The following is a 115,573-nucleotide window of genomic DNA, read 5'->3' on the forward strand; positions in this document are numbered from 1 at the left end:
AGTCCCTATCAAGTTAAAAGCAAGGGAAATAAAAAAAAAAAGGATTTCTTCAATCAGTCTTGAAAGCATTCTTTGATATGAAATTGAATGAGTGACTAAGGACAGTAATACGATGATAACAGAAGAGAGCCTGAGCCTGGATCCCTGCAGCATCGACTGTATGAAGGTAATAGACTGCAGACTGGTCTGTTGTCACCATTAAAACTAACTGGGTCGCAGTAGTCGGAGCTGGTATCACTGCTGGAAGTAGGCCTCATAAAAGTAGTGTGCATTTCCTGTTGTCACGTGAAAGTGTGTGTGTGTGTGTGAAAGATTAGGAGTTCACTGGTGTGTGTCATAGAACGGATTAACCCAAGACTGCTGCTCCTGCACTCAATAAGGTCCCTCTGTGTGTGTGTGTGTGTGTGTGTGTGTGTGTGTGTGTGTGTGTGTGTGTGTGTGTGTGTATGTGTGTGTGTGTGTGTGTGTGTGTGTGTGTGTGTGTGTGTGTGTGTGTGTTGTATTTATTTGTTTTCCTATTTAACATATGGGCAATTTTTTTTTATTTGAGATGTTCATTTTAAAGCTAATGAAGGTGGAATAAAGACAGAGACTCAGAGGCTTGAGTAAAAATACATTTATGCAGAAGAAAAAAAATAATACAAACAGGCTGACAGAGTTGCTGTTGCTCAGGTGGGCAGGGAAAAAAATGTAATATACCCTCACAATATAAAGTCAACAATACTCCAAACTATAGCATCAGAAATTACAGGGTTTCATCTGCTTTTACACAGTGTCAAAAATAAATAAATAAATAAATAAATAAATAAATATATAATCCTCACCTATTTATTACGGAAAATATTGGTTTACATAACAATGAACAGGCCAGAGGTCCCATTTTTCCTGGACGCTGCAGGATTGGACTTGATGTTTTGTATTTTTTTGGGAAACAGAGAAAACATTTCAATCTCTCAGCAAAATTTAGGGAAACTTTAAATTTCTTCCACATTATTTGACCTTTACTGACAGCTGGGGATTTATGGTTTTATGTGTGTGTTGTGGGAGATGGTGCCTGTGTGGAACTTTACAAAATTAAAATGTGTGTGTGAGTGTGTGTGTGTGTGTGTGTGTGTGTGTGTGTGTGTGTGTGTGTGTGAGTGTGAGTGTCTAAAGCTGCCATCATCCTCTCACTCCTGCCATTAATTATCAAATAGCACCATCTTGGGCAAAAGTCTCCAGGAAAATCTCTCTTGTTTACTTTCTGGCTTTGTGGTTCCCAACATGTGGTCTGGGGACGCTCCAGGGGTCCTTGAGAGGGCTCCAAACATAAAGTAAATTTCACCTTTTTCTTTCAGTTCATATTGTGCAATGACAGCAAAGAATTATTTTCCTAACCATATATTTGACATGTCCCAATGTCATCACTCCGCATAGTTTAGTATGAAATTTCATATTTGATCCATTTCCAACCCCACACACACTCTCTGTGTTTGAGGTCTTTGGCATGAAAAAAAAAACCGACAGCTTCATGTTATTTAATTCTATCTGAGCTGCTGTGGGACGGTGGGAGTGTGACGTGGAAGCAGAGGCAGTGATTGGAGGGCAGACTGGAATTATAAGGGGAGGGTGAACCGGACTGAAGCTTCCCAAAGAGCAGCCGGCCTCAGATCTGGCACCGCAGGTCGCGCACAAGTCTCTGGAGTCAGTCTTCCTCCTGCCTTCACCATGCATCCAGCAAGACTCGCAACTCGGCAGTGACAAGTGTTTCCGAAGTCTTTTCACCGTCTGAGAGAGCAGATTGTCTGTGCGCAAAAAAAGCGACATCGAGGAGAAACTGTGCGAATTTTACTGCGCTTTTTTCTTCCCTCCGCTGGGAACCAAAGACAGCCGGAGCAGAGGGCTTCTGGAGGAGTTTTTAAAATAATAATTATTATTGTTGTTATTTCAAGAGGAATATTTTTGGTCTTTTTTTTTTTTTTTTTTACCACCGACATGGAGTACACGTCATCCCCGAAACCACAGCTCTCATCCCGGGCAAATGCTTTCTCCATAGCCGCCCTGATGTCCAGTGGGAAACCCAATAAGGACAAAGAGACGGAGGAGAACACCATCAAGCCTCTCGGTAAGGATGCAGCAGCGGCCGGACCGGGAAGTTAAAAAAAAAAAACTTAAACCAAGTTTAATTTGGGTCGATTTGAGCGTGAGATTACAGCTAAAGATTACACCTGTTAAATGTGATTTAATCAAAAAAATCCAGAGTTTGTGGAGGATTTAAGTAACGTACAACCTCCACGCTGAAGCCAGAAGGAAAGAAAGTAAGAAAAAAAGAAATAAATAGAAACCACAGTAAGTGGAGAGACAAGAGAGGAACACGTAGGCTGAGAAAATAAAATGAAATAAGGACGAACTGTCTGATGACAGTGAGGTAGAAAGTGAACATTTTATAATATTTACAGGCAGATAAGTAAATAAGGTCAGAAAAGGCTCTTTAACATCTGACAAATATATTTACTTTATATAATATATTTACTGTAAACCTTTATATTATCTCTGCAGTAAAAATTTAACCATTTGCATATTTACAGCTAAGTTATTAATAAATAATTAAAAATAAAATGGTCATGTTCGTGTTGTTCAAAGACAAGATAATGGTTGAAGTCCTGGTCTGACGCGCTGGGTGATGTTGGATCATCAGAAAATAAACGGTAACATGAGATGTACCTCATCTCACTTCACTTCAGATGTTGTTAGAACACAGTTTTACGAAAATGTTATTTTATTTTCTCTTATAAGGAAGTTATGTGTCATTTGCAGCCTCTATTTTCCAAAACTTTCCAAAGTGAACAAACGGATATCCACACAAAATGGGTTAGTTTGCCAGATTTAATTTGCCTCGTTTGCCTGTTGCCATTTTTAAAAGAAAGAACAGACAAGAGACAGGATTTTCCTCTTTTATCTGTAAAATAGTAAAATAGGTTTACACTTATAAACATGTTTAATGGATTCAAATACCAGTTAGGTCTCTAAAATGAAGTTACACTGATGCTGTCCTTTCTCTTCGGATGACAGTCTTGGTCTAAAATCTATTAAAAATATTGTCGAAAATACAGTTTCCATTTTTTATTATTTAGTGTCTATTGTGCTTCCGCCAAGTGTACAAGATAAAGAAACATAAAACGGAATAGCATTTTACAACTGCATCTTTGAATTTAAAAAAAATGTTGGGAAGGTCGACCACATGCAGGCTCACTGACTTTAACTAAATATATGTTCTCTTTATTTTCTCTTATAACACAGTCGCTGTTTTTGTCACAATAAGTGAAAATAAAATGGAAATCATTCTCGTTTATTTCTCTGTCTCCGCGCATCCACCGTGAGCAGAGCAGTTCGTGGAGAAGTCCTCCTGTAACCAGCAGTCTCTGGCCGACCTGTCCTCCCTGGACGGGCACGGGGACTTCAGCGGGAGCGCGCCCGCGGTGTGCACGGAGCCGCTCATCCCCACCAATCCCGGCATCCCCAGCGAGGAGATGGCGAAGATCTCGTGCAGCCTGGAGACCAAAGAGCTGTGGGACAAATTTCACGAGCTCGGCACCGAGATGATCATCACCAAGTCCGGAAGGTAAACAACGGTCGACTGTCTTTATTCTAATTTAATCATTTGTTCATTTCTTGTTATATGTTTTCTCACACAAGACGACTTAACAACATTATTAATAATGATGATAAATGGATATGACATCATAATTGCTAACTTAGATAAACAGGAGTATTAGATGACAACACGAGGAGGCCACGGGTGATTTTTTTTCGTTAAAGGGTGCGGGCTGTTGTCACAAACGAAAAACAAAGAAAGAATTTATTGTTCTCTTCTCGTGCCGTGTCACATCTTCAGTTTGTCCTTGCGGATCATCTTCCTCATGAGTTTCTTTTTAAAATACAAAATTAAAACTAAAGTTAATCTGCAGGTTTTCCCTCTGACAGAGCAACAGATCCAGACCTAGATCCAGACAGACACACCTGACCTGACAAGTTCACATAAACGTGCAGTCGTCTGAAAAAGACACCGTGATCTAATGTTTTACTGTGACCTTACAGTCATGTGGTAAAAAGACCAGGCTATAGATTATTGCTATATAAGGCCACATACGGCCACGCCACAGCAGATTTATGGATGTGCACTGAAAATATGTCAATAATTATCAAATAAAATAAATAGATAAATAAAACCCTGAAATTAAGGCCTATAGATAAATGTGTGATATTTGTGTTTCATAACATTTTATCTCTATATCGCAGCAGAATGAGGCCTATATGTGCAAATGCAGAATAAAAAGATGCATAACTGCCACTGAGGACAATGAGAGACTGTATATGAAAGACTGTATATGTTTAGACTTTAGTGTATTTACATCTGACTATACTAATAATCTAGAAAAAATTAAAATACAAGTCAGAGTTTGCGTTCGATGGGACATAAGAAATCCTGGATACAGCCCTGAATGAAAGTGGATATATTTTTGTTTGTTTGTTTTAATAGTTATACACAAATAAATTTACACAAGGGGTTTGCTCAGAAGGATCAGTGAGCACATTCCGCTACTGCTACTAATAGCCTTATAATGATTAATTAATTAATTAATAACACAAGTGCCAAAATACTATTAGTAATTAATGTAAAAAAAAAAACAATAATAATGACATATATAATAGTGACAATAATATCACCTGTCTCTTCTTCATCAGGAGGATGTTCCCCACCATCCGGGTCTCTTTCTCCGGGGTAGACCAGGACTCAAAGTACATTGTGTTGATGGACATCGTCCCGGTGGACAACAAGCGGTACCGATACGCCTACCACCGCTCCTCATGGTTGGTGGCCGGCAAGGCCGATCCTCCTCTGCCCGCCAGGTACAGTGGCTCGCCCTCCGCACTGCGCACTGTTCAAAGACCATCTGATCTTAATACACGGAACAAAAGCTGCGGGAAAGACATGTTCTTATTTCTGGCGACATTCAGGCATCAGATCTCACAGGTGACACACAAATGAAGGGGTTGTTTTTTTTCCCTTTTACAGAGATTTAAAAAAAAAAATCAGACCAAGCCTGTGAATTATACTTGAAATAGCCTCTGCTCTTTGTGAAAGGGTCTGTGGTTTATAGATGCAAGGATTTAGAGACCGAGGTGATTATGCCTTTGTTACAGTTAGACAGAGGCCGCCTTCAGATAATTTAACCTGGGAACATTCATACTTTCTGAAATTAATTTATCGGTTTAAGCAAAAGCAATAAACCACGGACATTTGTTTTTAGCGCCAGTCACTATAAGTCGTGCATGTAGGCTAAAGGACAATATTTGAAGATGGAAACAACAGGTACACCCGGAAATACCGCCCGTGGACTAAAGCTATGGGCAGTTAATTTATGAATGAGTTTATCAATTTATTTAAAAATTATTTGCGTTTCTTCTTTACTCGCTTCCTTTGAAACAGGGGATAAAAGCGCATAGTCAAACAAAAAAAATGGAGGAATATTTTTTTTTACTCCACGATATTAAGTCGTTATTTTACAGGGAGATTGGACGCAGTTGCTAAGCGACTTCTAATTCGCCCGTGAACGCTTTGGACGTGTGCGTTGATTGGGTGTGACACGTAGGCTTCGAGCGCCTGTCAGCCAATCAGAAACGCCGCGTTCTTCCGTGGCTCGGGAGTTGGCGGTGCTGTGTCAAAATGTCTCCCCGAACCGTAACCGTGTCTCTAAACCCCAAACAGTCGTTTCATATTTATGCTTTAACCTGACCCCAGCTCTGCACCCTAGCCCTACACCTGCCCTCTCGACCCGAGCCCTGAAATCTAATGTCTTCCGTTCTCCCTCTTTCACAGGCTGTACGTCCACCCGGACTCACCGTTCACCGGAGAGCAGCTGATGAAACAAATGGTTTCCTTCGAGAAAGTCAAACTGACAAACAACGAACTGGACCAACACGGACATGTGAGCACTTGTCTCTTTATTCCGCTTTTATCTGAAGAATGAGAGAAAGAGAAATAGTAAAGCAAACAACATTCCAGGTGACTGAAAGCAAAGTTTTGTCAAATTAATGTATCTGGCCAACTACACTACAAAGACAATTAGCTTGGACCTGCTAGCATGTTAAAATAAACCTCAGCTTAATACATCTCTAAATAAAATGACTATCCTACATTTTAAATTTGTGTAGGACTTTTGTAGCTTCTGGTCAGGATCTGTGGGTTATTTTTAAATATGTGTAAAATCATACACACAATCTTTCCATGAAAAAAACCCTTGTCTCTGTCAGAGTTAAAGGCCAGTGTGAGATTACGTTTACTCGCCTTTACAGAGCAAACCGCTCTTTTAATCCTCCTTTCACTAAAGGCATCATGACAAGCACAAACACGGAACAGAAAAAAAAATAGTAAAAAACATTTATTTTTTATCCATAAATTACCCAGCTCTAAACACAGTCCGGGAAACAAGGTAATTACTATTTTGTAGGGTAACTGTGCTTTCAGTCCAGTAAAAGCTTCTTCGCATTATTTACATGGATGTAAACAAACATAAAACACACACGAAAACAAAAATACTGTATATCTTTTTTTTAAATTGATCAGACAGGATGTTTCTTGTTTTGTCAGATAAATCTTTTTTATTATTATCTTTTTTTTGAAGAGTTAGCTGTTTGATAATACAATTCTGCAGAGAAATGGTATATTTTATTGCATCAATTCAAGTAAAAAGTAGGAAAACAAAATAAATAGATAAGATTGCATTAAAGCTATTTAAGATGACTAATGCATTAATACCAAAAAGAGACAGTCACAGCCTTCTCTACGTCAAGAGAATTTTTTTTCCCTGTCTAAATTCATGTTATCATTTCAGAAAAATATTATTAAAGATTATAATTATAATATATAACAAAAGCAGAAATAATATTCCGCATTATTTGGTGATGAGACGTTTATTTGTTTTCAGTTCTCATTCTGTTGTGCTGCTGAAGCAGTGAGATTTAGCAAGTATAATTTTACCTTGTGACACGGGGGAAGATATTTACTATTATATTACCATAGCTTTATTATAGCTTATGTTTCTCATTCTCATTCATACTGGTCATGAAATTCCTGTTTACTGAAAATAAAAGTCATAATCTGGAGCAACATTTTTTTTAAAAGGCCACTTGAAAGAAATGCTTAAGAAATCATTGCTGATTTCTTTGAACTGATTCACTTGATTCCAAAATAAATGTATCTTTAAAATATTTTAAAATGTTCATTACCATTAGAATTATCACTTAGAAAAACAAGTGTGGAGGAATTTGTTGATAAAAATGTGGCAACATGACTAAATGATAAAAACATAACTTAAAAAAAATGTTATGTTATTATCACATTTTGGATCCTTCTGTAGCTAACAACTGTGTATTGTACGAACTGAATTGAGTTTAGCTTCTACACCTGGATTACCTGCACCCTTTAGCCTGTGAGACTTGCTGTATAGTCAGTTGTCTGTATGACTGAAAGCCTCTATTGTGTCTAAACACAAAATGCTACACACACATTACATCTGTGTTTTACTCATTTGTCAGTCAGTGGTTGAGGAAGATAAATATGAACTTTCCCTGGGCTGCAGCCAGACAGGAACGATTGCGGAGGGAATTTCTCACTGCAGCTGCAGTGTTAACAACTTTATCTGTTCACACTCCTCTCTCTCGTTCTCGCCCTCTTTCCTTCCGTCTTTTTATTCTTCTGTCTCTTTACTCCGTTATTCATCTCTCTGCACTGCGTCTCCGTCCCTCCCGGTCATTGTCATCTTACAAGCTCTTGGTGTTTTTCTTTGTCTGTGTTTTTTTTTTTTCTCTGCCTTTGTCGGCCTTCCCTTCTCATTCAATCAGACCGGTAAGTCTGGAGGGATTTTCATTTCAGAATTCACACAAAGCTCCATAAAGTCAGAAGCAATTAAGAGAGGACAAGGTATCATGCCACACTGAGCGTAACAAGTCTCTAATTTACCATTTCAGAAGTGTTTCTGTGTGATTGCTATATTACTATATTATTTATAGATATATTCATTTTAATTTTATTATTAGATTTTCTTTGGGTATTGACAACATTTTAATATATTTATAAAATGATGATTTATAAAATATGAAGTCTTGGACCAGTTAAAATGGTTGTAAAGAAACAATCACACCATGTTCATTTAGTATCTGATTTAGAGCTTTTGATCACATCACATGAATCTTCATCATCAGATGGAGTTTTTGCCCAAATTTCCATTTTTTTAAATTTTATTTATTTATTATTTTAATTTTGAACACTTTAAGAACCTCTCGTCCATGTTGGATTGATTTTGACATTCTTGATTTATAAATGACTTTTGAAACCTACCTGCAACAAGATTGAGTGCAAGTGGGTTTTACTTCAATTCCAGTAATTATTTTGGCAGATGAATGGGACCAGGCTTTGGAATAATGTTTTTCATTTCTAGATATGAATTGTATTGTATTGTCTTCCATTGCAGACAGAAAACCTTCCTTTTTTTTGTTCCCTACTTTTTATGTTTAAAATCAGTAGTTTTTATGTTTTATCAGATTTACTGAGGATGAAGAACAGCAGAGACACTGGCTGAGGAATAGTACTTTCACTATGCACTTAAAAGGAGGCTTGTGATAATCTGTGCTTTTGCTATTGTCAGCAAAACCCATGAAAAGACCAAAAGCAGGGTGTTTCACTGCTTAAGTCCGTCTCTCAACATTTTCAGCATTTCAGCAGAACAGATCCTGATTGTAATGTATTTGCCCTGCTTTGACTGTACGCCGTCTCAGTTGAACCAGTATTTTCCCCCCGTCTCTCTGATTGTTATTGATTCTGGCTCTTACTGTTCGCTGCAGATCATCCTGAACTCCATGCACAAGTACCAGCCACGGGTCCACATCATCAAGAAGAAAGACCACACCGCCTCACTGCTCAACCTCAAGTCTGAGGAGTTCCGCACCTTTGTCTTCATCGAGACGGTCTTCACAGCCGTCACGGCCTATCAGAACCAGCTGGTAAGAGACTGGTCTTTATTACTGTGGCCTTTTGATTAACTGCTGAGCTCTGCTGTTAGATCCCATGAAATTTAAAAACAATAAAATTACTGCAAGCTCCATTTAGTAGCTGAGAGCGGAGCTTTTGATTGGATCACACAGTCTTCGTCAGCAGATGGATTTCGATTAGAAATTCATCCTCACCCTGAGGAAGATGATGTGCAAACATTGATACAGTAAAATAAAACCAGATCATTTGTGAATACATGACTGATCCCTCCTGGAGTTACACATACAGTGATGATCCTGCAAACAGACAAAGAATTCTGTCTAAAAAAGCACATTAAATATCACTGGATCAGTTTGGGTGAACAAAGCACCAACACAATAACTGGGTCAGCTTCACCCAGAAACCACAAAACCACACAAGACAAAGGATTGTTTTGATTCGTTAGTGTTATTTTTTCTATAAAATTGAGTTATTTACCCACACTAAAATATGTTTTGGTTACAAATTTTTATAATCTATTCTGGCTAAATTAAAGGTAAAGACTAAGTTTGTTGCATCTAATAATGGATGAAAATTACTGTAATTTAGTTTGGGGAATTAAAAAAAAAAATCACACAACACTGGGTCAAAGCAACACACTGCAGAGTTTAAAAAAAAACCCACTCCTATTGCTTATTATGTGTGAAGAGTTTAAAACTCAAAAACTCATCTGTTCTGCTCCATTAGTAAAACGGTGGTTGAGAAAATAGGTTGTCCTCCCTGGTCCTCCCTGGTGTCATTTAGTTTACAGTTTGTTCTGCAGCACAGGAAGAGGCACAATTAACGGATAACAGTAATTAATAGACCATTATTAGTAAAAATGAACAGTTTTAAAGCCTGAGATCTGTTGTGTTTGTAGTGTTGTGGTAACATTACAGGGAAGAGAGCCAAGCTGCAGGAAAGAGCATGTTGAGACGGACTGACTGGCTTTGTGTGCTGAGAGGAAGAAAACAACAAAAACAGCTGTAAAATAAGAGAAATATTAGAGGTCAAGAGAGCAGAGTAAGAGTAGCTAAAAAGAGGAGAAGAAACTGACCCTCTTTTGCTCTTCTGATGTGTTTTCACAGATAACCAAACTCAAGATTGACAGCAACCCGTTTGCTAAAGGTTTCCGGGACTCCTCGCGGCTGACAGACATGGAGAGGTACAGGGGATTCTGGGTCCTGCACTGTTTGTTTGCCTCTGTCCCGCCGCCACCGATAAGATACACAGAGTGGGAGGAGTGTGTGTGTATGTGCGTGTGCTTGAACATTTATCTTTGTGAGGACCAAAATAAGCACAGACCTTACAGAGCGAGGACATTTTGGTCGATCCTCACAACTTTAAAGTTCTGTTTGACAGCTAAGACTTGGTTTTAGGTTTCAGGTTAACATTGGGTTTTGTGTTAGGGTTAGGTCTTCAGTTTAGAAGGTTAGGGTAAGGGGACAGGGAATGCATTATGTCAATGAGTGTCCTCAGAAAGATATAAGTGCGTGTGCGTGTACGTGTGTGTATGTGCCCGTGCACGGAGGGGAATGGTAGATATCCGGCTGCTCATTAGTAAATACAGAAGCTTCAGTGTTTATTACTCTGTTGGTTTCAGTATGAAACAGATAATCCACGTCCCACATAACAAGATTCGTCATCTGTCTTTCTTTCTGGAATTCTTGGCTTTATTTTTTAATTTTTTTTTGTTTTGTTTTTTTTGTTTTTCATTCTTTTTCTTGTGTCTTTTGTTTTTTCTAGTTTTTCGTTATTTGTGTCTTTTCATTGTTGTTTGCTTTGTTTTTCTTCCTTTCTTTCTGTTCTTCTTTACTTTCTTTGATCCTCCTTTCTGTCTGTCTTTCCTTTTTATTTTATTCTACTATTTTGTGAATGAAAGAGATGAGTCAGTGCATGTTCATTCACACATGCGCGCGCGCACATACATACACAGAGACACATAGACACAGTTACAAATCCCCCTCCAAAGGATTTTTATGGATGCTGCCAAAACACACACTTCTCGTCAGTCCTGATTCCGGCACAACGGCCAAAATCAGCTGACAAAATCAAACCATCTGCCCATTTCCCTCAATCAAACATCCTGAACAGAGACTGCCGAAACACAGCCAGACACCCCCACCCCACCTCCCTCCTCCGCCTCCTTCTTCTCTGTCTTTCTCTTTTTGAGGGCTGTGAATTAGACCTGATCAATTGATCTTCGGGGAGCTGCAGAAATCACATTAGTCTGGAGTCGGCCACTGCACTAAAACACACTGTAATTCAATTGGCTGCAGTGACTGATTGAAACCAGCATGCCCCGCCCCCCCCCACCCTCACCTCCATCCTGCCCTGCTGTGCATTGTGGGAGTTTGCTGTGGCCGCTGTGCCGGAGGGCCCCGACGCTGATAAAAACACACACATTTGTACTCCTCTGCTGACAGATATTGCACTTTCCTAACCTAATTGGAGGGGTGGGGGCCGCAGAGGGAGGCCTGCTAATGTGGACGCATGGCTCTCATGATGCAGACTACTTGCCTGTCCACCCGCCCACTCACACACACACACACACACACACACACACACACACACACACACACACACACACACACACACAAACATGCACTACCTCCCCCAACAATTTGTGTCACTGTGTTTGAGAAGTGCTGTCTGACAAGACTCAAATGAGCTAATGCACTTTGTGGGATAGTGAACACACACACACACACACCCACACACACACCAAAATCTACATGTACGGTTAACACAAACGTGAGAAGAAGAATACAAAGAGTGGACGCGCACATTTTCAGACATGGATAAATACTGAAACGTACAGAAACATGCAAATCAAGACAAAGTAAAGCAGAGAAAATGATACTCTGAAGGCAGTCGATCCAATGTTGTGTTTAAAATAAAATTTTGAATATTTTAAAAATGTTTTTAAAAACATAAATTAAGAAAATGCTTTCAATGCAATCAATCAAGATACTGTATTTGTCCTTACAGGAGTAATTCAAGGCAGCAAGTCTGCAAACAAAGCAAACAAAGACAACTCACCTACACAAGATTAGACACTTTTAAGAATTTGTAAAACTATTCTCTTCTTCTCTTTCATCGTCATCATTTTGTTTTTGTCAGTGTGTGGTGTTAGATTCAGGTGGGGTTCCATAAAATGGGCATTTACAGTGAAAAAAAGAGATTTATTTTGGGGCTCTCTCTTTGGCTTTTGCTGCAGGGAAAGTGTTGAGAATCTGATCCACAAGCACTCATACGCCCGGTCGCCGATCCGAACCTACACTGGCGACGAGGAGAACCTGGGCGAGGACGGACACTCCACGCACACCAGAAGTGAGCGGCTGTCACACAAACATAAGTAACTATTACTATATATACAGTTTGTATGTCCCCCTGATATTTACGTCTGCCATGTGCTGTCTGCAGGCTCTGCGTTCACTGCCTCAGACAACCTCTCTCTGAGCTCCTGGGTCACCACCACCTCAGGCTTCTCGGGCTTCCAGCACCCACAGTCCCTGTCGGCCATGGGCACCGGCACCGCCTCCCTGCCCCACCCCATCCAGGGCTCCCTGCCCCCCTACAGCCGACTGGGCATGCCGCTGACACCCACTGCTCTGGCTGGAACCATGCAGGGCAGCGGGCCGTCCTTCCCGTCCTTCCACATGCCCCGCTATCACCACTACTTCCAGCAGGGGCCCTACGCCGCCATCCAGGGACTGCGCCACTCCTCCACGGTCATGACGCCCTTCGTATGACTCCATCCTGGGGAGGGGACAGCCGAACCTCACTCTAACGTTCACCCGCAATCCAGTGCAACAGGTTATTTCTCCACGCCGGCTCATCGCTCCTCATCCAGTTTGTATCTGTCCCTCTGGTCTTTGTAAATAGTTCACCTCAGTGAGCGAGGTGTTGGTAACAACATGAAGAGGATGCGGCTTACTGAAAGCTAATCCAGAAAAAAAGACGGACTGAAAGAGCCTCGAACCTGCGGAAACACCAGCAGGTCCAGGGTTTCTGCAAACTCACATTTTACAAACTATAAAAACCTAACGCAAGACGATAAAGGGAGCATGTTTAATCTTGGCCCTTGAAGAACAGTGGTTCCTCAACTATATAGAAGACACTGTCTTCCTCTAAAGATTTAACAGTCACTACTGGTTACAGGTTCTCCACTGAAGCTTTAAAGATGGCAGGTTGCTGTATGATCCTTCAACAATGCAACCTATCACGATGCTTTTTGGAGAGACTCGTCTGAGGCTACACTATGTCGGACAGCGAGGCTCGGTCTGAGCCTGTGAACATTTCAGCATATCAGAGAGGCAGAAAGGCTATCTCAGCTTTTCCGTGTTTTCTAGAAAGCCAGCCATATGTACAGGACAAAGTTACAACTCCTCGCTCTGTTGAAAATAATGTCAAAAAACATATGTTAAAATGCATTGTACAAAGATGAAGATGCTACATTTACTCGTAGGAAAAATTCTCACTGTAGAGTGCAAAAAAAAGTCATAGGACGCATGCTGACCGCAGTAGACAAACACACTGGGTAAACTTTATATGGAATAATATGGGATGAATAAGATCACCCACAACAGGGGTGGAGGATTATTGTTTAGTTTAAAGGCCCGGTCAAACCAGCATTTAAAACAGCAGAATTCTGCAGAGAAATCTTTGGATTTACTCTCAGAAGCTTCAAAATTCAGCCATTTATCCATCTGGGATTCAGTTTTTTTTTACATGCAAATTTGCAAACCATCTTGACTCTGCTGCCCTTTGAGGAAACTAAGAGCACGAGAGTCCAAAATGGAAGAAATCATAGCCTGAACTGTAGCTTATTAGCTGTGTTGCACCATAAGCTTTTATTATACCTCCTCTGTTGCTAACTGACAGTTAGCAAAGCTCACTAGCCATGAGTTTATTTCCCCCTCTTCAGTCATACTTTCTTGAATGAAACGTCGTACAATCCTGACAACTGCTTGTATGTTCCCAGTTTGCTAGCATGTTAGCCATTAGCTTGCCAGCTGTCCATCACTGTCCCTGTGAGTAGTCCCTACAATCAGCTAAGCCTATAACACATTTAACGAATATGTGGATGAGTTTTGCTGTGTCACCTTCTGGTGTGACCAGGCCTTAACTAAGAGCAATTTGACCACCGACTGTGTTGAGTTCAGAAACACCCGGTTTAAAATAATCATACTTTAATTCATTCAGTGATCATACACGTAGTCTTCTCTTTTATGTCAGAACATACAGAAACATTTGAAGGGTAACAGCTGTGAGATTCCACGTTTCCACCATAAACAGCAGCACCTCTGCAGAAACATCACATTTGACTCCAGCACGTTTTCTGCTGCAGCAACTGTTGACTGCAGCCTTTTAGAAATTAGCCTTTAGCAGATGTTACGGAGCTGATCCATTGCTGCGGCAGAGCGTGTCGACAGGGCGTCCACACCTGGAAATAATGGCTCTCTGCTGTTTCATTTAAAACATGCAGGGAGGAAGAAGCTGGGAGCAGTCGACTCACACACTCAGTAATTTGTGTAGTCAGAGTAATTTATTTGAAAGTGCTCACATTTGTAAAGCTGGAAACAGTGAACTTTTAGAATGTTAGCTTGAGAAATGACTGAAAGGATTAACAGATCATCAAAGAAGCTGTATTTGTGGATCAACTAATCGATTAACTGACGTATCGTTTCAGCTCTCTCAGATGTTGCTGAGAGAGCTGAAGGATCCTTATCAGATATGTTTGTTATACCTTTATGAAAAATTTGTATTTGCTGAGATGTTGTTATCCAGTTTTTGAAACCCTAAAATACCAGTATCAGAATCGATCAAACTAGTTTTATTCAGGCAGCACTAAAAACACGAAAAAGAAATCAACCTGTAAGTTGGATTTGTTCAGTATAAATTAACTATAGTCTCTATTCAAGAGTCTAAATTCCAGTGCAGCGATCTGTACAGTCCTGTGATACAGACACTGATTTCTCAAAAATTACTGACACAACTTGAAACATATTGGAAAGATGCTGAAATAATGAAATAATTCTACCACACTGGCAGTTTTTCACTGGAACATATGACTTGCAACAGGACACAGCGATTCACAAAATCAGATGGAGATGTTTTGCAGTGAGTCTGTCATGTTGATGCACAAAATCTTAGGAAACACTTGTTGAATCATGGAAGCACCAGCGTTTGGTTCATTCAGAGGTGCGTGTCACGGACGAAGATGTTTTCCTTGCTGTTCTGTGGAGGCAGAATTTCAAACCAGTGCATAAACGTGATAAATGAGCTGGTTTCACAAACACTGTAAATGTCCCGGTTTGACTTGTGCCACATTTTTACATCATATGAAACCTGTTTCAGTGGAATATGGACATAAATGATCTGTTCTGACTCTCTTGTGTACCGTTTTATCTCATCTGTTCATTGAGGAAAGATAAGTGCTCTGACCCTTTTCTCCCAATGTTTTTGCTTTGGAAATCAAATCTTGGTCCCTTTGAGTTGTGCAGCCAGAACTGAATGTTGATTTCCATCTTCATAAGCGTACAACACTTTCTCCCCTTCGAACTGTACGCACATTCCCGACTTACCACTGAAATTCTTTTTTTTTTTTTTGGTAATATTTTGTTTCCTTTTGTATGATATAATCTGAATACGACACCGAACGAGATTGTGTTTTGATGATTTTTAAGTGCAATATATTTATTTTGCTCTCTGGAAATAATGTGTAATGTACTATGCCGCATTTAAAAAAAAAAAAAAAAAGTTATTTGTAAACCTTGAGAAATATATATCACCACCCAAACACTTTGAGTTATTTTTTTCACTGACATCATGTTCACGTTTCTCGCTCACAGTGAATCACAGACTGTCACAAATAAATGAAATCATGAAATGATTTAAAAACCGTAGCTGATATACAGACATTTGTTTAGGTTTTGGTATCATCCAACATTTCAAAGAGCCTGTTTTATGACTGTTTTAAACCAAAGCAGATATTATTTCAAGTAATAATCTACAATTTAGTTTCCCATGCAGTAATTAAGGAAGTCATCAAAAGAATCCTATACCTTCTAGTTTATGATTTAACTTATTAGTAAATATTAAGAGGCCACACTAAAGTCTGTTGTCTAAAAATTCAGAATCACAAAACACAGACAACAAAAACAGTATTTTTTCTGTCTCTAAAGGTTCATCATGATTTTAATGGCCATTAGATCAATAACAAATCATACAACGCCACCTAGTGGCCAAGGATAGATTTTTTCAGCCCTTCATGCAAATCGAAACGGTTTCTTGTTTAATACTGGGATTTTATTTATAACCCATATAAACAGGACATCAGTGAGCCTGAACAGTGATTCAGTATTTCTCTTTTTCTCTATGGTTTGCAGTCTGCACCTACCAAGTCAAATACTTCTTTTTTTTTATCCAGATCACAGATTGATGTAAATTATTGCTGCCTTTTAGTAGATACATAATCCAACAGTATAGACAGCCTACCAATCATTCTTTAATACTGTAATGAAAAGTCACAAATCTGTCACAACCATTGAAGGTGTGAAAACCCACAGTGACGAGGCCGATCAGTCAGATTTGGAACTAATTCTCGCAGCTTAAGTTCAAAACAGCACATTGCACTTCATTCATTAAATGACACCACTGCACCAGCAATGGCATATTAGGACAGTACACATTCACATTTTACATAGTCTGCACCAAAATGACAATAAAACCAAAAAGGCTGTTCCTCTGCAGCAGAAACATAGCTCTCTCTGAAGCAGACATGGACTTGTCACGGTAGAAAAGCACAGGTGTTACTAATGACACTGCTGATTGCTCTTTTCTGTCCCACTGGACCATGACAGTGCACAAGAACCCTGAACCTGAAGCAGCTAAATGAAATTCAGCCTCGTTACTTTATTTTTTACAGCTGTGCTTGTCCTACTGCGACGTGACAGAGTGGCTGCTGTGAAGAAAATCCAGTTGTATTTGGGGGGAGATAAAGGCAGGTTATCCTAACGGAGGAATGTGTTTGCATGTGCACAAGTACCCTGGTTATTATCAAGTTTCGCAGAATCCTGGTTGTGTTTTGCAGCTAGAAATGCTAGCTGGAGTACTCCAACTGAAACCAGGATACATGGCATGTTAACACTGCCCAAATTCCGCTTCCTCCATTTTGTGGTTCTTGTCCTGTAGAGGGACTTTACATAAAATTTTTGTTTAAAAACCCAAATTGCTTTAGTTTTACATGATATAAAATATAAACTAGACTTAATAAATTATCAGAATTGCTGCCAATTAATTTTTTAACTGATCAAACTAAATCAGTGGGCTGGGAGTAAAGAAGCAGAGAATAACTGTGTTTGCAGTCAGACTTATTTTGAGATCGCAAGTTTTCCTCAGAGTTTACCTCAGAATCTCCTTTGTTTTCCTGTAAAAACAAGCTATTTATCCCATTATCTTGAGAAAACTTCCTGCTGTTTTTCCAGCAGGACGAGGAAATTAACTCCTGATGTGAAGTTAATAATAAAATTATTGCAACCACAGCAACCTTGTGCTTTAACTAAAGATGTCTGAAGATGCAGAAAAGTAAGAGAAGGTCAAGAATGACGGAACAAATTAGACAGACTGAACCAAAAACATTTCCACTCAGGATCCCTGAGCAGCTGCTAAATTATTAAAGCCAACTCTGAGTTCTTTAAATGACGCTGCTCTCCATTAAAATCTACCATATATCATAATATTCTGGAAAGCTAACAGACCTGTAATTGATGTGCATAAAAAGTGTCTTCAAACAGGAGCAGTATAATGTTTCCCATTTACATTTTAGGCATTTTGCCTGTGCTTTTATGAACGGAACAGAAGAATATGAGCATAAACATTATGGAGGCAGAAGTAACACTGAACATGAACATTTGAATGGGTCAAAAAATATTCAATCGTTACTAAATATATATATATATATAATTTAGAAAAACAAACGATAAAAATAAAAAATCAGAATCAGCTCAAAGATAATTTTCACATGAGCCTAGTTAGTGTGGGGTCACCCTCACTTATTCACTCACAAGGACTGACATACACACCCGTATAAATCTGCACTATTGACTCCACTACATAAAGCATACACACTCATACTTAAATATAAACACACACACACCGTAGTCTATCACCAGAAGCATCAGCCGCCACCGCAGACGAACTGACGGATCGATGGCTGGACGTTAGTCACCGTTTCACCAGGAAGAAGGCCCCACTTCTGCCCCGATAAGAATCGGTTACATCCTTCGAAAATAAATAAATAAACAAATAAATAACATCCATTGTGGCTGTGATTGGATTAAAGGGAGAGGGGAAGGGCAAGACAAGCCACCGTGAGGTATGGCCTAACAAATTGGAGCTAACAGTCGGGCCAGAGAGTCCATTTTGGGGCATAATTTACACGGTGAGGAGCATGAGCCGAATCTAATGTCATTTCCATCAATTTTGCATTTTGGCCCTTTTTTCCTTCCTTCGGGCTTTTAGCGGTCGTTTGAATCGTCTGGCGGAGGGCAGCATTACAATGTCAGGGACGACGTTTAGCACAGCAGCAGAGCGAGAGGCGGACCTTTACGGCGTGGTGACTGGCTGCGGCCCGGCAGCGCGCACCCGCCGCCGCTCCATCCTGCTAATGGCTAAGAATATGCTAATAGGCTAAGAGCACAGAATCGCCCCAGACAAGCCACTTAATGGATGTTTTATCTGCAGGTCAAGAGTCTCATCAGCCCGCAATCTCTCCCGACAAGACGTGCCAAGTCAAATTTAGCGATAAAGCGCTTTTAACAAACTGGCCACAAAGTGCTTCATGGGAGGACAAAGGACACAAACACACGGAGGAGTTTGTGGTGAAATGTGAAACCTGTTGGCAAACAATGGAAAATCGTTTTAGAGGGAATACGGCCTGAAAGCAAAGTTGCCCGAGGACAAACAGAGACGACAGGGCTTCCTGACAGAGCTCAGACCAATTTCACTTCCTGCCAACAAACGGTCGGATTTCGGCTCAGGCACAAACGATTTAGCCAAAAGTTTCTGGAACAAAATGGCGTCTGACGCAGAGGCCGCGGTGGGACATTTCCACATCTCTGCTGATATTTATTGGACTCGAAAATGTTTGTAGTAATGCCATTTTGAGAAAACCTAAAATCAGTGGTGAAAAGCAATAAAGTACTGTATTAAAGTACAATTTAGAAGTACCTGACTCCAGCATTTTTCTTTTTTTCCCCACTTTATAGATGTACCCAGCTACAGCCCAGAGGTATTTTATACCAATACATTTTTCTGACAGCTGTAGTTATGACTTACTTGGCAGCTTTTGTCTTTAAAACAAATTGAGTCTGATGAGCTGTTGTAAATGAAAGTACCCTGCAGTACACAAAGTCAATCAAATTAGCTCAAACTTTAACAGCTGCAGCATAAGTGCTTGTTCACTGTGCCCACGTTTGCCTTCAATACCCTGTTTTACCCGTTATTTCTGTTTGTAATGGCTAATGTGTTAGCACACAGGTGCCCATTTACACATCCAGCACACATTCACCTGGAGTCTTTGTTGTGTCCACCTGATTGTAGGTGCAATATTCTTCATGTTTTGGTCTCCACCAGCTCCTGAGGAAAATGAAGTCAAGAGAGATGAGAATGAACCAAAACAATCAGCTGAAAGATGCTAAAATTCTCTGTAGAACTGCAGGATTAGTGATAATTTCCTGTGGGTTTATCATTGTAAGGGACAAGTTTCACATTGGATCCTTTAAAATATTGAGTACAGCAGCTTTAACTTAACAGTAAAGGATCTGAAAACGTCCTCCATCAGTGCCATATTTGAACTATCTTTTGGTTTTGCCTCGCAGGCTATGTATAGGTTGCCATGTCTTATTGGTGAAAGAGCTATAACATCAGCCCATTGGTGTATTGGTCAGGCTCTACGGTTTATACAAGCAACTTTTACTGCACATTCTCAGTCAGGGTACTTTTACTGAAAGCGGGTGCTACAGTGCATCAGTGTCCCGTCCTCACAGGTGTCACACAGTCTATCCGTCCTCCCCATCTTTTCCCTGCTTATAACAAACTCAGTCCATCTCCTCTCTGTCCTCCGTGGCAGGTGTCCAGCCCAACCGCTGCCTCTGCAAAGACAACGAGGCCTGATAGCAGGGAAACGGGGGACAGCTGGCTGCATAACAAGGACTTATTATGATGATGAAATGTCCTACAAGGCCCCAAACACCCTCTTAAAGAAATCTCTCCCTCCGATAAGAGGAGTCTAACCCTCAGCCCAGAGCTGCAGGGAAAAGGGAGGGGTGGGATCCTAACCTGATTGGATCGGCGGCTCGGAGGGGGCGCGTGTAACGAAATCAAATGGCCGTCAAGCCGCTGTCATGCATAATTAATTGGGCCTTCTACAACCAACTACACAAAAATCCATGGTCATTTGATTAGGGGGTTTTGGAGGACTCTCTGAAGTGCATCGCTGTCTGAGCCGCTTCCCCACTCACCTCTCTATCTGTGGGGATAGTGTCAGAGCTGCGTTATCCAGTCCATGTAAAAACAATGCTCAGCTGTAATGTCCAGCAGGGACAAAATTCAGACTTTCATTAGGTTCCCCTCAAAACTCAAGGACAGTTTCACTCCCAAAATGTGTAAGGCTTACTACACACAGACAACCCACAGTTCTCAGCAGGTGAAGTCAATGAAACAAATTCACCCCTCCCCCATCTAACACTGAGCTGCCCTTGAGAAAGACATTTACCCTCTCATTTGCTCCACTGGAGCTGCACAGGGGCAATTATGAGCCAGTAATTAATTTCTAGGAATACTAAGAGTCTAATGCCTCACTAACGCCTTCAGCATGGATCAAAGTGGAGGACCGGCACAGCCGTCTGTGAGTGTGAAGCAGGACAATGTGCTCTGTGAATTCTGAACCAGCAAAGGTTTGTTTGCTGGTTCATGGAGGTTTGCTTTTACAGTGCCTATAAAAAGTTTTCACCCCCTTGGATGTTTCCCCCTTTTATTGCTTTTATAGGTGGAATCACTGTCTATGTAGTTTGGCTATTTTGAGAAGAAGAGAAGACTCCATGGTCAGTTGGTCAACAGTTCTTTGGTCTGATGAGACCAAAACGGAGCTTTTTGGCCATCAGACTACACACACTGTTTGGCAGACACCAAACACACCATTCCCACTGTGAAGCATGGTGGTAGCTGCACCATCCTGCAGGGATGCTTCTTGGCATCAGGCCCTGGACGGCTTGTAAAGAATGCAGCAAGATATTGGTAAATCCTGGAGAACAATCTGATTCAGTCTAAAAAGAACTTTGACTTTATTTTCCAGCAAGACAGTGACCCAAAGCAAGAGCTACACAGACATGGTTTAAAGACAACAAGGTGAATGTTCTGGAGTGACTGAGTCAAAGACCAGACCTCAGTCCAATAGTGGCTGGACTTGAAAAGGGCTGTTCGCGCCCCATCTCCATAACCTGACAGAGCTTGACCTAACCCTAACCATAACGCCTAGAGCTTTTTTTTCCCCCAATTCAAATCCAAAATATGGACCATGATTCCATTTATAAAAGCAATAACACGGGAAAAAACATCCAGGGGGGTGAATATGTGTAGGCACTGTATGTCTGTGTGTAAAGCTGTTGTGCATAGTTTCATACACATTTCCAATAATTCAGATTTTTTTTCCCTTTTTTTTAATCACTGTAAGCTACTAAAGCTCAGCTGTGGCAAACACACAATAGTAAGTAAAAAAAGTAAAAAAAAAAAACTAAGTACCATCTTTATCTCATAATACAGTTTTATCACACAGCTTATCCTGATTTTTACTTGAGTTCTCTTATTGCATTGCTCACCTTGTTTTATCTGGTTCACTTTGCCTTTGTTCACTATTTGCATTTCTGTTTTACCATTTGAGCCTGTTACTCCATAGATAGCATTGTAAGCAATCAATGTCACTGGTTGACAACTGGAAATGAAAAAGATGCGACACAATAACTACTGTAAACTGCAGATTTACTAAACATGAAGAACTAACTCATCGAAGTGTGAACTCTAACATCTGTGTGTGAATGCTGCCACCTGCAGTACATCTGAAAAACTACAGAATAAAGTACAGAAAGTAAAACAGCAAAGTCAAACTGCAGCAAGATTTTTTTATTCAAAAAAGCATATATTCAGGAATTAAAGATGCATATACTTACATGAGTAAATTACATGTGTAAATACACAAAGTGGGAAAACAATGTGCTTCGGTAGCTGCAATGTATATATGCACATCGAGAGCATACATGAAAATGTCTTTCGGGATGTGGATTTCATTTGTTAAGGACACACATCTCCCTGTCATTTCAGGGAGATTCCTTTTTTTTTTTCCTGTGATCTGGGTCACATTCCTCATTTGAAAAGTTTCAAAAACATGACCTTATCACTTCTTAAAATGGAAGACAGCTCCCTCCAGTATCTCTCGCCATCACCACGTCTCAATGAATTCACGATCAATGAAAGGAAAAAAAAAAAAAAACTTTCACTGCTGAAGCACTTACTCCATTAACACAGCGTGATATTTCTTTTCTAAAAACTCTAAACATTTATTCCCCTAAACCCCCACGGAGCTCCACAGCATCTGCTCTTAAACTGCAGAGTGGTCTGTTTTAAATATCCGTCCGTTTGTTGGCAGCATGTAGGAGGTTTGTAGCCGAGTGGCAGGGTTTGTACCGGGCGGTCTGGAACAAAAGAGTATTTGACCGGTGTTTGACCAGACAGTTTTGAAGTAAATGGGGTATTTAGGACCATAATGATAAGGGTGGGATTTACTGTAGAGCTATACCTGCTGGCAGGAGGAAGAGGGGTTTTGAGAGGTAGGGGGTCTACCTAGTTGGCCGGGTGGGGCCGTCCCTCTGGGATTAATGAGGTGAAGAAGGTGCTGATGAAGGACCACGCGGTGGTGAGGAAGCTTGGCTCAGGGAGAGCAGCACCAGCAGCCTGGGCCTGGTCCTCAGGGCCTCCACCCCCTTCCTCACCGCTGTCATCGTCCTCCACCCCTTCATCCATCAGACGTTCCTGGGACACAGATGGACAGAGGGAAGCATAGAGTTAGATAAACTCAGATAATACTGAGGACAGTATTATCACATTTGGCTAAACATAAGTGGTTTAGCCAAAGGCAGAGGATTAAACTGCAGTTCATAGGTATCCTCTGCAGTCTGTGTATTTCGGACAGGTGCAGGTAAATTACAGTGAAGTCCTTTGCATACCACAACAAACAGAACAGACACCTGGATCACGGACAATGACTGATGTGGAAAAATAAATAAGCATGTATTTGTCATGTTGCAGCTGATAATAGTCCTTACACAGACAAATCTTCCTCAGTTGTCAGTCTTAGAAGTCATCACTGGAAAAACAGGTAAATTACACAGTAAACTGTCACAGCTTTGCAAGGTTTTCTCCCACAGACCAACATTTTGCCTCACTTTTCCACTGTGAACACACCACACACTAAAAACCTAAATTGTTTCTAGTATGAATTTGGGACACGCCATCATACTCAAGCTCACCATTTCCTGTATGTCCTGATGTCTCTCTGCCTCCTCCTGAGGAGCCCCAGCCCTTTCTCCTGCTCTAAGGTTCTGTTGCTCCGGTCTGAAGGGAAACCAACCAGCCTGGTGCCTAAAGGAAACACAAACAAAAATACTGGGTTAAAAATTTTCTTCTTTAAATCTTTAAATCTTTAAAATTCATATGTCTAAGGACCTTTCAAACGGCTACTCTGTGCTACTGTCAGGGCTACAAAAGTGCTCGAAATTAAAAAAAAGACACTGGCTGTCAAACTGTGAACTGACACATTATTGTCTGCAGCACTGACTCACAGGTAGACGAGAAGCATCGCGCCAACCACCATGACGAAGCGACTAAAGGAGGAGTAGAAGTAGACGATGCTGAGCAGGACGCCAGCGCGAGACACCGTGTACAACCAGTCCAGCCAATCACGGTTCAGCTCATCATCGTTTAGCACCGCCCCGCCCTGCGCATTCATCTGGATGTTGGGGTTGGCTGGCTGGTTCTCTGGTAAAGGGTTGGGGGCCGGATTAGGTCCCAGCGGGGGCTGCACGGCTTCATTGGGCTGATGGGCGGGCTGATGGGGGGTGAACGAGGGGGGTGGGGGAGCGGAGGTGCTGGAAGGCTGAGAGGCGGCTACTGCTGCTTGGCTGAGGAAGTGGAGGAGGTGAAGAGAGGGAGGAAGAAGAGACAGAACAGAACCTTAAGTTTGCATTTGAACGGAAGAAGGTGAAAAGAGAAGATCTGACATTTCTTTAACTTACTATTGCATGTAGTAATGGCGAGCGTACATCTGCTGCCACCACAGCATTTGCATGGGCATGTACATGGGGTGAGGCGGCACGTTGGCAGGGAGGCCGCCTTGTAAAGGGACCTGGGCTCCATCTGGCCTGTACAAGAAATAAGGGCAAACGTCTACTCAACTGTGACCTACTGAACAACAGTCATATTAACAGTTATCAGAGACTTGCTCACCACTGAGGGACACCGGGGGGGCTCTGAGGGTTGTACTGGGGGAAGCCGCCGCGATACCTCAGCCCATCATAACTTCCTGGGACAGAAGGTGAGGAGGAGGAGGAGGAGGAGGAAGAGGCTGGCTGACTGCCCTGATTTGGCATGGTGGCAGGGGAGGTGGAGCCGGCACTGTCTGAACTCTGAGTGATGAGATAAAAACACCAACCATCGCCAATCATTAATACACAATACATGGAATCAGAATGTTTTTATGAAGTTGTATTCAGATTGAGCTGAAAACTTTCACAGGTAGTGGAGGCTGTGCAAAGTGTGTGAGTGTGCAAAGTTCAAAGTACCAACACAAACGACAACAGTGATTAAAGCTTGCATCGAGCACAGATCCAGACATTTTGACTCCAGAACTACATCAAACAGGTGGAAGTCATCAAGGCTCAGCAGCTCTCAAAAATGTCTGTCAACAATTCACCATGTTCTGCCTGTACGTGTCATGTAATGAGCCTCGGCTTAAAACCACAACGCTGTCGTACAGACGCTGTTTGAGGCCCACGAGAGGAGAACATGGGGAGTGCCGTGTCGGCCTACTCACGCTGGCGTCAGAGGCAGGAGAGTTGGCCATGGAGGGGCTCCGAGGCATGGGCGAGCCTGGGGGACTGTGCGAGGCACACACTAGATGCATCATGTGGTATTCATCCTGCTGTGGGTCGATAGGTTCGGGACACAAGCCGGAGATGTGGGAGGAAGAGAAGGAAAAAGAGAAGGAGGAGGAGGTGGTGGTGAAGGCAGCAACGGAGCAGAGAGATAAAACAAGAAATAGAGAGAGAGAGAAAGGATTAGCGTGGAAATGGCCAGAATTTAGACACAAAGCTCACCCTTTGTTTCTAAAACACATCAGATCAGCTATTGTTTCCCAGGCAGCGTGTTTCAGTTCCCCCACAGTTGCACGCACACAAAGACATGTGCACAAGCTGCGTGTGCTCAAACAGACAGACAGACGGAGAGACAGACAGACAGACAGACAGACACACATGTTCTGGACAGATTACTAACACTTCTCACAGTGTCTTGTAGGAGAACATTATTCACCTTTCTAAGCACATCTCTGAGCTGCAGGTGGTCTTGAAGGAGCCTTCCTGAGTACACCAGCCGCTGGTCTTTGGACAGCTACAACACAAACAGCATCATATGATGGGGACAAGGAAATGACCAGTGCATAGACAGTGACGCAGTGTAAAATGTGTCTTCATTTATTATCAAAACACACAAACAGCAACAGGCAAATGTGTTTTGAGGACATACTACCTGTGTGACCTGCCCACAGTAATCCTGCATGACAACGCAGAGCAGAAACATGAGCCTTTCAAGTAAACATTCTCTAGTAGGCTCTAATGTTTTTACCTCCATCTGTGAGAGGGCTAAGACCTTGTTGTGTTATAGTATGTTATCCCATGTGTCAAGTCCTTAATGGGTGTAAAGCGATCAGGCACCTTTGGATTAGATTAGACTGCTGGGCTAGATTAGATTTTAAATCTTACTAAAAGCGTTCTCAGTGTGTCCAATCATATTCTCTCTCACTTCTCCTCAGCGGAGGCTCTTTGTGTCATTTTAGAAGGGACGCTTGACCACAATGGAAAACTGGAAACCAAAGCAAAGTATAACAATAACAGAAACTCAAAGGTTTTCCCCTCATTCTCACTGACGACACAGAGAAAATGTCGTATTTCTGTGTGCTACATCTGTTCTTCTACATGAGGGATTTGTTATAAGGGAGGAAGAGGAAATGTTTGAGTCACGTCTCTCCAAACTTTGTCTCTGTTGTAGCAACGTAGTCAAATCAACACATTTGAATAAGCACTTCTGTACTGAGTATTAGGACAGACCAGCATTGACTAGTGAGGTACTACATTAAAACTAGAAAAGTAGTCCTGACTGGGCCAGTAAGATCCTAGTCCACAAACATAACATCCATTTTTATCACGGTTTTAACTGATTCTGAAACATTTCTTCTTTTCATTTTGAATATGCTGCAATTTGAAATCTGAACATACAGGAACATGCATGTACATTTCAGTGTTAACAAGCAAATTAAGAACTTATCTTTAACACTGCAGTGGTCCCTATTTTAAATACAAAACTTTAAGATTATTTTTCTTTTTACCAACCGTATGAACAGGGGGCAGGTGCTCTGTTGTGTGCAACACAATGCACCGGTTAACAACTGCAAAAGAGTCGTTACACAGGATAAAGACTGGTGTATTGTATTTAGTCATGTGATTGTTTGGAACACGCTAAGCATACTTTTGAGAGAAGTGGATTATGTTGCCGGAGGAGTTGGAAAGGGTTTTTCCCCCCACTTTAAAAACTACTTCCATTTGGAATATACTGTTAGAAGCTACTTTGTCCTTAAAAAGTGAAACTACAGACCTCTGAAGCCATCTATCACCTGTACAGAGGATTAGTGGTCTGTTAAACAGTGAATAGACATTTGTCTACAACCATAACGATTCATTAGTTAGCAGTTTAAGTAATTACTTAAGCAAAAATGCTAAATATTTGATAGTTCCAGCTTCTTAAAAGTAAGAAATAAACTGGCAAACAAATTGATAACAATAATTTTTATTTCCAGCCCTACATTCATCTTTTTGTAAACTTTAATCTAAGACCAAATGCATCGAATCCACCTAAACATCATCATAAACTTAAAGGAACCCCTCCTGGAGCCATTTTAAACTCCTTTTCAAGTAAAACTATAAAACGTCAGAGCTACGTACCGGCTTGCTGGGGTACACGTTGGAGATGTGACTCTTCAGCCTCTCCACGGTCCAGTTGAGGAAGCAGTTAATGGTCTGGTCTTCATACTTCTGGTTGGGGGCCTTAATGACCAGGGTTACAGGACTATCAACTGCCCCAGAGTCCATGGTTCATATTACTAGCAGGGTGGGCTCTGAAGAACCTGAGCTCTGGAGAGCTTAGTATCACAACTCAGGACTCACCTGAGGAGAAAACTTCCTCAAACCTTCTCCATTCTGGATTCACCAAAACACCTAAATCTGTCCCTGCCGTAACTGGGGGATGGAGTTCCCCCTCTACAACATCCGCTTCATCTGTAGATCTGCTCGTGGTTTCCAATATAATTTATTTCACACACTTCTTGTGTGGTGACAGCTCTCGGATTTCTGGTGGAAAAAAAAAGGAAGAATGTGAGTGTCTTGGCTAATTAGACAGAATCACTGTTGGATTGCAGGTGGCAAATTAACCTGATATTAATATATACAAAAAAGGTTAGAGATGAGAGTTGATTAACTGATGATGGGATTGGCAGCTGTGCATCTTAAAGCAAATGCCACTTCTACTACTCCAGTTTTACACTGTAGTAAACAGAATATCCTATCTGAAAATATCACCTTGGACTTAGGAGAAATTATTATTATGGTCATTTTTCACTATTTTCTGATGTTTGACAGCCCAAACTACTTTTCGATTAATCGGAAAAATCATTATAAGATGAATCAATAAAATGAAATAATCGTTATTGGAAGCCCTTTGTAACTTATGGTATAATAACTTATCTGTACTTAGCTGGCATAAATATTCAAGCATCAAATCCAAGCACCCTCTGCTGGAGGGGGGGTTTAAGAGTTTGAGTTCACACTTCCTGACACCTGCCCTGTTGCATCATTTTTACAGTAAACTGTCAAAACAACTGAGAATCATGCCCGGTAAAGCTACGTGATGCAGAGTTAACTTAGCTAACTACTCTGTTGACTAATTAAGCCCCCGTGTTCACCAGCTGACAAATGCACTGTGTAAACTAGCTTTATAAGGCAGGTCACTCCGGGCAGCTCTGTTTATATACCCTGACCCTTGTCATGAAGCCAAGGTAGCAGGGTTAGCTCGTCGGCTAACGTTAGCTTCGCTGAGGTTTGCTAGCAATTGGTTCAGACTAACATGCCCGTTTCCGCGGTGACAACACATCTAACAGTCTAACCGTATAAGCTGAAGCCGGGGTGTCGCCACCAGAGCTTTCTTCTTCTACCTGTTTACTCTCCTGGTGCCGTCGCCTCTCTCCGTCCCAGCTCGGCTCGCCTGCCTTGTTGTTGTAATGTCGGGTGTGAGAGCGGAAACACGTCATCATCCTCTTCACAACAGCTGATCAGACAAAAAAAAAAAAAAAGCCGGAAAGACAGGCCATTTCTAGTCCGAGTTTAACTACCGTTACTGTTAACACAGATGGAGTCATGAAGTTTGATGACACAGCCACAGAGGACTTCATAAGGATGCATCCTCCACCTCTCAAAGAAGTGGAGGTGGAGGATACACAGCAGTCACTCAGGACTGATTATCCATTGTGGAGAATGTTATCACAGCTTTTGTATATTGTCTTCTTTTCTGTTTTCAGTATAAGTGGTTCTGGTTGGATTTTTACCTCAAAACACATTCAGTTTTATTGTTTTATATTTCTACTGTTGTATATTTGTTGTGGTACAGACCCAAGCAAGGTGGGCTGTGTAATTTATTATTTTTATATTTATTTATTTTTATTTTTCTGTTACTGGTAGTTATTGACTATCACTTTCATTTAGTTTTGGCAGACAATCAAAAGTAAAGCATGTTGGCTTCAACTGATGCACAACACTGAAGCAATGTCCACATGCAAGCCATTAAATTCATGTTCCTTGGCAGGAAATTCAACAGAAGTCAAAAGCTTTATTAGTGACATGTTTGTGCCAGTGATTAACAAAAATAAAAATGGAAATAAATGAGTGGGGATTGAATTGTGATTTACTGTAAACCTCTGTGTATAACTGTAGTCTTAGATGTTTCCAAAAGGTGGAGCCGTTTCCTGTACGGCTCAGTCTGCATCTTCAGGGGGACCAAAATTGGACGTGCAAAAACGACGTTGAAAAGACGTCGTTTGGACGTGTCTTTGTGCAGTGGGACACTTCCTCGCAGTAAACAGGCTTGAGTATGTGTTTGTGGATGATTTATTTTTCAACATACAGATTTCCAGGTGATCATCTCTCAGCCACACCCTTACTTATCTGGTTGTCTGATGTTTGAAGTTTTTGGTACAGTTTAAGTTTGCGTAACACCTCCTTGGTCAGCTGTTTACTGTACCTGTTGATCTTCCAGTGTCCAGGCATCCACCCCAACAGAAAACGATGAAAATCTGTCCAGGCAAATGCAAACATCTCCCTCCACTCTTTCTCTAGGGAAGCAAAGTCCACATCTTTTTTCACAGCTAGCTTTAATTCTGTGAAATAGTAGTCAAGTAAGCCTTGCACCCTCTTTTCGCACTCCTTTTCCTCCATGCAGCTTCCTAAAAAATACACCACATCTTTCATCCCACAACCCCCACCAACATACTGAAAGTCTACAGCTGCAACGTCCTGTCCACTCTGGGAAAAACAGAAGTTGGCTAACTTGGCGTCTCCATGAACAACGGTCTTGAAGCAACATTCATTGAGCATCCTGTCAATGTCACCGGCTGCTGCTTTTAGCTCTGCGTCATCCATGGCCTCCAGCTCATCTGGCCGGGTCTCCAGGTGCCAGTAAGTACCGACAGGCCAAAGCCCCTCTGGTGCCACACCCAGGAACAGAGCATGGAAATGAGCAAGCCAGCTAAGGCAAGCCCTTATCTCTCTGTCTTTCACGCTGGTTCTACAAAGGAAAAAAAAATACATATAGTATGTATAATAAATATTTCTTAAATCTTGGCAACAGTCATACTGTTCCCTCTGTTTGGATGTTTTGTGGACATCGATCCTGTCAAAATAAATTTTTTCAGCACTGACAAAAATGTTTTAATTGGAAATTTAGAACTTTTCCATTCATTTGATGCCCAACATTTTACAGAGCCACAGATTACTCAGTATTTCATATGTCATTTTGTGGTAATACCTTCTCTGATCATAACCAGCCACATCCAGATCCTCCAGCACGATCAGCATCTCGTCTCCATGGGAACAGGCAGCCAGGCAGGCAGGAATGCGGCAGCTCGGACTGGTGGAATAGTTCTGGTACCAGTGAGTCTCCACCTGATAGGATCTCACTTTACGCCTGTGAGAGCGATCTGTGTTCCAGCCACCTGGATGCTCGGCCTCCTCTGGAAACTTGACATGTTTGACGACCACAGAGGGCCGGTCGCAGCCCTCCAGGTGTAGCCTGACTATCTCCCCATAACCGCTCCACAGGGTCTGGATCTTTGCACCAACGCGCAGAGATGAGGCCCCACACACCTGCAGGATGAGATCCTGGTACTCCTGTTTCATTTCTCAGGTCAGTGCTGAGCCCTGCAGTTGAAGAGAAAGCATTGTGTCAGTTCTTGTCTACTGATAACTGTGTTATAATTGGTGTTTGGTCACTATTCTGTGTCACTTACCTTATTCACAGAGGATCAAGCCTGTTTCTTTTTCACACACACACATTCAGAAGATGATACTATGACATATAAGCTTTAAACCAATTAAACTGAATTCCTAACTAACACTACTACCCTATCAAATGTGCCAAAACCGAATATAAACGCTTTACTTGACCCTTTGCTTTCATGCTAAATGTGTCTAAAACGGCTAGATAACAGGAAGTACTCTCTGCGGTCCTCTGAGTGGTGTTTAAAGATACAGACATGAAATAAAGTCAGCCACATGAGTAGTACCACTGCCCCCTGCTGGACTGGAGTGCACAAACACATTTTTAAATAGGGGGCATTACCAGATCGCCCACTTTGCATTGCCGGCAATTCAGACTTATACCACATTGCACAGTCTGCAATATCATCTGTCAGGTGTCTCCAACCCGTCGCTCACCAGGCCCTTCCCAGTAGCTCGCCAAATGTGTCAATAATATAAGAACAAGTTTGATTTGTCACTTGCTAAAGTCGGTCTAAATTAATAACCAATTAAAATTGCAAGTGTCCCGCCCCCTCCCGAGATGAAACGCTTGTTTGTCAACTAGCTGTCAATCAAACATCTGCGCTGTGCTGCGGTCTGTCATTGGAGCGGGGTCAGGGGGAGCAGACTGAGCAGTACCAGACAGTTAGCATGCTAGGCTAGCAACAATGGCGGCGGCAGATTTCGATCACGCCAGTAAAAGGCAAAAAAGGTATTATTTCCACGAAGCGTGGGAAACGGACTTCTGTTTCCCAAATGTGAACGACAAGTGTGTGTGTGTGGGTGTGTGTGTCTACCACGTGGAACGGCATTTCACCAAAGTACACGGCAACTTCGAGATGGAGGTCATAAACCTCCAAAATGATGTCCAGCTAAAATCCCCGCAGCATTCACAACATTTCTGGAGTTTGGTGCAGCCAGAAGATTATAAAAAAAAATCTTCACCAGGCTGCTCTGAAAATGGCGGCTTTATTTGGATCGACGTATCTTTGTGAATCTGCCTTTTCTGACATAAATGTCATTAAGTCATTAAGTTCAGAACCAGACTGACAGACGAGCATTTAAATGACTCCATCAGAGTGAACCTCAGTGGATACACTCCCGCATACAGCTCTCTGGTTGAATCCATGCAGTGCCAGCCTTCTCACTGACAGACATTATTATATATATAAGAAGTAATATGAACATGTTCATGAATGAAAGTTTTTAAACACAATATGTGTTCTGTTTTAACATTTTTCAATGTGTTATATGCAAGTATTCACTTGTTCAGTATGGACATTTGCTATGTGAATAATTGTTACTAAACATGATTGGCTCTCCGGCACTTTCATTGTGTAAAAGTAGCTCAGGGAAGATAAAAGGTTGGAGACCCCTGGTCTATGTGATATCATCAAATGCAATTTCAAATGAAATAACTGTTGTTTCTACACCTTGAAGTACACAGAACATCTTTGCAGTAAGCAGAAGAGTGGGTTTAAGCATTTTATATACAGCCTATGATTTGCACTCACCTTTAGTTTGCCCTTCAAATGGCATTAGATTGAAGTTTGCATGTGTCTTCCTACAGCGTAGGATGCATGTGTTTTACATATTGCGCAACAAAAACATTTTAATTTCAAAGACGGGCGGGAATTTCTCTCATCTTCTTCTTCTATTTTTTTCTTCACCAGGGCAGACTTTCACCATTTGTGTAGCTCGGAGAAGGGAATTCAGATCATTCAGAGATAAATACACAGGAAAGAGAGGAGCCCGAGTGAATGCAACAATCCAAAGGCAGATCAAGACTCACCAAACATTAGGTAAGTCTATTCAACATGCTCTGTCATCATACATACATATTTGGAGATAGTTTTTCTGTAAAACTGTAAATATTTTTCCCCCACATCAGAAAAGGCATGGAAGGGATCATACATCTAACTCTACTTCTGTCAGGTTTGTGCTACTGATTTTATTTTGCATCTGTGTAAATTCATGTGACAGTGTTCTTGTCTAAAGAGCTTAAACTGGCAACATCACTGCCTCCCTGTCACTTGACAGGTTTTGTTTGTCATTAGCCTTTTCAATTGCTTTCTTTTCGATGGTTGTACAAGATTATAGCATCCTCATGACTTTTCTCCCACAGGGCTGTGTTCTCTATCTTCATGTGAACCCCAGTCGAAGTTTTTCCTAGTCAAAACCCCCAAAACCTGGGAAGAGGCACAGAGCTACTGCAGAGAGACATATTTAGACCTGGCCACCATAAACAACATGGAAGAGATGGAAACGGTGCTTAAAACTGTTGAAGACCAATACGATGATGCTGTGTGGATAGGGCTGAGGGAAGGGACGACTATAAGGTGGCACTGGTCTCTGGCGGACGAAGATTTGTACAAGCAGGGGGAAAGAAATTATTTCATTTGGACGACAGACGATAGATACAACTGTGCATTTTATAAAGGAGGGAAACTAGATACAGATTCCTGCACATACAGGAAACTGTCATTGTGCTTTGATGGTGAGTTATTCATTTGTGCTCTGGTCTCTCTCTCTCTCTCTCTCTCACACACACACACACACACACATACACACACATATTCTCTCTGGAGGGGGAGGGACACACTGGACTGGACAGGATTGGCTTTGATGCTCTAGGTACCAAAAACATGAACATCAAGCCCATCCTCAGAAGTTCCAAGCCATCCTTTGTCCTTAAATCTTACTTTGTCTTTACATGTTGGATTTTAAAAATCCAGTGCAGTGGCTGGAAAAAAATTGAACCCAAGACTTTAAAACTTAAGAGTGGACCTCTAACCCCCTGATCTGTGTTTTGTTTTAGTCAATAAAACAGGTCGAGATCAGTACGTTCCCACTACAGAGACTATGACTTGGATAGCTGCTCGAGACTACTGCAGAACACACCACACAGACCTGGCCAGTTTGAGGAATGACGCAGAGTATCAGATGATCGGAGACATAATCGATGACCTGACACCAGTGTGGATCGGCCTCTTCAAAGACTTCTGGGAGTGGTCAGACCAGTCATACTCCTCGTTCAGATACTGGAAAGAAAACAAACAAGTCTGGAGTTCCCCTTTTACTGACTGCGGTGTTATGCTGAAGAGTGACTCTGGTAGATGGGGAGAGCGGCCATGTACAGAAACACTTCCATTCCTCTGTAGCCACAGTGAGAAACGTTCTTGGCTAAAGCCTTTTGATTTCAAAGATCATATGCAATCTAATCATGATACTATCTTCGTTGTCTTTGTGGTAAATTGTGTGTGTTTCTACTTACACTAGAAACCAAACGGAGGTTCATTAAAATAGTGATCAAGCCACAGGACTCAGTGCTGGATCTGAATGAACCTGCGGTGCAAGATGACATCCTGAATAAAGTGAGTTTTACACAGTAGATCAACAACTGTACTGTTATTCCAAAGGGAAAAAAAGTTGATTGAGTAACCAACAAATCACACACACATCATTTTTTAATTGTTTTATTTGTTTTGTTTTACTGTTAAGGATGACATAAAAATGCCCATGGTTACATAAGTATTCTGTTCTATTGTGATCTAATGTTTTGCTCCGGTAAATGGAAACGAGGATATTTCTTACATTTAACAAACTGTTTTCCGTTCCCTAGTTGAGGCTGAAGCTGAGTAATGGTGTTTTCAGTCTACGCTGGAGGAAACACGCTGACGGAAGAGTTTTTATCAAGGAGCCGTGGACAAAGACAGAAGACTGAGAGGTGCAGCTTTAAGAAAACACAAGCTCTGACTTTGAAACTGTACAAAAGTTTTGGGCATTGAAAGTAAAGAGATGATGGGAGAAAAAGCATTGCCCATCTTTTCTACACTGTTTGAAAATTAAAACATAAATATGTCAGAATGAAATAGTATAATCTTAAATTTTTCCTTATCATATAATACTTGGACTAACTAGTTCCAGACTGCAATACAAGAACAGCGCTGTTTCTTTTCCATGTCCTCTCTGGTGAGGATGCTAACTCCTCAGCTGGGACGTGGCAGTATTTAGCCCCGATCTTTTAGCACAGCATCATGTCTGTAGCCATTAAGTGCATATTTACAACCTTCACAGGATTCTCATTTATAACGAGCCAGTCGGAAGCTACTGCGTGAAGCTAACGTCACCTAAAAGCCAGAAATGAGACGCCTGCCTTTGAAATTAACTGTGCTACACTTCCAGCAGTGAGAGGGAATAGTACAGATAGTTTTCCATATTTATCTATTTATTTCTTGATTTATTTATTTCTCACGTCACTTTGGGCCCCAGTTGGCAGTGACTTAGGGCTTTGTCCCGCTGTGAATAAACTGCCCTCTCACTTTCTGAGAACAGAAAATGGAGACCAATGACAGATTTCTGTTTGTACAATACACGTGTGTCTATACAGTTCCATTTTGTGCTTTATGTTTTTGCAATATGAATAAAAAAAGAAAGTTCATTTTGTTTCTATTCCTTGGCGTACAGTATAATACTTAAAATTGAATGTCAGCAAATAAATATTAAATAATCACAATCACAAATTTCTGAACAAGCCATGTTTTAGTATTACCCGAAGGATTCGTCTTTCGCTTGCCCTTCAGATTTATTAGCATACACTTTGTATTATCGCAATGCATGATTTCCATGTGTTTTGCATTTGGAGGAAGAAACATGTGCATAGATTTGCAGATGTGATGAACGGGCGCTAAACCTGTCTAAATTAAACTGTCTCTGAATCAACTATATGCAAGTGAGAGAAAGAAAAACAAATGAAAAATTCTCTCCAGAGATCATTTGGAGACAAAGAAAGATGAAAGAGAGGAGAAAGAGCAAATGCATTAATTCACTGACAAATCAAGACTCATCAAACATTCGGTAACTTTGAATCACTATTATTCTACTTATCAATTTTAAGGTATTGACAACTACTTATACCTGTATATACAGACACATACTTGGCAAAAAAAAAAGATTTGGGTTGCTTATTAATGAACTTCATTTTCATGCCATATTTACAATAATATACAGGCACAGAGGTATGGAAAAAGGTTACAGTTCATTAAAAGAGTTCCTTAAAAATAAGGAAGGGTTTGGCTGAAATGGTTTAGGGGAGAAGGGACATCCCAGTCCAGTAAATCAATTAGGAAGAAAAATATTTTGCATTAATGTGGCCTAATTCTGGCTGTAAATAAACTACACAACAATCTAATCGCATTTTAAAACAAATATATTTAATCGGCAAATGTATCTGACAATATTTCGAATTGACAGCTACAAGATTAAAGGAAATGCCAAATTGCAGATCAAGTGGACTTAAGCAGAAAGGATGAAATGTTCATGGAACTTCGCTTTGCGTTAAACTCATTTGTGAAGCAAAAACTGGATGCAAACAGCTTGGATGCAACTCAAGGATATGGTAACAATAACAAGTCAGAGTTTAGCCAATTTAGCCAATGGCCTGGGTAGACAAAGCTTCTCATAGCAGACTGGCAGAGTGATGACTGCTTAACTTTGATTTACTTTGGAAAACAGCATCAGCTGAAATTATTGTTATCATTTTTACGAACTTCATTACAGCTATGAAAAGGATCGCACATCTGGTTCTACTTCTTTCAGGTCAGTGTTACTTCTTATATTTTAAGTGAGTCTAAATTATTTTAAATAAGGGTTTGTATTAAAAATATGTTGTAGTTCAGTCATGTCTCGGTTTCTCTGCTGTGTCCATGTCTGAAGAACTAAGACTAACAAGATCCCTGCAACCTTCTCCTTTGAGAGAAAATCTGTCACCACTCTTTCAGTTTATTTTATTCTGTTGTCTATATAGCATTTGCACCATGGAAAAGAACCATAAATACATAGATTCATCACACTGTGTACTTGTCAAACGGATGTCATTCATTTCTCCCGCAGGGCTGTGCTCTCTGTCTCCATGTGTCTCCCATTATCAGTACTTCTTAGCGAAAACTCCAAAAACCTGGTATGAGGCGCGAAGCTACTGCAGAGAGAACTGTTGGGACCTGACCACCATAGATGACTTGGGAGAGATGGAGACAGTTCTCACAGCTGTCAAGGGCAAATACAGTGATTCTGTATGGATAGGGCTTCGGAAGGGGACCACTCTCACCTGGCACTGGTCTCTGGCGGACAAACATTTCTACAAGGAGGGAGAAAGAAATTATTTAGTTTGGGGTCAAGAAACTTCTAACAACTGCGGTTATTACAAAAACGGGAAACTGTTTTCAGTTTCCTGTACTGAATGGGTATTTTCAATTTGCTTTGATGGTGAGTGTCATACATTTGCACTCTGGCATCACATATTCAAATGCAAGCAATTAAGTTTGTGTACTGTAGACACACACACACACATGCTCTACGTATTATACTTGCTAGTTTTACACACAGCAGCACAGCAGCAATGTTTTCTTGCACATGTACTGTACAGCTGTGGTGGCTATGCTATATGGCACTTGGAATCTGAGACATTAGGCTTTGTACAAGAACCTCTCGTATGATTTTTTTTTCTTAAGTGGCATGAACAAGTGATTTAAGAAAATTTCTGGCATTTAGAATTTTCTCTTAGACATGATATTCATGACCTGTTGTACGAGCCACAGTCTGTTTTCTCCACAGGGGGACTTTCTGCTAACTAAAATGACAACCCCGTGTCCTGGAAACTACATTTATATGCAACTAATTTGCAACACCAAACACATTTTGTTGGAAATGCAGTTACGACCGAATTAGGTTTCCTTTTAACATAATGAGGATGTGCTTTAAATTTGTGTACTTGGCAAATCGCAAAGACGCTGATAATGAACGTATCAGAAAAATGTTCACAGATCTTTTAGTTTTCCACCAAAATATCTCATCTTGCAGTATAATTTCCACCAGTAGTGACAAGTATTATTCATCTTTTTATAGTCTCCTTCTCTTGACCTGCCTCTGATCTGAGTCAGAGTTCACTTTACTTTAGGAAAATCTTTTCTAGCATCTAACTTCATGTCCAGTTGTACCTGCTTCATTTCTGTCACGGTATGCCACTAGCCTGGGATTTCTCTCTTTTCTTAAATTTTATTTAGGAACTAAACTTGGTAGAGAACAGTATGTTCTCAATACAGATATGATGAAGTGGACTGAGGCTCAAAATTACTGCAGGACACATCACACAGACCTGGCCAGTGTGAGGAATGCGGTGGAAAGTCAGATCATTCAGGAAGTAGCCGGTGACTCGCGGGTGTGGGTTGGCCTCTTCAGAGACCCGTGGACATGGTCGGACCAGACTTACTCTTCACTGAGATACTGGGAAGCAAGCAAAGAAATTTATACGGAACTTTCTGGAACTACATGTGTTGCTTTGCTTGAAAAGGAGTCTGGTAGATGGGGGGAACGACCATGTGATGAAAAGCATCAGTTCCTCTGTAACTGTGAGCAAACCTCTTCATTTAGCTTCTTTCTAACTTGTCTCTGTTTGGATGTCAGCTCATAATGTAAAGTACTTGTAATTTAACAGTGCTGATGTTCCTTTGCTCTATGATAGAAATGTGATAAATCAGCAGGTGACACCAACAAATTCGTACCTGTATGGAAATTCAGGAAATTTAGATTTTAGAATAAAAGATAAACTGCTCAGTTTGCATCCTACTCTGTCATGATGGATGTAATGAAACGTGTGTGTGTGTGTCTGCCTTTAGGTCCCACTGTGAAGTTCTTCAAAGTGAGGATCAGCTCACAGGACTCATCGCTGGAGCTAAATAAAGTACAAGACGACATCTTAAATCGAGTGAGTCAAAAGTCACATTTGGATACAAGATGATCCAAAATGAACAGATGAGATTTGCATTTGATTGAACGTAGCCACATACATGAATCTCTGTTAGCCAGATCACAAATCTGAGTGCAGTCCATCTCAGCTTTGGAGGCTACAGGCAAATAAACAAGTCTAGAGGGTGATGCTTATGAACATGAAGCTGTTCAGTAACCACCAAAGGTGCCAGAAGAAGAAGAATTTGTGCACTTTGATTGTTTAAAGCAAGACTGTAACTGTACCACAAGTGGTAATTACAGAATAATTATAATTATTTAATTGTAATTAATTGAATTCAGATTTAATTTGCTTTCATCATATTCTTGAGATGTCATCATTATGTGACTTGACCTGATTCAAATGTTGTGTAACAGTGGCTCAAACAGAGAATCAAGCTGATGCAGAAATGTCTCTTAAACATCTTTTGTTTCTTTTGCCATTTTCATTTCTCCTCTCAAAAATCACAGTCTCGTTTTATTTCAAGATTTAACAGTTAGCACTAGCAGGTGGTTAGCAAACAACCATAAACACACGGAGGAATTATATTTATGGACTAAAAACGAGATAAAACCTTCACCATCGTCCATACAGACTACATGCTAATGACTCTCTAAGACAGTTGTGTGGCAGGTTCACTTTCTACATGTGAAGCAATGTACACTGTATCAGTAAGTATGTAGCATGGAATTGGGACACACAGCCAGTATAAACCATATTTTTGTGATATTCTACTGTAAATATTCCTGGAAATACACATACAACCAGTAACGTTTTTATTTAATTCACTGATTCTTTCCGTCTGTTCCTCAGATCAACGAGAAGCTGAGGAGCGCAGGTGTGACTGGTGTCACATTAAGATGGAAAAAATATCCTGATGAAAGAGTTTTTATCAAGGAGCCTCACCAAGGCGCTTGAAGAAAGAAGAATCAGAGGCAGATCTACTGGGACTCATAGCAAAGTCAAACATGAAACAAAACAGTCAGCCAGAGATTTCCATAGTACAAGGCATCACTAATCTGCTTTCATGTTAGCCCTCACCTGTGACACTGACAATGACTGCGTGTTATATAAAAGCTACTGTGACCCCTTTCTTGCTTTATAGTATTTGTTGTTGTTGCTTGTCTATGCATGCTCAGGCCTCTGTGTCAGAAAACATCTGTAATCACAGTCAGAGAACCTCCTTTAATGGGAATACTATATATATTGTCCTGTTTTATTCTCCATTGATTTGCTAGTGCTGGGCCTGCTAATTTCTCATCTTAAGATATGTTTTCACTTTTATGCTGACAACACACAGCTGTACTTATCAGTCAAATGCTACCGATGTAAAGGAGTGGAGGTCTCAAAGCTTCTCGCTGGCTGTATATGAGGATAAAACTGAGGCACCACGCGACCCTCAAAAGGACAAGTGGTGTTCTTTGTTATTTATTTGGATTTTATTTTTGTTTTTTGTTATCATGTTATCACACTAGTTTGATGCTTTTAATGTGAAGCACTTTTGTTTTTAAAATTGCTGTATAAATAAAGCTTTTGAATAAAGTTGAATAAAGTACAGGGCGTTACTGTACTTTCATTACTCTCTTACATATTTGCAATATAATGTGGTTCATGCTCTGCTTACTTCATAATGGTTCCCAGCAACAAAAACATTTGCTCCTTTTTCCACACAAAAGTCAAGTTTCACGGAGTTGATTAAACAATAAATGAAACTAGAAGTACTGCATGGCGGTGGTATCCCTCCGCGCGTTTGTAGCAGATGTAGACGTAGAGGTTATGAGTGTTTTGTAGTGATAATGGCAATTTTTGGGAAGGTTAGTGTCGGGTGTTCACAAGCAAAACTTACACAAGATCATAGTGGCCTTCACCACCACCCATATCCGTTGTGTTTGGTTGAGGAATCAAACTATTTTTAACAAAGCAGATGGCTACGTACTTCCATGTATACAGAGGACATCAGTTGAGTGTTCAGTCCTTAAATGTGGTGCAGGACACATTTGCGTATACACTGCTAAAAGAAGGTGGCCACATGGGACCCAGACCACCTCTGTATGTGGTCTGAGTGGTCGGCTCTCAAATGCGTCCCCAGTGTGTCTTGGGTGCACTCACACCTGTATTTAGAGATGGCTGCTTGTCATGCCAGGTCTGAGCAGTGCCTGTGCCTCATGTCTCTCCGTCCGATGCTCCCATGCAGTTTGAAAACCATTAAAAATAATAACAAAACACCCAGATCAATTCTTACCCTCATGGAAGAATAATTATTCAACAGTTCCATCTGACCACAATGGGTATCAGCATTAAGAGTTCACCTTTAGTTTGCCCTTCAATTGCATTAGCATGGTTTCCAGTGTTTACATATGTTTTACATAATGAGGAAGAAATATCTGTGCAAATAGGTCATCCTGGCGAATACACGCTGAAACCATTTCTGAATGAAATAAAGGCTCTTGGACACCCATGTATGCAGCCAGTCACAACACTGCACTCATTGCTGAGACTGGACCAGTTCTTGCACGCCCTTCTGTAATAACTGCAGAGAGTAAACCAAGAAAAGAAAGACATTTTACAAAATAAAGGTCAGTTGGAGATTAATACACAGGCAAAAGGGGAGGAGCCAGAATCTGTGAACAGACCCTGACACGCCAAACACTGGGTAAGTTTCTTCTACATTCTCATGATTCTCACTCTTTTTTCCAGATCTCAACTTGAATCTTTATCATTCCTGCAGGCATTAACACACAGATCCGACATTGCGTAAAAGCCATTTAGTACATATAAAGATAGAATATAAAAAATAAAATAAAGGCGTTAGAAAATACATAAAAACAACAGTATATCAAGTCAAAAAGAGAAACACCCTCATTAAAAAGCCATAAATAGAGCTGTTTGCTAGAAAGCTAAAACAGTGGAAGAGCAGGAAGAAACCCCAGTTTAATGCACCTCCACGCTGGCTGTTCAGACTTCAATTAAACTATTTCATGATTTAATCACTTTTTTTAAGGTAACACTTGGAGTAAAACAAGCCATTGACAATAATTTTGCATCAGCAACTTCACGATTGAAATGTGTGTAAAATCCTAGGTTAAGCAGTAGAGATGAGATGTGAATATGAGTTAAAACTTCAGGTTTAATTCACAATTTAACTATTAACTTACCAGTCAATGACAATTAACTAAAATTTTGAGTTGTGGACAACGCACACATTTCATTGTAAAAGGAAATCTAATGTAGCTCTGGGGTACAACAAAACTGTGGTTATTGATATGAGTATGAAGAAGTAAATCCCCTCATTTTTATGAACTTCATTACAGCTATGGAAAGGATCGCATCTCTAATTCTACTTCTCTCAGGTCAGTGTTACTTCTTATATTTTACGTGAGTCTAAATCTGTTCTGCACAACATTTGTACCAGTGAAAAGTAGCATAAATATGTAGATTCACCACAATGTATACTTGTTAAATGGATGTCATTCATTTCTCCCACAGGGCTTTGCTCTCGGTTTCCATGTGTCTCCCACTGTCATTACCTCTTGGTGAAAACTCCAAAAACCTGGTATGAGGCACAGAGCTACTGCAGAGAGAACTGTTTGGACCTGGTCACCATAAACAACATGGGAGAGATGAAAAATATTCTTACAACTTTCGAAGGCGAATTCGATGACGCCGTGTGGATAGGGCTTCAGAAAGGATCGACTATGACGTGGCACTGGTCTCTGGCAGACAACGGTTTCTACAAGGAGGGAGAAAGAAGTTATTTCAAGTGGGATACAAAGCCGACTTACCACTGTGGGGCCTACCAAAATGGGCTTTTGTACGGAATTCCCTGTGATTCCTTACGGTATTCAATTTGCCTTGCTGGTGAGAGTGAAATCCAAAAATACACACACACGTACAGTAGCTGTGTTTCTAATGAAACGTAGTACAAATTTGAACCTAATTTTGAGAAAATCTGAGGGCAGCAGAAACAAGTTGTGAGCACAGTTTTGACATAACGTCACCAAAGTGGATACAGCAAACGTGCAGCAAACTTTTGCTTATTTACACTTTATTTTTGCTTCGGAGTCGTGTTCCTGATGAATGTGGGACCAACACTGACTCTGTTTTAGCTCAGTTTTTGGTCTCTGCCAGCTTCGGAGGGAAGTACCTGACTTCTCCAACGTCACTGAAAAGTCAGTTTCTCAGCGTATGTGCAGTAGAGGTTTCAAGTTCCCATATAACACACGAGTAAGCTGCTTCTTGCAAAACATGTTTTTGAGTTTAGGGGGACTTAAGATTTTCTAGATTTTAGGTTTTCTAGCCTTTGATAGCAGTTATGATATTTAAATGTTTTGCATGCATAAAAAATGAATTTGTTTAAGAATATTGGATTTTGTGGATATTGTATAACAACTAGGCTTTTTTCCCCCCTTTTTATAAAATACACACAAGGTCAAGATCAGTACGTTTTCACTTCAACAGCAACGGATTGGGCTACTGGTCAGGATTACTGCAGAACATCCTTCATAGACCTGACCAGTCTGAGGAATGATGCAGAGTATCAGATAGTCCAAGAGCTAGCAAGTAGCAATCCAGTGTGGATCGGCCTCTTCAGAGACAACTGGGAATGGTCAGACCAGACATACTCCTCGTTCAGATACTGGCCCTTGGATCAGAAAATCTGGAGTAACGTTACTGAAGAATGTGGTGCTATGTTGAAGAATGAGTCTGGAAGATGGGAAGGACTGCCATGTTCAGAGAAACACCCGTTCCTCTGCGAATGCAGTGAGCAGATATTTGATTTAGATTGTTTCTACTCTGTTTTGGCCAAAGCTTTTTCAAATATCATTGTAATTTCACATTGTTCCTTTTTCCCATGATGCAAATATGCTAAATGAGCACAAATTAACAAAATGCTTTGTGTGTGTGTGTGTGTCCTTATATTAGAGGCCCACTTGAGCTTCATTAAAGTCACCCCACAAGACTCAGCACTGGATGTAAATCAACCTTCAGTCCTAGAAGCCATTTTGAACAAAGTGAGTCTTACAGATCTTTGGATTAATTGTGCTAACCAGTGCAGTACAAAACGTGCTGTATGCCTGACTTTAGATATAAAAATATAAGAAAGTTCATGTGATTTCTTACATTTTAATCAGAAGACATTCGTCATTCAATAAAAATGAGAAACAACTGATACTGTAGAAGTGGAATTTTGGTCAGGAAACATACGTGTAATCATCAAACCATAATCAACTATTTACAGGAAGAATCAAATTATTATTTTATTTTTTTTCTAGCTGAAGATGGATCTGAACAAGACTGGGACTAATGGTCTTCAGCTACAATGGAGAAAGCAGCCAGATGGGAGAGTTTTTGTCAAGGACACTCGCCCAGATGACTGAAGGGAGAAGTTTAAAAACAACAACTCTGACTCTGAAGGGTCTAGATATAGTTTCCACTACAACGTATAAATATAAAAAGTAAAAGTCACAGAGCGCTTTACAAAGTTGAACAAGGACTGAAACATTTCAAGACTGCAGTGAAACAGATAATATCATTCAATTTAAAATAATACCAAAATGAAATGGAAGAAAAACAAACAATATAATAAAAGAATAAGACTGGTTGGTAATAATAATAGCAATGTGTTTACATTAAGGAAAAGTCTTTGTAAAAAGATACGTTTTGAGAAGTGATTTATAAGGTGACATTCATTCTGCAGGTCTCAGGTCTTCAGGCAGGGACTTCCAGAGCTGAGGGGCCCTGGCCCTGCAAAAGTCCAGTCTCCTTTTACTCTTGGGTCGGGGACAACCAGCAGAGCCCTGCCTGTCGAGCTGAGGATGCAATCTGTAGCTCTGTATTTCCCACAAACTGATAGAAGTTACCTTCATCACTGGTCTATAATGGGACACGATTTAGTGTATCAACTGCATAACAGTGGTTTTGAATATTGTGTTTATGTGTGATATGTCCCAGTAGCAGCATGCATACACAGAACAGCAGGCCAGTGGTGCAGCCTCAGGGGGAGACACCACAGGTCAGAGGGGAGACAGAAGAGCAGGCTTTAGTGACCACTACTGAAGAGGTTTAATTTGACATATGCTATTTTAACCAGTCTAGGGTTAGGGTTAGGTATGAAACTCATAGCACTGAAATAATTACAAGGGAGGCACTGTAACTGGTATGTGTAATGTGAATGTGAAAATGTAGTCCATGCAACAGAAGAAATACGTGAACTATGTATAAAATGTTATGTGTGTGTGTGTTTGTGTGTGTGTGTGTGTAAAAAATGTGATATGTAAGAAATATCCAGGTGTACATGGGGGTAGTTACCTAGATACATATTAAGGAATACTTATGATTTGTGGTTGTTTGTTTGTGTGTTTTTGTTAGTTTAGGGGACTGTAAAGAAATGAAATGTTTTGCTTTTTAAATTAGTGACACCTTGCTCTAAAAAAAAACCAAACACACAAAAAAACAAAAAAAATAAAAACACGTTTCCTCCATTATTATATTCAGTAAATCCATAAGCCTCTTTAATGCCTCCCTCAAAGAGAAGCTGTTACAAATCGCTGTTGATTTTTTTTTTTTTTTTTTTTTTTGATTGAAAAATAACTACGTTTTATGATATGACAACGCACTTTGTGAAAAAGCCATTCTGGTTTTCGCATCAAGGGTTTGCTGTGTCTTTAGCTTCAAATTGATTAGGATACAATTTACATCTGAACATAAATATAGATGAAAACTGGTATTTACACAAACATATCGCCTCTGCCAACATGTGCTCTGCTGTAAAGCAGTTTGAATGACCTTTATAGACTTTCGTGGAACGGATTGTTTCAGTCGAGGAACAGGTGGTGAATAACTCTTGTAACTGCGCCAGTTTTAAGAATTTGGCTCTAAGTTATCAATTTTGCCCTTTTATCTCTTACATAAATTAGTTAATATAGCCTATGAAAAAATATACGCGCTGCCGCTACAGATTTTAAGTTTTTTTGTTTTTGTTTTGTTTTTACTGTAACCCAGTACTCCCCTGCTAACAGGAAGCAGTGGTACATTCCAGATGACAGCTCGACCGGAGCTAGCCTTTATACCCGAGCATCAGCAGCCTGTTAGAGTTACGGAAAGCCTCAGTTTTATCAGGACTTACGCTTTTTATTCGTTCCCTTATTCTCTAATCTTAAACTGCTAATCACCGACATGTCTGCTCCTAAGAAGGGAGACTTGTCCTCAAGCGAAAAGGAATTGTTCGAGGTTATAACTGCAGGTAAGCCTGTTCGGCTAACGCTAATCCCTGAGGAAACTGTACTGCAGTTAGCTCCCGTTAGCTTCTGTGATAAGTCACATTTAATACAGAATAATGTCAGTTTGTCATTATTTCTTGCTCTGTAGTTGCTTTGTTAAATCATACCAGTTAATTCAATGGTTTGAGCGATGACAAGGCTTGGTTATCAAACAGCTAATGGTGTGTACATGGAGTAGCTTACTTCTGATAGCCTGCTGTCTTCAGCACCTCAACGTGCAGGATAAAATCATTTTTTAAAGAAGTTTCCACAAACGTCTTTTCATTGTAGATCTACAAAGGTATATATTATTATTATACAGTTGCATTATAATAGGTCAGTGACAGTATCTGCAATCTCAAAATAAAGAGATGGGTTTACTGTTTAGATGAACTGCTGGTAAAACTTGATGTTTTATTTATGCTGCAATAATATTGAGTTGTGTGCTTTTAGGAAATGTTCAAGAGGCCTCAAGGCTGCTGGGCTGTAAAGATGTTCGAGTCAACTGTCTGGATGAGGTAACTGAGCATTTCTGACAGGAGTCTACTCAGAACAGGCTGACACCTTTGCTAAGATTCATTTACATGCATTTGTAATTTCTGTTGTTCTGCACTCTCAGTTGGCAGTTATTTATGTCCACCTAGCTAAAACTAATACAGTCTTGTACACCAGTCCTGCAATAAATCCTCCCTCATGAAAGTTTTAATGCTCATTGTTGAACGACACAGTTTTAGGGATGTGGTGATTGTAGGCTTCAGTTTGTGACGCTGTTGAATTGTATTGCATATAAACTGAACTGAATAACCTTCCTGTAGGAGGATTTATTGCAGGACAGTTATATTGGACCTACGTGGACCTATTTAAACTACCAGCTGAGAGTATTTTCATGGGTTATAACATTTTCATATGTTTTCTGCATCAAACAACCTGGCAGGTTTTATAAAGCTCATCTTGTATTTCTCCTTGGGAAAATCATTAGTTTGCATATATGTCTGGAATCATCAGCATAACAGGTTTCGTGTAAGAGAAAACACGATGAGATCTTTTGGCAAAGCTCTTCCTTTGTTCAGTGACATATGTGTGAGACAAGAGGACTCGTGAGTCAATACACTGAAGAGCTTTGGAGGAGGTTCTTCCTTCTTTGTGTCACTCTTTATGTCCACCTGTCAAAATCAGGTGTTTGAAACAGATGTTCAGTTAAGTAGTGAAAGCTGTGTGAGAAAACAGGTCTTCCTGTTTGTGACAAGCCATCTATACAGTTACTTGTTAAGTGTTAGCAAGGTGCAACGCATGTAAAGATGAAACAGTTAACTGATCAGTCGTTAACAAAAATTTATTTAACAAGCATTTTGAGAATGGAGTGTGTCAGTTTTCATTCTCTGATTCCAGCTTCTCTAAAGTGAGTTGGTGCGTTTCTCTATTTCATATCATTTATAGTAGAAAATCATATAATAATGTAAACTGATTATCTTTGGGTTTTGGACAGACAAACATTTGAAGGCACTGCCTTGGACAGTATCCAATATATGGGATTACAGAAGTGTTTTTATTTGTGGTTTTAATAAACACATTTATATTCATCAGTAAATTTCGTTTATGATTTTTGTAGTAACGATTTTGTTTCCAGGTTTTTCTGAAGTGCGTGTGAAATGGTCCGTGTGAAGTGCACAGTATCTGTCAGCCTTTTTTGTCTCGTCCACAGTATGGGATGACCCCTCTCATGCACGCTGCGTACAAAGGAAAGGCAGACATGTGCAAGCTGCTGCTGCAGCACGGGGCAGATGTGAATTGCAATGAGCATGAGCATGGATACACAGCGCTGATGTTTGCTGGCCTCTCAGGTAAGCCATGAGTGTAACAGGTGAAACATTTAGGAATGTTAGATCAGAATTAAAAGTCCCATCTCTGTTGTTTGGGGAAAGTCCCTCCGTGTGTTGTGACTTTGCTTCCTCTGTGCCTGCAGGAAAAACTGATATCACATGGATGATGTTGGATGCGGGGGCAGAAACAGACGTGGTCAACTCTGTTGGAAGGACCGCCGCACAAATGGCCGCCTTTGTTGGTACGTCTGGGCGTGATGTGTCCTCACTCGCGCAGCAGTCCAGTGGTTTAAAGACTGACTGAATGAACGCTCTGACCAAATCAGAAGCTAGTGTTTCTAAGCTTGGGTTTGTTCACTTGTTGGTCTGCTGTTACACTTAAATAGCATGTAACTTGCTTTGACTAAACATGAACATGTGACCGATAGTTCATTCATGTTGAAAAACGTTTCCCTCCTCAGGGCAACACGACTGTGTCACGGTGATCAACAACTTCTTTTCGCGTGCCAGACTGGATTACTACACCAAGCCCCAGGGTTTGGAGAAGGAGCCCAAGCTGCCGCCCAAACTGGCCGGACCCCTCCACAAGATCATCATGAGCACCAACCTGAACCCTGTTAAGGTAGGACACTGCTGGTCGGGGACTGTTGATTTGAATATGATATGTTAAACAGACAGCGTCTACATCGCATCATTCAAATAACCCAAACTTTAGTATTGTCTTTGTCGAGTTCTGAAAAACTACAAATGGAACATGAGAAGAATTTCTTGTCTTTTCCAGATGGTGATGCTGGTGAAGGAGAACCCGCTGCTGGCAGAGGCGGAGGCTCTGGACAAATGCCGCCGGGTGATGGAGCTCATCTGTGAGAAGTGCATCAAGCAGCAGGACATGAACGAGGTGCTGGCCATGAAGATGCACTACATCAGCTGCGTGCTGGGAAAGTGTGCCTCGTTCCTGAAGGACCGCGAGGACAAACTGGACGGACTCATCAAGAGGTAAAGCTGCGTGTGTGTGATGTTGAAGAATACCGTCTGAAAATCTGCTCATTACAAAAGTGTTGTGTCTGTTAAAGTGAGGAGAGGTGTTTATTGTTCTGTGCAGCTTTTAAAGCAGCTTTTAAAGGTTTTCAACATTTCAACAAGACAAAACTGAGAGGAGCCTGACTGAAGCCCTGCTGCATCTGTTCTGAACTTTCTTTTATCATGGTGACAGACACAGACATTTTCCCTAAAATCTCACTGATCTCTCTCCTGCAGTTTGCTGAAGGGTCGGGACAGCGATGGTTTCCCTGTCTACCAAGAGAAGTTTATCAGAGAGTGCATCCGCAAGTTCCCGTACTGTGACGCGACTCTGCTGCAGCAGCTCGTGCGGAGTATCGCTCCTGTGGAGATCGTGAGTCTGGATGAATGATCACATCACAGTAGATCTGAAAATCAGTGCTCTCAGTTTAGACTTGCAAATGATTGATGAAAAACGATTCACTGGCGTCTGCTGGAAACTGAGAGCTCCCCTCTGAAAGACAGAATTTGCATTGGATTTGAATAAAAGCCTCATCTAAATGTCAGACTTTGTTTTACCTTTAATTCTCTTATGCTTCTCTTATTTTCAGGGTAACGACCCCACAGCTCTGTCAGTGCTGACTCAGGCCATCACGGGCCAGGTCGGCTTCATGGACGCAGAGTTTTGCACTTCCTGTGGGGAGAAAGGAGCCGAGAAGAGATGCTCCATCTGTAAAATGGTCAGAGTCAAAACTACAGCAAGATATCAGTACCTGCACCTTCTCAGCAGAAAACTGAGTTTCCCTTATAAAACCATGAAGATCTTACAGAGCTATTAAAATGATGTTTACAGATATTTGTGTGTCATTGTGAACCTTCTGCAGAATTATCTTTTATCTACAAAAGATTATCTTTGTGTTCCACAAAGCAGCTGTGTATTGTGCTGCTTTTCTTCTCGTCTTGATTTATTTTCATGGTTTAACTTGAGGTGAAATTGCTTTTATAGTTTCTTTAGGAAAGTTTGGCCTCATCTGCTGGTATTTCTTCTGAAATAAAGTAAACTTTGTGTTTTTCTTTCACCAGGTGATCTACTGCGGCCAAGCCTGCCAGAAGATGCACTGGTTCACCCACAAGAAAGTTTGTAAGAAGCTCCAAGAGAACAGGGAGAAGCAAGAGGCAGAATCGGCCAAACTGAGGATGCAGCAGAGCAAAGGTACTTCATCCATCTGAGACACACAATATGAAACAGGTGAAATACTGCAACAGGGTGATCATTCGTCTGGCACGAGCAGATTAGCTGGGGTGTTTTTCAGTGCTTTTTTATTTTAAACTGCACTGATCAGTGTTGTCGCACAGCGAGAAACATAAAAAACTAAAAATGCGAGGTCACAGTAACGTGTTTGTGTTTCAGAGGAGAGTACAGCTTTGCAGGAGGCCACAGACTCCATACAGGAGCTCTCAGTGGAGGCCGACAGCGAGGTCGCTCCCTCAGACTCTCCAGCAGAAACCTCAAACCCCACGTCTGTCCCAGCTTCTGACAACTGAGGAACATCCGACAGTCGTCGTTGGCATCGACCTTCTCCAGAACACATCCATACTCCACAGACACAGACTGAAAGCCAGACAAGGACTGGTCCAGCAGGAGAGAAGGACCCATATTTATTATCGACCTTATTATTGTCTGTCGCCAAGGCAGGGGGACACTACAGCATCCGAGTAAGGTTTGTGCCACAGCGGTCATCTATCTGGTCATTTTTCTATGTTCCTTTTTCAGATGACTTTGTCATATGTGAATGTGAAAACTGCGTAGGCTGATACGTGTGTGTGTGGTAGAGGTCAGTGGGAGGAGCTGTGGGGAAAATGTGAAGAACTGTCGGTTCGCATCCACGATGGAACGAAAATCTGCCTTAAGAAACTGTAGCTACCTGCGTGGGGAAGAAGTGACTGTGTAGCCAATCAGAGCTGTTGTTTGCAATGTACTTGATTTGTTATTGGGACGTTGTTTTTTTTTTTTTTTTTTGTACTGATAACGTTGTGGTAGATTGTGAGTAGGTAGCACGGCTGCACAATATTGACCAAAAATGTATATTTTTAAATATGAATGACATGAACATGAATTTATTTTTAGTGTATCATGAAAGACGATATTAATTCTCAGGATTTTCCAAACTGTAACTGAATGAAATTTTCTTTTTTTCCCTCAAAATGCCACATCATCTGTTGACCAAGTATTGTTGTACACGGCACAAAACAACACCATGTTCCAGGCATAAAAAAATCAGTGATGTTCCTTCACGTGTGACGCAGCCTGAGTGGACAGAGAAGCTGAAGGTAAACAGTGTTTACAGTGAGGCTTTGTTTGCCCTGAATAACCTTCAATAAGTCAAATAAAGAGCGTCCTCATCATTTTTTGGCCGTAGATTTTCATGTTTTACCAGCATATTCTTCTCTTTTCTACATCTCAGATGTTTATTCTCTCTGTAGAGAATAAACGCAGCATCCCAGCAACATGTCCTCTTTTTCATAGAGGTGATGATTTAACCCTGGTAATTGTTGAGGCTCAAGTAAATACTTGAAATATGAAAGTAGTAACTGAGTATATAGTGGCCTCTTAATAATCCACATTTCTTTCCTGATGATTTTGGACTTGTCCTTAAAGGGACAGTTCACCCAATATTTTTCCTCATATCCCTAGCTGCATCCTTCCTCCTTTTTTTTTCAGTTTAAAATGCTGGTGTTTCAGCTGCTAAGACCTCTGCTGCCACTCCAGTAAAACAAAGGCGTTTCTGTCTTGGTTCACTCTTCCTGCGATTCAGCTGAAGTGTCTTATTATGAAAGGAACATCCTGTTTGGTTTTTCTGGATTATTCACAGGTAGAGTATACTAATGGTAACAGAGCATTTTGAGCAAACTACAGAAAAGCGATGCAGTGGGACACGTTTCACACTGCGTTGTGTAATGACTGAGGAAATAAGAAACACAAATTTCTGAGAAGCCAGTTGCCGTTGTCCTCTCCTCTAGTCGTCTACTGTATTCGTCTGCCAAAGGCCACAGACTGGAGGACGCGATGACTATCCAGGTTGTACATCTGGAAGCACCTCCTCCTCTCTGCTGGCTTCACCTCTGAGCACAGAACACAGACACTGCACTACTGAAAACTGTTTGTGTGAAAGGTGACAAGTTTGTGTAGGACAGTCAGTGTTTGTCCGTCTAAATGTCTTCATGTTTTACCTTTCCTGTCTAAGACTTCAACAGAGGGCAAGCAGTGCATCACGTGGTGGCGATACCCAGGTTCATGGGAGATGGGATTGAGGAAAAAAGCTGCAAAAAAAAAAAGTCCTCAATTTTAAAAGAAAAAAAAATCTAAGAAAATACAGTCACATTGCGCCATCTACAGGCTGATGTGAAAACTAGTGGACTTGTTGGATAAACAGTGTTTCTCAGACACAGGATGGTGCTTTCCTGTGACGGCTGTGTCACATCACTCACTGACAGATCGGAGCTGCTGCATCCTCCTGAGCTCGTGCATCGTGTCCTCCAGTCCTCTGATCTGGTTGTTGTGAAGACAAAGTAATCGCAGGCAGGTCAGGTGATTTAGGGCCCCTGAGTGAGAGAGGAACACTTCAGATAAACACAGATCTCTGTTGGTTTATTCATTCAGGGAGCTTAAAAAAGAAAACAAACATTTTTGACCCTTTTACTGCTCGACTGAGGTGATTCTTCACGATCAAGGAGGCAAGAACATTCAGAGGAGGATTAAAAATTCACCTTTAATCGACTTGATGATGTTATTGTGAAGGTAAAGTTCGGTCAAACAGCAGTTTAGGGAACGACAGCTGAGCTCTCTGATCTGAAAGAGTCAGAGCAGAAATAAATGAGTCTCAGCTCTTAAAAAAAAAAACATCCCGTTGTTGGTGTAAATGAAGCTTTACAGAAAATCACCTCGTTGTTATTCAGCCACAGCTTCCTCAGAAAGTGAAATCTTGTAAAGTCGGGGACACTGGTGAGTTTTCTGTTCAGAAAACGGCTCATTTTTAAAATTAAAATTATTCTCACAGCTTGTGACTCAGTTTTCAGCTGCAGTGAGACTCAGATAAATTTATTTTAAATGCCAAAAAAAAAATAGAGTCTGTCTTACTTTGAGGCGAGGCTGAGTTGGCAAACATCAGTGTCCCTCCTTATTCCACGCTCCTGCAGGAAGTTGTTTATATCCTGTGTAGAGAAGAAGAAACAGTTTCAGCGCTGAGATTGAAAACGTGTCAGTGTTTGAGATAAAGCTCTTCACCTTGCCCACCTCCATTCTCTGTCACCTTTGGATTTCCAGACCTGTCACACCTGTTGCCAGGAAACTCCTGTTGTGCTTGAAATCACAACAAACAAAAACTAAATCTCCTGTATTTAAAAAAAAAAAAGAAGTTTTTTTTTCTTTGGGTTTGACTTTCATTTATGGGTGATGGCAGCTTTAAGTTTTTTTTTTTTTTTTTTTTCTGTTTGTACAGATAAAAACCGACGTGTCTCATTGTTCATGTGCAGTGAAGGCAGATGTCCAGCAGAGGGGGATGTTTCACCAGAATTCACAGACGAGCAAGATCGACCGAGTGTAGTTTTCAGGTTTATTCACGGTGTTGCTCTTCGCTGTGCAGTGAGGTTCAGGGGGAAACAGCCAAAGTGTCTAAGGTTCAAAACTACACGTATCTCATTTAGTTTGTAGATAAACAGTAAAGGTGGTGCTGAGTCCATGACCTCTGTCTCAGGAAAATGTCCAAACTTAAAGTCCAGTTAAAATCACATCGTCAACACTTTCTGATGTCAATAAGAAGAGGAAATGTGAAATGTACTGTTGATAGTTTTTTTTTTATTATTATTAAAAGGAAGGAAGGAAGCAAGGCTTGTTGAAACATCAGAAATGTTCCTGCTGGTGTCTGCGTTTGATTGACAACAGCTGGCAGGCTGAGCTCCAGTGCACAGAGGGAGGACGACAGATAGGGGGCGCCATCAGGAAACCAAAACAACATAAACTAGAAACTTCTCCCTCTTTGGTTTCTAATTTTTTTTTCCTCACAGAACACAGGATTAGGTTTACAGATCTGACATACTAATTTCAGTTGGACTTTCAGTGACATGATGACGCCACCTGAGCCGGCTCCATGTGCCGATCAATCACAGGGGGTAACAGAAGCGACTGAGACACAACCCTCCAGCTATTGTTCGTCTCCTGTTGGGATCTTTTCCAAATTTTCTTTCTTGGCTTTGCTCCCAGTGTTGTGCATGCCCCTCCACCACCACCACCACCACCATCATGCTGCTTGTCAATATGCTATTAACCCAGCCACCTTTCATTTCCCATGAGGGTTAGGGGCAACTGAATTCCTGCTGCTGAGTTTCAGTGTGCACAGAGAAAGAGTCGGCTCTCAGCTTTCTGCCTCTTTACACAGTGGAAGCACAAAGGCCGGGGCCTATCATATTCACTGGTCAGAATTCATCTAACCCGGTCTCACAAGCAGCTCAGAGGGGCGTCGGAGTGTAAACAGTCTCCTGAGAAGAGCTGGCCTTGTTGTCCTTTATTTTCTCTCGGAAGTGGAGTGAATGAGCCTCTGGTGTCGCTGTTTGAGGTGAAAACAATAGAGAGAGGAAACACGGACAGAAACCAAGTGTGAAGGTTAATGACAGGCTGGGTTCACCTGCTGAGGAGCTGGTTTTTACTCTGCATTTACTCTGTATTTCAGAAGTTTGGAGGGAGATGTCTGCTAACTGGTTTACAACAGATATCATTAACTATGTTAGTTTGTAGGGTTAAAGGTAATATTAAGGAGAAAAAGTTTGATCCTTTATCTTCTACAGGGATCAGCAGCAGCTGAGGACGGTGTTGACTTCTGTCTTACAACAACGACCCGTTATTTTCAAAATTACCACACATTTTTCCTCATTAATTTCCATCCTTCTTTCCCCATCCATTCCTTCTCCATCTCTTGTTTTTATTTTCTTCTTTCGCTTAATATTTTTTCTGTATTTTCACTCATTTCCCCTTTTTCCTTATTTATTTCCTTCTTTCTTTCCTCCCTGTGTCTAACCTTCTTGTTCTCTTTCCTTCTGTCCTGTACAGTTTTCATTTTTTTTGTCTTTTATAATTTTTTTCTTTCTTTTCTTACTTTCCTTTCTTCCTGAACTGAAATCCAGAAAATAACCAACATTGGGTTAAATCTGGAGGGTACTCTGCTTTACTTCACTTCACTTGAGTTAAACTTGTGAATGTTTCTGTACTTTAAACTTTATTTTTAATACAGTTCTAACCCTGTGGTGTTGATTGACGTGAGCATTTCTTCCAAAACTGATCTGATAACGATAACCTTTCACTCAGAAAAAGACAAACACGACCTCGGGCCTACTCCGCTCTCCCTCATGAAACTGGACCACAGCCCTGAAAAAGTGCTGGTGCGATAATGAAACAGGCAGGTGATCTGCAGATCAGCTTTCATTCACACGAGCAACAATTAGTGTCTCTGCACGACGCCTCTTTTCAAATCAGTAAGACAAGCCTGGATTGAATGTTCCCCACAAAAGTAATTATATCTCTGCTTGTTTTGTACAGCGGACACACAAAGACTCCAGTTAGTCTGCGCACTGGAATCATCAGATGTGTAACTGACAGGGACTGAGAGGTGGGCAGAGGGAGGGTGACACATACAGACAGCAAATTACACACAGACAATATCAGCTTTCATTCCTGAATTCAGCGTGTGCCTGACAAAAGGCAAGTTGCAACGTGGAGAACACGAGAAACTAAAAACAGGAGGTAAAACAGGAGTTGGTGTCTCAAATCATCAGCTGTGTACACATGTGTGATTAATGCTACCGAAAGCCGGCGGTGAAAAATGAGCAAGAATCAGGGTCTGACACTCTGGACAGACGTCAGAGTTCAGACTGAACAATTTCAGGGGAAATTCAGCAAAAGTGTTCGGTGATTGATAACTTCTGCATCTGTTACCTGGTGAAGTTCAAACAAACAAGCCGTGAATGCGTCGTTGTTCAGCACTCGCACATCATTTGACCATGTTTGCTGAACGTGGGAAGGCCTTTGGCTGATATTTGGTACAAACTGTTTTCCATGTACACAATAAAAGTTGTTCAGTACAGATGAGTTCAGCTCTTCATGCCTCTCCAGGCTGCCTGAGGCACAGTTTGGATTTCACTCATGAGCTTTAATTTGCAAAGAGCTGAACATATACAACCAAATTTCATCTGGAAATATCGAGCAAAACAGCAAACATCCCTTCTTTTTTATGCAACGCTAACACCTGACATATCCCAGGAACTATTTAGAAATAACTTGCTATGAAATTTTGTACAAACATTTGTGTTCCCTGTGGGATGAGTGCTGCTGACTTTGGTGGCCCCCTGACTTTTCCTCTAGCGCCACCATGAGGTTCACATTTGCGGTTTCACAGAATCAGGCCTCAGCCCTGAATGTGCAGCGGGGATGTTTTGAGCACAGGAAAAGATTTTTTTTTTTTTTTTTTGCAAGCACATAAATTATATTTTGTTTTGTGTAATTATATTATTATCACTCACACAACCCAAGAACAGCAACAGCCACTAAAAGCTGAGGCTGTTTATTATCACTCAGCATCACAACATCATCCAGCCCTGAAGATTTACTGCAAACATTAAGAGGTGGAGGTTTCAAAACTCCAAAAATAGTTTACCCAAGTTAAGCCGTCGCATTCTGTATTTGGTCTCACAGCTGCATAAAGATCTGATTTAGGGCAGTTTTGGAAGCTGCCAAGTCGGGTTAAATTTAGATCCGGATTTTTGTTGCTATTCTTCGAACAAAGACTTTAATTCAGTTGCCTTTTAAAATATTTATGTAGCTTCAAGACTTTTTTTTTTGTTGTTCATTGTGGAAGAAATAATTTGTCCTTTCATGTGTTTTGACTTAATGACTGCAAATAGTTTCTGTCTCATTTAGTATGAAACAGCTACATTTAGATAACCTGAATATAGATGAAAAACTAAAGCTGACCTGGGATCTAATCTTGACTGGAAAGTAGTTTTCTTTCTACCAACAGTTTATTTATTATTTTTTTAAGTATTGCCTGTTTTATTTGTTCCCCAGAGTCTGGAAGAATGTATTATTCTAAGTTTCCACCCATTCCATGCAATCCATTCTGATTTTACAGTGATAAAGAAGTTTATGCTGAGCCAACTGAACGCCTGTCTTTATCTCCATAAAGGCTGGTGGACCACTGAACACCAAGAACTGCTGATAAAAGTCTTACGATCATCATTTTATCCCTGACAGAGTCATTACATGATATTTTAGTTTTATATGTTCATCAATATTTTCAATAAATTAAACCAAAGCATAAAAACGTGTTAATGTGATTAAAGTAAGCGAGGCCAATTACTCAGGCACTTAATCCTATCATCATCATCATCATCATGGATAGTGGCATCTTCTTCAGCATCCAGGATCAAGTTTAACTTTCCAAAATAAAAGCGCTGGGCGGGTTTATATCACGATCGTGCACCAATCAGAGTCTCCCAACAGAGACGCACCTGAGCAGCTGCCAGAGAGAGAGGCGGACCGTTTGTATAAAACCAGCGGGACAGAGAGGACGTTCGTGCAGTTCATCCAGCATCAGGCACCTTAAAGTCGGGTGTGTATCTCATTTGCAGCCGCTACACCCCCCCCCTCCTTCCCAGAGGCAACCATGCACCTGAGCGCGCACGAGTCGTGCCATTCCTTGGTCTTACTGTGCATCCTCCTGAGGAGTTGCCAGGCCTTCAAGAACGACGCCACGGAGCTCCTGTTCTCGCATGCGAGCGCGCCGGTGCCGGAGGTTCAGAGCAACGTGTCCCTGAACCGCGCTCGCACCGGGGGCAGGGGAGCGGACGGCGCGGCACACGACAGAGGCGGTGAGTGAGTGTGAGGAAGCGTCAGTGCTGCGGAGGACCGGAGGATGGGAATCATCACATGCTCCTGTGATATTTCTGTAGGGACCATAACCTGTGTGTGGGACTGTAGGATGAGTTAACAGTGACATTATTGTGCTTTTAGCTGCAGAACCTGTTCTATTTGCCGTGGCCCTCTCTTTGCAGTTTATGTAGCCAGAGGCGCAGGAGAGCCAGATAATGGACTGTTTAATTCCATTATCAGTTTTTTTTTTTAGTTTAAGTCTGATCTCTGCATCACTTAAAGACATTGTAGACTGCCTTATCACACAGCTTCTGTTTACAAAAAGTAGCCTAAATGCCTGCCATTGTAGAGTAAAAATCCCATGATGTGCAGTAAGGTCGCTGTAAACTTGCACAGACATTGCAGGCACATATCAGAGTGTGATCACCTCAGTGTCTCTGCTCCTGTATCATGACTCCCAGCAGAGACTATTTGCCATCACCACAGTGAACTGAGGCGACACCACTCAGTCACCTGACTGGCTGTTGCCCAGGTAGGGATGGGGGGGTGGGGGAGCTCGGACAGGCTGGGCAGCTGACCTGGTGTCAGTGCAGCTGAATGGTGGTGTTTGTGGCTCTGTGCTCGCCCACCAGCCATGAAGCAGGGGAGGCGAGTGGGGCGTGGGGGCAAGAGGGGTGGGAGAGAGAGGGAGAGATGGATTCTAGTCCCTGTTCATTCATCAAACACTGTGACGGGGGGGGGGGGGGGGCATTGTCACTGACGTGTATGCAGGTGTATGAATGGACCTGAGCTTGGGTTACAGTGGCAGGGATGGGAGGTGGGGGGGAGTGTTTGGAGCCTGCAGCAGAATAATGATGACAGTTATAGCTGCTGCACAGAAATAATCCCTCTGCTGCATTTAAAAAAAAGTTTTTCTTTTTTACAATGTGATAATTCCTCAACTTTTTGAAGTAGAAAGGTGAAGATGCTTGCCTGTGAGGTGCCAGAGGCAAAGGGGCTCATGACACTGAGTTACTGTGATATGCATTTTTTTTTGTCTTAATTCGTGATGAAGAGGAGATTCTAAATGGGGGTTGATGCTGTTGAACATATATTGAACATTCCTATAAAAACAAACTGCCACATTTGTTTCTCACACTGCTCATTCATTGTCTTTCCCCAGAACGAAGCCAAATTGGATGCAGAGAGCTGAGATCCACTAAGTACATCTCTGACGGCCACTGCACCAGCATCAACCCCATCAAGGAGCTGGTGTGTGCTGGTGAGTGTCTCCCAGCTCAGATGCTTCAAAACTGGATCGGTGGCGCCTATGGCAGGAAGTTCTGGAGTCGCCGGAGCAGCAACCAGGACTGGCGGTGCGTCAACGACAAGACCCGCACCCAGCGCATCCAGCTGCAGTGCCAGGATGGCAGTACGAGAACGTACAAAATCACCGTGGTCACCTCCTGCAAGTGCAAGAGGTACTCGAGGCAGCACAATGAGTCAGGCAACAAGTTTGAGGAGCCTGCTGTGTCGCCGCCGCAGCTCCTGCACAAACACAAGTCCAAGAGCAAGAGGAAGCTGGGGAAGAACCGGCTGAGTGAGAACTGGCACGAGACTGAACCCTGAGAGCCGGCAGACACACAGACTCACTCTGAATCCACCTAAACCTACAGGAGTTTTGTCTCAGTGATATTGAGAAACAACATCCAGAGCTCGCGGTTGTGGATTATCTCTCAGTGTGACTGGGACTTGATTTTCGTGAAGCTGGTTCCTCACTATGATGGAGAACTCCAAAGGGCATGCTAAGGACTTTTATTGACATTTTAATCCACGTGGTTAAAGATAATGTGAACAGACGTGGGGTGTACAGTCTGCAGAGCTTCACGGAGCCCTGAGCCAACCCACATTGTCCCAGATGTAGCCATGTGCATGTGTTCCTATATTCACTTTATACACAGATGGAGATCTGCCTGCTTAGGCACCAACACCAGTGAACAACACCAAACATCTCAAAAAATCTTGTGTAAATACTTGTACATATAGCAAATTCTTACTTGCCTTTTTAAGTATGGCCATGTGTATAAAATTTTACTATGTAAGATTTATGATGTATGATGTAATATATTTTCTATGGCAACATATAACGAGAAGTTTTACTCAAGTGGCATCTGTGTGGGTGAAGTCTGGAAAAGCTTCTTCATCATTCATTCCTGTTATAACTTTATACGAAATAAATATCACTTTTTATCACATGTTGTTGTTGGTGGAGACCTTTCCAGGTATGACAGAGTTTGTCCTGCAGGAGAGTTGACATTAAAAGTGAAATCAGGTCCTAATGTTATTTAAGACTCAATCACAAATCTAACCAGTCTGTTCATACTGTCTAAAAAAGACGGAGTGATGGAGAAAATGTTCTTTTATGGCAAAAATTACAGGACAGATAATGACAAAGATAATGACAAAATAAAATCACGAATTGCATGTGATTTAAGGATAATTTTGGCATTAGTTTTGCTGCAAATACCGAGTTTGCAAGGGCAGATTGTGGCATTGATATCCCGCGAGACTTGCTACAACAGGAAACTTTCTGCAGGGTGATAGGCTGAAATCACGCGAGAATCCTGACTTGGTGCACCTCGGAGCAGATACCGACGCTTCACTAACGATGCGTCAATTTCAATGACTTTTGCTTGAATTACACCGGAAACTAGTCATTTAAAAGTAAAGTTGAAAAAAAAAATTAAAACGTAACTGTAAGGCATTTCTCTTTAATGCAGTGCAGGAGAACCACCCTCCTAAAGTGTGATTTAATTAAGTTTCATTTCAGAGGCAAACAAGTCTTCTCTAGCTTTTCAAACATCTTAAAGATTTTACTGGCAAAACAAATAAAAGGCCATAAAATATAACTTACCACTTGCATCATTAATCATTACAATAATGTTGCTTTTGACACTGAAATGCAAATTACTGCAGTTATGTTTATTTAAGTAAAATTTACTCTAAATAATCCCTTTATAGGCTGTTTCCCCCCCGCCCAAATTTGGCATCACTGCCTTTATAAGTAAAAGACCTGAATACTTTTTCATAAACAAAGAACTGACTGCGATATGTACTCATGGATTTCTTACCAACTAACCAGTATCCGCTTTAAGTTTGTGGCCCCTCGAGGCAATACGGTACTGTGTTGGGAGGTTTATTTTGAAAGAACTCGGCGGAAGTGACGGCTTTACGTCTTGCGAGTCGACAGCGGTGTTTCCCAAACGTGCACCCACGCCGCTGCTGGTATCCCACCCCGCCCAGGTTATGGAAATGGACAGTTTTGGGAATGATCTGCCTTGAGCCCCCCGTCCCCCTCCCGTCCATGAATTGATAGAGATAAATCATAATAAGAATGGAGGGCGTTAACTGTGATCCGCACAGGCCCGCTCATCCCGGGATTTTCCCAGCCGGCGAGTGCGGGCAGAGAGACCACCGGGCGGCGGAACGCAGCGTGGACTTCCCGGTGTCTGTGGTTCTTCCTGCCGCCGGCACCGGAGAGAGAACCGGGCTACACACACCGAAACAGTTCTGCTCGTTTCTGGGTAGACCACTGATAAGCTTCACTATCCAGGCCTTCGAGAGGTAGGGAAAGATTGAAATAGGGTAATTAAGATGTTATAATACCTGTTTGTGAATAAATCCAGGTACAGGTGCAGTGACAGTTAGGACCTCCACCTCCTCAGATGCACTGTTTTTACATACTGGTCCAAGCTACTGGTGCTACTGGTACTAGAGACATGAGTGTTTCTATCAGTGCTGGAAAATATCTGAGTACATTTACTCGAGTACTGTAGTGAGGTACTTGTACTTTACTTCAGTACTGAGGACACAGCTCAAGCAGGAACAACAGTAAAGTGCTGTTACACTTCAGTGAATCAGTATTAACAATCAAAAAATGTCGGACTGAGTCAGAAATTACTGCACAGCGAGTTTACTTCTGATACTATTTTTTACTATTCTATTTTTTTTTTATTTTACTTAATGGCACCTCTCACTTGTTGAGAGAGAAGCAGCATTTCGATTTTTCTGTATGTCCTGCACAGTCAAAAAAAATTGACAGTAAAAATCTCTTGAACTTTTTTGATCTTTTTGTGTAGGGCTACTTTGTGTTTTTGGTTTGTTCTGGACTCCTACTGGTCTTCACACAACCTTGACGAATTCTGCATTGTTTTAAAGCTCTAAGTCTCCAGATTCTATCTGTTCAAAGCCCTTTTATGATCCTCACATCACTGCAACAGCTGGACATGGATTTGGTTCAGACCTATGGCTTTTGCTAAATAGGCAAGAAAATTACTTTTTTTTTTTATGCCAAAAATCATTTGAAACTAAAACGGCTTTCTTCTTTGCACAATTTTTTTGAGAGATTGATTAACGGTACAATACAGTTTGACCAAGTTATGTAACTGAATTATTTTGGTTCAATGAATGTGTGCGGGAACTCTTATATTGATGCTTAATGGGCCCAAAATGTGTCCAAGAAAGCCTGAAAAAACACTTTGCACCAAATGAGCAGCGTTCAGTGGAACGAATGCGATGCCATCCTGAAACGCAGTGTTGTTTCTTCCATCACTGGCAGGCAGACACCGATATTTTCAGCTGATTTCAGGCTCCGTGGCTATGATGAAAAGATGGATGTTTACACTCTGCTGTGATCACAGCCTGACCTTCATTATAACAACACATCAACAACCGGTGTTTATAGTCAGATGTGTCTCCTCTTAGCTCGTTGCCAGTGTTTACGTCCTATCAGGAAGCGAATGCAGCAACATCCTGGGACTAGAGAGAAGGGGATATACTGCCTGTGTGGCCCTGAGATTACTGAGGACGATAACCCAGAAGCGGAGGGTCAAAGGTCATTAGAGTGCTGTTGAAAAGTGGTTTTTCAGTTGGACCCAAAACCTCAATCTGGTCACTCACTGTAGGGAAATGTGTTATTGACATTTGTGCAGATGTGTTTACATGTTGGTGGAAAATATTTTGCATAAATCTGGTGTCAATCCTGATATGAGTAACATATTTTCAAAGCAGGGAAATATACCTGTGCTAAACATGAAGCTTCAGCCTGAAGCCGGTTAGCTTAGCATAAAGACTGAAAGCAGGGGGAAACAGCTAGCATAACCGCAACTTGTAGTTTATTATAATTATATATTTGGGTTAGAAAGACGAGGCCTTTGCACACAGCCAGCTGTTTCCAGCTGTTGTCAGGCTCTGAGCTAAGCTGAGCTAAGTTGACATGAGAGTGGTATCGATCTTTCACATCTCACTCGTCAGGAAAGTAAATTTTCCAGTTTCAAACTTTTAATTCATGCAGCAATTCTAAGCATTTGTTATCTTTAGTTTCTCAAATGTCACTGTGAATGAAATGTTCTTGTTTTTTTTTACATTCTGCAACAGGTAAAAAAAAAAAGTTGTGTTGATAGATTATTTGCAGCCAAAATTCCTAAATGTAAAAAGCTCTGGATGAGTGTTGTATGTACCTTTCCTGTTGCTGTTCTGTCTAAATCCTCACCTTATAAAACAGACAATGCTGAGCAGCCGCTGTGCTCCTGCAGGGTGTCATGGATCCAGAGCATCGTGGTTGTTGTTGCCAAAGAAAATATGGACCTGATGACGGACATCATCCAGCGCTTCCAGCACAGGAAGGTTCGAGTGGTACCAGGAGGGTCGACACGACACAGGTCGATCTGCAACGGGGTCCTGGCTCTGGGTGAGCAGGAGGAGGAGAGGCTCCCAGCAGACAGGCCGAAGGTGGTCATCATCCATGATGCTGTGCGGCCTTTTGTGGAGGAGGACTTTCTGTACAAGATCGCCATGGCTGCTAAGGAACACGGGGTCAGTATGGTAAAAGCTAATTTAACTGAAACTCAGCATTTGTAGGGTTAGGAACTGTTTCCTCCTTTGTATTGATAATTTTCCATCAGTTGATGGAAAATTAATCAGCAGCTATTTTGAAAGTTTACTAATCAGTTGAGTCATTTTTCAGACAGAAGTCCCAAGAATACTGCAAATAACAATCATTATTGATCAATCTGCCAATTATTTTCTCCAAGATGACGACTTCACGTCTTGCTTAGTCCAGTCAACAGTATAAAACCCCAAAATATTGAATTTATTATAGTTTAAGACAAGTAAAAGTAGCAAATATTCACACTGCCAACATTCAGTTATTTGTAGGGAAACGGTTACTCTGCCATGATGAAGCTCTCAAAGCTCAATTAAAACAATCACCGTTATCTCCAAAGCTTCCATTTGGGAATATGAATTGAAGATGTGTGATCTCTATGTATTGTCAGTTTTTCCAGTAGCTTATGAAGGCGGGATGTGTCTATTTCCAGGACACGAGCAGTTCAGAAAGAATTTAATCCCTCTACAAATAGAGGAAACAACCCCAAAATGCCAGTATTTCCTCATGCTTGGAAAGCATAGTACGTCTAATTAAATCTCAGCTGTAGCTCATACTTCATTTCTTCTTGTGCTTTTAGCTAAAAACCAGAGAAGGTCAATTACAGCTCAGAGTATAAACAAATCCATCATAAGCGTAACAGCAGTTACAGGACCTGGAATCAAAGCTTTCACCTGGTGGGAAGACACGTGACTTTGGTTTGTGCGTGCTGTGGATTTTTCATCGTGCAGTGTGAACAAAAACAAACCAAACACTAAAACACAACCAAGTCGTGGCTTTCCCGTCGGGTTCAGACCAAAGACGTCAAACGCTTCTTGTGATCGGCCTCTCCATCTTTTCATAAACTGTTTATCAGATTGACACGTCCATTGCTCCCGGTGGTTTGTGTTTATTTCATCAGTGATCGAAGGAAAACATTTGGGCCAAAGTCTCCGCCGCTTTGACGAAGGGCCTCACAGATGAGTATAATAATGGTTTGTGTGTGTGAGGCTCAGCAGCTGAGGGAGAATGCAGGTCACACAGGTTGTGAGCTTCAGCATTTATGGTGTGATTCAGAGTGTGTGTGTGTGTGTGCTTCGTGATGAACTTTCACAGCAGGCAATCTGGTCTTCATTATTTCGCCCGTGACAGAAAACCTGTCCGCACTGAAAGGCAGGAGATTAATTTTGATTTTAACAGCATGTCTAACACGTGGAACACATGTTTGCTTTCCTTTCATTTGGGAGGAATTTCTCCCGCACATGCTCACGGACTTCCGACTCCTGGAAACTGTCTTCAGTCGTGCTATAGCGAGATGAAAATATTATCTCAGAAATGTTGATTATTTTTGAATTTCCAAGGGAGGAAGTCCGCGCAGTGCGTGCTGTGGCTGGCCGCTGATGAAAAGTATTATTAAGTAAATGTTCTCTCTGAAATGTACAGTTATGGCTGAACAATTCAAGGTCAATTTACCAGCTTTTTCGAGGGCTTTCTATAGAATTTCCTGGTCGTCATTCATAACTGATGATTTATGATTCATGATTATTAGTCTTCATTATATGAAAGCCAGAAAACGTACTGTTAATGTACTGTTAAATATTCTATGTTAAATTTATGATTGTTTTCAAAACAGAATCTAAAAACCGAATCCTCTCTTCCTCACCCAGGCAGCGGGAGCTATACGACCTCTTGTTTCAACAGTGATAGCCACCACTTCAGAGGGCTACCTGGATCATTCTCTGGAGCGAGCCAAATACAGAGCCAGCGAGATGCCTCAGGGATTCACGTACGATGTCATCCATCAGGCCTATCAGAGGGTAGGGCCTGTCCTTTAATTTACCCGTAACACACGAGAGGGCGTTCCCACTGTGTGTTGTGAGTGAGCTTTCAAAGGCAAAAGTGAATTTCCTTGAAGGTATAATGACTCCGATGCATTCATGTGTAATGAAAACAGGCATAATGATGCTTAAGTGGCAGCACAGTTAACAAACCTGTTGAAAAGTTTGTGGCTAAAGTCTCTTAGCTCCTGGTTACATTCACTGTAAATTCAAGGTTGAAGTAATTTATTGTTGTATGCATTTTCTATGCCTCCAGTTTCCATGCAGTGAAAAACCTTTGCCCTGGCTGTTTTCCAGTCAACGTATACACAGTATACACAGTCACGCTATCACACGCGGGATTACATTCACTATAAACAGCCACACAAAGAGTAGATCGCAGCATTTTGCCATATGTTGATGCCACAAGCTGGCACAATATTTTACTAGGTTCTGAAAAGCAGTTAAATACTTCACAGCAGCTTTCCCTCTTATGGAAATCATGTCTCTGTTGTTATTTAAAAAAAGTTCATTATAGTAGAATGTTTTTGCTCCATTAGTTCAGATGTAGAGATGCACCGTCCTGACTTTTTCTTTCCCGATACCAGCTCAGGACGTCTGCTTATACTGGTTACCAGTCCACTGTCCTGTCCTATTTTGTCCCCAACTTAAAATCTGCAAACCTCACTGTGTAGAACTCATTGAAATCATTTTTATGTAAATGAGTTTAAAAGCTGAAACCTGAGTCTGTGGCCTGACTTGAAACCGATGGCTCCGTCACATCTGGCTGATACCCAGAGTACATTAGCGCTTCAATAGAAGGAAAGACACATTCTGAAGACGGGACTGAAGGCAACATGACAAGGACAGTTTGTCCTGTTTGTCCAGTTTGTCCATGTTGCCCCAGATGTAAAAAACAACACGGCTGTCAGTGGGTGGAAATCCTGTTTTATTAGCTCAGGCATGATCTCTCTCTCTCTCTCTCTTTCTGTTTCTCATCCCACTCGACACATGAATAAGAATTTAGCCTTTGATTAGCATTAGCTAGTTAAATGTTTGGATGGAAATCAAAAATATCCTCAGATATTGAAAATAAGAGAATTTAAAGGTGGAACAACCTTTTGAGAGAGAGAGGAACCTAAACAGGAACTGAAACGTTATTCTTTCCTTATTTCGTTGCAGCTATTTCATAAATTAAAGATGGAACATATGAAACACTCAGTAAATCTGTTTTTAATATGTTGATCGTTTTGCAATTGATTTTTTATTGTTAATACTACTGAACATAAATTATCAGAACAATGGTACGGACGATGAAGTGCCACCTCTGTGAATTTATTCCTTCTATATTTTTTGAAAGTTACACACACATACAAACAAACCCACTAAGAGTGTTGTACTACAAAACTGTCACTAGTTATCATTACACCATTCTGTGTAACTGAGGAGGTCAAAGCAAAGTTTGTTGTTATGATATTTTCCTCTTGGGGCCAAAGTAGCAATGCAGGATTTGTCTAGAGCACAGTGATTCCCACAACAGCAACTTTTGTAAAAACAAGACATAATATCACAAGATGGAAAAATCAATTGCTGCAGGCATGTGCTGCTCGCTCCTGGTGTGAAATAATTACAAAACAAGTCTCTAAAATCTTGTGAAACGACAGTCAGGTTGAGATTTATGCTGTAAAAATTACACCACTTAGATGACAAAGGACTTTATGGTTCTCATACATCATAGCAGGCCTCTACAGTCCCTCATTGTTCAGCTGATATGCCAGAACCTGCAGGGTTTCACTCTGAAGAGCTTGTGGCGTGGGTGCTATCATTTTCACTTGGCCTCTGCTGCATCTGGGAAAGAAATGAAATGTTAATTTACTGTGCCACACTGCAGCAGATTAGTCTGTGGAACAAAAGTGAACAAAGGCTGAGCTGGAAAAAATGGTGGAGGAGCACTGAAATTGCATGGCACATTTAAGTGGATTCGGATTAATCTCAGCAGTTGAGCGCGTTTTAATATGTGTACCTGAAAAACGGAAAGAATTTAGCGACTGACGTGAGCCGTAAACGTGTCGATTCTCCCCTGAAAGCGGCGGCTTATTGCTAAGACTTGGCAATCCATCTTCATATGAAACTGGAGTTGCAGAAGTTGACCTTATTTATTTTTCAGACACTTTGAGTTTGCTGTTTCAACCTTGACTCCATTTGTTGGTTCTTCCAACAGCCACGTCTTTTTTTTGAAGAGGGCAGCAAACTTTGAGCTAAGAGCTAAAATATGCCTCCAATTGGAGCCCCATTTGTCTGCAGTTATTTTTATTCCTGGCACACACGGATCTTCAGACGGCTCTGAGAGCCTTGTTGGCTTCGGCCTTTTCAGAAAATGAGCTCACATTTGTGCTGCAGTGTCAAGGCCAGTGGTGTTCCAGAAATTAAGACAAACCGGGGAGGTCGCAGGAGGAGGAGGAGGAGGAGGAGGAGGTCGGGGTTGATTGAGAGTGTTTTCTCCCCACTCCTCTTGTTGGTCTCCTCTTCAATTCCTCAAAAGAAGGGAAAGTGTCAGGTTAGGACTGTAGGACATGTGCATGAAAAATCTCTGAGAGCTGCACATTTGTAGCTTGACATCCATTGAGCGTAGAAGAACTTAGGGCTGAAAAGACAAAGGGGAAGACACTTTATCCAGTCGCGACTGAAAGCTTTTGTACCGAGAGAAAATGCTAAAGGTTAAATTACCTCAAGACCAAGAGCGTATTTCTCCTGTAATTTCTCTCTTCAGTTGCAGGGTCCCTAGAATAAAAGACCCCTCTCTTTTATAGCTTGATAAAATATTACCCAGGTATAATCTCAGGTGGCACGATTTCGTCTTTGTAGTCCAGACTGCGTTTTAGACCAAATGAGCTCATCGCCTGAGTCCAAACTTTCATGTGATCTTCACAAACAGAGCTTTCCCAGCAAGCGAGTCGAAGCACAAATAAAATGTTCATTGGTACAATAAACTACGCAGATATTTATTTTAATTATGAGTAGTTCAGGAAAAGAAATCAGAGTCAGCAAATATGACGCAAATACACGCACAACGAGGCGCTGGTACCGGTGCCAACCCAATACCTGTGTTTAGCTTTTTCTATCCATCAGTTTAAAGCTGCTCTTTTATATTATCTGTGTGTAAAGTGAAACACAGCTCACTGCGTTGTTTTTATACCGACAGTAGACTACCTGCTCCGCACCAACCAGGAACCAGACACACTTAGCAGCTAGCTGGGGAACATAGTGGAACATTTAGCAGCTAGTGAGCCACAAATCTTCCTGAAGAGTTGGTGGCTCACTCATTCCTGTGCAGGAAATTTATTTGAACATTCGACCAACATGGATTTTTCATACCTCGGTATTTATTTTCTTCCTTCAAAATGTGACATCCAGCTGATTATGACAGACCTGCACCCTTTTCCCTGACAGAGCATGTGCAGCCAGTGTCACACACGTTTATGTTGTTTTTCAAAGTCGATGGAGGAAAGAAAAAAAAGTCAAGTTTGCATTTTCCTCCAGTAAAATATACTGGAGCCACATGTTTTTTTGATTTTTACCTACTAATGAGCTGTTGGAACTGTTTCTTAAAAAAAGAAGAAGAAGAAAAAAAGTAAAAAGTGCTGGAATTAACAGTGAGATCTCTGCAGTAAAGTGCGAGAGCCTTCTGTTAGTTACTACTTTAACATTTTTGCATTTTGGTTTTTAAATAACAGGTGATTTCAGTAAACAGTATAAACACTGACTATGTTTTCTAACACCCCCCCCCCCCCCCCCCCCCTCCCCCAACACACACACACAGTCGACCAACACAGTTCCTGTGGGTAACACAGTTGTTAAAGCGTTTAGGTTGAGAATAGGGAAATAAGATTTCAGAAGATGTAGGGGACCACTACAGGATCCTGAAATAGATCAAGCTGCTCCACCCATTAGGTAAACATGGAACAACTGTACACCACCACTGGCTCCAAACTAAAATAAAGTTTAGCCATTTCTTGCCAGAGGAACTGTTTCTAAATAGTCACGTCACATCACTTATTACAGAACTGTGTGGGAAAATGTCTTAAGACCTGATAAAACTGAACTTGCACATTTTAAATCTTAATTCAGAAAGATAAGAGTGTTGCAAGGGCAACAGTCCATCAGCCAAAGAAAACAGTGTCCTCTGAAGCATCCGCTGAAAAAACGTGGTGATGGGAGCTTCATGTTATGAGCCTGTTTCTCCTCTGTGAGAACGCTGGTCGCGACGCAGACAGTGTAATGGAACGCGCCAGATAGTGAGATATTTGGTGAAATATTTGCAGAAAGTTCAAAGTTAAAGAGCCAGATCGTCTGAGGAGTGCCTGGACTAAAGAACAAATGTTGGAACACAGAGTGCATCGCAGGTCATATTTTAATTTGAAGCTGAACTCGTCTGACAATAGCTGTGTCTTAAATGCAGGTGCACTGAGAAGAATGCCGATTCTGGTGGTTTTGTGGGTCTGCCCAAGAACATGGTGCACACTGAGTAATGTCAGCAACTACTGGCCAAAGGACCATGATATTTATAATATATATAGGAGGTCAACATATCATGATTATCCATGAATTACCCCCCATCAATGTATGTTAGAACATCTCTCTTAAGCTTAATTACCTGTTGAAAATCTGAGAACTTTAACTTTGACATTTTTAGAATGTTAATGTTGAAATCTGTACATTATAAATAAACAAATAACCTATTGATTATCCCTCTACATGTAACTGTCAGTACCTACATATGTGTAAGACAACATCCAGTTGGTAGCAGCCACTGGTGCATTTCCAGCACTACAGAGGAACAGCACAATGTACCGCAGTTCCTCCGTGTGTGATGGACATTACGTTGTCCAACAACTGTCCACAGCCTGTCCTCTTTGTCATGTCCCCTCTGCAGTGCACTGAGACAGACTTTGAGTTTGGCACCGAGTGTCTCCATCTGGCTCTGCAGTACTGTGGCACCAATGCCAAGCTCATCGAGGGTCCGCCAACGCTGTGGAAGGTGAGCTCGCCAGAAGCCTGGTTTGGGTTTGGGACTGTGGATCTGGTAACACTTTGGCCAGCACAGCTGTATGCCCACTACTTATTTATCATATGGGCACAAAGAAAGCTCATGAATTAAAAGTGAGCGGTGCTGGCAGAGGAGGAAGCGCTAATATATTGAATGTGACATGTGGGATTAGCATGTAGAAATTAGTTTAAATGTAAATGTTTTGTTCTGGACCCTCTATAAGATCATGTAACTTAGGCACAGTCACTTAGGATTAATTCAAAAGACATGTTTTTCTAGTTGCACTTAGTGTTATCTAGCCTTGAGGATAGTTTTGGTTTTTACGTGCTGAGGTTTTGAGATTTCGGTCTCCACCCTAGTACAATGGATGCGGTGAGAATTTAGTTTGCAGCGCTCAAACCTTTGAAGGATGATATTTAAATAACACTTAAAGAGCAGCTTGTTTTTACTAGAAACAATACCCCGGCTACTCTGGATAATCCATAGTGGTGGTTCCCAAATTTTCCTCGTGATAAATGCAAATCTATGTTCCCATGCCGCATGCTGTGTCCCCTCTATCAAAGGAAAAAAGTAAGTCATGTGGGTTTTTTTTTTTTAAGTATTTCAAATTTAGCTGAAATAGAACCAGTAACTACGGCAACATCATTTATACCCTGGTACCTCCAGCTGAAGAGCAAGTAAGGTCTCTTAGCCTCTGAAATGGTTCCTGGTGCCCTGGAAAAGTTCTTGTGGTGGAAATGTCTTATTAGATTGTTTCATTTTAATATTTTTTAGAGGCTCGAAGAGGCAAAACTATATAGTACATGTCCAGAAAAAGCAAAGATTAGAGACAAGATCGAAGGATAAATATAATTTGGTATAGCAGAAATCATTTTTTATTATTTCCTGGGTTCTGTTTCCTATTAAACATCTCATGATACCGAACCATTGATCTGGAGTAAGTAGGACACTGCTTCTGGAAGGACACATTGCTGCTGAGTTTTCCAAAGTTTATTTTTTAGAGAATTTTCAGAGGAAGATATCTTAAGATCTAAGATACCTCTAGATATAAATTATTCATTACTTGTTTTGTTTTGTTTTGTTTTGTTTTGTTTTGTTTGTTTGTTGTTTTTAACGATTCGGGTGAACTGACCCTTAGGTATTTTGTCTTCCAGGTAACCTACAAACGGGATTTGGCTGCTGCAGAGTCGATTATCAAAGGTGAGTTACCTTCTTTATGTGTTTACCATTTCACCGTTTCCTATATTTACTGTGTATAGTGGACGTCTTCATCCTCCTACATTATATGTACACATGACGTATGTATGTAGACATGAAAGACTGAAGGCAGCAGGTCTTCTCAGGCAGCTTAAATGGTCTGACATGAGCAGTGTAAGAGTGTTTTGTCTTGTTTTGTGTGGCAGTTTAGTGTAAATAGGTGTCATTGAACCAAAATGGCTCCTCACTGTATTCAGAGGGAGAAATTCTTTGTTCAGCTTCGTTAGAACAGGGCGGGTGCACGCAGTCTGCTGAATACTATGGAGAGCAAGTCGGGACAAGGGAGACTATCACAATTGGAAATCACAAATGGAAATACAAGCAGACCTATATTTCACCCCACCAGCACCTGGACCAACAATTACCTGTTTGATGATGACATAAGGTGCACAGCGATTATTCCCAGAGCCTCTGAAGTGAATGAAGTCATTGTGTGTTTTTTAGACAAGACGTGGAAGAAAGTTCTCACATCTGTCAGTGTGAGAAACTGTCGAGTGTTTCTGTTTGTGCGTGTTTGTGTTTCTGTAGTAGATGCATACCTGTTTCTCTGTGGGTGGGTGTGGGTGTGCTGAGATGAATTTTGAACTGTCTTCTCAATAGATGTCTTTCAAGTGAGACAGCCATAAGGGAGGCCCTCAGTTTATTGCAGCACATTTGAGGCAGAGCGTGTCATTGCAGCAACGACCCCTTTAAAACAAAGTTTGCTTAAAGTCACCTTCATCTCTCTGCACCCAGGTATCCCTGTGAATTCAAGCACAGGATCAATGCTGCTTGCATGCTTCTAATTATTTCGTGAGTTAGCCGAACTACTGTATGGTTTAAATATTTAAAACGTCAGTGAAAAACACCAGCAGAGTGATGAGTCTGCTAAACCACAGCATAGCTAACATTAGCTCAGCAGCTAAAGGAGAGACTGAGGATCAGTTTAGATGAAATCCAAAAACAGCTACATAACATCCATCAGTATAATGGCTCTTCTGACTCAGTGGCATTACATCAAATGACACGTCCTTCTCTTTCAGAGACTCTGTCTCGGTCGGCCTGTGTTGTCACAGGTGGATCGGCACAAGCTGTGAAGTTGGCTGACGCCCTCCAGAAGGCTGCCGGAGCTCTGGACCTGGTAAGAGTGTGACAGTGACAGCTGATTAAAGTGTTGGATATGCTGATGACAGCATTACTGAAGATTCCCACCAGTTCGCCATTTTATTTTCCCCCGTCTTCTCGTCCCTGTCTCCCCTCCCGTACCTCCAATCCCCCCTAAATCTCAAAGTGAGCTCCACTTGGGTGGCCCGGTGGTGAGACTTACCATTTGCGGTCAGGCCTCTAATGGAGCCTGTCTGGGACATCCACACTCTACAACTTTTCCTCCTCCTCATTTGCTCCCTCCATCCCCGACCTCCACCTCTCACTCCCCTGCATGCAGGAGAGCAGATGGCAATTATATTTCCTGTATCGTGGGAGTTTGCTTGATGAATGGAGTGTTTAGTGATGAGTTCTTGCCTTCTCCTCTTCATCTTCCTGCCACCGCAGCTCAGTCAGACTTGACTAGCTCCCAGTTTCCACCACAGTTCATATCCCTCCCTTTCACTCTTAATCTTTTTTTGGGCACATCAAAATCCCCATGTTGTCCTCAGCCCACGTTACAAACATCCTCTATTTAATTTGTAAAATTGTTCCTAATAGACAATGGAAAACAGCATCCATATGCAAAACAGTCAAGAGTGACAGTCTGAGATATTAAATCTAACGGTACCGACCACGCAGAGGTTCCACATGTGAAATGTTCTATGTTGGTTTCCCTTGAGTGAGCCACGTAACCAGTAACTCAAGTAAACTTTTGTCTTTCTTTAAAGAGAAGGACGACGACCCTTGACTGAAAGGACGTCAGAAAAATAAGCTTTGTTATTCAGCTCACTTGATAAGCAAAGCATCTGGACAGGTGATGGTCAGTCAGAGAGAAAAGCTCGAGTGCAAATCTGTATTTAGAACAATAAAATGATGATCACCTGATGGTCGCAAAACTAAATCAGTGTATGTGTAAGTTGTTCAATTGGTTTTGTGACGGACAGTTTAACCCTAACCTTCTTTCAATGGATTCCAGTGGTGACCTACCTTTCTTTTTTTGCCTGTTTGTTTTTCAATGGGCATATTTTTCACCAGGTACAGGTGAGAAATGAAACCCTCACTTTTCAAAATCTTACCCAACATCACCCCCTTTTCCTGTCCCGCTGCTAAAATTCATGTGAGATGAAGACGGGAGTTTATGTATGTCGTCTTCAGTTATATCATGAGCTCACAGAAATTAAGCCTCACGAGGAGAAGTGAGTGATTTGTAAACTCACCTGCAACACACTCTGCATGTTAACCTGCTTTATTGATGGATGTTTTTGGGTCCATGTTCCAGAGAGTAAGAAGCACAGGCTTTACTCAGGACTTAAAAACAAGCACTGCCACCACATGTGTGTTTTTAAGGTTAAAAAAAAACAGGTTTTATTTACAAGAAATATTTTCTGCCAAACATCCTAAAGTTAAAGTCAAAGATATAATCTCACAACATAATTAATAGGTATAAGATTTATATTGGTATCAGTGTAAATAAATCCAGTATCTTGAATTATCTATTTCATTTTATGGTCACAGAACTCAGATTTAATTCTGAAAGCAAATCTGTACCATTGACTGAAAGGGGTTCATGATGTGTTGCCCACTCTGGTATGTAAAGCATGTGGGGGAAGTTGAGTCAGAACTTCTCTAACACAGATTTAATAACAACGTAAGCGTCATGAAAAGTCGCAGGGCTTTTGTACTGGTTCATGAGATTCCACAGGTTTTCATTTGTATTGTGTCCGTCCCTTTATGTGCTTAAATTTATTTCACGCCTGTTCACCTATTACTCATCTCCAGAGCAGACAGGCAGACAAATTGCCCACACATGGCTTCATGTATAGAAACATGTTTCCTGGCTCATCCTGACATATATATATATATTCCCTGGGTGAAGCTGTTGATAGTGGAAGATCACGCCGCGTAATGTGTTTCCATGTTCCACCGTGATCCAAACAGTCCATCCTCCTTTAAACTCGCTCCAAGTCCTCCATCAGCCGGTGTCAAACAGGCAGATCTCGTTGTCCGGTGCTGGACCGGGCCCCAGAGACGGATTGGGGTCGGTGTCGGCCTCTTTGGATCGGCTGATTGGAGCCGTTCCCGTCTGTGCTCAGGTGGCTGGTGGGGCTGTGTGTTTTTTTTCCGGTGCGCGTGTTTGGAACCAGATACATCCTTTTCAGGGAGTTTGGGAGGGAGTAAGAATGGAGGGGGAGATGAAAGGCGAGTGGAAGAAGCGGAAGATGAAGAATTACCTTTGTCCCAGAGCCATTACCTGAATCTAATACAGCGATAAGCACGACCTAAGCTCAGCTGAAAACAGTACTGACAGTATAGTGTAGCGTGTGCGTGCGCAGATGGAGGATTTGGCAGCGTGTGTATATGAGAGAGAGGAAGACATTCACAGTAAGTATATTATTAAAGGATTCTCTCAGCAGGATGTTACATGAGAGATACATCTGATCCAGTTTAAATCCAGGCTTACACTGAAAAAGGAAAAAGTTGTCAGTTTATGTAAAATTCATACAAAAATGAATCTGTCAAGTCAACTCCCAAAAATACCACATGTAAAGCAGGCAGTTTTTTTTTCTTTGAGATCATGTGAGTGTGTTTTAACCTTTAATTTATCCAGGGATGTTCCACAATGTAAGATATTTTCCTGATGAATTTTTAATCCTGTGATGGAACTAAAGACAGAATGAAAACTTATTTATTTAATAGTCTCTGAGAACAGGGCTCATCTTAATGGCTACAGATGGTTATCAAGTTTTTGTAGAAGTATAAATGGATAAGATAAAGTGTAGTTTTTTATATAGAGTAAAAAAGTTCCTCCATGATGAACCCAGGTTCCCCCCCGTCCCTCTTTTTTTTATGTTTTTTTTTTTTTTTTTTTTTACAAAATTCAGTGATGAATTCAACTATTCAGACATTTGGCTGCAGTGAATTTGGAACAAAGGCTAAACACAGACCAGTGGATGTTTTATGGACACCTAAGTACATAAACGAGGAAAGAAGTATTTCATTTCATTAAAAAAAAAGCCAAAGGACCTCCACTGTGTTTTCTCCCTTTCTCCCTATCACTAATCCTTTTATCTTGATATATAATATATATATTATCTTGATATATATATCAAGATAATATATAAGAATATTTCACTCCACATTAAAACAAATTCTCAGACTCATGTATCAACTTAGTGAAGGTTTTCAGTGATTAACCTCAGTCTATACGAGTATCTGTCATTTAGACAGAGCAAGGAGAGCTGCTGAGCAGAAACCACACAGGGAACAAGCTTTTTTTTTTCTGTCATTGACTGATAGTCATATGTAAGGGCTTCCACGTTTTGCAAGCAGTTTTACGAAGGTTCACAAGCCAAGTGATTTTGTAGAGAAGAGAATTTGCCTCTGAATGTGGTGAGTCAGTGTCTGATAGTGTGGACAAACCTTCCATATCTGGCCATCGTGTTTACATCAACAGTAGATGTAGCTTGAAGGGGGTATTAGCTTCCCATCGTGATGGGAACATAGGTGTAGATATTAAATAAAGTAAATATGTGAGTATATGGAAACACAGTATTGCAGTGCTGTTTCTAAATACCACCTGCCACAGGTAAACCTGCGTGGAAAACATTATTCCCCCCGATCCATACAGGTTTGGCAACAACTGCCCTGTGCTGAGGTTAGATTTAGTCAAGCTAAGGTTCAACGCTTAACGTGAGGGTGAGCATTGAAACCTGGTTGTGATCGGACAGTGAGCCCAGTACTGAATATGCACAATCGTATGTTCACCCCAAATAACAGGTAGAGTTAGAGTTCTGGTAAACACGTCATGGACTTTTTGATGGCCCACTGGCCCACCGGACGATGGCCATTCTGACTGTGGCACAGGGGAAGGGAAAGGAGGAGGGACCAAAGAGTTTTCCTTTCCTTGCTTGTTTCTTACAATAGGAGTGGACACCCCAACTATCTGTGAATATGGTGCCATCTATTTGTTTGGGGTATGAATTTAACAGTTAATTCTTACACATTATACCCCTTTAACACAAACATTGCAGTGTTTGAAATTACACCCATCCACACTGAAATGACTGGAACCGGGTCTCTTCCGTACACATTTGAAACTCATAGCGGGTAGCCCACCGCTGATCTGAGCTCTGAGACTTTGTTTTTCCTCCGTCCTCAGAGTGGTTTTGTTGTCGAGCCTCCGTGGCTTCTTGGCTCTCCGGTCTCCATGACTAAATTTAAATAAACATTCCTACTTTGGGATTTCATGCCCAACCTGGTTTAGATCATGTCAGCATTTTTTTTTAAAGACTACAAATCTACATTTCGGACTGAAATGATTTTCCTCCTGAAGCCATGGGTAGTTATCTTTCAAGACCAATTAACCGTTCGACATATGTTTTCTATAACCATGTCACATTTTCAGTTACTTTCTGTTATTTTAAAGGGTAGAGCAACTGTATGTCAAAGCCAAACTCAGACGCTTAGTGTTTATATCTGTGTTTATTTTAGGCGTGTGTGAAATTGTAGTATCAGGCTGCAATTAGAGGCATGACAACAAAAATGAATGTAAAGCGGACGTGGTGGACACCGTGTGCTATCTGGTTGCCTCGCGTCACTCTTTTGCCAGGGCTGAAACTAAATGGAAAGATCAGAACCTAAACGTTCTGGTCCTTTGAGCAAAAAAGCTTTTACGATTCTTGGCCGTACGTCGGCCTTCGACTCAATTTGCAGCATAATGAAATTTAAGTTGGCTTGTGTATGATTGCTGCCCCGGACTTTTGCATATGATTTTGCCAGTTCAGAAGTATAAAGGAGCCCAGAAAGGATTTCTTTTCTTTTGTTTTTTTTGTTTTACCTCTTCCATTTGTTCTAATAAGCCTCTGATTACAGCTGATGGGAATAAGCCACTCAGTTGCGTAGTCCCTGAGTGTATTTCGAGTTTTTATCCCTTTTCTCTAATCATGAAGTGATTCATGGCAGGAAAACAGGTGGGTGTTCACTCACAGTAACTCTCACACTGATTGAAGAAGTGGCTGAAACAAAAACCAGAAGCCTCTTGACCTTTGAGCACCGAAGTCGATCAGTCACTCGACATCAGATGCATTAGGGCTCTGGTACCTCAGCACCTGTTTTAAATGTTATCACTGAGGATCCTGTAACAAGCAGAATATCAGCTGAATATTCAACGTCAGGGTATCTTTGTGTTACAGGAGCTGGACGTCATCCCAGATCTGACGGGAGACAGCGGCAGGTATCTGTTAGAGGAGTGGAACTTCATCCAGGTTTCTGTAAGTTCCCATTTCGAAAACATTTCTTTTTCTGAGACGTGAAAACATATCAGTGTAAATATTCATGTTCTGCTCTGACTAAACAGATTTTCTAAAATCTCCTATCATTCTGGAGAAAATTGAATCTTTTCTGTAAAGGTTCTTATCCAGTTTTTGATTTCCTTGTTCTCCAGGTCAGTCGTTCTTGCCTGTCCGACGTGGAGTCCATACTCATGGATTTGGAGGCAGCGAATCGAGCTCTTCTTCACCCGCTGGTCGTCATCTGGGTGAGTTCACATAATTAAGCAGCCATGGTTTTAGAAACAAGTATCTATACTACATACTAATTTTATGCAGTGTGAGTTTTAGCATTTATTATAAATAAAGATGACGTTTCTCTAGGGATGGGTATTTTACTGTTCTTATCAATACTCCTTATTAGTCTGGTGCTTCATCATTACTGTTTTCAGTTCCTTTCTATTCTAATTTCTGAGATATTAGAAAAGAAAATCATTCCCTTCAAATGCAGAACATGAATTGGATTTGTTTACATTTTAACATCACACAATGCACCGCGTGTCATGGCTGTCCGTCCAAATGTTGTCAAGACATTTCACTCAGAGCAGCAAAAGTGAACCTCATGGTGGCAGTAGAAGAAAAGTCATGAGATCATCAGGGTCGGTAGGATTCATCCTCTATGGAACATGAATGTCTGTAGAAAGTTTCAGGGCAGTCCATTTAATATTTGCTGAGATATTTCAGTCTGGGCCAGTGTGAGTGGTGGACTCCTCACTGTTTCCACTCCTTGCTGTGATTTGGCTGTTGTTGTTGTCTGAACAGACAGATTTGCAAACCAGTGAGGAAGAACGAACCCATAGATGCTGGGAGTTACAGGAGCTGCACAGGGTCGACTGTGGCACGTAAAGTTACAGGGAGAAAACATAGTTTTTCATGAGTTTGTAAAAGCCGATCTCAACTCAATTCAGATCTCGCACCCTAAGAACCAGTGCCAAAGTAAAGCTCAGTAATGAGGCCAACAGAACCGGGAAAGTCTGCTCTCGATTCTGTGATGGAAAAAAAAAAAAAAAACTCAACAACTCCAATTTAATAAGTGCAAATGTCACAGAACATTACGCAAACCACTGGCTTGATTTGAGTTAGGTGTGCTGGCCTTTTTATAAAGCTGCAGGTCCGCCAGAACAAAAGCATCTGTCTGAATCATATTCTCACACAGAGGCCAATAGACAAGCGATAAAAACTCAAGCCAGGGTGTGCGCGGCTTCTTCTGCTTAAGTTAACTTAAAAATCTGTAACTTTTTCAAGACTTTTTCAAAACAGCTTCCTAACAGTTTGCAGTGGTAGAACAGCCTGCATCAGGTTTTTTTTTTTTTTATCAGACCTTCTATCTCCGTTAAAGTCTGTTCAGAAGTCAGTCAGCATAGAGCAGCTACTGTGTGCTGTGGAAGTCGACTGAGGCAGAGTCAAGCATGTCTCAGTATCATTTTCCATCTGAATCAGCCTTTCTTTGCGTGTTTGTGAACACAGACATCTGGCACAGGACGGATCCAGTTTCACTGAGGTGCATGTACTACACGACGAACCAAACCTTTCTGATTTTTTTCTGCTCGTAAAAATGTCACCTGTAGTCCGGTCTCTTCAGAAGCTCTGTAGCTGTTTGGAAACCGGACACCTCCCAGGAGAGCGCCGCAGCTCGACCTCGCTTACTGTTACCGTTCGCCCGGATTCGAACATCCACCACCACCACCACCTTACAAACACTGACCTGAGAGCTCACAGAGAGAGAGAGAACAAGACAAACTGATCTAATCTGCTCTGAGAAACATTTAAATATTTGGGAAAAGCCTGTTTATGCTTTTTTCATTTGGAAGATTGACCTTCAGCTAACACACAGAGCAACTTCCAGAACAATGCCAGGTAATGAGAAGGAAACAGACCTGCAGAGGCCGATTTCTGCCACAAAACAAGCCTCATTCACTGCAGATGTCACGAAGCATTGCTCTACTCAAAGCATTGCTCTTGTACACCTCCTTGACATAATGCATTCCTTAGCTCCTAACCCCGACCTAAACCTGATTCTAACCTGAACCTAAAACCAAGTCTTAACTCTCATACATCCCTTTGAAGGCGCGAGTACCGGCCAAAGTGTTCTCACAACAATGGCTTTGAACCGAAATTTGTCCACACAACCATAGAAGGACATATGCACGCAGACACACACACACACACACACATTCACACATTCACACATGTAAACACACAGTGTGAAACTGAGGTTTTAGTGGGATCGACTCCCTGCCACACCAGAGCAAAGCCCTGTATGAGTTCCCACTGCCATGTTGTTTTTCTATTCTGTTCTATTTTACTATATTCTGTTCATTTCCACTCTACTCTGCCCCTGTTCTTCTCAGTACTGTTCTTTAGTGTTCTGCTCTTCTTCTGTTCTCTACTGTTCTCTACTGCTCTCTACTCTACTGCTATATATTGTGTTCTATTCTGTTGTATTGCATTCTGGTCTGATCTGCTCTATTCTGTTCTCTTATAAGATGTTTGTTCTCTTCTGTTCTGTTCTATTCTGCTCTACTCAACTACTGAACTCTGTTTGCTTTACTCTATTTTGTTCTACTCTGTCCCACTCCATTCAGCTCTGTTCTATATACTGGATTAGGCTGTAGGACTGTATTAAAACACACTGTGTGGTGCATGTTAAAGAAAATCTGTTCTATCACAAGATCACACAAAGTTTACTTTTTCCCGTCAGTCTAACCTGATTTCATGGTCACGTCTGAATGTGCATGAGCTCAGTGAAGGAAGCTGTGACTACGAGAAACGTGAAGCAGCCCTGAGTTTCACGCTTATAAGTGATGTGATTCAGTTCAGGACCAAAGTGTTTCCCCCCCCCCTGTTAGATTGCACATGTACCTTGTTATGCATCGCAGGTTAGATCACATGGTAGTGATCAGTGGACGGATCACTGAGTTTGAAGTGTAGGTGGTAGCCTCAAGGGCAGAGAAGCAGACCGGCAGATGAAGGTCACAGTTTCAAACAGCCTGTGAAAATGAGGTATTATGTCCTTGAGCTCGATATTCAAAGAAAGAAGCCCACGTTGTTGATATTAGCACTTCATGTCTCATGTTGTTAGCGATCATAAATCTCTGATTGATGTCTGTTCCAGGGGTTGACTGGCAGGTTAAAATCATACGTTGTAACCCTAAACCATAGCAACAACTACTTTTGTTTTCACACTGCATTACTGCTCTTTTCATCACCAGTTAATCAGAATTAACCTATTTATTATTTTTTGGATTAATGGAGTCATTGTTTCAGCTCTACTCATCTTCAGTGGCTGTTTTCAACAGTTTTTCAGAGTAGATCTCTCCTTTAACCTTCCCAGTAAACCTGCCAAGTGACCAGGACATCACTGGTATTAGTGGGGAGTCCCCGTATGCTAACTCTCTGTAACTCAGTGAATATTATTGTTATTGTGGGTGGAAATGAATCCGTCTTAATCACCTTTTTGGCTTTAAAAAGTGTGTCAGAACTCCAGCAGTTGTGCCAGTTGGTATTTTGGAACTCACTACTCCGTTGTTGTTGGAACAAATATCACTGTGGCATCGGCGTTTCAACAGACTCACACAACCCAGTGTCCTGGAGGTTTAACACCTGCTAATGTGCTGAATAATCAGTCTTCAAATTGAGCTTCACCTGATGACAGCAAACATCTGATTGATATTCAACATAAGTGTTATAATTGCACGGTTAGAGTAGATGTCTTGACACATTTGAGATTATTCCTTCGACTATTACGTCTCACTGTCACGGTTTTTGAGGATATATGACAAAATAATTGCAGTGAATAAATCTTGGTTTAAGTTTCTGTCACCGGTACGGTTATGGAAAATAAGCTATGTTTTGGAGACTCGTAGAAGATGACACGTTAATGTGAGCCCATGTCTCTGGGTTATGCTGCCTTAATTGGAGAAAATAAACCCCAGAGCCCCTAAAGATTTGCAACTGAATTAGTGAGTCGTTAAGATATATGTCCTCAGACAGGACTGTGTATCAGCCAACCTCTGTTTACTCTCAGCACAGCGGAGCTCACACTTCCCCTGAACGCAACCTTAAATAAACAGGCTTATTGAGTTGCAACATGTTTAAACCACTGCTTGAACAATGAGCTGTAATTGCTCCAAAAAGGGGCATAATTGCAGTTCTGGTAAGAGATCCTCGCTATTGGCAGGTGTTTTCTGATTGGGCCTGACGGCCTCTGTTTTGATAGGTGCATTTGAGCGGTTCGGATGAGCTGTCCATCAGCGGGACGATGCCAGAGCCAGCGGCAATCATGGAGATGGCCTCAGCAGCCAAGCGCCGAAATGTTCTCCTCTATGGCATCCAGCTCCATCAGTCAAAGGTAAGCTCTTTGTGTTTCCCCCATCTTCTCCGTTATTTTTTTTTTTCCGTCCTAAAGTGAGCTCAGAGTTCCTGTGCTGCGAATGCATATCTGAGAGAGGCCAAACCAAACAGAATGGGAAATGTCTTTTAAGTGTCTTGTTCCAATGTCTTGTCTTGTCCAATGGCTTTCATGCTTCAGGCAAGGTTGCTGTCTTTTATCACCCATCTTTGTGTGTGTTAGTGAGTGTGTACGCTCAGATGTGTGTGTCTGTTTGTTGTGCGACTGGGAATTAACGTGTGATTAAGAGGGCGGGATATCAGGTTTCCACCTTCCGCCATATGTGTGGTGCAGTATTGTTTGAAATTAATTGCAGAAGGATGAAAAGGATGCAGGGGCGCTTTAGGTTTACAGCATCATAGCAGCTCGACCACCGCACGCGTAGGCCGAACCTCCGCAGTTAAGCCGTGTGCCACGGGAATCCTCTGCGAGGCCCGCCAAGTGCTCACTGGAGACATCAGGGTGGATGCGGTTGACCTGAAATCCATAACTGACTGCGCGGTAATTACAGGATTTTATAAGGGTGAATTATTCATCTTGCACAGTAAAAAATGTCAGGATTCATGCTACCAAAGCCGTCAAGTCTAATCACAACTTTTGGGCCAGATGTGCAGGGCAAACTCAAAGACAAATGCTGAATATTCATGGCGTTGTTGGCCTTCAGTTTGACATCCGGTATGATTTATGTTCAGGACTTACAGCAGTGTGACAGATGAGGCTTCTTGGCAGCAGGATCACCTCACAAATCAGTGGTAAAAAGCTCTGTGCCTTAGGCAAGCGGATGTTAGAGTAGGTCGGGTTTTATCCAGTTCTGCACAAGAAAACTTGAATGATGAGCTGAAGGAGGCCCGGTCTTCGCTGTGGTCAGTGAGTCGGCATTATACGTCGGCTCTTGACGTCACGGTGCTGTCTAATTAAAACGAGATGCTTCGTATCCGTGATAGCGAGCCGTGCGATGCGCTGCCGGCACACATATGACTTTGATTCCGCTATCGGATGTTGGACATCATTATTTTCCTCTGAATTATGGAGACTAATGCTGTTAATTAGTCATACCGCTTCAGCTCCTCTGAGAGAACAGAGAAAAGGGGAAGGGAGGAGTGGATGGAGATAATGCGTGTTTCACCATGATAAAATGCTTATCGTTATGAGATAGTGGAACAGCAGAATACAGCCTCGTATAAATCACTGTTAGCTTTTTGTTATAATGAGGATAATTCTTCCCAGATGGCCTTATTCATACTTGTCTCGATGCCTGCCAACACTTCCTCTGTCAGCCGTACAGTATATATATGAATATCGCTCACAAAGTTTGTTTTATTTCTTTGGTTTTTAATAAAAAAAAGTTCTGACAGCAAGCAGTAATGTGCTCGTAGTGAACAGGCAATCACTCTGATTGAAAGTTTTTCCTGTGTTCTTTTTGTTTCTGTCCTTTGTCACTTTAAAGAAAATATACAAGAACAATTCAACTTTAAATCGATAACAGCTGAAATAGTGTTTGGTGCTGTAAAGGACACGATCAGTGATGTAACACAGTACCAGACACAGCTCAGGTGTCTTTGCCATGAAACTCACCATTGATGCAGTCCAGAGGATGATGTTATTTTCAGTCTGGTCACATGAAGGCTGACATGTTCAGTTTTCACCACGACAAAACAGTCTGGATTTCATTTTCTCTTTCTTACAAAGAAAGGTCAAGTGTTCTTGTTAGAAAATCTCGAAACGTCTTTGTAAGGGAAGTCAGTGCAGTAGTTGTGCTTCTGTCCAGTTTTATGCAGACATATAATCGTCCTTTAATATTTGACAGCTCACTTTGGATCATAAACATTCGCTGGGTTCACATTAATAAGGTACTAGCTGCAGTATAGTTGTTTAGCTTGTTTAGCTGTGTGTGTTTGTGTGTGCAGCTTCTGCACCACAGGATATAATAGCACAGCAGCTCAATGGTCCACATCATCTCGGTGAGCTCTTAAAATTTCTGGCGAGAGTTTATCATGTTGTCAGACAGCGACCGAACTGACTGCACACACCACAGTCACTCAGATAAAATCTTGACTGCCGCTCCAATGTAGGACTAAATTAGGACTAGAGTTGTTTTTATATGATAAAATAGCTGAAGCTATTTTCATTGGCAGCAGCAGTTGCTGGTGAAACAAGACACAATAGCCAAGCCAGCGCCATAATCTGTGAACTTTTGAACTGTGACTACTGTTTGTGTTTTTACATATAACTAGATGAACTCCCTCATCACCACCTCTGAGGTGCCACTGAGGAAGATGCATAACTTCCAGTGAGACCGGCGTCAGTGTTTTCATCTCACTCGTGTTCGGAAAGCGAATAAGCCTGTTTCCCAAAATGTCGAACGACTCCTTCAGGTTGAGACAACTGAAGCCATTTGGTCCATGAAAGACCGGCGGATCCAGGTTGTGTGGTTGTAATCGACCACGCTCATGCATTTTGTTGCATTGAGTGATTTTTGCCACTGAATCTAGATTGCAAAATGGCTGCATGGAAACATAAGTTATAGGATACTGTTCGAATTAAATTACAATTTGTCAGTGCTGCACATTCTGAGATTAGCTTTAAAGGGATGTAATATAATCACTACTTACAATACTAATTCTTCAAATAAAAAAAAAGTTAGTTGTGAAAATATTAGGCAGCCATTGTGGAAAACTGAGTAAATATTGTGAGAAATGTGTTTGGGTTTAACCTGGCATTAGTGCAGCTTTGTGTGTCATGAACACTAATAATAATAATATTTGTCCAGTAAGAGAAGCTTACTTTTCTGGATTTAACTGCAGAGTTCAGAGCACCATTGACTAGAATATGCTGCCAGAATACAATACTTGAATATTATATTTAGAGCTACGTGTCACTAGAAATGTTTTGAATCCAGTTAAGATTTTATAAAAAATAAATCTCCCAATATTCTAATTTAATACTGTTCCTTTGCCTTTCAAACTAGAAAAAAAATCATGGTTTAATTGACATAAGCTGTGGTTTTGATCATTTCTGATGCCTGAAATTTGGTAAAATAAGGTATGACATCAATACTCTGTGTATCTTTCAGTTTTTTAAACTCCAAAACATAGTTAAAGATAATCCACCTTAAACTCTGACTGCCTTTTGTTCCTCCCTAAATGATTTAATCCTCAGACATGACCTGTTGTTCCCTCTGGGGAACCAAGAACAACTGGGGAGAACATTCAAGTGTCTCTTTGCTCTTATTATGTATCACTCTGAAGAAATATTGGACGCGCCCACCGGTTTGGAAAGAAACGGCCATTTGACTAATTGAATTTTTAACCTTTGACGGTTAAAATGCATGAGCACATGGAATTGTGTTCGTCCCACAGCGGCTGGGAAAATGATCCAACTCATTGACCTTTAGTGATGTCTTTATGGGTAAAAAGTGGGTTTTCTCAAATGAGGCCTGACTACGGTTTCACATTATTTGGAGTAACACCCAGCCAACGAGGCACAATGCATCCAGCAGCGTGTCGCCATGAATGCCACTTCGCTGCTTCAAGAGGAGAGAGTGAAATGGAGTCATGGACAATGAACGGCAGTCTCTCTGAAGGGACGTGCGATCAAAGCGCTTCTTTAGAGTCCTTTTCCGTTCGTGTTGCTCCATCTCTGAAGATGCCCACAAGCCAAACATCAGGTGCAATAATGTGTGAAAACCTCAAACCGATCCTAAGATGTTGACTGAGAATATTCAGACACCGGATCCTCGTAAACTGACATGATGTTGTGAAAATGGTGACGGTATATGCTATCAGTGTCTGCTGTGGCGATAGGAAGTGTCATTGGATCCCTCCTCGCACAGGGTCCTGGCAACTTGTCATCCGCTGAAAAGGGAGTTGTCACAGTGATATATGGGTGTTGTAATCCCTGCAGTGAGAGCCCTGATGTTTACCCAACCCCATATTTCCTCCTCCTCAAAGAGCCCGGACCGGGAATCCTAAACCTGAGAAGAGATTAGCCGGCCGGGAAGAAAAGAGAGGGAGAGAAAGGAGAAGAGGGAGGGGATGGAGGAAGAAAAGGAGAGGACTCTATAGGTGTATTCTCCTCTGCCTGTTCAGATCTAGGTCTGAAAGGCAGACAGGTGAAACCATACACGACCCAGTGAAGCTCTTGCTGTGACACCCATGGAGTTGTACCCTCACCGGGGTCAAGGGAGATCAGGGACGACTGCAGTCTCTGAGGCTTCAGCACACTCCCGTCTTTTTTCAAGACAAAGCTAACATTTATCCTCTGCGGCATAAACGACTCGTCTTAATGGGGATGTACAAACCACAAACAAGTTAATGGAAGGTCCTCTACTCAGCCGGAGAGGTTGTGAGATTAATTAATGGGATAAGAAACTAATGCTCCCAGTAGTTGGTGAGACATTTCACGCAAAACCTCACGGTGACGCTAGAGGAAAAGTCAGTGGATCACCAGAGTCATTAAGTTTCATCATCCGGGAACACTGAATGATTACACAGGGTTTCACAGCAAGCCTTTTAATAATTGTTGGGATATTCAGTCTAGACCAAAGTGGGTCAAGTTACTGACTGATGTTACCATCCCTAGAGACCCAAAAGTGAGCCAAAGTTAATAAAGTCATTAACAGTCGCGTTTCACAGCAAAGTTCCATAACTAAAACCTGGTCCTTTAGTTAATGGTTTCAAAAGGAATTACACACTCTTGGAGAATTTTCTAAATAAGGCGCCAAAGGCAAATGATTTCTCCAGAGGTCTTTGTCCACACTTATTCTCACACTACATCTGTCAGGCGACATACGCAGCTTATCCTGTATTGGTCCCACAAGGCAGACAGGTGAAACCCTACACAAGCAACTGAAGCTCTTGCTGTGACATCTATGTATTTGCACCCTGGCAGGGTCAAGGGAGATCAGGGACAGCTGCTGTCTCTGCTGCCGCAGCACACTCCTGACCTTTCTACTAGCAAATCCTACAATTGTCCTCAGATGAATGACTGACTGGTGTTATATTTTCTGTGATGAAAAGGCATTTGGAGCTCTAATGTACCCTGAGAGTCCATTGTTAATGTAGTTTCTAAAAATGAGGAGTTACCGCCATTACGAGACAGATGTGAGTCCTAAAATTGCATTAGCCTCTTCAAATCAAGGTTGACTGACATCTGAGCAGAAATTTGAAGTAAAGAATTAAAAGCACCAACTTAAAGCTACAGTATGCAAGTTCTAAGAACCAAGCTAGTGCTAGCATGAGGCTCAAACCTCCCACCCTTGACTTTGGCCTTCTCTGATTGGTTCGAAGAGCGAGCCTTGGTCCAAGTCTTTGGAGAGGAATATCTCTGGGTCTGGATCACAGAAACCTTTGACACCCCCTGTCAACATTCAGATACAAAAAAAAAATTCCATACTTTAGCTTTAACAGACTGACTGTTAGATAAGCTAATCAAAACACTGCAGAAAGCAGCACAGATAAGAAATGACATGGCGTTTCATGAAGTTGTTTTTGGTTACCCAAACAGTGTCTCTGGGAGGACAGACAGATTTGGCGACCCTCCTTGCTGATCCACTACAGCATCAGAGGAGTCCAGTATCCACCCTGCCCTGCCACATCGTTTTCCCCCTGCTGTTTGCCTAATTACTCGTCTTTGTCCAGACGATAATGTCTTTAAACTTTATCTAAGATCCCCTTGGAAATGTGGATGAGAGCACTTGGCTCCTGCCTTGGAATCCTGACATCTCCATACAGACAGAAGCCCGAGGATCACTCCCCTCCTTAGTGATGTATTTGTAGAGTGTTAGGGTCAGAGCCTTGGGAGAGACTCGCACAGCCGCAACATGTGCAGGATATCAAGCCTGATCTTCCATGCCGAGAGTGCTCCAGATGTGTGTCGGCATGTGTGAAACTTGACCGCCGGAGTTTGGCTCAAGGAATTAAACATACCAAAGCAGTGTTTACTCAGCTTTGATTTTGTAGATTAAAAAGACCAGCGAGCACGCTGTTTGGGCTGATGTGACTTGACTCAGGCTCTTGACAGACAATTTGAAAATGACATTCCAAGAGAGAATTAGTGTTGCAAACAGACACTATGTTCTTACGGGGGATTAATGTAAGCCAGCTCTTCACAATTAGTTTGTAAACATTCAATCAAACAGAGTAAGGTCGAAACATACGTGTATGTTTGCTTTGCCACTTGGTTTTGAGCTGTTTCTGACCACCCACAGTAGTCCTGGTTTCAGTTTACCCTCAGCTCTTCGGTTTGGTCATAGGAGAGCTCAGCTCTGCAGAGATTATCCTTTCGTTTAACAGGCCTCATCAAAGATTGTTTTTGTGGTGCTCACCTTCCTGCTCTGCTTGTGCTTTTATTTGCAGGGACTTCTCGGCACACACGCTTTAGTTTGTGAAAATGTAGTTTCTGTACCTTATTTAGGAGGCGAATGTCATCTACAGTATATACGCTTTAGCTTCAGACCCTACACACACAGCCGCTGTAGCTACAGCCATAACTTCTTAACTCACAGCCTTAAATCAGCCTTTTGTTCGTTCGGTCACGACCTAACTTTCCACAAAATTTTGGAAAACTAAACAGCACAGACTTAAAGTTTGACTTTAGTGGAGGTAATGACCAACCAAGTTTTTTTGGAGGTCTTCCCCAGCAGTTTGAAGGTTCAATCGACTGGTTAAAAAAAAAAAAAAAAAGTGAAAACGGCTGGTGAGTTTTGGGATTTGGGCCCCAATGCTAAAATCAAATTTCCTGTTCTGATGGAAACCCCAATTGGAAGTAATATGAAGTTATAAATAAGCAGATTTCAAGGTAGGATTCAAGAATTTAAATCTGGTCTTGTATTTAATGTCCTCAAATGAATCACACAGTCCTTGAGTTTTCTCATGAAATGTGAAAATGATTTTCCGTACCAGCTTCTCGTAGTGGTCCCTTCTTGTTCTCACACTACATCTGTCAAGCCACACGGCCGGTTTTATCCCCCTGATGTTTAGTCTGCGGCACACCGATATTTTGACAGTAGTACAAAAACACGGTGTTGCACCTATGTTTATATGTTTGGCTTACGGCCTACTGCGATCACAATCTCGTGCTTGTATTAAAGATGGACGTGAGGGCACTAAGCCTTGGCCAGGATGTGCGCTGCTGAAAACCCAGGTTGTAATAAATGGCTTGTGAAATATGCCTGCACCTGCAGCTGACCTCAGATGGCCTGGGATATAGACTGTATTTGGCTTCTCTGGTTTTCTGTAAACGATACAGTGTGATAAGTAAATGGGGCATCCGTGGAGGGTGTGTGTGCTTGTGGGGCTCTCTCTCACCACATGTGGGATTTGGTATGTCCCAGTTCATAAGTCCCACCCATGCTTTCATGCTTTCATACCTCCTCAACTGAGGATCCATTGTTCTGCTTACTGTTTTGAGGTATGTCTTTCGGTGAGTTGAATTCAAACAAAGTCATCTCTCACCAGAGCTTGCTGAAAAAGTTCCTACAGAGGGGATCCACTGGAAATCCAGACCCCCTCGGTGTCCCATTCTGAGCAGGGTTTGTCTTCTCTGAAGAGGGTACACAGAAAGAGAAGTTGTACATTAGACGTGACTAACAAACTGCTATGTTTGCCCAGTGGTCGCCCCTAGACAGGATATTTTGGAAACCTGTGTTGAAAGAGCTTTACCAATGTACCATGAAAGGGCTATGTGGCAGCAATTGTTCTCTCTGTGGGTTCTGAAAAGGAGTTATCAGTACAAAAGTTTGCTTTTTCTGTGACTGGAAAGTCTGAGGGAACTCACAGCCGCACAAAAGTAGGGTGGGATACAGACTTATTCATTTTCCTACATTATGATCCCTTTCAGATGAAGTGAGGCAGAGTGGGAACGACATGGGTATCTAAAATACAGACATCCAGGCAGCGACACTAAATACCTCGGCAAAATTCAATAAAACACGTTCCCAGGAGATGCTTCGTCTGTGAGACGTACGAAATAATGCTTATGTCCTTGTCATCTCTGTCAACTTCAGATCTCAGCCTCTCAGCTTGGATCCAAGCAAACTCTTATATTTATGGCTGAACCTCTGGTGTAAGTATGATGTGTGCTCTGAAGGTTGTTTAGAACCAAAGCTCAGTAGTAAATATTAAAACTGGCTGAAGTGTGTGGTGGTTTTCACTCGTCTCTGTGGACTCCAGTTTACCTGAAGCTCCTGAGTAAAGTTAGAAGGGTGGATTTATCGGTCGTCTTTAATTCATTTCATCTCAGCAGACCTTTGATGTGTTAACTGCCCCTTTGTCTGATACTGTTCTCCAGTCAGTATCCAGCTCATTGTCTTAGGTGAAAAGGACTGAATCACTGTACCTTGGTATAAAGCAAGAAAATCTCCCAAACTAAAGGTTTTCACCGAGCAGCAAAACTAAACCTTATCCTCTCTTCTTCACAATGAGTACTTTTAAGAAAATTAGAAATATAAGCTTTAACATTTTTTATTTTGCTGCTGATTCTTGTTCAAGTCTCCATGTGAATTAAAAAATTAGCATGGATAACAAGTCAAGTACAGACGTGGCTCTGAGGTTATCTCTAAGTGAAGTGATCTTAAAGCTTGAAACTCCTCAGACAGGAACAGGAACACTAAACACAAACAGCCCCTTTGCAATCAGTACTTTTACTTGTGATGTTTCAGGATATTTTGCTGCTAATTGACCAGCTTGTGGTTTAGCCATTACAAACATTATTTAAACCCACAGATTTTTATTTCAAATTTTAGAACCCAAAGTTTCCAAAGATACCAAATAACTCAGACTGAATTTCGGGGAAAATTAATATAAAATGATTAACGAGACATCTGGAATATTTCCAGCCATGCAAACATGGAGTTTGAATCTTTTATTTAGTGTAAACATCACGTAGCTTCAGTAAAGAGCCGGAACAAGCTGATACAGAATGTATAAAGATAATACTGTCAGACAGCGTGGAAAAACAGGATTTTCCAACTTTATAGCTACTTAAATAAAAGGAGGGCGATGGATGTTAATAAATTGAAAATTATAATGCAGACGAAATGGTGGATTTTCCCACTGTGGTATTTCCACTTTTACCAGAAGATTTTAATCATTCTGTCGCCATTGTTCACAATATCAAATGAGTCTCTACAGGGCCTTAGCAGTGTAAAAATTGGGGCTCTAATCAGACTTTTGGACTGAGTAATTGGACCTGTTACCCCCTTCTCTCTTCTCAGTTTAGCCCCTAGCTACTGCCTGTCTTCAATGATACACGGAGGGGAGGGAGGGAGGGAGGGGAGCAGGACCACAATACCCACTCAGGGACAAGCTGTCAGAAACCCTGAAACACTATCCTCTCTCAGACCAAAGCACTGGGTGTTTTTAGCAGTATTGTATCACTGGGATTCAACACACAGGTCATTTGGGGAGAGATTTTCCGAGAAATTACTTCATCTATTTAAGAGCAGAAGTTAGAGTAATGCTCGGTGAAGTTCACGTTAGGTGGAGGTTTAAGCTTTGAAAACTCCCACAGCAGGCATCGCTGTCTCGATCTTAGTGCTAATAATCATACTGCCCTCAAGTGGATTCTGCAGCTATTAGTACTGCGGCACCCTCATATCACAGGGAAAAAATACAGTGGCAGTAAAATGATGAAAAGAGGCGATAAAAAAAAGTTTCTAAATGTTCTTGGCCACTTTGGTCATGGTAGCTGGTGTGACTCTAACAACTCGTTCCAGTTCTCTTGGCTCGGGCGCAGTGCCAAGATTTTCCATAGGCTGTTTTTCAATTAGGACCCTGTGCTCTTGGCATTTCATGAAGGGAACAGAAGTGGAAGCTCTCAGCAGCAGCAGCAGTCCTCAGGGCTGGGGATCTCGGGAGAATGACAGAGGCGTGCATATTGTCACTGTGAAAGGTCCTAATTGCCTGAAACCTTTAAGCTTCAAAGCAGGCCCTTCTTGTGTGGCAGAAGTGCCGCTGCACGCTTCTCTTGGATGGAAAGGTTGATTGCATCTGTGGCATTTAAGAGTAGAGAAAGTTTGAGGATTTCTTATTGTGTGGTCTGCTGATGCCTTCCTCCCCCCCTCGTTCTCCCCCCCGTTCCTCCTCTCTCTCTGTGTTTCAAAGACCTGTCGCCTCATGGCTTGTCAAAATCCTCCCTTTAAACAGTAAGCAAAAATAGAAGCTAATGATTGAAGTTCCATTTCATAAACTTGTGGTTACAGTTTGGAATAACAAGGCAGTTGCATGTGTTTGTGAATTCATACACATGGAAGTGATTGGAACATTTTGCTTTTAGTCACTGCCCGGTCATATTATTATATATTGCGTTGTTTATGTATTAAAACAATGCTGTCACTTAATTCTGTAATATGACTTGTCTCTTGGACTCAAATCTGGGTCCTTGCTGCACGAAGTAAAAATAAAAAATTGAAGCAACACCCATAAAGCCCCCAGAACACTCTCCATCCATGACTCCTATCCAGTGGTATTTTTCCCTTGATACCGGTTCGTATATTGTTTGCTGACAGACTCTATTTTTAAATGTGAAATCTGTCAAGAGGAACTATATAAATGCCATCCAGCCCACCAAGGGATTGGATGCGTCAGTAATCGATGTAGCAGAAGCTCTTGTCTCAGTGGAAAAAAAAAAGTGTTGCGTTTCTAAATGTAAATGTGTCGCTTTCACGTTTAATGTGGCATACGTTACCAGTGATAGTCCTTCCACTAATGTGAATAAATGATGATACTTTTGGCCGGGAAATCCTTTAAGTGAGGATTTGTGGCAGTTAATCATTGTGAAGTGGAAAGTGAGGTTCCCTCACGTCTAATAATCGTAAAAGTGAATCTCGTAAAAACGGGCCCTTTTAAAATAAAATAAAATAAAATGTCCTCCTGCTGACTGCACTTAGACTCTGGCACATGAAGAAATTTCTGTCTCTGGAATATATGAAGATTAATTTCACACTGTAAACAGGTGAGGAGCGCCTGTTCGCTCAGATAGCTCAATCAATCAGACTCATCCGCTTGCGGTTTTCATCTCAGAGGCTCAGTTACGCCTTCGCTGCAGGTTTTATCACGTCTGTCCAAATGTCCCGCTTCAATTCTGTTTGTCTCAACCCTGAGAAATAATCAGCATCAAGCGTTTGCTAACTGGTTTATCCATCTCTATATCCTGTTAGAATAGACACTGGGATAGAGACAGTGGAAAACCCTCTCAGTCAGCGCTGGAGGACATAGGCTCTGATGATGATGAAGATGTGGAGACATGCAAATCCCTCCAGTATCACGTTCCACCTCTCTGTGTGTCTGTGAGGGTGCGTGCACACGCTTCTGCTCAATGAAGTGTCTCCCCTGTTTGTGCGTGTGTTATGTCATTTGTGTGCGTGTGTCCCAACACATGTATCCCCTCTCGTGAACGCTTGCGTGCCGATAACAACGAGCCAGTGAGCTGCTCATTAGCTCGCCGCTTTATTCGTCCTGGATGAGTCTCAGTGGAAAGAGGAGACACGAGACGAACGGCTCGCCACCCCTGCCGACGACAGCAGCGAAGCCCGGGTCAGGGGAGGTACCAGCTCTGTCCTGTCTGTGGCTCGTCCCTGAGTGGTGATCTTTCAGTTTGCGAGGTCCTCACACTGAAGTCATATAGATTTCAGCCTGAAAGCAGTTAGATATGCAAATGTCTGCGGAGCCTCGGAGTTTCTTGCTGTTAAGTAATTCTACCCTTTTTCTCTCAACCACATTTGAAGCCTGAGTGGCAGTTGTGACTACTTAAAGCTGTGCCACGAGTCAATGAAGAGCTCAAATCGTATTTGTGTTCCACTGTGCAAGCAACTACTTGATTTAATGATGCTGTTTTATGAAGCATGATTCATATTTCAAAGGCTGCATATCTGGAGTGGAAATAATTCAGCATTAGGGCTTAGACAGGCTCAAAACTTTGATCCTCCTTGGTGATCTTGATTTGCCTTTCCTTCTTCTTATTTTCTCGTGTGCGAACTTAAGTGTTTTTTGTTCTGCCTATAAGAAAACAGGCCTCTGTAACAGAGTCATTAGCTGTGGTTTGATCACTGTAGCTGTCTTCCATACGCCAGGGACACCCGCGGTTCTTGCGACTTTCCCATAGTCCTCATCAATTCGCTTGGGTGGTAATCGGCCCGTGATCACGCTCGTCACATTCATCCCCGCGGCCTTTTAGCTCCTCCAAACACATGTAACATCTCAAATACTTTCCGTGTGAAGATGTAATTTCATTTAGATAACAATCAGAGGAATGCTTTGATCTGATAAACAATGAAAAGATGCAATCAGGTTTACCAGAACCCTGCGATAACTCGCGCTGAGCTCCTGACTGATCACTGATGAACCTATGTGTATTCCTGAGGATGTGTGCTATCGGCTGCATTCTGTTGACTGATCACAGATGTACTGGCCCACCTCCTCTTCGCCTCGTAGCAGTGATTAAGCCACAGAACAATGACATTGCAAAGAAACACAGGAAACCCTCACTTTATTTTTCTTTTAGCCCATTTCCTTTGATTCTTCAAAGTTCTTTCCAATTGTAAATATAAAAACATATTAAGAACGGATTGTAGATGCTAATGCTGAATGCCTCTGGATCACATTCAGAGCTATCATATTATGATTTTTTTTTTTTTAATCCCCCCGTGCTGCTTTAATCAATGAGAGTCTGGAGTCGCTGATCTGTGCTCCAGTGCCTTGGTAGCCCCCTTCAGTCGGTTGGTGTGGAAAATCCATGTCATCTGACTCCCCGTCCGCTGGTTCTGATTAGGGACGAGTTCTGGATCCCAGGTCTCTCGCTCCCATTAACCACGGTCAGGCCCGATTCCACGCTCATCGCTCTCACACCTCGTCATATTCCCGTCCAGTCCCTGCACAGACTGGGCCGGTCGGTGGAGTTGGGCTGTATGATGGAGAAAGGACAGAGTGACAGGGAAAGAAAAATTATTTTTCTTCGGTTGATCCTACACTGAGCTCAAAATCTGCTGACACATTTTTGAAAAGCAAAATGCATTTGGAAGCCAGGTATGAAGTTCACAAATCACAGATATTTTGTCATTTTAGTGGGATATATTTTTAATACATTTATATTTTCCTCTCTGTGGATGTTATAACATTAAAAGCTTTGTGGAAAGCTCTCTTAAGCCTTCTTAAATGATTTTATTCCACTCTAAGAAAACCTGCCTTCTGAGAGCTGGCTGATAAAATTGGTTGTAGACCCAAAAGAGAGAGTGTCACATCGGTTGGTGTTTTTCTGGTGAAATAATACAAGTCAGATCCAATCCTGTTTTAAAGGATCATTACGGTTTATTACAACTTGGATCTTAATTTCATAGGTTTGGCTCTTGTTGTTGTCTGTTTTGATAAGGCTGTACTTGCCAGGCTAATAGTAATAGGCCTTTTTTTTACAGCAGACGTTTGACAGCTAGCAGGAAAAGTGGAATTAATCATGTTAATGAAGGCTTCATTCCAATTAGGTGGTGCAGTTCACTGACATGACCCACTGGAACACTGGAATGGAACGGAGCCGTCATTAATGTCAGTCGTCTCACCTGTGAATTTCTGAGAGCGTGGCAGCCTCGATAAAAAGAGGTGTGACGCGGCAGGAAGAGCAGCCTGACTGTCAGACAGGTTTCAAGCAAACTGAGCTTAATTTATTTGGAAGAAATCGCAAGAGTCAATGAGAGTAATAAATAATAATAAAGCAAATTAACGTTCCACTTAATTTTGACGTATAAGTGTAATAATTGGAAACTTAGCTAAGCTATGTGACACAGTTTCCACTGCATGGACCCAAGTCGATCCCAGGCCTTTCTGTTTTCTCTTCTGTGTGCTGTACGTCCTTTTTGTGTTTTCAGTGGTGTATACTGTACTTTATAAGAGTTTCATGAAATGAAAATCTTTCCTCTATGCTCTCCCTCCTGCATGCTGCGACATCAAAAGCCTTGTTAAGGTCCACGATCCATTTATGAAAAAGTCCAGGTAGAGCATGAAGCATAAATCTGTCCGAGGAACACGCTGGTGGTTACAACAAAGCAAAGCTCCTTGAAGTGCAGTGCTTCTGAAAGATGGAAAACAGGTCATTCTCAGGCTTCATCAAGAAACTAAATCAAAGTAGGGAGTCACTGCAGCCTCAGGAATGAAGTCAGGGGAGTGAAAACCATTAAAAGTGCATTGTGCAGGCGGTTTGTGGAGAAAAAAAGAAGAAAGAGATAGAGAAGAGAGGAGTCACGAAAGCAAAACAACCACAACAGTGAAGTTTAAAAAAACAAAAAGAAAAACAGACGAGTGACTGAGAGAATGTACGCTCTCCTTTTTGTCTTAACGTGTGGTTTAGCGTAGACCTGTCCAATATCATGCACCATGAATCTCAGAGTAGGCCTTCCTGCTTCACAGGCTTCAGAGGACTTGACATTAACACATTTGTGAAAAAAAAAGAAAGTTAAAGTGCCTCAATTCTGTGGCATTTTTCTTTCCCCTCTTTAGGAAAATAGCTTCCGTCTGTTGATTGAAGTCACGAAAATCCTCCACCAGAGTGTGTGATTCTTGCCATCAGATTAAATGTGCTGAGTTCAGATTGCCATTCAACTCGTGCTGTGTTCGTCTGACCTTAGAGTTCACTCACCGCAGGTGTCAGGAGATGAGAACCTGAAAGGAGCAGGAGAGTTTTTCTCTCGTCAGGAACAGGTTCAGCATCCAGGATGCTTTTATGAGCGTCACTCATCATTTGGAAAGAAAATGGCAGCCGCTAAAGCTAAATGTGAAACATCACCGACTTCCCTTTGTCAGTGATGGCCGTGCAGTTTAGAGCAAAGCCAAACCATTGATGTTCTTCTTTTACTCACTTTTGCCATTCCTCCAAGACGAACAGCATGAGTATGGTTTAACTTTGTTTCCCGCCGGTTGAACTGGCTGCTAACGCTAACTGGATGCCGCTGGCGGCCTCATAAACCGAAGCGCTTGTACAAACATTTGGATGACTCAGAGGTAGTCGTGACTAGTGAGGGAAAAGATAAACGTGAACAAATGTGAATCTCTGTGGGGACGTCTCAGTGTGTTTCTGCAGGATCTTACTATCGAGCTGACGTAATGAGCGAGGAGACGTGATGCTATCGTGTCTGTCTGTAATTTTATGTTCTCTCTCTCTGTCTGTCTCTGTCTCTCTCAGGACACAGAGCGCTGGGAGAGGTCAGTGCTGAGGGTCGCTGAGATCACTTCGGCCCTGATCCGGGAGAGGAGCCCCGCCCTGGTGGGACAGCTTCTACAGGCATGAAGAGAAGCAGCGCCAACAGAAAATCCTCCTCAGCATGACTCATGAAGGCTGCAGGGATGAGATGGTACGTTTTTCAGGTTAAAGGGATGCATGATTAAACATTGCACTTCCATAAAGTTTAGGGACTTTTGAGAGACAAACTTAAAAACAGAAGGGTCAAAACTGAAGCAGCAGATACCCAGATATCCCCACTTTTATCCCCAGGTGTGTGTCAAGCTCCAGAAACCCTCTAAATCCTGCTCTTCCCATAATGCAACTGAAGAGCTTCTTTTGTTTAACTCTCTCTCTCTCTGGTACACACTGTATTTTTCAGATATTAAAGCCCCCATGTGTCAGATTTCAAACTTTCATGCTTTGGAGACTCCTAGTGGTAGTATCAACAGAAGTCATGGAAATAATTCAGCACATTCAGGCTTTAAAATGGTTATAAAATAATGAGACAACAGCCCAAGTTTTCAGTTTTCGAGTGTTTTGCAACTTATGGTCAGAGAAAAAAAATCACTTCTGGATTTTTGTCCTCTTCAGTAAAGCACAAAGCAACAGGGAGGATCATAATATCTATGGACTGTGTACTGACCACACAGTAAATATTCCCTGTAGTAATATTCTGATAAAGGACACCTCTGTTTCATTGCGGTTTATCACTGAAGGGAGATGTGACTATACATCAACAAGTCTTGACTGATGGAGGAGAGTTTGCGGCGTTAATGACAGTAAAAAGCTGCTGTATTGTCTCATCACCACTGCTTTTACCACTTGAAAAAACTGGTAATGACTGAAATGGCAATATTTAATAAGAGATGTAACAAGAGGGTGCTTATATTTTTTTGTACTCCATTGAAACTGCTTATTTAAAGCAATAAAGATGTGTTTTTCATATTCAACTCTACCTACTCTACCTCTTTTCAGGAAATGCTCCTCCCTAAAATCACAGATTAGACCCCGGCAGCTGTATGTGCGTGTATTCAGGTGTGCTGGAAGGAACCGATTCCTAATCATTCTGTTTTCAGTAAAAAGTGAGTGGATTGCTCCAGAGTTCCTGAAGTTTAGATGCAGGCCTGGTTGTCTGTCCGCGAGCTCATGCATCACTGAAGCTCTTAATGAAGCGGCTCAGTACAGAGGAGGCTCCTGTTTCCTGCAGTGAACCGGCTCTAATACCACCAGACCCTGCAGCAACTTACCCGTGCAGAGGATGGTGGTGGGGAGAGAAGGTGATGTCGTCCCACAGGTAGATTTGTGTGTCGTGCTTTTATTCCAGAAGTTAAGACTTAAGTTAAGCTCCAACTGCTTAACCACAGAAAGGCTTCAGGGGGGTCATTTTTTATTTTTCCGACATCGTTGTGGTGTTTTCCAAAACATAAAATCCAAATCACAAAGCTCCAGTGGGTCAGGTTGGATTACATGTTGCAGATCCTTCATTATTTGGTATTATTTTGCCACTTTAGAGCACCTGAAACAAGCTGTGAACACAGCATTGACATATCACCACCCTTTAATTTGACATGGTAAATTTGTCTAAATAAACAGTTGTTTATGGCTCTGTACAGTCGGGTGATAATTCTCTGTGGGTTCATCACTTCATGACCCCTTTCAAAGTACAAGTGGTCATTTGGTCCATTTTTAATTTAAAAATATTGCTCATATCAAATTTAACCAAAACCAAAATTAACAAAAAAAAAAACAAAAAAAACAATTTCCCAGCCAGTGTTTTCCTGGGACGGTTCCTGTGAGCGTTCAGGATTAGTTACGACTTCACTGGTAATGCAACTAGTAATTAAAGCCACCAAATAAATAGTGGAGTCAGTAGTACAACATTTTTCCTCTGAAATGAGGTAAAGGAGAAAGTAGTCCACAAAAATGAAACAAAACTATTGAGTTGAACTGTTGTTTCTGGTGATAAAGCCCAACAAATTGTTTAAATATTGAAATAAAAGCCATGGGATATAAAGAAATATTAACCTTTGTGTGGCCCTATATGTGAATGCAGCCGTCCCCAGGATCATGTATTTGTCACAGGTGGGAAAAACAGCCTCGGACATCAAATAGTCTTTGAAAGTGTTGATGCCGGAACATTCCTAAGATCGCCACAAAGGCCTCGCCGCTTTGTGTACACCTCCCACACTTCCACAGCATCTCCAGTTTCCTGCATTTCTCTGGCCTCTGCAGCTCTGTGGAATTCCAGCTGTTGATAGAGAGACGCCTCAGGCGAGAAAAACTCCGTCTGCACATTCAGACCCCTGCGATGAACTCCTCACAACACATACTTATATTTCAGGGATCTCGCTGGAGATCGTAATCCACAGTGACATATGATGAGCGCTAAAAGAGTGAAGTGCATGCAAGCATCTGCATTTGTTGTGTTTGTTATTTATTCATTCTGGTTTTTCCTGACAAAGAAAAGGCTCAGTAATTTCCTAACATGGGCAGTGGAGGTTTTAGCAAACATTCAAACAGGAAGAAATAGTGCGTTTCTTGGGGACTATTTTCAGCTGCGGAATAAGTTTTTGTTCTTCTGAGTGTCTCTCGCAGCGAGATGGTGGACATGGGATTGAGTCAAAATAAACTACAGCTGAGAGAAGGAACATGTCACCCGCTGTAACAGTGTGCTGTTACACAGTGATGTGTTTTTAATAGTTTTTGGACAACAGCGGAGCTCCATGGCACCGAGGAATAACATTCTTTGGACACACTGACAGTACTGATTAGGAGGTTGAATTCATTGTTGGTTTTGGTCTTTAAATGGGATTTGTTGACAATAAGACAAATTTAGAAAATCAGCAGGATTATTCTTCATGTGGTCATAGTTTCTGATCCGTTGTTTTTTTTTTTTTTACTAGTGATCGGTTTGATTCATTGCTCATAATTAACTCCTCATAGAGCAGTTGATGCCTCTAGCAACAAAAGAATATTTACAAAAAATCATTTACTCTCAATGCAACAGGAATTTTAAACATGAAATTGTACTTTTATATCCTGCTGAATTCCCACTACAACTGACAATCAAAGTTGTATCGTCTCTACCTTCTTGGGCCCCAGTGCTGTCTTGTCATTATGGAATTTCAGAGTTCAGAGTAAGACGACAGAAGCTTGAGAAAAGCGGATGTTTCCTTTTCTCTTTTTTTTTTTTTTTTGACCAGCGGGAACATTATACAGCAGGAAGAAACTGGGGGGGAAGGTCAAGTGGTTCATGAGGTGCAGTAAACTCAAGAAGTTTCTGGAAGAACTGGGAGTGACTACGTGGGAAAAGTTCACCAGTTCACCGATAAACTGACGGGAAAGAAAAGTCAGGTCTGGACGGAAGAACATCATCATTACTATTAACATACCTGTGTGGTGATGAAGGTTTGAGGAGGTTTGTAATGCATGACTTTGAGTATAGTGACACCTGGTGGACAGAATGGTTAATAGGTCTGGTTTAGTGTGATTGTCAGACATTCTTCCTCCACTGGGGGGCCACATTGGACTTTATTGGAGTTTTATGTCAACACAAGGACCTCACAGGTGTACTGGCTGCTTCTGTAAAGTCTGGATATTGTTTTGGTTAGTTTGATGAAAGGACACAGGTGATTTTTCCTGTAAAAACAGAATCATTAACAGTTCTTTAAATACTTATTTGAGAGGTTTGATTGATTTATCTGTTCTGTTTATTAAGCTTATCTTGAGTCGGCACAGCAATGAAAAACTTCCCCCGTGAAACAGTTTACCACCGCACAGCGTTCTGGACATGTTCAGGCCATTTAAACCGGTGTTGCAGGTACATGAAAAATTCATATCGTAACAAAAATAAAAAACGGTTTTCGGTGCGAAACGGTATACCTCCCAGCACTATGATCAAAGTCATCCACATTAAATCTTTGAAGGTGTTTTCCCAGGTGGAAGAAACAATCTGTCTTGGATTTTAAGTGTAGACGGGGAAAACAATGCAAACAAATACCAGCAATTTCAGTCTGGAGGGAGACCTCTGTCTCATGTTCCCTGTCTCTCTCTCTCTGACCTCATTTCCTGTCATTACTGTCAAATCTCTAATACAGGCACAAACAACCCTCTGACCTGTGAGTGTCATCCTGCATAGACAAAGCTGGTCAACAGCTATTTGAAATAATACTTATAATACTTTGGAGTAGTTTTACAAGTGAGGAGAAAAAAAAATCCTCCTCCGTTTAATTTCCTCAGCCTGTGATTAGCCTCTAATGCTGTGGTTGTAGGTGCTGGCAGATGGTTCACTTCTGTCTGAGCCCAGTTAGCTTAATGCTAACCAGAGCCACAGGCCTTGGCTGATACCTCAGACCAGGTCCTGTTTAGATAGCGCCACTGCTGGTGTTGTGGGGAGGAAGACCAAAGCCAGATCCCACAGTTTGACCGTCTGTAGGTCTGCCAGGCTCAGACAGCACGTCGTCACCCCGACCAGCCGACCGCAGCTCTGATTACGGCCTCGGTTTCATAATGGAGCCTGTGCTCACAACTAGGTGTGTGTGGCTTTTCAAACAAGCACATACGCTGAAGGTTTTCTTTGTGTGTCCCTGAGTTTGTGGAATGAATGTGACAACCCTAAATTTACTCCCGTGTCCGAGTCCATCCTGGCTGAAGGATTCCCAAATCTGGATCACAATAAAAGCGGCACGTCCATGCCAGCAACGCCTAACACAGGGCACACAGAGAGAAACCACAAGAAAGCCCTTCTTCCTGGAAACTAGAAAACAAACACAGAGAGGGGGTCAAAGGAGCAGACTAAGAATATGAGGACTTTGGACGGGTCAGGAAGCTCCACGGTGTGGGGTGCCAAGTACAATAATGCAGCCATGAATACAGGAGGGAAGGTGTTCTGGAATTTGACCTCGTGAAGTCACTGCAGACCCACGTCGTCTGGCATCCTGGAGCATGAAACTCTCTCTGATTTGTTGGACATCAGTAGGATTCAGCGTCTGTTTGTGTTGCTGTAGCTAAAACCATTAAACAAACACTCTCAGGGTTCAACTTCCATTCTAACAATGATAATGGAATATAAACATTTGTAGATTGTCCAACAAATGTCGCCTAATTTCAGACGGACACATCTGTGGACAATAGTGCCATCTGGTGGAGATTACTTTTGGATTTCATGGTGGATTTAAAACAAATACTCCACAGTCCAACCACCAAATGTAAGCAATTATATGCAAGTTAGCTGTCTCACATAAAGCCACAATTACCGCAATAGAAGGTGCTATAAAATTCAGATTACACTTTCACTAAAGATTCATCAAACTACGGTAACAGATGGATTTTGAAACGATTGTTGTGAGATCGCAGTGCAGATGTCAGTGTGTGGAAAAATGGGTTTACACAGGAAAAAAAAAAATGCAGAAAAATGGTGGTCTGTAGGAGGCTTACATACAGAGTCAGCCTGGGAAAATCCAAGAGGGGAGAAATTTAATAACAAATACCCCTCTTACATCCTTTTCTGTTCTCATCCAGCACTATGACGCCTTTTGAAAAAGCACCTAAATTTCTGTTGAGTTTGCAGCAGTGGAGAACCTCAGTGGTTTGTGATAGGAGGCTGATTTTACTGATCTTATTCTGCTGCCTTCAAGTGCTCCTGGTGTGAGTTAAGAAAACATGCAGATTAAATAAGGCTGTGTGCAAATTAACTGCTTTGAATGTAAGATGTTTTCTACTTTGACTTTTGTCCTGTATTTTTCTGGTTTGTACCAGCTGATTTCTTGATTATGTGGACTGGTGTTTGGTCTCAGGTCTCCCTTAGACTGACCTGCTGAGTTGATTACCCTGATTGGTAACACCTGCTCCGGTTGGTTAAATGCCATTCAGGTGATTCTGCTGGACTTGAATCTGAGGTTGGCAGTTTGCTGACACTTGAATCTTTGTTAGAACTATATCAATGTGATGAGGGTCTGGGGTTTTTTATTTTATATATAAATCAGCTTATATTCACAGTTGCTCTTTATCTTTGAGGGCATGTTTGCGGGAGTTTCCAGCCTCTTTCCTCTTGACATATTAGCTGATTTTAGTGCTGAGCAGAACGATTTAATACTGATACCACACAACTGGGTCAACACCAAGAACAACAAAAAAAAAAGAGCCATCTGACATCAGGTCATGCTGTGGGCACATGAGCACTATCTATTTGCTTTTCTGCCTCTGTTGCATGCACACACTGATCACTTTGTTAGTTCAAAGAAATCACACAATAAACATTTGTTATTTACTGTCCTGTACGGATATTAATGATCCTGCCCCTGTTCAAACCCAGACGTTGTGGTTTTAGTCACCCCTCACTGATCAACCTTCAGTTTAATCACAGATGATTTAGTCTCTTTGGAGTTTATTCATTTTTTTTTTTTATTGTATTGAAACTATGATGTTACAAAAACAACAAAAGTTTCTGTGAGGGGAAATCAGGTTGGTCCCTGAAAACAAACAGACAAATGTTACTGGATAAACCCATAATTAAGAAAAGATGACAGGGATCAACACTGTGGTGGAAAAGCTTTCATTCTGTCTTGCGTGTTGGTGTTCAATTACCATAAAACAGTAGAAACTGGCAGATTTCACTCTATTGTATTTTTTTTTTTTATTGTGCTGTCTTCTCCCCCGCACCCACTCCTACATACTTCCTTCATCCCCACAAGCTGACCGCTCCTAAGGGCCAAATGAATTCCACATTTCTCCCCCTCTGAGCTGTCACTGGTCCACGCACAGCTGAGGCTCGTCTTATAAATGAGACTCAGCAGGACGTGGGATCTCTCGCTGACAGCTACGTCTGAAACAACCTGCTGGAAATGGAGAGTCAGTCCGTCAGTGTGAAGCTTCATCTGACTCTCCCCGTGGTGTGTAAATGTGGACAGGCCCCGGGGCCCACAGTGCTGCTGTGGTGAACCACAACTGTGTGGCGAGCAACCTGGTGTTGAGTGGCAATGTGAAGGTCTGCCACAGCTCGCTGCAGATGAAGGCAGGGTTTTACTCAGAAGCCTGAAACAAAGGTTTTTCTTTACCGCCGAGGTAATGTCTGCGAGCAGCAGCAAGACTCAGACCTAAGGCAGCAAAGAAAGATCCAAAGTGATCAAACATACGTAGGCTGGAGGCTTTGGGATGATGTACTGTATGATGTCCCATTATCAGTGGTGGTGGAAGTATATATATATATATATATATGGAGAAGTATATGTTAGGAATAACATATAAAAGTCTTGTGGCCATTGAACAATATTCACAGTAGAATGCAGCAGTCAGCAATCTACAGTAAGAGTTCATTTTGAAGGAGCGTGTGTCTGGATGAAAACCTTATGTCCGGTTTGGGGAACTTTAATTCTTCCAGATCCGATGAGGAATGACAGAAAAAAGAAAAGAAGGATCTTAGAAACAAAACAATAAAGGAACAAAAGGTTGCAGCAACATTTGTCTCAAACTATAAAATATTTACTAAAAAGGAAAAAAAAAGTTTGAATTGTAGGTACAAAGTATGAAGGAAACATAGGAAGTACAACAAATACCTAAGTAAAGGACTAATACCTCAAAAGTTTACTTAAAGAGCTTAAAACTGTGGCTAATATGTTTGCAAACAGTTGCACACTCACACGTCCAACAGTCATGAAGCGACATTAGAATTTTTTTGGGGTCATGTCTCCGTCCACTGGGCCAATGTAAGTCAAGAACCATGTCCCCATCCTGCAGGTTGTGCCATGGGTTTATAGGAGCTTGTTTCCTGGAAACCGCTGATTCCTCCAGCCGAGACAACCACATAGGTTTTTCATCCTTACCCTCAGATTTGACCCATAGGAGAGTTTCCTGTGGGTCCAATTATCTTCCCTACCTATAGGTAGACGAGATATTAACCAATAAACTGTTAAAAATCAGTGTACAATAAAACCAAAACAAGGAGCCAAAAGGGGCTAAAAGGCTCCGTTAAGCTGCAGAATTTGGTGTTAAATCGTTAGACTTGTCTTGTTTGCAACCCATTTCACATTGCACACAGTCAGTGTTTAGTCAATGTTCATTTAAATGCCAAACTACTATTAAAAAAAATAATGTCGCTTTTAAGAACACCACCTGAACAATGTGCCGAATACAGTGTCTGACAACATTAGTGATCTTTTCAGACTTCATCACTCAGCAGGACCGAGATCCAAACCCTGTCTACATTACCAGAGCCAAAGGGGTGGATTAGATGTAACACAGAGTTTAGTAATGGGGGGAATTGGTCCAAATTAGGTCCAACAATTATCCACAATTATGGCAGTGGGAGGACGCGATCGCACATCAGCTCTGCTTATTTGTGTTTGGAGGCGGCTGGGTGCTGTGGGTTAATGGGTGCTCCATCATAGGTGGATAAGAGGAGGGATGACTCATCCTCTGTGGATGAGAACGAGTGTCTGTGTCTTTGTGAGTTTTCTTGTGCTTTTGCTGTTAATGGTCTCTGTAAATGAAGACGTCCCAAATGGCGAGGAGGTAAAATGGGACAGTGTGGGGAGTTAAAGTCAAAACTTTTTTATTAATACTGCAGAAAAATAAGCTGTGGAGAAAGAAGAGGGGAGTGAAGGATGGAAGGAAACAAAACTGGAAGAAACAAGGAAGGAAGGAAAGAGGGAAAGAAAACAGCAAAACAAAAAAAGGAAAGAAGGAAGGAGGGAAAAGATACTGAAAACAGATGGAAGGAGGCAAAAATGGAAAGAACAACAGAAAGAAAGAAAGCGGCTAGAAAAGATGTTTTTATGGGACAAACAAGCAAGAAATGGAAAGAAAATGAGAAGGAAGGAACCAAATAGGTTAGAAACAGAAAGAAAGAACAGAACCTCCACCGTTCAGCTACTGAACCGCTCGCTGATAGAAGCTGACAGAAGAGGAGAATGAGATTTAGTTTAAAAAAAAAAAAGACTGATGTCTTATCTTTAATTGGAAAATATTTCTTTTTACTTTGATGCCAATAAAGTTCATTGAATCGAGCTGAAGCTGAGAGTTAGTTGGAAGCAGCTGTGGATTTGGCCGTGGGTCCCGCGAGCTCACCCCCCTCCTCGATAGGATCTCCATCATGCTGACAGCCATGTTGCAGCTCTGTTCGTGATTCAGACGATGAAATATCAGCAGAGCTCAGCGCAGCGTCTCCCCTCGGCATCCGTCCCGGCAGCTTTCTTTGCTCCTCGGCTCCTCCGGCGCCGTTCAATCAAGCCCACCTCCAGCAGGCTAGACAGGACGTCCATCCATTACAGCTCACACCCACACAAACAGTGATGTGCCTCAACGCAGATACGCACATGTGGACACACACTCCTCTGAGGATGTTACACACTGACCAGACTGACCCTCAGTCACTCCTTAATGATCTACAACCTTTCCGTGTTAATGTCTGATTTCCTGTTGGTGGAAAAGTGGTTCATAGTTTGATTAGACATTCGTGATCCAACTTAAACCTAAACTGATTCAAGCTTTTACAACTTTCACATATAACTTGTCGCATATAAGCCAGTTTACAAACTTACAGTAGTGTGCAGCTGCTGTGTGTAATGTGGGTACTTGGAAGTAAAGCAGGAGAGGTCAGGTGTGCTTTGGAGTTATTGACATGTATTGACAACATTTACTTACTTTTTTCAGGGGTTGGCGGCACCAAATTGACCCCCAGTGATTACGTGCTCGTTAATAATGTGGGCAAACATCATGGCCCAACTATTCATTGTTTTGGACAATTTCGTAACTTCCTTCTGCTGCATCAAAAATACTCAGTATTTATGTTTTTAATAAAAGCTCCAATTCTTTTTCCTGTCCACACCATAACATGAGACCCAACTTTTTCAGAGAGGGAATTTTTCAAAAGGATCAGTTTCCGGGGGTGGAAAACAGAAGTGTGTGAATGGAAGGAAAAAACAAAATGATTTGTTTTGTTTTTTTAAATCACTGTGAATATATTCTCAAACTCAGCTGCCTCTTTCTCTCACTGTGTTTCACACTCACACACACACACACACATTCAAACACTAACTGCACCATAGAGACAAATCCCCAGTTGATCTTTCCCATGAACATGTCTCCCTGACTCAGGACTCTCCCCCTTCACCAGGCCTGAGCTCCGAGCCTCAGCTCCCTCGGGGCCATGGTGAAGGATTGTAACTATTTTCTCCGCAACACAACCTCAAACACAACAACAGCAAGTTAGTCATCGCAACCTGCCATAACATCTTGATTTGTGTCATGGCGTGGGAGCTACGATACACACACGCACCACCGTTCTCAGCAGCACCCTTTGAGGGATCAGCTCATCAGTTGTGCATGAAAAAGACTCGGGGTTTTGGAAGCTCCCCGCATCTCTCCCCCAGAAAAATGATTTATGAGGCCAAATCATTCACAGCACTCACTTCCTGTCGGTGAAATCTCCAGACGTCCTCCTCTGTTTTATACTGTCATGTCCCATCTAGATGGCTGGCTGTGGAATTTAGTGCACGGCTGGATTAGTCTTGTCCGCACATGTGTTTCGCTGCGGGAAGCTCTGTACCGTTTGACCGTCCTCGTTCGGTTTTAACTGCGCTCTTTTCTCTTTTTTAATGCACAGACTCACTTTGTGTTTTCTTTAGATTTCTTAATCATCTCTTTGGCAGAGAGTTCAACATCCATACTGACAGAAATACAGTGTCCTGCAAGATTCTCAGGCTCCTAAATTGCTCAAACCCTTGGCTTTGACTCTGGAGTCTTCAGTTGGCTTGACGACTTCCTTTCCGATGCCGCTGTGATATTTTACAACCTTCTGCTCAGACGTTTGAAGATGCTGAAACACTTGCACAAGAGAAGGCAGAAGAGAGACACAGAAGGTGGCTGGTAATATTTCAGTGACTTCAGCATTCATCCCGACTGAAAGATCCACTTTTGCTTTTCACTGCAAATTCACTCTACGCCTCCAAGTAGCGACATGCTCGGGTGATATTTATTGATACGCAACAGCCCCAGAGCGCCTAATTGGCTGTTTTGGAACTGACCCGACCTGCGATGGCTCCCTCAGCTGCCAGCTTCCCTCCCAAAATGGCTGCCCCGACCGCAAGCCTTCGGTTGGCTCTGCACTTTTCATAGAGCTCAGCTGTAAATCCTCTTTTTCTCCTCCTTCGCCTCTAACGTCTTCATTACCCGAGCTGTTTTGTCAGCACACCATTGGGTGCAACAGAATACCATGCTGACCAACATTTAGGTCATTTCCTCCTCTTAAGACCAGATATTGCGCTGCTGCAAAGGTAGCTGGATTGCCAGATTGGAGGCCCTGGGTTGCCAGATTGGGGACCCAGCTAATCTAATTAGAGAGTGAGGGAAAGAGGCCCGAGGGGCCTGCAGGACTGGGACTCTGGTGGAGCCAGGACTGGTTCCCCCTTTTTGAAAAACTATGCACCGCAAAATACAATGTGGTAATGTCTGCGGGCCTAATTCTTCCGGAGGGGAGAGAGCTGGATTCTGTGCTGCAGACAGCCACATCCCTCGCTTCAGAGAGAGAGAAAGAGAGGGAGAAGAAGAAAGAGGGAGCAGAAGAAAGAGAGTCCGAGGATGATTTATGTCCCGCTGTGCAGACGCAGAAATAAATCCAGTGACCTAGCACAGAGGGGGAAGCAGGCCATAAAGCACAGGATCAATTCAGAACTGGTTCCCTTTTTTGAAAAACCCCAAATGAGCTAAAATCTCCTCCCATGTCAAAACCAATCGCTTTGTTTTATGTCATCAAGGCCTTTTATGATAGCGTTCCCATTCTTAAGAGGGAGGCGTGGCCATCCGTCTGTCGATGACATACGAGGCTCAGTCTTTGGAGTGAACTCGGCGCTCTCAGAGCTGATAATTAGGGTCTTCGGTGGTGAACGTGGTGATAGCTGCGTGGGAGGCCTCTTTAAAAAAAACACCACTAATTTGAGCCATAGAAGTTATTGGGGTTATTGCTCCTCGCTTTACCTTCAGCTCTTAGATGTCACACACACACACACACACACACCTCCAGGTGGCCGAGAGCTGTGCATATATTTCACACCCACTCTGCTACGATCAATTTCACCTCCTCGCATGCGTCCAGTTAAGTGTGCAACTTTTACAAGAGAGAGAGGGATCAGTTTCAAACTTCCCCAGAAATCCCAGCTTCTTTCCATCTCTATTAAATGGACCTGATTTTGACCAGTAAAATGATCGCTATGCTTATGTGCGACCTCTTGAATCTGCTGGGGGGGAAACACAGAGGCAAAATGCCCACAGAGACGGACTGAAACTACACAGTAACAGATAAAGTCATCATGAACAGGTAGCACTGAAGCCACAGTCATCAGGTTATTTTTAGTGATAGTTGATCAGTTGATTATGTGTAATATAGAAGCTGTGTTTCTTAATGTCAGATCTATAAAGAATTATCGCCTGACAGCTTTCCCCTCCTTTCTCTTTACTGGCTCAAAGGAACAAATAAACATTACGTGGTTTACACAGGAAAAGTCTGCAAATCAGAGCGAGAAGGATTTAAGTTCACATAAAGATTTTAAATAAAAAAAAAAATGAATCAAGTCAATGTAAAGTTGTGAATGTGAAACAGCTCCCCTCAGCTTTACAGAGCTTTTAGCCTCTTTTAGCTCATTGTTTTGATTTTTTTTTACCTGTAAACATTGCTGTCATCAACCTGAACAGCACCAGCCCTGTAAGCACAGAAAACCTCTTGGGTGGGAATCTTCCCTGGGCAGATCATTAAAAATGATAATGGGAAATAAAGGACATACTGTCAATATTTCCATTTCATTTCAACAATATTGGAATTCAGAATTCAAGATTTTTTTTTTATTTAAATTTTTTTGAGAGGCATAAGAGTCACAGTCATTTTTTTTTTGTGATTTTCTAGCTGAACCAGTGCGTGCAGTGTATTTGCAACTTAGCCAGTAAAACCAAAAACTTTCATAACACCCTTGCAACACAATAAATCACATCTCGTCAGCATCATGATGTTACGCCAGCAAAACAATATGACTATAAAAACGATCTAGTTAGAGAGATAACTATACTGACAGCACAGAGTCGTCTCCCGTGACAAAACCACTTTAAGTGCTGCTTTTATTTGAAAGCTGGATTTGGAATTTAATTTGTCCCTGCTGGAGACGCTGTCTGAGTCCCAAACCTTCTGATACCACAGATGAACAGGCCTACTGACAAAGAGGACGCAGTACAGAATTTAGGAAAACTTGCAGTGCTTGCAATAATATAGAAAAAGAATTGTGGATGACAGTTTGGTGTAACGAGACAGCAAAATAATAATAATAAGCACCAAACAGCAGACAGAATAAGTTAGCAATTCGTGAATATAGTGGAGCATTTAGCAGTTATTTTTCTTTGGAGTCGGTGGAGACCAAAACGGAGCCAATAGAAATGTAAATATTGGACTTACATTCATCGAGTGGCCAGAAACTCGACTCCAGATAGTGTTGCTGCTCCATGTCTGCTGGATGTGTATTAACCATGTGTGTGTAAATACACTTTGAGTGTGTGTGTGTTTCCTCTCAACTCAAGTGGCTGAAACACTGAATGACACAGCTTTAATGTGGATTTCTCAATTTCATATGAAACTGTTTCACTTTTTAAAACAGGAAAATTCACAGTAAAAAAAAAATAAGAAAGGAAAAATAAACCAGGCAAGGTTTACTGTTGTGCCAAGAAATTTCTTCCACCCCTGCCTTGATTTCAACACCACAAAAAAAAGAAAATATAAAAAAAAAAACAATCTCTTCTCAAACAGTAAAAACATTTTTGAAAAACATTTCACAAATTTTTAAGTGATTAAAGTGACTCCTAGATTCCTCACAACATGCTTGTTTCTGCTCTTATTATTGTAAACCACACACGTCTGTTGATTCTGTCAGTAAGTTGTCAGCCTGCAGTGGACTGGATATTAATGTACCAGGCAGTTACAGAGCTTATTTCCCTCATTATAATATCATTGTACAAAGCCCAAGGGAAACACATTTTTAGCCTAATACAAATTCTGGCTCAACACTTGCTCTTCCTCCCTCAGTCTTTCTCACACGTTGTACGTCCTGGACAAAACCCTTCATCTCGCCTCGTCTCCATCTCTCTGACGTTGACTAATTGTGCTTTGTTGTGATTAAAGCCACCAGATGCTCTGGTGAAACCGGCCAAAACCCCGTAAACTCGCAGCCCTTTTTCTATCGCAGCTCTTTCTTGTGGAGAGCAGCAGGAATGTCAGCCATCTTCCCATCAGCACAGGACGCCACAACACGCTCGATTTTAAGAGCGTGTTTACAGTGAAACGTTCCGCTGATGTGGGATAGATTTATTACTTATTTACTCTCCGGCTTGGCCCGGCCTTTTCTTGGTCCCATTTCTGATCACTTTCGATGCCTCACGCCAGACCACGAAGTGATGGCGGCATGTAAACACACCCGACGCGAGCTGGAATCCAGGAATGTGTGTGTTAGTGTTTGTGTGGGTGTGAGAATGAGGCAGGGAATCTGTGTATTTATACCCACGCCTGAGTGTGTGTGTGTGTGTGTGTGTGTGTACAGTCTGTGGATGTGTTTTTTCATGCCTTTCTAGAAGCATTTTTGTGTGTTGTTTATACATTTTTACATTTTTGCACACGAGTGTGTCCTCGTGTGTCTTCTTGTTCTTTGTAATTGTGCGTGTCTTTTAACTCTGTGTGGGTTCCTGTAAGTTTGTGTGTGTGTGTTCTGCCTCCCCCTCAGCATTGTGTAATTAGTTGGTTGTAATCAGCGGCTTATAAAGGATCAATCAGGTGGAAGATAAACATTGCCTGGTTGTGTAACACACTTCATTAACAGGGAAAATGGAGCTGTGTGATCACAGAACATCGTCTCAGTATTTACACCAACCGCTGCACTTTTTAATACTTCTAATGTTGGTCAATTAGGAATTAAAACTAACTCTACTTTTTCACTCTGGTTTAATGATGCAAATTTTATGCAATTTTCTAAGTGGGCTGTTGATTGTTAAAGATTAACTTTGCTTTATTACAAACTGAGTCTTATTTTCGCAGTTTTGGCTACAGAGTCTGGCAGAGCAAGAAACACAAGCAGACAATCAGACAGGCTGTGAACAAGCCAACAGTTTATCCAGATTATCTGAACCACTTTTTAACTGCATAAAACAAAATGTGGAGAAATGAAAAATATCGGTAGTGATCTATGATTGCACAAGAAAACTCTGTGCACACGTCCACAGTTCATCATTGTTGCTTGTTAAATATATTTGGCAAATCAGCAGCAGCCAATAATTAACAGCAATAAAGATAATGATGTCTCTGTTCCTGTTGGTCATACTGGCTCACTGTCATGGCTTACTGGGACACTGAACAGGACCATTGTTTTTGTTATTACTAACACCTGTGTTTTTCCTACTGTGACAAGTCAAAAGCTCTGCTGTGAAAAAGGTCGACTGGATCAATTTATGTGAAAGAGATCTGATACAGAGGCTCCCAGCCTTACTGCTTTAACATTTAAAAAAGCTGCCTATACACCAGGCTCTCTGGGTAAAAGCTCTGTAACATGAAAAATGAGACCAATCACGGCATTTACACAGGACTGGGAGCAAAAATGTGCTGAGAGAGGTTGAGATTGTCATGAAAAAAAGTCGGTAGGAAACAGTCAAGATGGGCGAAAAGCTTCACTGCTGTTAGTCTGTCAACCTTCAGCTGTCTCTGCCCTGTATAGTTTATATTATGAGCCACCACATGAAATTGCGAGTTTCCAGAGTGTGAGAGTTTAGTGGCAGGACTGAAAGCTGACAGATTAATGATATGTTTTGAAATGTTTATCCTCTCCACTAAACTTAAAAACACTTGTTGGGGGGCAAATGCAACCAAAAACAGAAAAGTTTATGATAAATAGCTTTAAAAAAAAACAAAAAACCATAAGCCTAACATGTGGTGAGCCCAACAATCAAATGAAACATAGGTGTTCTGTAATCAGAGCACATGGTACCTTCTTTCCTTGTCATAAATAAGTGTTGTCAAAACATGAGGCTAAGCACAGTTTCTAATCTCTTATATCTTGCACCGTACAATGTAGCTGTGGTTTGTGACTTTCCTGCATTTCCACTGTAGTTCTTATGTTTTTGTGCTGTGTAGTGGAGTTTTGGACAAACTGCCACGAAAGTTCCTTGGTTGATGAACAACAGCCGCAGCTGTTGTTTGTATACTTGGCAAACAGCTGTGAAATATGTGTCAAAATCACAAAATGAAATTTAAACCAGAGAGTTTATTTATTCAGAGTTTATTTATTCAGCTCACAGAACATTGATAACAACGCCAAGACCACAATAACACAAGTTTTCATTCAGCTCTTTGTCCAAAGGTGCAAAATTTCCTTTAAAAAAAAAAGATTTTTACAGCAGATTTTTTAATTAATATATGTAGAATCTTATTGTGAAACTGCGAAATTAATGCTGATGCTTGATGAAGATTTGACTCCATCGTCTGACAGTTTTATATCACAAATTCAGTATAATGAATGCACTGTTATGATTCCCACAACGACACCTGTGTGTCAGTGAAAACAATATTCCCTCTCACTCTTGATTTAATTTCCCAGGAACAGGTTCACAGGAACATTATCAGGCCACAGAAGACGAAACTCTGACACTTGCTGCTTTTGATTTTAGTGACCTGGGAGTTTGTTGTTTTTTTTTAATTATTCTTCTTGTCACACTTTCTCTAAGCTGGATGAGAGGGTCATCTAAAAGCCTAAAAATTGAACTGTAAATCACTTTTATGGAAAACAATCTCTGATCCAAGTGGCGGTCGTCCCACACTGGTTCCTGAGCGACAGTCTGTTGCTTCAGACTGACAACATCCCTATTGTTTCCTGTTGGATGATGAACTGCAGTAATGTAACTGTCAGACCCCAGGTGCTGCTCTCCTCTTCCCTCTCTCTCTCCCTCTCTCCAGAACATGGAGTCATTTCATTTCAGATTTGGTCGCTCAGTGTTTGTGCAGCAGTAGGTAACGTTTTCTGTCACAAAACTGAAAAAAAAAAAAATCTTCTTTTATGGAGTGGAGCAGTTGTCAAGATTCTCCATCCCACACAAGCTGCTCATTATCCTGTTATTGTCATGCTCGGGAATGAAGAACATCAAAACGTGGACGCCCTCGCTGAACAGTGTCTTTGGCTGCTGATGAGTGCCTGAAACTTTTAATTGCTTAACCAGCTAACAAAAACATGCAGTGCCAACAATCTAACTTACAGTAAAAAGTGTTTTAAAAGCATTTGATCTTTAATAATTTACCTTTTTTTTTTACCGTTCGTTGTATGGGAAGCAAAGTTTAGCTTTCACAAAAATAATCACTGGGAACACACTTTCAAGAAAATATACAAAAGTAGTTTTCTTTGCAGTTGCCCTCAGCTCTACGTGACATTTTAGTGTCTTCCAGCTCATTGTTTTGGTTTTCATCAGTATAATGAGGTGAATTTGGTTATTAATGAATCTAATGTGTTATAAGATGTTGATCTTGAACATATTTGCAAAATGTTTTATCACAATATGCCTGATTTGTTTTCCCACACAACATCCGCTGGCAGCAGCTGAAGCATGGTTAGCTTTGTTACGGTTGTGTTTGGGCACTGGCAGCACTTACTGAAGGTTGGTTAAAAAACATGATCTTGGTGAAATACTGAAAAAGCTGACAGTGAGCTGAAGCATGAGACT

At 41.6% G+C, this 115,573-nt stretch overlaps 9 protein-coding genes across 13 annotated transcripts; 6 read left to right on the top strand and 3 right to left on the bottom strand.

The window, feature by feature from the left end:
- The first annotated feature begins 1,974 nt into the window (after positions 1-1,974).
- tbx20 (T-box transcription factor 20) lies at positions 1,975-12,804 on the top strand. 2 transcript variants are annotated; one of them, XM_041044909.1, is made up of 8 exons: positions 1,975-2,104; positions 3,364-3,601; positions 4,726-4,890; positions 5,861-5,969; positions 8,884-9,042; positions 10,138-10,244; positions 12,270-12,382; positions 12,476-12,804. In XM_041044909.1, exons 1-8 carry the CDS (start codon positions 1,975-1,977, stop codon positions 12,802-12,804), a joined length of 1,350 nt encoding a protein of 449 aa, XP_040900843.1. The 2 variants fall into 2 exon arrangements, with proteins under 2 accessions (XP_040900843.1, XP_040900844.1); XM_041044910.1 differs by having other exon boundaries at positions 10,138-10,214.
- Positions 12,805-22,219: 9,415 nt separating this feature from the next.
- On the bottom strand, positions 22,220-28,735 carry herpud2 (HERPUD family member 2). 3 transcript variants are annotated; one of them, XM_041045042.1, is made up of 10 exons: positions 28,647-28,735; positions 27,382-27,786; positions 25,697-25,774; positions 25,200-25,307; positions 24,614-24,792; positions 24,403-24,528; positions 23,950-24,288; positions 23,638-23,749; positions 22,908-23,140; positions 22,220-22,803 (listed from the first exon to the last, which is right to left on the bottom strand). In XM_041045042.1, the coding sequence occupies exons 2-9, from the start codon at positions 27,526-27,528 to the stop codon at positions 22,952-22,954; spliced, it is 1,278 nt and encodes a 425-aa protein (XP_040900976.1). In that variant the 5' UTR covers positions 27,529-27,786; positions 28,647-28,735; the 3' UTR covers positions 22,220-22,803; positions 22,908-22,951. The 3 variants fall into 3 exon arrangements, with proteins under 3 accessions (XP_040900976.1, XP_040900974.1, XP_040900975.1); XM_041045040.1 differs by having other exon boundaries at positions 22,220-23,140; XM_041045041.1 differs by having other exon boundaries at positions 22,220-23,140; positions 28,599-28,728.
- A 621-nt stretch (positions 28,736-29,356) lies between these two features.
- On the bottom strand, positions 29,357-31,177 carry pkdc (protein kinase-like domain containing). Its single transcript, XM_041044879.1, has 3 exons — positions 30,993-31,177; positions 30,512-30,903; positions 29,357-30,271 (listed from the first exon to the last, which is right to left on the bottom strand). Exons 2-3 carry the CDS (start codon positions 30,880-30,882, stop codon positions 29,626-29,628), a joined length of 1,017 nt encoding a protein of 338 aa, XP_040900813.1. The 5' UTR covers positions 30,883-30,903; positions 30,993-31,177; the 3' UTR covers positions 29,357-29,625.
- A 1,531-nt stretch (positions 31,178-32,708) lies between these two features.
- On the top strand, positions 32,709-35,443 carry LOC121186284 (C-type mannose receptor 2-like). The gene is made up of 6 exons (XM_041044972.1): positions 32,709-32,804; positions 32,894-32,937; positions 33,128-33,499; positions 33,821-34,168; positions 34,282-34,376; positions 34,625-35,443. Exons 2-6 carry the CDS (start codon positions 32,901-32,903, stop codon positions 34,724-34,726), a joined length of 954 nt encoding a protein of 317 aa, XP_040900906.1. The 5' UTR covers positions 32,709-32,804; positions 32,894-32,900; the 3' UTR covers positions 34,727-35,443.
- A 1,135-nt stretch (positions 35,444-36,578) lies between these two features.
- Positions 36,579-39,911, top strand: LOC121186294 (lectin BRA-3-like). The gene is made up of 5 exons (XM_041044984.1): positions 36,579-36,600; positions 36,895-37,266; positions 38,064-38,408; positions 38,676-38,764; positions 39,599-39,911. The coding sequence occupies exons 2-5, from the start codon at positions 37,029-37,031 to the stop codon at positions 39,701-39,703; spliced, it is 777 nt and encodes a 258-aa protein (XP_040900918.1). The 5' UTR covers positions 36,579-36,600; positions 36,895-37,028; the 3' UTR covers positions 39,704-39,911.
- Positions 39,912-45,834: 5,923 nt separating this feature from the next.
- ankmy2a (ankyrin repeat and MYND domain containing 2a) lies at positions 45,835-51,271 on the top strand. The gene is made up of 10 exons (XM_041044712.1): positions 45,835-46,028; positions 46,498-46,562; positions 47,747-47,885; positions 48,008-48,106; positions 48,326-48,486; positions 48,646-48,860; positions 49,122-49,257; positions 49,475-49,603; positions 49,947-50,076; positions 50,275-51,271. The coding sequence occupies exons 1-10, from the start codon at positions 45,962-45,964 to the stop codon at positions 50,406-50,408; spliced, it is 1,275 nt and encodes a 424-aa protein (XP_040900646.1). The 5' UTR covers positions 45,835-45,961; the 3' UTR covers positions 50,409-51,271.
- LOC121186094 (leucine-rich repeat-containing protein 72) lies at positions 51,254-61,446 on the bottom strand. Its single transcript, XM_041044714.1, has 5 exons — positions 61,426-61,446; positions 53,002-53,075; positions 52,353-52,466; positions 52,095-52,184; positions 51,254-51,986 (listed from the first exon to the last, which is right to left on the bottom strand). The coding sequence occupies exons 2-5, from the start codon at positions 53,027-53,029 to the stop codon at positions 51,889-51,891; spliced, it is 330 nt and encodes a 109-aa protein (XP_040900648.1). The 5' UTR covers positions 53,030-53,075; positions 61,426-61,446; the 3' UTR covers positions 51,254-51,888.
- On the top strand, positions 57,501-60,271 carry sostdc1a (sclerostin domain containing 1a). The gene is made up of 2 exons (XM_041044713.1): positions 57,501-57,779; positions 58,943-60,271. Exons 1-2 carry the CDS (start codon positions 57,575-57,577, stop codon positions 59,386-59,388), a joined length of 651 nt encoding a protein of 216 aa, XP_040900647.1. The 5' UTR covers positions 57,501-57,574; the 3' UTR covers positions 59,389-60,271.
- On the top strand, positions 61,010-98,794 carry crppa (CDP-L-ribitol pyrophosphorylase A). 2 transcript variants are annotated; one of them, XR_005894403.1, is made up of 11 exons: positions 61,010-61,383; positions 63,354-63,633; positions 65,350-65,499; positions 70,433-70,537; positions 71,701-71,746; positions 72,826-72,923; positions 78,121-78,198; positions 78,372-78,464; positions 82,475-82,606; positions 97,811-97,979; positions 98,229-98,794. XR_005894403.1 is itself a non-coding variant. In XM_041044711.1 (10 exons), the coding sequence occupies exons 1-10, from the start codon at positions 61,154-61,156 to the stop codon at positions 97,913-97,915; spliced, it is 1,317 nt and encodes a 438-aa protein (XP_040900645.1). In that variant the 5' UTR covers positions 61,010-61,153; the 3' UTR covers positions 97,916-98,794. The 2 variants fall into 2 exon arrangements, 1 of the variants encoding a protein (XP_040900645.1); XM_041044711.1 differs by having other exon boundaries at positions 97,811-98,794.
- Positions 98,795-115,573: the final 16,779 nt, after the last annotated feature.

Source organism: Toxotes jaculatrix, chromosome 8 (genome assembly GCF_017976425.1).
Source record: "Toxotes jaculatrix isolate fToxJac2 chromosome 8, fToxJac2.pri, whole genome shotgun sequence".
NCBI classification, from domain to species: Eukaryota; Metazoa; Chordata; class Actinopteri; family Toxotidae; genus Toxotes; species Toxotes jaculatrix.

What these genes read in the sequence shown, in the direction of transcription:
- LOC121186284 (XM_041044972.1), top strand. Translation starts at nt 32,901, where the DNA reads ATGGAAGGGATCATACATCTAACTCTACTTCTGTCAG. An exon ending in ACTGTCATTGTGCTTTGATG is followed by an intron (nt 33,500 to 33,820) that starts GTGAGTTATTCA and finishes GTTTTGTTTTAG; the next exon opens with TCAATAAAACAGGTCGAGAT. An exon ending in TCCATTCCTCTGTAGCCACA is followed by an intron (nt 34,169 to 34,281) that starts GTGAGAAACGTT and finishes TACTTACACTAG; the next exon opens with AAACCAAACGGAGGTTCATT.
- sostdc1a (XM_041044713.1), top strand. Translation starts at nt 57,575, where the DNA reads ATGCACCTGAGCGCGCACGAGTCGTGCCATTCCTTGGTCTTACTGTGC. An exon ending in CGCGGCACACGACAGAGGCG is followed by an intron (nt 57,780 to 58,942) that starts GTGAGTGAGTGT and finishes GTCTTTCCCCAG; the next exon opens with AACGAAGCCAAATTGGATGC.
- crppa (XM_041044711.1), top strand. Translation starts at nt 61,154, where the DNA reads ATGGAGGGCGTTAACTGTGATCCGCACAGGCCCGCTCATCCCGGGATT. An exon ending in TCCATCAGGCCTATCAGAGG is followed by an intron (nt 65,500 to 70,432) that starts GTAGGGCCTGTC and finishes TCCCCTCTGCAG; the next exon opens with TGCACTGAGACAGACTTTGA. An exon ending in CTGCCGGAGCTCTGGACCTG is followed by an intron (nt 72,924 to 78,120) that starts GTAAGAGTGTGA and finishes TTTGTGTTACAG; the next exon opens with GAGCTGGACGTCATCCCAGA.
- ankmy2a (XM_041044712.1), top strand. Translation starts at nt 45,962, where the DNA reads ATGTCTGCTCCTAAGAAGGGAGACTTGTCCTCAAGCGAAAAGGAATTG. An exon ending in CTGGACGGACTCATCAAGAG is followed by an intron (nt 48,861 to 49,121) that starts GTAAAGCTGCGT and finishes TCTCTCCTGCAG; the next exon opens with TTTGCTGAAGGGTCGGGACA. An exon ending in GTATCGCTCCTGTGGAGATC is followed by an intron (nt 49,258 to 49,474) that starts GTGAGTCTGGAT and finishes TCTTATTTTCAG; the next exon opens with GGTAACGACCCCACAGCTCT.
- pkdc (XM_041044879.1), bottom strand. Translation starts at nt 30,882, where the DNA reads ATGAAACAGGAGTACCAGGATCTCATCCTGCAGGTGTGTGGGGCCTCA. An exon ending in GCTGGTTATGATCAGAGAAG is followed by an intron (nt 30,272 to 30,511) that starts GTATTACCACAA and finishes TTTCCTTTGTAG; the next exon opens with AACCAGCGTGAAAGACAGAG.
- tbx20 (XM_041044909.1), top strand. Translation starts at nt 1,975, where the DNA reads ATGGAGTACACGTCATCCCCGAAACCACAGCTCTCATCCCGGGCAAAT. An exon ending in GATCCTCCTCTGCCCGCCAG is followed by an intron (nt 4,891 to 5,860) that starts GTACAGTGGCTC and finishes CCTCTTTCACAG; the next exon opens with GCTGTACGTCCACCCGGACT. An exon ending in AACTGGACCAACACGGACAT is followed by an intron (nt 5,970 to 8,883) that starts GTGAGCACTTGT and finishes TGTTCGCTGCAG; the next exon opens with ATCATCCTGAACTCCATGCA.
- LOC121186094 (XM_041044714.1), bottom strand. Translation starts at nt 53,029, where the DNA reads ATGTTTGCCAACTCAGCCTCGCCTCAAA. An exon ending in GCAGCAGCTCCGATCTGTCA is followed by an intron (nt 52,185 to 52,352) that starts GTGAGTGATGTG and finishes TTTTTTTTGCAG; the next exon opens with CTTTTTTCCTCAATCCCATC. An exon ending in TGAAGTCTTAGACAGGAAAG is followed by an intron (nt 51,987 to 52,094) that starts GTAAAACATGAA and finishes TTCTGTGCTCAG; the next exon opens with AGGTGAAGCCAGCAGAGAGG.
- LOC121186294 (XM_041044984.1), top strand. Translation starts at nt 37,029, where the DNA reads ATGGAGACAGTTCTCACAGCTGTCAAGGGCAAATACAGTGATTCTGTA. An exon ending in ATTTTCAATTTGCTTTGATG is followed by an intron (nt 37,267 to 38,063) that starts GTGAGTGTCATA and finishes AATTTTATTTAG; the next exon opens with GAACTAAACTTGGTAGAGAA. An exon ending in GCATCAGTTCCTCTGTAACT is followed by an intron (nt 38,409 to 38,675) that starts GTGAGCAAACCT and finishes GTCTGCCTTTAG; the next exon opens with GTCCCACTGTGAAGTTCTTC.
- herpud2 (XM_041045042.1), bottom strand. Translation starts at nt 27,528, where the DNA reads ATGGACTCTGGGGCAGTTGATAGTCCTGTAACCCTGGTCATTAAGGCC. An exon ending in ACGTGTACCCCAGCAAGCCG is followed by an intron (nt 25,775 to 27,381) that starts GTACGTAGCTCT and finishes TTTGTGTTGTAG; the next exon opens with CTGTCCAAAGACCAGCGGCT. An exon ending in TCAGAGATGTGCTTAGAAAG is followed by an intron (nt 25,308 to 25,696) that starts GTGAATAATGTT and finishes ATCGACCCACAG; the next exon opens with CAGGATGAATACCACATGAT.